Source organism: Ahaetulla prasina, chromosome 2 (genome assembly GCF_028640845.1).
Source record: "Ahaetulla prasina isolate Xishuangbanna chromosome 2, ASM2864084v1, whole genome shotgun sequence".
Lineage (NCBI taxonomy): Eukaryota > Metazoa > Chordata > Lepidosauria > Squamata > Colubridae > Ahaetulla > Ahaetulla prasina.
The window spans coordinates 282,380,202-282,524,380 of record NC_080540.1 but is presented as its reverse complement, the minus strand read 5'-3'; the positions used below and the strand labels follow the sequence as shown (position 1 = coordinate 282,524,380).

General features: G+C 41.8%; 4 protein-coding genes across 4 annotated transcripts in view; 1 reads left to right on the top strand and 3 right to left on the bottom strand.

Moving 5' to 3' along the window:
- GRP (gastrin releasing peptide) overlaps window positions 1–142 on the top strand; it is a 7,034-nt gene extending 6,892 nt beyond the window's left edge. The window contains exon 3 of the mRNA XM_058170391.1: window positions 1–142. This exon is cut by the window's left edge and continues 234 nt beyond it. The gene's annotated coding sequence lies outside the window, so the exon portion shown is untranslated.
- A 30,099-nt stretch (window positions 143–30,241) lies between these two features.
- Window positions 30,242–41,146, bottom strand: RAX (retina and anterior neural fold homeobox). The gene is made up of 3 exons (XM_058172562.1): window positions 40,838–41,146; window positions 37,464–37,727; window positions 30,242–30,694 (listed from the first exon to the last, which is right to left on the bottom strand). Exons 1-3 carry the CDS (start codon window positions 41,144–41,146, stop codon window positions 30,242–30,244), a joined length of 1,026 nt encoding a protein of 341 aa, XP_058028545.1.
- Window positions 41,147–70,391: 29,245 nt separating this feature from the next.
- CPLX4 (complexin 4) lies at window positions 70,392–90,084 on the bottom strand. The gene is made up of 3 exons (XM_058171619.1): window positions 89,918–90,084; window positions 86,177–86,264; window positions 70,392–70,619 (listed from the first exon to the last, which is right to left on the bottom strand). The coding sequence occupies exons 1-3, from the start codon at window positions 90,082–90,084 to the stop codon at window positions 70,392–70,394; spliced, it is 483 nt and encodes a 160-aa protein (XP_058027602.1).
- A 9,556-nt stretch (window positions 90,085–99,640) lies between these two features.
- LMAN1 (lectin, mannose binding 1) lies at window positions 99,641–129,082 on the bottom strand. Its single transcript, XM_058170376.1, has 13 exons — window positions 128,793–129,082; window positions 122,361–122,515; window positions 121,957–122,064; window positions 121,766–121,827; window positions 119,318–119,417; window positions 116,848–116,971; window positions 115,001–115,059; window positions 111,543–111,675; window positions 109,619–109,812; window positions 109,454–109,524; window positions 106,907–107,063; window positions 103,338–103,459; window positions 99,641–101,356 (listed from the first exon to the last, which is right to left on the bottom strand). Exons 1-13 carry the CDS (start codon window positions 129,034–129,036, stop codon window positions 101,320–101,322), a joined length of 1,566 nt encoding a protein of 521 aa, XP_058026359.1. The 5' UTR covers window positions 129,037–129,082; the 3' UTR covers window positions 99,641–101,319.
- Window positions 129,083–144,179: the final 15,097 nt, after the last annotated feature.

Here is a 144,179-nt window from a genome sequence, read left to right as displayed (position 1 = left end):
TCCAACGGCTTTTCCCCTTTCCAAGCAACGTTTTTCTCGCTTGAATTGCTTTGTTGTACATAATTGTCAATGAAGGGTCTTCCAGTTCTCTGACAATACTTTGCCATTTCACTTTTCAATCTCTGCATCTTTTACCTTGCGATCATCCTGCATTTCCATATTCACAATAAATAAATATATATATATATTTAAAAAAAAAAAGATGGGTGCTTTTATTGATCTCGGAGCACACGATGCAGTTGAAATTATAGCTTGGCATATTCAGCACATGGGGGCACAAGTTCCAGGATGGGGCTCATATTGGAGAAATACTTAAGTTAACAGCATATAAAACATGTAGTCTCCGGAAGCTTCAATCGGTGCAAAATGCGGAAGCCCACATGGTTTTGTGCGAGTCTAGATTTGCACATGGGTCTCCTCTCTTGTTAAGAGCTGTATTGAGAGCTGATTTGCTTTCAGGTCCAATTCAAGATGCTGGTTGTCACCTTTAAAGCCCTACCTGGCCTTATTTGAAGGACCTGGCCCATCAGAGTGGGGAGGCAGGGGGTGTTACAGGTCCCCTCTCCTAAGGAGATCCATCTAGTAGCAAGAAGAAAAGCTGCCTTCTTGGTAGCTTGCTCCCTGTGGAACCCCATCCCTGCAGAAATAAGATGGGCTCCCACCTTGATACTCTTTTGATAGACCCCGAAGACATGGTTTTGCCAGGGGGCCTAGATCCGTGATGGTGAACACGGTGGCACGCAGAGCCTTCTCTGTGGGCACGTGTTGCTGCGCCACGAGACGTTGGCCAAACCTGGCTGTGGCCGATGCCAACCTCGCTAACATGAGGGCTGGCAGAGTGGGAATGAGATCCGGGAGGAGGGTACAATGGAAAGGGGGAACAGGGCCACAGCTGAAGAGCGAGCATGAACTGCGGCAGCGGCTTCCTTCTCCTTTTCCTCATGCGACCCTCTGGCTGGCTGCTGCGGGGCCAGGAGGGCGCACGCAAGCAGGGATACCCTCCTCAAGCGAGTGGCCGGCCTTGGCCAAAGTGCCGCGAAGGCATGTGGGGTGGGTGGGTTGACAGCTGACGGGTGAACATGTTTGGTGAGGGCGCTTCAGCTTTTTCTGAGCCTGATCCCCAGGGTGGGCATGTGAGGTTTGGAAGTGCCAGCCCCCTTTTCCCGCTGCCCTGAGCATCTTTACTCCTCCAGCTGAGCTGTGCCACCAGCAGCATTGAAGTGTGAAGGGCCTGGTCCCACAGTGCTTGCATGTGCCAGCCTTACTGTAGACTCGTATGTAACATCTACTATAGCTTTGTCACTGGACTGGAGTCCCACCTTAAAGATGAAAGTCATGGGGGAGGCAAGCTAGGAGTGTCGTGTCCCACTCCTCCGCTGACGGCCGGGTCAGGGAAATCCGAATCAGGCGTGCCTCTGCAGCTCTGCCAAAGTCCTAGCAAAGTCCTCAGGGCAGGCAGGAGACCATAAAGTGACTCCAGCAAGATATGTTTAGATTTGCCTGACTCAGAGAATGCCAGAAAGCAGGTCCTTTATATAAGCCATGGGGTGTGGCTCAATAACTCAACACTTATCCAGGCCTGCCCCTCCCTTCCTTCTGTTGCCTCAGTCTATCAAGTCTTCTGACGCGAGGGTCACTCCAGTCTGCAGCTGTTGGCAATTGACCTCCCTCAGTCTCACATGCTGTGGAGGAGGGGGAGGGGTCTAGTTGCTCCGTTTGCCTGGGCATGGAGCCAGAGCTGGGGGCTGGAGATACTTCTTCCTCTTCAGCCTGTCTGGGCATGGAGCCAGGGCTGGGGCCGGGAGGCATACTAGGACATTCCTCCGTGTTCGGAAGCAGATAAGAAGGCCCCGGCTATGGTGAGATCGGACGAGACACAACAAGGAGGTCCTTCAGTTATCTACTTTAGGAAGAAGACACTTGAAAGCGCTTTGGTGTTTTGAGGTAGCTCCTTCATGGAAACTAGATGATGTCTTTGGGGGAAAAAATACTTTTCTTTTGATTTTTTAAAAATTTTATACGCAAACACATAATAGATCAGTCATTCCTTCCATGTGACATCTCGGTGTTTTCTCCATATCTTCGTCTTTTTGTTGTTTCTTCTGTCTTCATTCACACTTAATCTATTACTACATTTCTCCAAAAATAGACTACTCTAATTATACCATTTTCTTACATAACTATTAATTTGTTTATCTTTTCCAGCCAATAGTAAAATTGATCCCATATCTTGAAATATTCTGAATCCTCTCTTTAATTATCGAAGTTAATCTATTGTATTTATTTCTGCATTCTAAGATTCTTTTAATTACTTCTAAAGGTATTTTCTCTACTTTCCAATTTTGCGCAAAAATAATCCTTGCAGCTGTTATAACATGTATAATCAAATAAATATTTTCTCTACTAATTTTTTCTGGGAGGATATCCAATAGGAACAGCTCCGGTTTTAAATCAATATGTTGTTGTATCATTTCTTCGATCCATATCTTAATTTTATTCCAATAGATTTTAGCTTCTGGGCATGTCCACCACATATGTTAGTAAGATCCTGGTAACTTGTGACTGAGAAACTGGCAAAAATGTTTAAAGATATATCAGCTAAATGTTGGGGGGGAAAGACTTGAGGAATGGTCTCTCCCAAATTAAATCTAGAATCGTCTTGGGAAGGATCTGATCTTGACTTTGTGATGTAGGCAAAGGCTTGCATGTTCCTGGGAAACAGAACGATGAACAAGGTGGAACTAGTAATCAAATCTAACTTGATCTCAAGCCACTCTTTCTAATGGTGCTCTGAAGTGGAAGATAACACTGATGCCAATGGATGCAAATCAGGGCCGCTGAAAAATAAGAGGGAGCAATCAGTCTGCTGGTGAGAAATTTGCTCTTCTTGTATTGCTCCAGTTTTGGGTTTTTTTAAGAACAGTTTCCAAGTAACAGCTCAATAAGCTTCAGCATGGCAGAGGCAGAACATGAACTGGTAAATAGGGAATAAGACTGGTTAGAAGGCAAGGAGTCAGGGGTGATGGAGAACAAATTCCTCTTAGAAAACGTATTACTGTATAACATTTTAATGTTGGTCTTACTTGTAAATCCTAAAGGAAATCAAGGAAATCTCCTGCTTGAGCAGGGGTTGGACTAGAAGACCTCCAATTCTGTTATTCTGAAGTAGTTCTTGCTCTTTGGAAGGAGAGACGCTGAAGCTGAAGCTCAAATACTTTGAGAAGAGAGGACTCATTGGGAAAAACCGTGATTGGGAAAGATTGAAGGCAAAAGGAGAAAGGGACAGTAGAGGATGAGATGGTTAGATAGTGTCATCAATGCAATGAACATAGGGCCTCTGTGGCTCAGACTGGTAAGACAGTCTGTTATTAACAGCAGCTGCCTGAAATTACTGCAGTTCAAGCCCCACCAGGCCCAAGGTTGACTCAGCCTTCCATCCTTTATAAGGTAGGTAAAATGAGGACCCAGATTATTGGGGGCAATAAGTTGACTTTGTATATAATATACAAATGGATGAAGACTATTGCTTGACATAGTGTAAGCCGCCCTGAGTCTTCGGAGAAGGGCGGGATATAAATGCAAATAAATAAATAAAAAAAGAACATAAATTTGGAAGACAGAAGACAGGGGAGGACAGGGGAACTGGCGTGCGATAGTCCATGGGGCTGTGTAGAGTTGGACCTGATTTAGCAACCGAACAACCACAACTTATTTGCAAGCAACTACAGAATCTTTGTGTATATTACCTTCATACCTACAGGTCCGTGAAGAGACTCTGAACTGAAATGTTGTAAAATGCTTGGTCCTTGTTCTTTTTTCTTTGGAAAAGGGGGATTCAAGGTTAGCTATGTAAGTGGATCTAGTCCCGTGATGGTGAACCTATGGCACGTGTGCCACAGGTGGCATGCAGAGCCCTCTTGGCGGGCATGCCAGCCATTGCCCCAGCCCATCTTCACTGGGTATGCGCGCGTGCCTCCCACCAGTCAGCTGGTCTTCGGGTCTCTGCCATGCCTGTAGAGACATGCACACATGCATGGGGGTGGGGCACATGCGTGGGGGGTGGGTGGGTGCAAGAGGCTTTCCAGGCCCAAAAAGGGGTATGGGAGTGGGGCTTGCGCTGTACCCCCGTGCTCCATTTTTGGCCTGGAAAGCCTCCTGCACCAACCTGAAAGCCAAAATGGGGCATGAGATGGCCCCAGGGCGTATGTGCAGAGGACACACGTGCATGTGTGTGAGTGGGGTGCATGTGCGGGGATGGTGCTCACATTGCATTTTGGGGGTTTGGGCGTACGCATGTGCATTCGTGCGCGCACATGCTTTGGGCACTCGGCACCGAAAAGGTTAACCATCACTGATCTTCATGCAATGAGCTAAACAAATTAGTAAGACAAAGCTCAGGTTATCCATTCAGATCAATTGGGCCTCACTTCCATCCTGACTAATTTATTTTCATCGATATAGTTATATTGATATCGATATGAAAATCAACCTATTCAACCTATTTTCAAAAATAGGTCAACCTATTTTCCAAAGCACTAGAGGGCAAGACAAGAAACAATGGATGGAAACTAATCAAGGAGAGAAACAATCTAGAACTTTTCTGGGGTTTTGTACATAGGTTTTTTAATAAGGGTTTTTTAAAGGGGGGGAGGGAAGTGACGGGAGGGGGGGAGATCCCGTCGGGGAGGGTTGGTTCAGACCCAGTCCCAGTTCACGGCGTTTTTTCATCTGGTCCGAGGGAGGGGGGTGAGGGGTTCGTTCCAGAATTGGAAGTTGGCTCCATCTGTACGGTAAGTGGGAGGGGCAGATAGGCGGAAGCAAGGGGTCATATCGTTCGTTGGGAGCACGTGTTCGCTGTTTAAAAGCGATCGCGTGCTCCGGCCCCCTAGTCTTTCCCCGTTCCCCGGAAGGTCAGGATCCTCAGAGCCCGGGCCTTCGGTTGATGTTGTGCAATGCCTGGTCCGTGGTTAACAAGGCCCCCCTGATTTGCGATTTTATCCAGGGGGAATCCACGGACTTTATGGGCATTACGGAGACCTGGTTGGGTGCAGAAGGGGGGGTGCCCCTAGTTGAACTGTGCCCGCCAGGTTTCCGAGCATTCCATCAACCAAGGGCCCAGGGTAGGGGTGGAGGGGTGGCGGTTGTAATGAGAGAGGGTCTAGAGCCGAGAGAGACCACTGTTCCTCAGATAGCCGGCTGTGAATCCCTTCTTGTGAAGTGGGGCCATAAGAATCAGATGGGTTTGCTGATCGCGTACCTGGCTCCTTGCTACGTGACTACAGCCCTGCCTGAGCTACTGGAGGTGCTTGCTGGGGTGGCTGTTGAGATCCCCAGACTTTTGGTCATGGGTGATTTCAATCTGCCATCGGCTGGCTTGTCATCAACAGTGGTTCAGGAGTTCCAGGCTTCCATGACGGCCTTGGACCTGATTCAAGTAACTGATGGCCCTACTCACGGGGATCCGCTGGATCTGATTTATATCTCTGGACAGTGGTTTAATGATCTGGTAGTAAGAGATTTAGTGACAATACCGGTGTCATGGTCAGATCATTTCTCCTCCGCCTAGACTTTCAGACCGCTACTCACCACTGCAGGGAGACGGAGCCAATGCGTTGGTTCCGTCCCAGGCGCCTGATGGACCCTGAGAGGTTCCAGGCGGAGCTTGGGCCGTTCCTGAGGATCTTACCCATGGCACGACTGAAGAACTAGTCGCGGCCTGGGAACAGGCCGCGGCTGGGGCTTTGGACCGTGTCGTGCCTTTGCGGCCTCTGACCCGGCGCAGATCTCGATTAGCTCCTTGGTTCTCTGAGGAGCTGAGAGATGAAACGCCGGAGAAGACGCCTAGAGAGCACCTGGAGGTCCAGCCGCTCCGAAGCTGATCGGACACTAGTTAGGTCTTTTTCAAAGACCTACCTAGTGGCACTGAGGGTGGCGAGGCGTTCTCGCCTCCTCCTCATTGCGCCGGCAGATAACCGCCCGGCCGCCCTGTTTGGTGACCCGTTCCTTCTTCACCAGGGGACGGGATGGCCCTACAGGGACGTGCCGAGGAGTTTAGTGGTTATCTATACGATAAAATCGCTCAGCTCGGGATAGCTTGGACCAAGATTGCGATGATCCAGATGAGATGACTGAGGCTCGCCTTGTTGATGTGGTTTGGGATGAGTTTGATTCTGTGGCTCCCGAGGACATGGACAGGTTGCTGGGAGGCTGCATGCCACTACATGTTTACTGGACCCGTGCCTCCTGGCTGGTGCTGGCCACTCAGGATGTGACACGAGGCTGGCTCAGGGTATTATAAATGCTTCTTTGATGGAGGGGTCTTTCCGCTGCCTTGAAAGAGGCGGTGGTGAGACCCCTCCTCAAGAAGCCTTCCCTGGACCCAGCTATTTTGGGTAATTATCGTCCAGTCTCCAACTTTCGCTTTGTGGCGAAGGTTGTAGAGAGTGTGGTGGCACGGCAGTTCTCTCAGTACCTGGAGGAAGCTGTCTATCTAGACCCGTTCCAGTCCGGCTTCCGGCCCGGGTATAGCACGGAGACAGCTTTGGTCGCGTTGGTGGATGACCTCTGGAGGGCCAGGGATAGGGGTTGCTCCTCTGCCCTGGTCCAGTTGGATCTCTCATCGGCTTTTGATACCATCGACCATGGTATCCTGCTGCGCCGTTGGAGGGTTGGGAGTGGAGGCACCGTTTATCGGTGGTTCTCCTCCTACCTCTCCGACCGGTCGCAGACGGTGTTGACAGGGGCAGAGATCGGCCGCAGGCGCCTCACTTGTGGGTGCAGGGGTCGATTCTCTCGCCTCTCCTGTTCAACATCTATATGAAGCCGTTGGCGAGGTCATCAGTGGCTTTGGGGTGAGTTATCATCTGTACGCTGATGATACTCAGCTGTACTTTTCCACCCCAGGCCACCCCAGCGAAGCTGTCAAGTGCTGTCCCGTTGTTTGGAGGCCGACGGGTCTGGATGGGGAGAAACAGACTCAGACTCAATCCATCCAAGACGGAGTGGCTGTGGATGCGGCATGCCGGTACAGTCAGCTGCAACCGCTGCTGACTGTTGGGGCGAGTCACTGGCCCCAACGGAAAGGGTGCGCAACCGCTCTCCTGGATGAACGGCTGTCGTTTGAATATCACTTGACGGCCGCCTCCAGGAGAGCTTTTACCAGGTCCGCCTGGTCTGCCAGTTGCGCCTTTCTTGACCGGGATGCCTTATGCACGGTCACTCATGCTCTAAATCACTTCTCGACTGGATTATTGCAATGCTCTCTACATGGGGCTACCTTTGAAGTGTACCGGAGACTGCAGTTAGTCCAGAATGCAGCTGCGCGGGTGATTGAGGAGCACCGCTGCTCCCGGTAACACCACTCCTGCAGTCTGCACTGGCTACCTGTGGTCTTCGGGTGCGCTTCAAGGTTTTGGTTACCACCTTCAAAGCGCTCCATGGCTTAGGACCCGGTACTTACGGGACCGCCTGCTGTTACCACATGCCTCCCACCGACCCGCACGCTCTCACAGAGAGGTCTTCTCAGTGCCGTCCGCCAAGCAGTGTCGGCTGGCGGCCCCCAGGGGAAGGTCCTTCTCTGTGGGAGCACCTACTCTCTGAAACGAACTTCCCCTCGGTTTACGCCAATTGCCTGACCTTCGGACCTTCCGCCGGGAACTGAAAACTTATTTATTTATACAAGCAGGACTGGCCTGACTTTTTAAATTCTAAATTTAAATTTTAAACTTTTAATGGTAATTTTATTGGGTATTTTTATGGTCAATCGACGGTTTTAATTTGGCCTTTTATTGAATAAGTTTTTTAATGGTTATTTTAATATGTATATTAATTGTTTTAAATGAAGGCTGTACACCGCCCTGAGTCCTTCGGGAGAAGGGCGGTATAGAAGTTTGATAAATAAATAAATAAATTAATTAAAAAAAAATAGAACTAAGGAGAAGTTTCCTAATAGTGAGAACAATTAACTGGCTTGCCTTCAGAAGTTCTGAGTGCTCCATGACTGGAGGCTTTTAAGAAGAGATTGGGCAACCATTTGTCTGAAATGGTAGAGGGTTGGACTAGAAGACCTCCAAGGTCCCTTCCAACTCTATTATTCTGAACTCAGTGAGAAGTGTAATTGGGAATAGATTTATGAAGTATGAAAGAGAGAGGAAGAAGATTTATTACATCAATGATATTAACCAAAGCTATGGTAATATGAGATGTAAAATTCTCCAAAATAAGCACATGTGGATTTTAAAATGTCAAAAATAAAGTAATGAAGTAATGCAAGGAGCATTACTGAATCTGGATTGAAGCTTGTTTTAGTCACAGGTCGAACAATGGTGTTTAGGTTGTTTAATTCTGCTTGAAGATTGTGGTCTTGGGAATAAACCTCATTGATGCCATCAAACTGAAAAAGAACATACAGGATTGTACTGTGTCAAAACCAATCTGTCCAAATGTACTTCAGTCTCTCCCTGCCAATATAAGATTAAACTCAACTGAATGTTTTTCAGGAAATCAACTAGGTTGAATTAAGACTTCCTTTTCGAGAAGCCACGTGGAAGTTTAGGTCTTTCAACTGAGTCCGTTTTTACTTCTAGCATATAAGGGAAAATGACAACCATTATGTCATATGACTCAATTTTACAGCCATCATGGCTTATGACCATAATTGGCAAACTCAGTTAAAGTCATAAGTCAAGAACTACCTGTAGACTGCATACAATTTTCAAGATCACATACTTATACATAAGGTATGTGATCGAGTATCAATTTAGTGCTTTAAAATTAGTGTCAAAATAAAATCAGTAACCAATAATTAGCAAAGAGTCAATATTAGTCATTAATCAGAATAAAACTTAGTAAGTTTCTATGTAATGTGATCCTTATGTGATGCACATGAGATACACTGACATTCTGATTTGAAAATGTTAGCTCTCAACAGGTGTTGGTCGTAGCCCAATGTGCTACAGAAGAAGGAACAAGTTAGTCTTAGGACACCCCAGGGGTGGGCTTCAAAAATTCTCTGCCCGGAGACTTCCGGGTGGCTCCACCCCTTCGCTGAGCCCTAATTAAAGGGGCTCCGCACTGAACATCGTAAAGCCAGGAAAAGCCGGCTTTAATCTTTTTCTCTGGATGAAAGAGAAAAGATAAGAGCGCAGGAATGTTGGTAGACCTCCCCAGAGGCTTTGTTTTAATTAAGCAGAGCTTCGAAGGGTCGAGGGGTCCCATAAATATTTCTGCCATCTCCGACTTCAGTGCGTCTCTGCAAAAGCAGGAAAAGAAGAAGGTGTCCATCTCTGCTAATTGTCTTATCTTTATGGATCTCTTTAAGCAGACGGAATGAGTGCAAGCGGACGATTATTGGATTGCAAGTATTTTTGATTTCCTGACTTCTACTTTCTAAAAAAGAGAATTTTTTTTTTCCTTTGTTCTAATTGACTCTAAAATGGCGCCTGAACGGGAGTGAAAATGACGAATGGAATTTTAAACAGTCTGTGCAACTAAGAAGATAAGAAATGTTATGTGTGGATTTTAATGAAGTGAACTGAGCTCTCCTATACTTAAAGGGGAGAAGAGAAGTTTCTAGACTTATATTTTGTGAATTTTAAAACTGAAATGGCTACTAAACCACCTAAGACTGGGGGCAGAAGGGGTTCTGAACCAGCTTTAGAAGATCTGATTAAAGAGCAAGGGAAAGTGTCTGAAGAAAGGTTTAAGGAGATTATGGATAATAATGAGAAAATAAGAGAAGAAATAAAAGAGAATAATAAAAAAATAAGAGAAGATATCTTAATGGCTTTTCAAGGTTTGGCAAGAAAACTGGAGGTGGTGGAGGAGGAGGTGCAAGAAATTGTTCAGTCAAATCAACAAATAGAAAATAGAATGGGGAATGCAAATCAAATTGGATAAAAATGAAGATCAAGTGGTGGTGATGCAGTATAGAATGATGGAAGGAGCTCTGAGAATTAGAGGTTTGAATGAAGACAAAGGGGAAGATTTAAAAAAAATTTTATCAGAAGCTCTGGCTGAATTTATTGAAATTGATCCACAAGAGGTTGCTTATCAAATTGACAAAATTTATAGAGTTAATTCTTGGATTGCTAGGCAAAAGAAACTTCCTAGAGACATTGTGGTTTATTTTTGAAAAGAACAGTGAGGAATCAAATTTTGCAAGTTGCTTTTCAGAAAAACTTGAAAATAGGGAACAGGAGTTGAAGGTTTTGAAAGAGATTCCTCCCAAGATGTTAAGGGATAGAAAGGACTTTACATTTTTACACAAGAACTTAAGAAATACCAGATTCAATTTAGATGGGAGGTTCCAGTTGGCTTGACAGTGTATTATCAGGAAGAAGATATCGTATTGACACAGTGCTTAAGGCCAAAGATTTTCTTTCTACAGTGCTGAAATTTGAAATAGAAATAATAGAAAAAGAATTCAAGAGACTCAAATGGGTGTGGAAGCTGAGGTGATTCCAGTGATGTTACCATCAGAGGAACAACCACAAGAACAAAGACTGACGAGGGGAGCCCTTAAGCGTAAAGAAAAGGAGCAACAAACTCAAAGTAAAGTTCAGGATTCTGCTACAGAAGCGGTGGGAGGAGCACGGCCGAAGATACGGGAGGACGATCTTCAGTTGATTGCCCAAAGGCTTCAGCAGCCCAGTAATGGCAAATAAAATCTTGACTTGGAATGTCAATGGTTTGAACTCAGCTCAGAAGAGAAGAAAAATATTTCATTATTTGAAACAATTTAAAATGATGTTATTTGCTTACAAGAAAGCATATTAAATTATCAGATCAAAAGTACCTAATAAACTCAAAGTTAGGTAAACATTTTGTTGCTTCAGCTTTGGAGAAAAACATGGCATAGTGGTTTATTTGAGAAAAGATATACCAGCCAAGTTAATAGAGGCAGATATTTATGGAAGATATATTGCTATTGAACTTACAATAGAAACAAAAGGACTCTCTTGCTTGGTATATATGCACCCAATCAGCAACAAGAAAAATTTTATAGAATGTTATATGATAAGTTGATCTATGGGATTATAAATCGTGTATTATATTGGGAGATTGGAATGGAGTAATAGATACACGAAAGGACAAGAGAATTTCTTCCAAGAAGATACCTGCACATGCAAAGCTGCCTAAATCCTTTTTTGATATGATAGAAGATTTTGAGTTAAGAGATGTATGGAGACTGCGGAATTTGGAGGAAAGAAACTATACTTTTTCTCTGATAGGCATCAATCCTTCTCACGTATTGATTTTATTTTAATTTCTAATGATTTGCTTTTTAGGGTGAAGAAAACTAAGATATTTCCAAGATGTTTGTCTGATCATAGTCCTGTTTGGATGGAATTGCAATATGGAAAAGAGGGTAGAAGAACTTGGAGATTAAATGAAAATTTGTTTAGATATCAGGATAATGTAAATCAATGTAAAAAGCAGATGAAAGAATTTTTTGATTATAATTTGAATAATGAAACATCGATAGAAATGGTTTGGGACTGCAGTAAAGCTTTTATGAGAGGTGTATTAATATATCTTAATAATAGACAGAGAAATAAGCAACAAAGACAGCGTAGGTATTTAGAAGAGGAAATTTATAAGAAACAACAATTATTAATACATAACCACATGATCAAAAACTTAAAGATGCAATAAAGTTACTACAGAATCAATTTAATATGATAATGGCTGATCAGGTGGCAACAAATATACAATATGCCAAACATAATACTTTTTGTAATGCAAATAGACCTGGTAGGTGGTTAGCATACACTTTAAGGAAAAGACAAAAACAACGTACTATAGAAAAAATAGAATACAAAGGTAAAGAGAGATATCAACAGGATAAAATTAAAAAAGCTTTTTTAGAATATTATACAAATTTATATCTTAAAGATAATATATTGAATAGGGATATTGATAATTATTTGAAGGAATATAAGGTTAAAAATTTAACTTTAGAACAAACGGATGAATTGAATCGGCCTATAACCTCGGAGGAAATTATTTTGGTAATTAAACAATTAAAATGGGAAAACTCCTGGTATGGATGGGCTTACAGTTAGTTATTATAGGAATTTACAGGATGAGATGTTAGGTCCACTTAAGGAATTATTTAATCAGATACAACTAGGAGGGGGAATTCCCCCCTCATGGAGAACCTCTTTTATTTCATTGATACCAAAGAGGAACAGGATTGTTCTAAACCTGGGAATTATAGGCCAATCTCACTTTTAAATAATGATTATAAGATTTTGTTAAAATAATAGCTAATAGATTAATGTTGATTCTGCAGCGAAGAATTCATAATGATCAATCTGGATTTATAAAAGGGAGACAGATGAGGAATAATGTTAGGCAGATTGTTAATTTACTGGAGTACTTAGAAAAGAAAAATTTTATTCCAGCAGCATTTATTTTTCTCGATGCAGAGAAAGCTTTTGATCGATTGCATTGGGATTTTTTATTTAAATTAATAGAAAAGATGCAATTTGGAGATGGTTTTTTAAGAATAATTAGGGCAATTTATGGAGAGCAAACAGCACAGATTATAATCAATGGTAGCTTAACAGAACCTTTTAAGATTGCGAAAGGAACAAGACAGGGATGTCCTTTATCACCATTATTGTTTATTTTAACTCTAGAACCATTATTGGATAAAATACGAGAGGTAAAGGAGATAGAGGAATTAGAGTTAGACAGTATGAATATAAGTTAAGAGCTTTTGCAGATGATTTGGTGATTACTTTAACAAACCCTATAAATTCTAGTAAATCTTTGTTGGAAATAATTGATCAATATGGGAATGTCTCAGGGTTTAAGGTAAATCAGAAAAGACAAAAGTGATAATAAAAATATGGCCAGACAACAGAAAGAAAAACTAGAGGAAGTAACAGGATTTGAAATTGTAAAGAAGGTTAAGTATTTAGGGGTTTATATTACGTCATCAAATGTGAAATAGTATAAGAATAACTATGAGGTTTTATGGCAAAAAGTTCAGAAGGAGTTGATTGTTTGGAAAAATTGCAATTATCTTTGCTGGGGAGAATTGCTGCTATTAAAATGAATGTTTTACCTAGATTTTATTCCTCTTTCAGATGATACCAATAATTAAGAAAGATAAGAATCTTGAGGAATGGCAGAAGGAATTAACAAATTTATATGGGAAGGTAAAAAGCTAGGGTTAAAATGAAAATAATTCAAGATTCTCGGAAAGGGAGGTTTAAAATGCCTAATTTTAAATTATATTATGAAGCAGCTGCTCTCTCTGCAATAAGTGATTGGTTTAATTTAACAGAGGACAGAATTTTGAATATAGAAGGTTATGATTTGTTATATGGATGGCATGCATATTTAATTTATGACAAAAAGTGGATAAGGCCTTTAAAAATCATGTGCTAAGAAATGCCCTTCTGCGTGTTTGGAAAAATACTCTTATAAACTAAATTATAAGGTTCCTATATGGGCATGTCCTAGACATACAGTAGAAAATATAAACATAGAACAGAATCAGGAAATGATTACATATAAAGATCTTTTGTATACTGAAAGAGGTAATTTGCAGTTAAAATCTCTGCAAGTATTAAGAGAGGAAGGGAAAAAATATACTTGTTTTCAATATGAGCAATTACATGCTAGATGGAAGGAGATCAGAAAATTGGTATAGAGCAGAACGAGGAAATTTGGTAAAGCAAATTAGAAATCAGTCTCTGGAGCATATAAAGAGATTGTATAATGTGTTACTTGAAATAGATTCTGAAAGGGACTTGGTAAAGGACTGTATGATAAAGTGGGCACAAAATTTTCAGGAGCCAATATTATTGGAAACGTGGGAAAGAATTTGGGTTAGAAATGTTAAATTCACGAGGCACAGAATCTGAGGAAAATTTTTATAAAATGTTTTATAGATGGCATCTAGATCCTAAAAATTATCGTGTATGTATCCAGAAATGCAAGCAAAATGTTGGAGATGTAATTGTGATGACGCTACATATTTTCACATTTGGTGGACTTGTAAGGACATAAAGGCCTTTTGGATAAAAATTTGGTGGATTTTACAAAATGTTCTGAAAAGAAGATAAAGTTCCTGCCGCAATTTTTCTTGTTGGGAATTATTACGGATTGTACAGTAATTGAGACTAAATTGATTTTAAATCTAATAACTGCAGCAAGATTACTAATAGGACAATATTGGAAGAAAAAAGAAGTACCAACAATACAAGAATGGATATTGAAAGTTGCCAATTTGGCTGAGATGGCGAAGATATCAGCCTTTTTGAAAGACAATACGCAAGAAAGATACTTAAAGGAATGGAAAAATGGATTGACTATATTCAACGTAGATATCAGACTAAGAGTTATCAGACTGTTTTGAATGATTATGATGTATTATTTTGATTGCTTTTGGGGAAGTTAGGAATTGATGATTGTAGGGTATAATTAAGTTGGGACGAAAATTTTTAGCATATGTTTGTTTTACTTTTAACTATACCTTGTGCTCGTTCCGGGAAGTCGGGGAGGGTTGCGAAGGGAGGGGGAGGAGGGGAAAGGGGGAAAAAAATTTTTGTAAAACTTTTTGAATAAAAAAAATAAAAAAAAAAATTCTCTGCCCGGCTGTTGGGTGGGTATGGCCATGGTGGGTGTGGCCTCCTGCACCATGGTGGGGGGGGGATTTTTGCCCTCCCTGGGCTCCTGAGGCTTTTCTTGAGCCTCCAGGAGGGCAAAAATGGCCTCCCCAGGCTCTGGAGACCCTCAGCCCAAAGTTCAAGAAGGTTTCTGGCCTTCCCGAACTTCCGGTAGGCATGTTTTTTGCTCTCCTGAGCCTCCAGACGTATCCTGCACTTACCTGCATCCAAAATGGGCCGGATAGGGACTCCTGGGAGGGGCCAGCCGAGTGGAATTTGTGGAGTTCTCCGAACTGCACAGAATCTTAGTTAGAGGTTCTCCCGAACCCCTGCAAACCCCCAGCAGCCCACACATGAGACAGCTTCAAAAATGTCCACATTGACCAGAGCTAAAACAAACATTAAAAGTTCCATTAATTTGAGCAGAACTTTCAGTTCAAGCAATGGTGCCCCCAAAAACTGGTATGAAATATTTAAAAGGCAAGTTGCCCCCCTTTGGCAGAAGGATTTGCCATTTGATATATCCCTTTCTCATGGTAGAAGCCTCTGAAAAGAAACTAATTAATTAAACTAATTAAAAGAAATTAATTATACATTAATGATCTCTGTGACCATATAACAAGTAATTGTGTTCTCGTTGCTGATGATGTCAACTATTTAACACCACCAACAATACAACTACCCTTCAGAAAGACCTTGACTTTGTATCTGAATGGTCTAAAACTTGGCAACTCCAAATCTCAACCAGCAAATGCTCAGCTTTACATATTGGAAAAAAGAACCTAAACACTAAGTGCAAGCTTGATGGACATTATCTTACAGATGATCCCCATCCTATTAAAGACCTTGGAGTTTTCATATCAAATGATCTAAGTGCCAAAGCCCACTGCAACTACATCGCAAAAAAGGCTCTAAAGAGTTGTAAACCTAATCCTGCGTAGCTTCTTCTCCAAAAACACTACACTACTAACCAGAGCATATAAAACATTTGCTAGATCAATTCTTGAATACAGCTCGACTGTCTGGAACCCATACCACATTTCTGACATCAATACAATTGAACGTGTCCAGAAATATTTTACAAGAAGAGTTCTCCACTCCTCTGAATACAACAAAATACCTTATGCCACCAGACTTGAAATCCTGGGTTTAGAAAATTTAGAGCTACGCTGCCTTCGACATGACCTGAGTTTAACTCATAGAATCATCTATTACAATGTCCTTCCTGTTGAAGACTACTTCAGCTTCAATTGCAACAATACACGAGCACACAATAGATTTAAGCTTAATGTTAACCGCTCCAATCTTGATTGCAGAAAATATGACTTCAGTAACAGAGTTGTTAATGCTTGGAATACACTACCTGACTCTGTGGTCTCTTCCCAAAATCCCTAAAGCTTCAACCAAAAACTGTCTACTATTGACCTCACCCCATTCCTAAGAGGTCTGTAAGGGGTGTGCATAAGAGCACAAGAGTGCCTACCGTTCCTGTCCTATTGTTTCCTTTCGTTATATCCAATTAATATAGTTATTACATACTCATACTTATATATGTGCTTATATATTGCATAATTATTTCATGCTTATGCTTATATATACTGTGTGACAAAATAAATAAATAAAATAAAAATAAATAAACTTCACCCAGGACATTAGCAAAGCTAAAATGGGGGGAGCTAACTCAGATGAATGTAGTTGCGAAATATTGGCAGGAATTTTCATTTATTCCCAGTTTCAAGCATTTCATTTCATTTACAGATAAGGCACTATTTCTGAGTAACAACGCACTGAACAATAATGAAGGAAAAACCACAATTTTATGGAGCTAGTTTGAACATGGCCTTCCATGTGCTCGGTCAGTCTTTGGGATTCCACCAGATGGCACTGTCGGCTAACACATTATTTTTGCACACACATACACCCACTGGAAAAACCTAAATCAAACACTAGTATGTCTAATTGTCTATGAAGATTCTCAGTCATCCAGATCATGATTGCCCCAAAAAGTGCTTTTTCAAAAGCCGAGTGGACTTTGTTTTTTTTTTGTTTTTTTCCTTGAAGATGTTTCTCTTCTCATCCAAGAAGCTTCTTTAGCTCCTGAGAGTTGCCTTTTCAAAAAGCACTTTTGAGACAAACACTACTATGATATCAAAGCGTCTTATTTATTTATTGAGTGGCATTTATATAGTGCCAGACTATTGCGTATTCTGCAACGTATGTAGTTAGTTTAAGAATCAGTGGTGGGTTCACAGAACATGATTTTAGCTGGTTCTGGTTTGTTGTGCAAACAAAGTTGAGTAAACTCTGCAAAAGTTGATAATGATTAAATTGCTAAATGGCACAATCATGTGTCTCAAGCTTCATTATTGCCAAGGAAAAATCCAGTAATTGTATTGTAGTTAACATATTTTTCTGAGGTGCGTTGTGATGCTATCTATATATCAGCTTAGATTGTCCAGTTCTTCCGAGTGATTCAGAAGATCAGGCTATTGGCTTGCAAAGTAATGGAAGGAAGATTAGAATCTCCTGGAAGTCCAGAATGCGGCTGCGCGGGTGATAGAGGGAGCTACTTGTGGCTCCCATATAACACCCCTCCTGCGCAAGCTGCACTGGCTGCCTGTGGTCTTCCGGGTGCAATTCAAGGTGTTGGTTACCACCTTTAAAGTGCTCCATGGCTCAGGACCGGGTTATTTACGGGACTGCCTGCTGCCACCGTGTGCCTCCCATCGACCTGTGCGCTCCCATAGGGAGGGCCTCCTCAGGGTGCCGTCAGCCAAACAATGTCGGCTGGTGACCCCCAGGGGGAGAGCCTTCTCTATGGGGGCATCTACCCTCTGGAATGAGCTTCCACCAGGACTTCGACAGCTTTCTGACCTCCGGACCTTTCACCGCGAGCTGAAGACATACTTATTCTTCCGCGCAGGGCTGGCATAAAACTATTAGTAATTTTAATTGGTTTTTTCACGATTTTAGTGTGTATTTTAACTAATGGGCCAAATTGAATAGGTTTTTTAATGGGTTTTTTAACTGTATATTGTATCTTTTATTGTGTTTTTACTTGGCTTGAAACCGCCCTGAGTCCTTCAGGAGAAGGGTGGTATAGAAATTAAATTATTCTTATTCTTATTCTTCTTATTCTTATTTTTCTGGGGTACAAATTCAGTGCACCTCCTCCAGCTTTGTAGCCTTAGCCTTCTATGACATGGAAAAACTAGAGAATTTACATCATTAGCTATAATATCATTATGGAACCAATATATTTTTATGCGGTGCGTTTCTGACATGTCAAAATTTCTCATTTCACATGCCAGGTTTTCTAATCTGAGACAAGAATAGTAACAGAGCTTGGTCTAGTGGTTAAGGCGCCAGGCTAGAAGCCAGGAGACTGTGAGTTCTAGTCCTGCCTTGGACCTGAAAGCCATCTTGGGTGACTTTGGGACAGCCACTTTCTTAGCCTAACTCACCTCACAAGGTTGTTGTTGTGGGGAAAATAGGAGGAATTTGTGTTAGATATGTTCACCACAGTGAAGTGATTTGTAAAAATAATAAAGGCAGGATACAAATAAGTTAAAAAAATGAAGTTGAAATCAAAAGATGGGTCCATTTATTGGAATCAAGTATGTATTTTAACTCAGATAATTCTTACTGAGTTGAAGCCAGAGAAGTTTCTTTTAGGTTTGATGGACACACAAATTGGGGGAAAAACACTCTGTGGAACTTTATATATGACAATAGCAGCAAAGCTTATCTATGCGCAGAGATGGAATGGAATGACTCATATATAGCCACAATGGAAGAATGGATGGTGAAATTGATGGAATTGGAAGAGATGGTGAAATTGATTGCTTTGATTAAAGAAAAGACTTCCTCTAGTTCCTTTCTATTTGGAAACTACTCCTGGATATTTTTTTTGAAATGGAAAGAAATGAAATTGTAACCTTGGGTTTTGATTATTAGGTTTTTTTTTTATGATGATAGAAGGACGGTTTGTTATAGTTTATTCTGGTTTGGAAGGTCATTGATTAAAGATTTTTATCTGTATTGAATAAAGTTGGAAGTTACTTCCTTCTATAGCTTTTGTTTCTTTTGTTTGCACTCCCCAATCCTGCTTTTATCCACCCCTTCATTTTCTTTATTTTTATTTTCTTTGCTTTTCTGTATTCTGCACTTTTTTTGTAATTTAATAACATTTTGGGAGGGGGAAAAAAAGAATGGTTCTTCTATCTAATCCTAAAATCAGCGCTCATGAAAGCTTGTGTCTTTTAATAAAAATTGTTAGCCATTAAATGTTTCTACTTGACTTCTTTTGGCTACCGTAGATAGTTTGGCTCTTCCACATTGTCCATTCCTATCAACTCACTTTTTGGGCTCTTGGCCAGCTTAGCTCTATATCAGTTTCTCTGATGGTCTTCAAAAACCTTCTCTGGAAGTGATGAACTTCCCAAGTTTCCAGACAGCATGATTGCGGAAAATTAATCTCAGGACTATTTCTAAAATTTAACAGATTTTAAAAGTTTAACAGAGTTGGAAGAGACCTTGTAGGTCATCTAGTCCAACCTGCCACCCAAGCAGGAGACCCTACACCATTTCTGACAAATGGCAGTCCAATCTCTTCTTGAAAGCTTCCAGTGATGGATCACCTACAACTTCTGAAGGCAAGCTGTTCCACTGGTTAATTGTCCTCACTATTAGGAAGTTTCTCCTTAGTTTTAGGTTGGTTCTCTCCTTGATTAGTTTTTAACCATTCTTCTTGTCTTGCCTTCTGGTGCTTTGGAAACCAGGTTGACCCCGTCCTCGCTCTGACAGTCCCTTAAATATTGGAACACTGCTATCATGTCTGCTATCATGTCATTGATTACTGCAATGCTCTCTACATGGGGCTGCCTTTGAGGTGCACCCGGAGGCTGCAGTTAGTCCAGAATGCGGCTGTGCGAGTGGTAATGGGAGCCGCTCGTGGCTCCCACGTAACACCACTGCTCTGTAGTCTGCACTGGCTTCCTGTGGTCTTTCGGGTGCGCTTCAAGATTTTGGTTACCACCTTTAAAGCGCTCCATGGCTTAGGACCCGGGTACTTACGAGACCGCCTGCTGTTACCCTATGCTTCCCACCGACCATCGCTCTCATAGAGAGGTCTCCTCAGTGCCGTCCGCCAAACAGTGTTGGCTGGCGGCCCCAGGGTAGGGCCTTCTCTGTGGGAGCATCGACGCCTGGAATGAACTCCCCTGGCCTACGTCAAGTGCCTGATCTTCGGACCTTCCGTCGTGAGCTCAAAACATACTTATTTATTCAAGCGGGACTGGCATAATAGTTTGATTTTAAATTGGGGTTTTATTAATATTCTTAAATATTTTAAATTTAATTTTAATGATTAGCCGTTTTTGTAATTTTGATATGTTTTAATTTGTTTTAATTGTACATATTTTGTATTTTATCTTCGGCTGTGCACCGCCCTGAGTCCTTCAGGAGAAGGGTGGTATAAAAATTCAATAAATAATAATAATAATGTCACCCCTAATCTTTCTTTTCACTAGAGTAGACATACCCAATTCCTTCAAAAGTTCTTCATATGTTTTAGCTTCTAGCCCCCTAATTGTTGCTCTTCTCTGCTCTTTCCAGAGTCGCAAATACAACTGAATCTCTTCCAGGCTTCCTATATACAGAAGACATATGCCAATGTCTTCTGTATATAGCAATATATACAGAATAGCAACAGCAGTTAGACTTATATACTGCTTTACAGTGCTTTACAACCCTCTCTAAGCGGTTTACAGAGTCAGCCTATTGCCCCCAACAATCTGGGTCCTCATTTTACTGGCCTCAGAAGGATGGAAGGCTGAGTCAACCTTGAGCTGGTGAGAATCAAGCTGCCGAACTGCAAACAGCCGGCAGTCAGCAAAAGTAGCCTGCAGTACTGCATTCTAACCACTGCACCACCAAGACTTTATATCGGTGATATTCATAATTCAGATGCAAGATAAAAGTGATAATGTGTTAAGAAAAGAATCATAAGCAGAAATAAAGAAGAGGAAAGGGCACCTTAAAGTATAAACCTGAAGCGTATCAAGAAAGGTCAGCAAGTTAGGAATAAAAATATTTACACAACATGCTCTGTTAAAACATATTAAGCTCAGCACAAGATACCAGTGAGTTTCATTTTAGAGACTACCTTTGATCTTTGTAATTGGTGCAATTAAATTAAAATGATAGACTTCAGTGGTGGGATTCAGCCAATTCTGTCCGGTTCGGGAGAATCAGTAGTGGCGACTGCGGTAGGCCCCGCCCACCCACCCAGACCTAATGCTGTCCTATTTCGCCATGTTTTGGAGGCCGTGAGCATGCGCGGAAGGCGCGCAAGAGCAAAGAGCATGCACGGAAGGCCAAGCATGAGTGGAAAGTGGGCGCATTTGCGAACCGGTAGGGAAGGGAAGTGAATCCCACCTTTGATAGACCTCCGTAAGAAAGCAAGTCTACCTATTCAACCAAAAGACCATCCACATCAAAGTCCATTGTTTACTTAACCATCACCTTATTTCCAGTATGGAAGACAAATATTTCCAGGAGCACGTCTAGATAGAGGCCCTGTCTTGTCACTTTTTCCCACCTTTCATGATTTATTTAGTATGCGTATGACTTTTCTTCCATAGACACCCAAAGGGATTGAGCTGTTTTTAGCATATCTTCTTCATTTAATGCTGCAAACACTAAGTCTTGAGCCTCACCTATGATAAGACACTTTCCCAAGAAACTACTCTATGAATATTGGATAGGAATCAAGGAAATCTTTTAATTCCTATTGAGTTCAATGAAAGAATAGGAAGTGTTCCATTTTGCACATCTGCATTGGTTACACTGTTCTCACCCAGTCTATGTTCACATGTCTATTCAAAAGGTGGATTGTCCACATCAGAACTATAGCTTTGTCAGCTTGAAACCTAACTGCACCAGAAGTTCCCTTACATTAGGAGAATCAAATTCAAGGCCTAGGACGGGGTGCTTAGATCTGGCCTGTGGGGCCACTCTGGAAACAGCAAAGGACTGGCCCATGGTGCCTCTTTCAGAGAAAACGGAGCTTGGCAAGGCTGCGGCCTGCCCTCCTGAGCTCCGTTTTCACTGATAGAGGGTTGCAGGAGGCCATTGTAGCCGAAAACGTAGCTCGGGAGCCCATTTTCTCTGGCAGAGTGCTTGGGCCGCCACAGGCGGCCCTGACACAAGTGAACTCGAACTGGTCATGCCTACCCTGGCCATGGCCACTTTGGCCCCCAAGGTAAAACCAGTAGTGGCATTCAAATTTTTTTACTACGGGTTCTGTGGGTATGGCTTGATTGGCGTGGCTTGGTAGGCATGGCAGTGGAAGGATACTGTAAAATCTCCATTCCCTCCCCACTCCAGGGGATGGTTACTGCAAAATCCCCATTTCCTCCCGATCAGCTGGAATTCAGAAGACAGAGAATAGATGGGGGCGGGTCCAGTCAGAGGTGGTATTTACCAGTTCTCTGAACTACTCAAAATTTCCGCTACCAGTTTTCCAGAACTGGTCAGAACCTCCTGAAACCCACCTCTGGGTCAAACACAACCCTGATGCAGCCCTCAGTGAAATCGAGTTTGACATCCCTGCCATGTAAATGTTTGAGAAAGTTCAGGTAAACTTTAGCTGGGAGAGAAATATTGACTAGAGTACACATCATAGGACTCTTAACATTTTTATCTAGTTTTCAGATGATAGAAAGCTAGGAGAAGTGGCTAAAGTACAACGAAAGGGATTCAGTCAGTGGAACAGGCCACCAGATGTAGGTCTAAAGCAGAGGTGGGTTTCAGCAGGTTCTGACCAGTTCTGGAGAACCAGTAGTGGACATTTTGAGTAGTTTGGAGAACCGGCAGTAAAAATTCTGACTGGCCCCACCCCCATCTATTCTCTGCCTCTCAAATCCCAGCTGATTGGGAGGAAATGGGGATTTTGCATAACCTTCCCCTAGATTGCAGAGGGAATGGAGATTTTACAGTAATGTAATGTTGGAGTGGGGTGGGAATGGAGATTTTACAGTATCCTTTCCCTGCCACACCCACCAAGCCACGCCCACCAAGCCATGCCACACCCACCAAGCCATACCCACAGAAGCGGTCAGTGGTGGGATTCAAGTAATTTAACAACCGGTTCTCTACCCTAATGATTTCTTCCAACAACCAGTTTGCCAAACTGCTCAAAAAGTTAACAACCGGTTCTCCCGAAGTGGTGCGAACTGGCTGAATCCCACCACTGGAACTGGTAGTAAAAAATTTTGAAACCCACCACTGGTCTAAAGGTCCTCAGAAAGAGACTGTATCTCTGTCAAAAATGCTTTAATGGATCCTGCTCTGAAAAGGGAGTTGGATTAGGTGACCCCTAGAGTTATTTCCAATCCAATCCTATGGAAGGAAGGAAGGAAGGGAGGAGGGAGGGAGGGAGGGAGGGAGGGAGGGAGGGAAAGAGGGAGGGAGGGAGGGAGGGAGAGAAGGAAGGAAATATTTTTCATTCCAGAAATATAATTCATTTTTCTCTTTCATACCACATTGTTTTTACCATTCTGAGGATGATCCACAAATTTTCTGCAAGTTAATCCTTTATGATTTGTGATGCTCCAGATGAAATTTATTTTAACAGACAATCAAACCGATACCTAGAAAAAAAAAGCATACTGTATTGTTCCTTTTAAATATTTTTTTCTTTGCTTTTTCCAAATTATTGTTATTGTTTGCTCAACCACATAAATTCTTTGAATGGGTTAAAAGATATTTAAAATGATAAAAGATTCTAAAAGCATTTTAAAAAGGAAAGATTTAAAAAAAACACTTTTCAAGTCAAATAGGTATGTTGAATTAAATAAGACAAGTACAATAACCATTCTGAATTTCTGTTGCTGCTGATGTCTAAAATATTTAGCACTTAGGGGAATTTCCAATAAAGTGGATAAGGAGCCACATAACCCTGTAAACGGTGTAACAATGAACAACTAGACAATGCAGAAGGAATTAATCACTAAGGGGTCAGTATATTATATAATTATTGCATTACATAATTAACAAGTCAAGGCAGGCAACAAGCAAGATTTTTTTCTACAAAAGGAACCAATCTGCTCACTTCCTACCAGTACCCTGAGGTCAATTATCTATCACCTGGTTTATTTAATGTCATGTAATTCATTTATTTAATTGATATTCTGGTAAAGCCCTTGAACTGATTTCCACACAAAAGCAAATCAGGGTAACAATGAAGCTAATGTCGCTTTTAAAAGCCTGCCATTAATGTTACCGTAACACAAGTGTTTAAAGATGAGATGTCTGTTAGAAGAGGAAATAAGACAACGAGGGCAAACACTATAGTGTATTGCCTTGTAATAAAAAGTTAATTAAATGTAGGTGAATCAAATATTGCCCCTTAATTCAGTCCTTTTTTTCTCCCCCTCATCTCATTAAATAGGATGTTAAGTGGGGCATTTTAGAGGGAGTCCCAGATGGTCCTCCACGTTCAAGGCTACATCTTCCACTCCCTGCCTTTTATGTGTGGATGGATAGAAGATACTGGAGAAACCAGGTTTACTTTGCGGTTTTACAAAAGCTGTTCCTCTAAAGCCACGGTCCCCAACCTTTGTGGCTTGGCAGACCGACAGACAAAGGGTGGGGAGACATAGGGGAACTGGGGCGTATGCATGCACAGAAGGTAAAAAACACTTAAAACCAGGAAGTAATGTGTTCTGTTTCCCTTCCCCCAATACTCCCAGCAAAGAGTCCGCCAGAGGCCTTCCTTTTTTCCTTTTATTTACATAGATACATGTCCTGGCCACGTCTACCCACGGGCCTGCCAAGTTTCTGGAGATAACGAGGAAATTATAGATAAGGCCAGAATTACTCACGAATATATTCTTCCCTCCATTGAAACAGTTAGCTCGCGCCAATTCATTACTTTGTCCAAGACAAAAAACCAGGAAGTCCCGCCTCCTATTTATAGTCTCTGCAGATGTCACTGCATGACAATCATGACTTGGCTTCCTCCCAACGCTGTTTCTGCTGCGCGCGTCGGTCACGCCTCCGCAGCCTCGCATCACTCCAAAACTGTTCTTGGGGCGTTGCCAAATCAGAAGAAGGCTCCAGAGAATCAGGCCTTGCTGGCCCCTCCTCCTCCCTTTGAGTGGGTGCCAGGGAGGGAGAGGGCTCAAGAGAAGCAGGGCTTGCCAGGTCTTCTCCCTCATTTTCTGAATCATCCGAGTCCAGAAGTCTGGGTCCAGGAACCTGGGTCACAACATAATGACACCCGGATGGGTGGGCGGAGCTTTGCTCCACCATCACTATCGGATCACCGAACTACTGGCCACAATCGCTACCACATCCCGCGATCCAGCCCGATCAAGGAGCATTTCACCCTGGTGTGCGAGCACCAGGCTGGCACGCATGTGGGCACATAACTTGTGTGAGTGGTGGGCAGCTCACCTTGCACAGGTTGAACTCTGTGTGTGTGTGCGTGTGTGTGTGTGTGTGCAGGCACGCCAGCCCACCACACATGTGGCCCAGTTGCAAATAGGCCACAGCCCAGTAGTGGCCCACAGCCCCGGAGTTGGGAACCCCTGCTCTAAAACTGTTCTTTGGAAGCATACTGTACATTGGGGCTTTTTTTGAGAGTCCTTGCAACTTTGTGTAAAATTATTAGGCTGCTTTGTTGCAGAGAATGCCAGAGTTTTTTTCTCCTTAACTGCTTTAAGGTATGTCTTTCGAGACAGTCAACAATACTCAAAAGGGCATCGGCAACTGTGTGACCAAATTTTATGTATGTATGTATGTATTCATTCATTCATTCATTTGCCAAATTTAGGTACCACCCATCTCATTCACAGTCTTACTGCTTTCTTTTTTTAAAAGAAAAATGCACGATCCTCATCTTTTGGATGAAAAGATTCTGGCCGAACATGATCCCTTGAGCTTTGTGGTCAAGTGAGGGCCTGAGCCCAGGATTTCCTTAACCACTGGGCTTCCGTGCATCTCCATTTCGAAAGGCACTTACTCCTTTTCCAAGTCCTTCACCGGGTGGTGGTGGTTGGTCCCCCCCCCCCGACCCTCCACCCCCATGTGTTTCCAAACCATCCCAAACAATGTATTGTCTGCCTGCGGCTTGAGCTGGTCGACTTGGTTACAGGGAGAAAGGAGAAGACCGAAGTGCTTGGAAGGGGAAAGGAGAGCGAAGGGGACTGTTTTCAAAATACAGTGATTCTCATTATGATGGGCCCCCGAGAAGTTCTCTAATCGATAAATGGAAGCCCCATTGTTTCCAAGCCCCTTTTGGGCAGGGATGTTGAGAGAAACTGCTAAGGTTACAAAGGTCCCTGAATGGAAACTGAACAAAGATGACGGGCTTGGTTTTGACAGGGGCCCTTCAAGATACGCGCAGATTGTGAAAATATAATTAGAAGCCTCCCTTTGTCTGACCACAATGAGTGGGAAATACTGAATGGAGAGGTCCCCCCGCTCTTTATGGAGCCCGCCCCAACCCTGAGAAACAATGCAGGGCCTTGTGAGCCCAGCTTCTCTCCCTAATGAGAAGCGTTAATTGCCACAATTTCCAGAATGCCTGCAAAGTACCCATTCGCTTGAAAAAAAAAGACAGAGAGAGAGAGAGAGAGAGAGAGAGAGAGGGAAGGATGGGTGGATGGGCAATGCAGGGGAAGGTTTAAGTTAAAAAGGTTCCAGACCCATTAAGTGTGGTAACAGAGATAATGGGAGGGAATTGTAAAACACAGAGTTTCTAAGTCACAAAGTTGGGCCTGCAGGAGAAGGCAGGCAGGCTGGGCGTATCTTTGGCAGTTTCTTATTTTTTCCTCCAGATTTTTATTTTTATTCAAAGAGTTACAATACAAAATACAGATTCTTGTCTACAAAATGCTAGGCGGAGGAGGGGGTGGGTGGGGGTGGACTCTCATTTTTCTCCTCTTGGATGCAGCCTGATTCTTCTTCTTAAAATAGAGCTGTTTTCAAGGGTGCAACCAAGTCGGACGTTGACCAAACGGAAGATAGGAAAAGGATAAAAAAATATATATCTGCAGAAATGATGCTTCCTCCCCCCCACCCCACTTTTTTTTTAAATGCAAAACACTTTGTCAAACAAGTCATGATGCCTTTGAGAGAGGATGGGCTATTCCTCATAAAAGTGTTTCTGGGTTTTTAAGAATTTCTCTTGTGAGCAAGTGTGAATAATATTATTAATAATAACATAGGCTGAATATTATTAAGATGCTCTAAAGTCTAATGTGCCTGTTCTTACGGGCCTAGACTGAGATGAAGTTTGCAAAAATTTTCATTTTTAAAATGTCTTTAGTTAAAACTGTTGGTACAGCTGAAGGAACATGGCATTAAGCATCCCTGATTTAAGTCAGCCCAACCAGTTCCAACTAAAAGTTGTTTTTGTCCCCAAACTTTTTTTTCCCCAAACAACTTTCTGTGCTCAGCCAAATGCTACTTTTTTAATTCCTTGGAATGCCAGTTTTAAGAGATTAAAAGCTTGGAGTCAAAGGCCTGCATTAATTATACATTTTTTTAAAAAAGAATCCCCTTATCTCCTTACCATGCACCTTTATTAATTGCACTTAGCTTATTTTCTGTGATAGACCATTTCCCAGGGGTGGGCTTCAAAAATTTTAGCAAGGGTTTCTCTGCCCGGTTGTTGGGTGGGCGTGGCCATGGTGGGCATGTCCTAGTCAGCCTCCTGCACCATGGCGGTGTGTATGTGTGTTTGCCCTCCCCGGGCTCTGGAGGCTTTCCTTGAGCCTCTGGGAGGGCAAAAACGGCCTCCCCAGGCTCTGGAGGCCCTCTGGAGGCCGGAAACAGTTCCAGAACTTCCAGTAGGTCTGTTTTTCGCCTTCCTTGAGCCTCCGCGCATGCCCTGCACTTACCTGCATCCAGAACGGGCCTTGCGGGGACCCCTGGGGTGGGTGGGTGAGGCCAGACAGGAGTGGGATTTGGGGATTCTCCAAACTGCACAGAATCTTAGCTAGAGCTTCTTCCAAGCCTCTGCGAACCCCCAACAGCCCACCCCATGTGGGGGATGGTGGAAGAAGTAGACGGAAAGTCAATAGAAGGCAAGACTGGGAGACACCCCCCCCCAAAAAAAAGAAGGGACTGCTTGTTTATTCGTGTCAGAAGCATCACAATTAAAATAAGGCATAAGCAGGGGCTGATTGGACTTTTGTGGAAGGAAGAAAAAAAAGGGCTCCTTTCTCTGGGTGAAAGACAGAGAGGATTACAGAATAGGCATCCTTGAGTGATGAGAGAGGCAAGTTGAACCTCCGGTCCAGTGCTTTACTAGGGATTAGAAGGATTGAGTTGGAAGAAGGTGGAAGAGAAGGTTGGAAGTTCAGGAGGTATGAAAGAATGGGAAGTGGGGGGGAATGAAGGAATGGATGAACTGTTAGAAGAAAAATGAGAAATAATACCTGAGAAACGGGAAGGCATAAGAAAGAAGCTCAGAATGATCCTAACTGGATTTTGTTTGGTATTAAGAGGGAGGGAGCTTTATATTATTTGCATTAAGAAAGAGAGAGAGAGAGAGAGAGAAAGAAAGAAAGGAAGGAAGGAAGGAAGGAAGGAAGGAAGGAAGGAAGGAAGGAAGGAAGGAAGGAAGAAAGAAAGAAAGTAAGTTATGTTGAAAAACCTAACCATTGAATGCAGTGGGAAGGAGTTATTTACTAATGATGGGCTGCTTCCTCCTCACACACACACACCCTCCTCCTCCTCTTCTTCTTCTTCCCCTCCTCCACCTCTTCCTCTCCCCTTCCTCCTAACCCTTTCCTCCCCCTAAGGCTGAATTCCAAGTCATTCCAAGTTGCTCTGCTCAGGATCTGTTCCGGTTCCTTTGAATCTTTCTTAAAAAGTAGCACAGTACACGAGGTGCAGTTTCCCCAGTAGGAAGTTAAGTACATAGCAGAATTGTTTCCTTCACATGAAAAAGGAATGTTGCAGGTAGCCATAATAATGACGTTTACTTTCTACACACAAGTAGCTTGTCTTTTGCTCATGTGTGTGGATCCCACTTTAGAGACTACTATCCTAGATTAGTAGTCACCCACTTACTCCAGACTACACGGCTACTTGAGCTAGAAGATCATGAATTAAGAATTGGGTAGCACCAATTTATGGTTATTTATGGTATGACAAGGTTAAAGTAAATGTTGATTTTAACAATCACTTTGTTAGATGTGCCATTCTAAGTGTTTGGAATAAATATAAAACAAGATTTTCTATTAAGATGCCTCTTTGGGGGTCCTCCCAGGAAGGATTTTTTTTTTCAGAAAAGAAATGGCAGTGAAGCCGAACTGGTGAATTTACGGTCAAATAATCTCTTTTAATTTTGGTGATCCTAGCCTCAAGTCTAAAGAAGAGCTAGAATCGGACGGCCATGTCTGCCATTTACAATTAAAGAAAGATGTACCGTGTTTCCCTGAAAATAAGACCCAGTCTTATATTTTTTTTTGAACCCTGAAATAAGCGCTTGGCCTTATTGCCATGCGCTCAAAAGCCCGATTGGGCTTATTATCAGGGGATGTCTTATTCTGGGGAAACGGTAAATTAGACAAAAATGGGTGTGACTTTATTATGAACTGGAAATCCTGCTGTGTGGGAGTGGTGAACATATTATTGCTAAGGTTGATAAAACATTATTAAATTTGAATTTGGAAAATGAATATGTAAAACATTGTATGATTCAGTGAGCAAGGAACTTTGGATATAATGTAGTGCTTGAACAATGGGAAAACATGTGGACAAAAGGTTTAAAATTTATACTAAATTATAATTTAAAAGAAAATGTTTATAAGATGATGTATCACTGGTATTTAACACCAGACAAGTTGTCAAGAATATATAAAGGTATTTCCAATGAATGTTAGTTGGCTAACAGCTACTGAAGAAATTATGGAACTATAGAATGCGTTAGATTATAACATATTCAGTTATGATTTCAGACATACGTCAACCATTTTAAACTATAATGCAAAAATATCTGTGCTTTAATGTTTACAAAATTCACCTAGGAAAGTTACAATTGTCTTTGTTTTATCCAGCCAAGATGTCAAATGATGAGATCATTTTTTTTAAAAAAAAACCCTACAATCCCATCCAAAGGAAACCTAGAACTAACTAGGGAAATGGGAGGAGGAGGCAACTGATGGCTTGTCAGAATCACAGAATTGGAAGGGACCTTGGAGGTCTTCTAGTCTAGCCCCCTGCTCAAGCAGCAACTCCTATAATCATTTCAGACAAATGGTTGTCCCAATCTCTTCTTAAACACTTCCAGTGATGGAGCAAATCTGGAGGCAAGTCGTTCCACTGATTAATTATAACATCACAGAGTTGGAAGGGACCTTGGAGGTCATCTAGTCCAACCCCCTGCTCATGCAGGAGACCTATACTAGGAATTTGACCCGCCGAACTGCTGACTTTTCTGATTGACAAGCTCAGCGTCTTAGCCACTGAGCCAACTAGCCAGGCTTAATTGTTGAGCATTCATTTTACTTCTACCCTGAAATTCACTCTTGAGAACAAGGGTCCTCTTTATCTGTCCAATAGAAGATGTAAGAAATGAGACCTCTTCCAAACATACTTCAGATTGTCTGCCACGGTTTGCCAAAGGACTGGATGTGCTCCTTTGCTTTCATCCTTAATGATGCAATGCTGGTATTCCGAGGATCCACTTCTTCCAATGGGAATTTATCCACAAAGTTTGTCCCACATTGGTAAGGTGGTGGTGGCCCCATGACTCCCAGGGGCTGCAAAGTGTGCCCCATAGGGGGAGAGTTTAGGAAAGGAGGAGGGGTATAGCTGCTAGGGAGGCTCTGCGGGGAGGACACAAACCCTGGCAAAGTTTGGAGGGGGCTACTGTTCGACATGGGTGGGTTGAGCCATGATTCCAAGGGCAGGTTGCTACCAATAGTCCCAATGGCAGAAGGTTGAGGAGAGCGGTTAAAGGAGAGGATGGGCGAATCCTGCAGCTTCATGGAGGTCATTTCCAGCTTCTCCTGACGCCTCCATTTCGCTCTCCGATTCTGAAACCAAACCTAGAGAAGCAGAATTCAGAATGAGTCACACGCCAGGGAAGGATGCCATTCATGTCATAAAATAGTCCTACGTACTGATATTAAATGATTGTTACTATGACGGTATGTATGTTAGAGCAGCGGTCCACAACCTTTTGGGCACCAGGGACAGGTTCCGTGGAGAGGTTTTCCGTGGACTGGAAGGGGCACGGTTTCGTGTGCTTCCTGCATCCTATGGAGGGTCATAACTTGTTTGCACAGCCTGCTTTCTGCCAGGTACTGGTCCACAGACCGGTGGTTGGGGACAGGGGTGGGGTTGAAAAATTTTAGCAAGGGGTTCTCTGCCCAGTTGCTGGGTGGGTGTGGCCTAGTCAGCCTCCTGAACCATGGGGGGGGTTGCCCTCCCTGGGCTCCAGAGGCTTTTCTTGAGCCTCTGGGAGGGAGAAAACAGCCTCCCCATGCCCTCTGTAGGCCAGAAACGGGCCTCTTTTCCGGCCTTCCTGAACTTCTGATAGGCCATTTTTTGCCCTCCCTGAGTCTCCGCACCTGCCCTGCACTTACCTGCATCCAAAATGGGCCACGTGGGAACTCCTGGGAGGGGCAGGGTGGGGTAGGCGAGGCCAGCCAGGAGTGGAATTTGGGAGTCCTCCAAACTGCACAGAATCTTAGCAAGAGGTTCTCCTGAACCCCTGCGAACCCCCAGCAGCCCACCCCTGTGTTAGAGCAGGGGTCCCCAACCCCTGGGCCTCAGACTGGTAGTGGTCAATGGCCTTTAGGAACCAGTCCGCACAGCTGGAGGTGAGCAGTGGGCAAGTGAGCAAAGCTTCATCTCTATTTACAACCATTCCCCAGCATTAGCATCACTGCCTCAGCTCCACTTCAGGTCATCAGGCATTAGATTCTCATAGGAGTGGAAATCCTACGGTAAACTTTGCATGTGAGGTTGTATGGTCCTCCTTCTCCCCCACCCAGTCTGTGGAAAAATTGTCTTCCATGAAAGAGGTCCCTGGTGCTCAAAAGGTTAGGAAATGCTGTGTTAGAGAGAGAACAAAGGTTTTTTTTAAAAAAAATAACAGTACATAGCCCCAAGAACTGAGGTAAACCTGAGGAAGACTCCATTTTTAACCGATGAAGGGAGAAGACACAACTGTTCCTCTCCCAAGTGTTTTAAGCCATATAGAATAGAATTGAATAGAATAGAATAGAATAGAATATTTGTCTGTCTGTCTGTCTGTTTGTCTGTCTCTCTCTCTCTCTCTCTCTCTCTCTCTCTCTCTCTCTTCCATCCAGCCATCCAGCCATCTATTCATCTGCTTTATATAGCCGCTAATCTCATCAGTAAGTAACTTTGGTAAGTGGTTTTGGACTGGTAAGGTTTATAAAAAAAATTTCCAGTAATTATTCTGTCTCTTTTAAAAAATATATATTACATACATTTTTGATGGTGAGTTGATTATTTAAGGCTGTTTCTGGATTAATTGGAGGAGGAGAGAAAGTAGAAGAACATCCTAATCCTTTGTTCCTGACTTCCACTGCAAACATGCACAACTACAAATAACTGAAGACACCAAAACAAACATACTTTTCCTTCTTTATTCCTTATTTCCGATCTCTTTATTTGCTGTTTACCTGGGGGTGAATTCTAGAGTGTAAAAACTTCAGGACAAAGTCTTGTCCTCTTATATTTTATAAATTGCCACGAGGAGATCAGATGTGCGTGTGTGATTTTGCAGTGTTGTGCATAACCACAGAGAATATTACGCATGAACCCAAACCGGGGTGAACAAACTTTAGAAGGCTTAAAATCCATGCTTGGGCTTAGACCAGTGTGCTAAGGATTGCGTGCCTATAAGAAGGTCAAGCTTAGAAAGAAAAAGCTTTAAATGTATTTCAATCAGTCAGACTGACGTTTTATTTAAATTTTGATTCAACTGTATTATTTTTCAATTTTTCTTATTACATTTTGGTTAATAGGAGTCTTCCCCCCACCCCACCCCAGCATATATATTTAACAAATGTTATCCGTCCATCACATTAAAATAAAAATGACAAATCGGCAAAAGCTTTAGTGGACAACGTTGTTGTCTCCCTCTCTGAGGGAGATGGGCGGTTGAGAAATATGAAACAGAAATAAATAAAATAAATACCATCAATGTTTTTTCCCTTTTGAAGTGCCACCCTAAATTATCCTAAATGATCTACATAAGCTTATGATTAAAACCTGGGTCGCCCTCATCAAACATTTTAATTAATTGAGAGACAGAAGTTTGGTGAGAAAATGCCCTATTTACATTTGCCCTAAAGCGGGAAATGCAACATGTTGGTGCAACATGATAGATAGATAGATAGATAGATAGATAGATAGATAGATAGATAGATAGATAGATAGATAGATAGATGGATAGATGGATAGATGAGAGACAGAGGGTAGGTGGGTGGGTGGATGGATGGATGGATAGATGATAGATAGATAGATAAATAGATAGATGAAAGAAAGAAAAAGAAAGAAAGAAAGAAAGAACAAGCAATTAACCTTCTTAAACTCTTGGGGCTCCAAAAGGCTCTTAAAATTTGGCTTTGGTTATTATGGAGGTGGGGAGGACTGTTTTAATGGTTGTTTTTAATCCAGATTGTCTTGCTTTATGTTTTTAAGTTTTATGTTTGGTAAGTCACTGAGAGTCTACTGCAGCAGGTGGCTATAAATAATAGTCGGGTTTCTGAATACAGACTGATTAAAAACTCGGCTTGTAACACACCAGATATAATGAGGTTGAAAAGAAGGAAGTATGGATAATGGATGCCAGAGGATAGTAGAAGACAAAGAACTACAGAAGTATAGAAGTAGCAAGTATCTGAAAATTGAAATGGAAAGATTGTAGTATAATCAGCTATGGTGGTCCCAGTGGATATGGGCACACTGGGTGCCATACCCAAAAACCTTGGACAGCATTTTAAAAATCTGTGCATTGATAAAATTTCCATCAGTTAATTGCGAAGGGTCACATTGCTTGGGTCTGCACATATACAACACTGATACATTATGACATCCTGGTTTCCCAGGAAGTACTGGATGCGTATGAAGGCCAACACAAGCTAAAGAACTGGCAGCGGTGACTTCACATTATTGTGAAGAGATAAAAATTCATAATGTCCTAGTGTAAATGTGCAAAGTATAAAGACTAGAATGTCTTTAAAGCTTTGCTTTAAATCACTGGAATTCTAGGTATACTTAATTTGAAGAATTTTGCTTAATCACTGAGTTCCACAAAAGTCTATTGCACAGAGGTAACATTCCAGAAAAATTATTTTGTAGGACCAAAAAGAAAACAAATGGTTTATTTATTAAGAAGTGACTCCATGCTATAAGAGCTCTTTTAATACTATAACCAAAAACTAAAGTGCCCAATGGAAGAGCGAATAACTCACTATCCCACAATTAAATTTGTTGTTGTTAGTTGCGAAGTCGTGTCCGACCCATCGTGACCCCATGGACAACGTTCCTCCAGGCCTTCCTATCCTCTACCATTCTCTGGAGTCCATTTAAGCTCAAGCCTACTGCTTTAGTGACTCCATCCAGCCACTCCTTCTCTGTCGTCCCCTTCTTCTTTTGCCCTCAATCTTTCCCAGCATTAGGCTCTTCTCCAGTGAGTCCTTCCTTCTCATTAGGTGGCCGAACTATTTCAGTTTCATCTTCAGGATCTGGCCTTCTAAAGAGCACAATTAAATAGCCTGTGTGAAAACAATTTTCAGCTAGGAAATTGTTCACAAGGCTTCCTACCACTTTTGATCAGGAAACTCATGACACTGTCATGCTAATAGAAATTCAATAGAGATTAAAAGGGGGGAACACCCTCCCCCCAAAAACTCCTTCCCATAAAATCTATGAAAGACAAATAATCATGCTCCCATTTATTCTGCACCATATCCATTGCCCCAGCAAATAAGGATGTACATCCTGAATTACATATTGGCTGAAGCATCTCAAGGCTACTTTGTGTTTTAAGTAACATTACTTAAATCCATGTTTGAGTTTTTTGACAGTGGCCGTTCCTCTGTCCCACAACTATTTCTTTTATAATGTGTCTTAGTTTGTGAACCCATTTTTGTTTTCATTAAATAGGTAACATGTTTTCTGTTTTTCCTTTTGTCTTCACTATTTAACCTTATCCTGGATTTTTCACTTTTTAAAACGAGCTCTTCGAAGTCTCCCATGTGTCTAGCTCATAAAACGGTATGAGCCGCATATCTCAGTTGTGTTTTGATCTCCAATTTTAATTCCAACTGTTAACTGTTTCCAATCCTGCCTCTTCCGTAATAGATTTAGATATGGACACAATATAGCAAAAAGATGTTTTGGAAGAAATGGCAAAAGAGAAGCAAGATTTATCTGAGAAAGAGTAGACATTGAAAGTGGATCTAGAAATGACAAGCTCCAAGAATCATATGGAAAAGATGTTTAACTGGATGTACAAAGAAATCGATTGATGCTTTAAAAATAAAATAGAAGTAACAAGTAATAAATTAAGAGAATGACCTGAATAATTCTTTTACATTGGATTTACAAAATAGATTTTTTAAAGACTCTTGAGAGAAGAAGTAAAAAAGACATTAAAAGAAATAAAGTTCTATTTACATGATTTGAATGGACTAAACATTAAGAGTGTTAGAAGTAAAAGTTTATAAAGTTGGTTTATTTGACCAAGGTTAAATAAATAATCCTTAATGGATTTTTGCTGATACCAAAACTGAAATTGTGAGGTGGATTTGTTTAGAGATAAGAGGTGGGACATGGGATCAAGAAATCATTTGTTGCAAATCAAGAGGAGGTGAAAAGTTGCTAAAACTGTTTATTCTTCTTGTAATAAAAGTTGGAAATCACTTCTTTATATATTGTTTCCTTTTTAACTATATTCTTACTTTTTTCTTCCTACTCTCTAGTTTGTCTCTTTCCTTTCCACTTTTTACTCTTTCTACAATTTTTTACTTTCTTTTAATTGTATTAGTTTTTACGATTGCAATTACAATATTTAATAAAAATTTTAAAAAAGAGAAATTCTCCAAGTCTTGTTGTCCTGTGTAATGCAAACATAGACCCCATTCTTACATATTTTTGCCCACCCAATTACATTAGAAAGGGCATCTGGCTAGCAAATGCTCAGCTCCTTTAGTCGTCCCACCTATACCCCAAATGAAGAGATTACAAATCATATTACCTTAGTAAAAAGTTATATTACATTAGTAATCTGATATAAGGTCTCTCTGTATGTTCATTAGGCATTTCTTTTTCTAGGAAGGCATCTATTCGTCTTTACAGTATATCATGCAAAATTAATTTCCAATCTATAGGTCAGGCAGTCTTGTTCCATATTTGTTGACACAGAACTGTTAGCATTATAAATGCCTATTGTCCTACAGCTCTAACAGCTGGACAGTACACTTCTCTCTGGGCTGTCCTACATAAATAAAAATGACAATTTTGATGGAAAGAAGGAACAGTTCCCAGATCACTGCAGTTACAGGCTAAGTACAATGATCAACTACCTTAGCTTGACTTAATGGTTCAACTTATGACTTATTTGTGATTTGATCAAGCAATTCAAAAGACTCATGCCAAGGGTATAAATGCATTTACTTTAAAATAGAAATGGTGATATTTTATCTTGGTTAATTATGTTGCAATTAATTTTTATGACATGAAAGAAAATGTGTACAATAAGTGATTAAAGTACACTCTTCTTTTACTTAGTTTCAGCTTCAAAATTCCCATAATTACATAACTTCCTTCAAGTAAACCCCAAACAAGTTTGAAAGTGTTTATTTGGAAGAAAGGGGCATCTTGATTTTGAAGTTTGCAGGGAAAAATAACAGCTAAAGGAATGAAGTACTAAAAACAAAGGTGGGATCTCAACTAATCATGCTGTCTTCTACAGTATAGTATTCCAACTTAAAAATTAATTCATTATACATCTATCTATCTTCCATTTTTGGACCGCTCTTTACATCCATGGATTTATAGGATCCAGTGAATAAATAAACACTTCAGCTTATAGTAGGGCTAGGAAGAAATTCACTTGGATCAGATTTTAACACAAACTAGCCTCATTTATATTGCTCAAATTAACACTGAATGAGAACACAATTATTCATGGGCTTTGATATCTCTCCAAATTTTATAATGAAGTTCTTGAATGAAAAACCATGAAAGTAATTTTATATCATCAGGCAAATCTTCCTGAAAATTGCTTGCAGAAATGTGGAAATTTGGAAAGGGTATGCGAAATACAATTATTCCCCAATACAGAAACAATGTGGAACACTTAACATTTGGGGAATATTACAGAAAGGAAAACAAGAGATTAATACATTTTTACATGTCTGATTTTTGGTGATTTTATGGGCTCGTAATGTCATGAGTGCAAGGACCACAAGTTACAGGTGCTGAAACCAAACACTAATAATTACAGTCTGAAATGTTAGAACACACACACACAGACTTGCACGCAACCAGATTAGAGAAAATCCCTTTACAAACCATTTAACCTGGGTGCAAATCTGAAATTAACTCCAGAGGGACAAAAATACAAAAAAAGAAAAGAAAGAGAGTGCTTTTAAATTGGATTAGTAAAGCAAGGTAGCTATTGGGTTGCAATGCCCTAATGAAGGAAGAAAAAAGAAGTTAGTTATTCAAAATTTCATGGTGCAATTACATCACCATTGGAAGGGAAGGGAAGGGAAGGGAAGGGAAGGGAAGGGAAGGGAAGGGAAGGGAAGGGAAGGGCATGTCTTTTACCTGAACTCTGACTTCAGGTAGATTGACTTTCATGGCAAGCTCTTCTCGGCTGTAAACATCAGGATAGTGAGATTTTTCAAAAGCTCGCTCCAGCTCGTGTAGTTGATAAGTGGTGAAGGTGGTACGGTTCCTTCTATGCTTCTTCTTGGGCTGGTCTTCATCTAAGAGTTTGCCATCACTGTTACAAGCAGCCAGCTCCGGGCTCAAACAGTTGTCTGAATGTTTCGTACAGTAGGGATCTGAGAAGTGAGAAGTAGGGAAAGCCTGATCGACCTTTTAAGTGGATTTATACCAGAATATTAAATTGAGCATATCCATGCAAATTCTCTTAATTTCAACATCTTTTTATTTATTTTTTTCCCAGACAGTTCCTTCAATTGCTTATTTGTTTTATTTGAAATAGCTTTCATGAAGAGTTAAGGGTCTCTAGCTATTGGTGCACACTCCAAATAGAGATATTCTAAGAGGAAATTGTGGTATTTTCTATTAAGCGCTGAACTGTGCAGTACTTCAGATTTGAATTCAAGAAGTTGCTTGAAGCTATGCAGGAGTTCACACACAGTGTCAGCAATTCCTTAAACCAACCACACTTTTTTCCCAAAGGAACTGCCTCATACCGGGAATGGATGCTGCTACTTTAACAGATTGCCAACAGGTGCTCTTTCTATCCTATTCAAACTCTTTTTGGAGTTCAGTTCAAATCACTGCACAGCCCTGCCAAGCATGTTCCCAATATGTATTGATAGAAGTTTTTCTGCTGTTAGGCAAACGTTAAGTTCTTTGCTTTTGAAATTCTATGTTGTCCCGATGGTGCTTTGTCTAAAAGGCATCTGGACTTTCTTGGTTTTCACGAATGAAGGAAAATATGCGTGTCCCAGGATAATGTTGCAGGATCCAATCCTGCAATTACCGCAACCAGATTGGATTCTTGAGGGTGGCAGTGGTTTGAAAACATTTTGCTTCTCCTCTAGGAAGCTTTTTCAGTTCTAACTGACTGGTGCGGAATGGAAGGATTTATAATTTATAAATCCTTCCCTATCCCACTAATCAGCTAGAATCTAAGATGCTTCTTAGATGAGAAGCAAAATGTTTTCAAACAAACAAACAACAACAACAAAACTAACAAGAAAGTCCAGTTGCCTTTTGGAAAAAGCACTTTGGGACAACCATGACCTGGGTGATTGAGAATCTCCATAGACATAACATCCATGTTAAAATCAAATATTCGGATTCAATAATATACTACCAGCTGCTCATTTTTTCTGCTCCCTTAAACTGCGATCTTGGCCATGCCTACATCCCACTCTTGCTCAAATCCACCCAGAAGTAAGTTACTTTGGATGTAATGAGAGTTGCTTGCATATTCTACTGAAGCCCTAGCAAACAAGGAAGGGCTGAATCCCACAATCACTCTACACCAGGGGTCTCCAACCTTAGGAACTTTAAGCCTGGCGGAGTTCAACTGGCAAAGCTGGCTAGGAAATTCTGGGAGTTAAACTCCGCCAGGCTTAAAAGTTGCCAAGGTTGGAGACCCCTGCTCTAAACCACAAGCTGTTTCTGTTCTTTCCTTACATTGAAAGATTGTCGCCACCATTCTACCATGATGACCTCTTGTCTGAACTTGCTCCTATTGACTTCCTGTATCAGTCCAATTTCTGGTTCTCACAGAAGTCCATCAGATACTCCTAAGGATGGCATGGTTTGCATGAGAAAATTATGGAAAGTCCTTGGCTTTGCCCAGCAGGAGTATGTGAACTGGAAACTGAGTGTAATCCTAAGGCTGACTTCCTCATAAGAATGTTCCTCTAAAGTCAAGGCATCCTAAGTCGCTTTGGTTATGACTAATATGTCCATCTCATCCATTTCCAAGGATCTGAGAACCACAGATTTAGGGGGCCCTGACCAACATCTTAGAGATTAATCCAATTACTTCCAAGGGGGGGTATTCTAAGGGCATACAGAATGCGCTTATTCAATATATATATATCGCTCCCTCAAATCCCTTCCTATAAGGAGTACAGAAACTTCTTCTCCGAGGACAAAAAAAAACTCACTTCCTTTTTTTTAACTGAGTGGCTCATTAAAAATGATGCTGATTAAAACTGCAAGGTCTTTTGGGGTACGTGATCCATCAGCCACGTACTGAGCATCAGCTCCATGCTCTTTTGACAGAACATTTTGGGTGAAATCGCATATGGATGGCAAGCCACCACAGGAGAGGAGAACCAGAGAACCAGGCAAGTTACAAAAAAGCATGAAGGCTATTCTGAAAATGGAAGGGTGTCTTTAGCAAGGAAACCACTTTGGAAATGATCACATGTTTCCAACAGGGATCAATCTGAGGGTTCCTTGATACTCTCCGAGGTTGGTTGTTTTCTTGCAGACGTTTTATTACCCAAACTAGGTAACAGCATCAGTGCTAGACAACCAAGCTCAGAGAGGACCAAGAACTCCTCATTTCAACCCTGAGTTACAAGTATTCTCCTTAATCTTCATCAATGCCTTTCTCAAAGTGGCCTCTTTCAGATGCTTTGGGACTGTAACTCTCTTGCATCCCCGGCTGGGAACTTTACAAGAAGTCCCAATGTACCTGGACTGTGCAGGTGCCGGAAAGGATCTCTAAGAAGTTTTCCAAGGTAATTAAAAACACCTTTATTATAAATAGAATAGAATTATTATTATTTTTATTGGCCAAGTGTGATTGGACACACAAGGAATTTGTCTTGGTGCATATGCTCTCAGTGTACATAAAAGAAAAGATACGTTCATCAAGGTACAACATTTACAACACAATTGATGATCAATATAAATTATAATATAAAATATAAAATAATAAATTATAAAACCCTTAAGGTTAGCTAGCCTAATATTTCTCACCTGCTGTTCAGCACGAAGAATGGAATATGCACCTCAGTCCTAAGGGACTTCCACATTATGTAATATAATAAGTGGGATGCATATTAATAAATAAATCAAATTTTATTTGCTCTAAAGCAAATCGCTTATGTCAGCGATTTAAGTTTAGCTGCAGCCAATTCGCTACAGTTTCAGCTTAAATCACTGAAACAGGTTTTATATCCGTGAAATGTTATTTACTTATTAATGTGCATCCCGCTTTTTACTATGTTTACCAATCAGTTAAGGCGAAGACAAATAGGAGCTGATCTTGAAACAATCGTTTTCCCAGTTACAGATGGGAAAATTTAAAAAGGCGCCTGAATAGAAGGACTGCCACGGACGCCACGCATTAGACCTCCCCAAATTCTGGGCTGGGAATTATGGATGTTCGGGCGGATGCCAGAAAAGGATGATTTCATCACCACCACCACCACCCCTTCCCTCTCACCTCCGAAGCGTCCCGTCCTGGGGCTCGCCTGCTCCTGCCTCAGCGCCTCCTGGGCGGGCATTTGGGAGAAGCCTTCCCCGCCGGCGCCCGTCTTCTCGGCCGCCTCTTTCCCCGCCTTGGCCCCTTGGCCGTTGCCTTCCTGGCTCTGGAAGCTGCCCAAACGGGGGTCTTCTTTGGTAAATCCCAGGATGGCCTCGATGCTGTGGAGACGAGACGGGGGACCTCCCGACACGGGGCTCCTGAGCAGGGGCCCAGCCAGCGAGAAGCCTCCGCCTCCGCCTCCGCCGCCCCCGGCGTCGCCCATGCTCAGGAGCGCGTCCTGGGGCGGCAGGTGCATGAAGAGAGCCGGGTTGCGGACCAGCCTCCTCCCGGCTCCGGGGGCAACCCAGCCGCCGCCCCAATGATCTCCGCGCCAGGGAAAGGCCGAGGCGCTGGAGGGGGAGAATGAGACAGAGAGAGAGAGAGAGAGGGACAGAGGCTCTTCGGACCGGGGGAAGTGGCGGATCAGGCTCGGCCCCGACGGACAAGGCGAAGCGGCTTCAGCCCAGCCGCCTTCCAGGGGCTCGAAGGCGCCCGGAGAGGAGAAGAAGATCGGCGGGCAGTCGGGCCACTCGCTTCGGTCGGCGGGACGGGCTCTGATGCCCAGGCAGGCGCATGCCGGGATTCAAGCCGCCTGGGCCTCGACGCTGCCGCCGCCGCCGGTCCTGTCCTCCGGGATAACTGAGCTCGGAGGCTTTTGGCCCCCGGGAGGGCTGGCAGGAGAGGCCGGAGTGGAGGACAGGCCCCGCCCTCCCCACAGAAGCCCCGCCCCTTCGTTCTAAAGGGAAATTGACCCGCATTTATTTAACAGTAACTGAGTTGGAAGGGACCTTGGAGGTCATCTAGTCCAACCCCCTGCTCACGCAGGAGAGCCGCACCAGGGATTCGAACTGCCGAACGGCCAACCTTTCTGATCGACAAGCTCAGTGTTTTAGCTAGCCACCGAGCCAATTAGTCAGGCGGGCAGAGGAGGAAACGGTCGCCGGGAATGCAGGAGGCAATCGGAGGAGGAGGACTGGTCGAGGTGTCGAGGGGGGCTTGAGGAGCGAACCCCTCTTCTTCTTCTTCTTCTTCTTCTTCTGAGGAGAGGCAATTCGTTATCTTCCACTTGCGATCGATCCAGAGGTGGTGGGTGGTGGGGGAAAGAAGTTGATTTAAAGAGCAAAGAGAACTCTGGCACCCAGAGTCAGCCAAAATAAACAAACAAACAAACAAAAAAACAAACAAACAGAAAGGAGAATTAAGTTTATTTTTTAAAAAAAATGATTTGGGAATCCTGCAAAAAAAAAAAACATTAAAAAAACCAACCACCCGACCTTCCCTCACTTTTACTAAAAAAACAATACGTTAAAGGTAAACTGTGATTTGGTCGGAGGTTTTTAGGGAAGGGAGCTTTAAAAAATAATAAAAGTTGCTCTTTGCAAATGAGAGAAATTAGCTCCGGACAGTTCTGGAACGTTTTTATTTTATTTTATTTTATTTTTTTGGCTTGTTTCCGACACCGGGATAAGAAAAGAAGCGAAAGGGAGGAGCGGCCGAGCGATTTCTAAGCCAAGCGACGCGGAGGAGTTTCCAACAAGTTACTCTAAAGAGCTTGACTGAAGAGGCCGAATCCCTGAGTTTTCCAGTTCTTTAAATCAAATAATGAAAAAAATCAAAACAATGAATAATAATAATAATCAGGGCGAAGAGATGAATGAAAAGGTGACCTTTCAAGCATATTTTATTATTCTCTTCCATTTCGCCTCCCCCCCATTATAAACGGTTTCTGATTTTTCTGCCTCTTTCACGCACACAGAGACCCACGAGCGCATCCTGTAAAGTTTACTTACTTCACGGACTGCATAGTTAGGACAGCAAAGGCGCGATTTTAAAGCCTATTTAAACCCGGTAATCGACAGGGTGTCCTTAGATGAGCGACCTTGGGTGAGGACAACCGTTTTTATCCTGCCACGGGATCATTTTTACGTCCGGAATTCCACTCGGGACTCAATCACAGTTCGATGTAGCTTTTAAGCCTCCGTTTACAATCTCATTTAAAAGGTAACTTCTTAATCTGCGTTAAATCGATTGCTCGCACGAATAAACTGCTACGCGCTCCCACGCCTGGTTTTAACGATTCTTTTTAAAAAAAAAAACGGAAGGAAGGAAGGAAGGAAGGAAGGAAGGAAGGAAGGAAGGAAGGAAGGAAGGAAGAAAGAAAGAAAGAAAGAAAGAAAGAAAGAAAGAAAGAAAGAAAGAAGGAGGTTGGGTTCCATAAGGCGCGATCTTTCCCCAAGATCTGACCTACCCAGAAATCCTGTCTTCGGAAAGAAAGAAAAGAAGGAAGGGAGGGAGGGAGGGAGGGAGGGAGGGAGGGAGAAAGAAAGAAAGAAAGAAAGAAAGAAAGAAAGAAAGAAAGAAAGAAAGAAAGAAAGAAAGAAATGGACATTTTGCTGGGTTTGGTTTCTGCCCTATTTTCCCAGCGGGCTGGGATGTAGAACGCCCCAAAACTTTCTAGGAGTCCCCGAAAAACAGCAATTTTGCAGCTCGCAGAAAGTACCGCCGGCGGATTTTCCGATCAGAAAATGGTCGCACATATTCATAGCTCCGGGTTGCGGGTTGTGGGATTTTCTGATCGCCTGTTCTTCCCTTCCAAGTCCTTAAGGAATCCCAGACAAGCGGGATCCACCCAGACAAGCGGGATCGCAGAAGGGCAACGAATCGCAGAAAGGGGATTCCAAAACAAACTGCGGGCTTGTGAAACCCGAGCTGTGGTCCTGACACTCTGCACATGGTCAGAAGTTAAAGCGCGTTCTAGACTTATTCCCGGCGGGAAGGAGAAGGTAAACGTAATTCTAATTTTTTCCGTCTAACTAATCTCTTAGTAAGAGCAGCGTCTAGCAGGTTACCTTTTGCTCCCATGATTAACCATAATCATGCTTGCAAGAATAATTCTTAATTAAAACTGTAAGAGATCGTATGGAAAACGAGAAACTTTATTCTTTAGGTGCAAAATCGCTATGGAGACAATAACTTCCTTGACAAAGATCACGTGGGTACTTATAAATATGTGGAATCGGAGAATAGAAACGGTTCATCTATTGTAATGTCCTTCCTGTTAAAGACTACTTCAGCTTTAATTGCAATAATACAAGAGCAACCAATAGATTTAAACTTAATGTCAACCGCTTTAATCTAGATTGCAGAAAATATGACTTCTGTAACAGAATCCTCAGTGCTTGGAATACTTTACCTGACTCTGTGGTCTCTTCCCATAATCCTAAAAGCTTCAACCAAAAACTTTCTACTATTGACCTCACCCCATTCCTAAAAGGACCATAAGGGGCGTGCATAAGCGCACAAACGTGCCTACCGTTCCTGTCCTATTGTTTTTCTTTTCTTCTTTCTATATATATGCTTATACCTCCTTATATTTACTCATATATGTTTATATACTATATAATCTTTTGTATGATTCCTACATATATTGTTGTGACAAAATAAAAAAAATAAAAAAAATAAAATATATTTAAAAGTGCAGGCTTTCTATGGATTTTTATTCTCTTCCCTTCCCTTTGATTCTCTGTAAAAGCCGGTACAACTTTAAAAACCAACACTATTCGCTAATCATTCCCGGATACGAAATTAAATGTTACATCCCATAGAAATAAATAATTGGATAAAACATTCTAATAATAATAAATTATTATTAAATTATTATTAAATTATTATATAAATTATTATTAAAGCATAATAAAGATGCAAGTGCAAAAGATCTAGTGGTGTTAGTTTAGTTTAGTTTAGTTAGTTTAGTTTTATTAGATTTTTATACCGCCCTTCTCCCGAAGGACTCAGGGCGGTGTACAGCCGAAATAAAATACAGAGTATATACAATTAAAAGAAATTAAAAGAAACTATTAATAAATGGCCGATAATTTAAAAATTAAAAAATTTACAAATGTTTAAAATCTCTAAAACCCCAATTTAAAATCACTATTTATGCCAGTCCTGCTTGAATAAATAAGTATGTTTTTAGCTCACGACGGAAGGTCCGAAGATCAGGAACTTGACGTAAGCCAGGGGGGAGTTCGTTCCAGAGCGTCGGTGCTCCCACAGAGAAGGCCCTACCCCTGGGAGCCGCCAGCCGACATTGTTTGGCGGACGGCACCCTGAGAAGGCCCTCTCTGTGAGAGCGTACGGGTCGATGGGAGGCATACGGTAACAGCAGGCGGTCTCGTAAGTACCCGGGTCCTAAGCCATGGAGCGCTTTAAAGGTGGTAACCAGGATCTTGCCGAAAGACCACAGGAAGCCAGTGCAAACTACGGAGCAGAGGTGTTACGTGGGAGCCTCGAGCGGCTCCCATTACCACTCGCGCAGCTGCATTCTGGACTAACTGCAGCCTCCGGGTGCACCTCAAGGGCAGCCCCATGTAGAGAGCATTGCAATAATCCAGCCGAGACGTAACCAGAGCGTGAGTGACCGTGCATAAGGCATCCCGGTCAAGGAAGGGACGCAACTGGCGAACCAAGCGAACTTGGTAAAAAGCCCTCCTGGTGACGGCTGCCAGATGTTCCTCAAAGGACAGCCGGCCATCCAGGAGGACGCCCAAGTTGCGAACCACCTCCTTTGGGGCCACTAACTCGCTTCAACAGTCAGCTGCGGATGCACCTGACTGTACCGGGGTGCCGGAATCCACAGCCACTCCGTCTTGGAGGGATTGAGCTTGAGTCTGTTTCTCCCCATCCAGACCCGTACGGCTTCCAGGCACCGGGACAGCACTTCGACCGCTTCGTTGGGGTGGTCCGGGTGGAAAAGTACAGCTGGGTGTCATTAGCGTACAGATGGTAACTCACCCGAACCCACTGATGACCTCACCCAGCGGCTTCATGTAGATGTTGAACAGGGTAGGCGAGAGAATCGACCCCTGGGGTACCCCACAAGTGAGGCCCCTCGAGGACGACCTCTGCCCCCCTGTCAACACCGACTGCGGCCGGTCAGAGAGATAGGAGGAGAACCACCGATAAACGGTGCCTCCCACTCCCAATCCCTCCAACCGGCGCAGCAGGATACCATGGTCGATGGTATCAAAAGCCGCTGAAAGATCTAATAGGACCAAGGCAGAGGAACAGCCCCTGTCCCTGGCCCTCCAGAGGTCATCCACCAACGCGACCAAAGCCGTCTCCGTGCTATAACCGGGCCGGAAGCCGGACTGGAACGGGTCTAGATAGACAGCTTCCTCCAGGTGCCGGGGAAGCTGCCATGCAACCACTCTCTACAACCTTCGCGAAAAGCGAAGGTTGGAGACTGGACGATAATTTCCCAAAATAGCTGGGTCCAGGGAAGGCTTCTTCAGGAGAGGTCTCACCACCGCCTCCTTCAAGGCGGCGGGGAAAACCCCTTCAACTAAAGAAGCATTTATAATCCCCTGGAACCAGCCTCGTGTCACTTCCTGAGCAGCCAGTACTAACCAGGAAGGACACGGGTCCAGTAAACACGTGGTCGCATGCAACCTCCCCAGCAACCTGTCCACGTCCTCGGGAGCCACAGAATCAAACTCATCCCAAATAACCTCAACAAGACGAGTCTCTGTCACCTCAGCTGAATCATCGCAATCATGGTCCAAACCATCACGAAGCTGAACGATTTTATCGTATAGATAACCGTTAAACTCCTCGGCTCGACCCTGCAAGGGGTCATCCCGCCCCTCTTGTTGAAGGAGGGAACGGGTCACCCGAAACAGGGCGGCCGGGCGGTTATCTGCCGACGCAATGAGGGTGGAAACGTAGGAGCGTTTCGCCTCCCTCATTGCCACTAGGTAAGTCCTGGTAAAGGACCTCACTAGTGTCCGATCAGCCTCGGACCTGCTGGACCTCCAAACACTCTCTAGGCGTCTTCTCCGGCGTTTCATCTCTCTCAGCTCCCCGGAGAACCAGGGAGCCAATTGAGATCTGCGCCGGGTCAGAGGCCGCAAAGGCACGACACGGTCCAAAGCCCCAGCCGCGGCCCGATCCCAAGCCGCAACTAGTTCTTCAGTCGTGCCGTGGGTAAGATCCTCAGGAAACGGCCCAAGCTCCGTCAGAAACCTCTCCGGGTCCATCAGGCGCCTGGGACGGAACCAACGCATCGGCTCCGTCTCCCTGCGGTGGTGAGCAGCGGTTCGAAAGTCTAGGCGAAGGAAAATGATCCGACCATGACAATGGTTCTTTCACTATATCTCCTAATTCCAGATCATTAACCCACTGACCAGAGATAAAAATCAAGTCTAGCGTGCCTCCCCCGATGTGTGTAGGGCCATCAGTTACTTGAATCAGGTCCAAGGCCGTCATGGAGGCCTGGAACTCCTGAACCACTGTTGATGACAAGCCGGCCGATGGCAAGTTGAAATCTCCCAAGACCAAAAGTCTGGGGATCTCAACCGCCACGCCAGCAAGCACCTCCAGTAGCTCAGGTAGGGCTGTAGTCACGCAGCAAGGAGCCAGGTACGTGATCAACAACCCCATCTGATTACGATGGCCCCACTTCACAAGGAGGGATTCACAGCCAGCTATCTGAGGAACAGTGGACTCCCTTGGCTCCAGACTCTCTCTAATCACAACCGCCACCCCGCCACCCCTACCCTGGGCCTCGGCTGATGGAATGCACAGAAACCCGGCGGGCACAGTTCTACCAGGGTACACCCCTTCTGTGCCCAACCAGGTCTCTGTAATGCCCATAAGGTCCGGACTCCCCTGAATCAGATCGCAAATCAGGGGAGCCTTATTAACCACGGACCGGGCATTGCAGAGCATCAGCCGAGGCCCGAGCTCTGAGGATCTTGACCATCCGGGGCAGTAGGGACTGGGGGCGGAGCACGTGATCGCCTTTAAACATCGACCACGTGCTCCCAAAGAACGATATGGCCCCCTGCCTCCGCCATATCTGCCCCTCCCACTTACCGTACAGATGGAATGATATTCTCTGCTCTGTTCAAACCCCTCCCCTCCTGTCTTCGGACCAGCTAAAATAATGTCGTGAGCGCGCGCTAGGACTGGACATACCCTCCCCGACGGGTTTCCCCCATCACCCGCCCTTGCCCTCCCCCCCTTTAAAAATTCCCTATTTAAAAATCCCCAAAGGCTCTTCCTCGACGCATGCCACCTCTGTGGGTCCCAAAACCCGTCATTGAGGCCGGCCCTTGGTAGTGCAGAGGGCCATTCCTGCGAGGCGGGGGCACCTCGCAGGCAGAGGAGTTCATGTGCGGAGTATCGCATGTTGAAAAGTAGAGACAGCGAGAGAAAGTCATTTCCTCAGAATGGACAAGGCAAGAATAGCTGGTCCAACCAATGGGAGGCCCCTTTGTCCGATGGAAAGTCAAAGTCAAAAATAGGCCAACACCCATATGGCAAGAAGGTGAGAGGCGCCATCGTCCCCAACCATCGCTGGCACTGTCAATTCCCGGAAAGGGAAACCCCCGACAGCTCTTACAAAACCGGGTGGAATCCCCTCCCCCACCTCTTCAAACAAGGCGGGGGGAGTTCAAAACCCGTCGAAGCAACAATGACCCAGCAAGGAGCATAGTATATGGGATCGAGAGGGGCGCGGTTCTCAAAGCTCACCCCAGCGGCCTTATGTCCATGCCGCGGTCTCGTCCAAACTTCCGACACCGATGATGAGGGTGGGCGTAGATGTAAACTCAGCAGACCAGGCGCCGATAGACAAACCGGGGCGGGGGCCGTGTCCTTCCACCCGTCGCCCTCAACCGCCGGCGCCATGGCCGCCACCATCTGCAGACTCCCAACAGGCCCGGTCTTCGTGTCCACCACCTCCGCGCGGACACAAACCTCAGCAGCCCAAACATCCGGGCTGCTGGGGAGATGGACCCGTCCGGTGCCAGGGACGCCAGTCCAAGACGTCCGAATCAGGAAGCAGCAGGTCGCCAGCAGGCCACAGGCCGGAAGACAGCCGCCCGCTATTTTCACGGGCCGCTGTTTTCCCGGGCCGAAAAACAGGCCGAAAAACAGCCGTCCGACCACAGGCCGCCTGCAGCAGGCCGTTCGCAGCAGGCCGCGCCAAACGGAAGGGCCGCCGCCGCCGCCGCCCCCTGCCCGTTCTCAGCAGCCGCTAACCCGAGAGGGTCCAGAAACCTCCTCGGCTGCTGGGGTGACAATCCAGCGGGTCAGGGGGTATAGGCGGCTCGGCGAGTCTCAGGAAGCCTCCATTCTCAAGGTAAAATGTCCCTCGCTGTCTCCCGACTCAGCCGCGAGCCTCCATTCCCCACGCATGCGCAGAACCAAAAAAAAAAAAAGGAAGGCGGCTGTGTGTGTAATTAATTGTGAGAAGAGATTGAATCACTGAGTCACACGGAGCCATTCTGTGCCCAGTCTTTGCTGAAAGACACCCAGGGAAAGAATTCAAAAATTCTCTCTCATCAATCAACCAGATGGTGCTTTTCTGCCATTTTGGCTGAGCTGGGCAGATCAGGGGTGAAATCCAGCAGGTTCTGACAGGTTCTGGAGAACCAGTAGCGGAAATTTTGAGCAGTTTGGAGAACAGGCAAATACCACCTCTGGCTGGCCCCAGAGTGGGGTAGGAATAGAGATTTTGCAATATCCTTCCCCCAGGAGTGGGGAGGGAAGGGGAATTTTGCAGTAGCCTTCCCTGCCACACCCACCAAGCCACGCCCACAGAACCGGTAGTAAAAAAAATTGGATTTCACCACTGGAGCAGGTGAATCTGGACAGGTCAAAGCGCCCCCATCCTGCTAAGTCTGCAGAAGCCTCTGAGTTGGAAACAGAGGGGCAGGGGAGTGTTAACTCTCTACCTAAATTCACTATTCCATGATGGATGTAAAAAAAAAAAAAGGTGGGTTTGAGTCACACAATTGTGGTCACCATTTTTATTAATCCTTTATTTACTTATTTTCTTTCTTTATTAAATGTATATGTGACCCCTTTCACTCTCGAGAGACTCTACAACCTCATAAAACAACAACAGAACAGTTTCAAAAGTTAAAAACAGTCGGCGTTGAAAATGAGCTCTGATGATGTTACCTAGTTTGGTAACGAAATGTCTGCAATCAAACAACCAAGCTCTGGGAGCAACCAAGGACCCCGGATTAATTTAAAATTAATTTAAAAAACTGGATAAAAAAAGGAACCAATCTATAAACAGGTCTCTTTTTACTCCTTCCCTTGGAACACCCCGGATTCTACCTCTTCTATTCTGGAATGGTAGGACAAGTATTACCCTACTTCTGTGGAGGGATTGTGGGGGGTTGTTTCTGTCCTTCACGTATTATAAAAGTACAATAATCTCCTTCACCTTTGGTCTTCTCCCCAGCTACCCTCTTTGCCATTTCTAGCAATTTTCCCATGTTCTCTACATTGTTCTTTCTTAAACAGGGAGAGTATGTGGGATGGGATCTGGGATAAAGCAGAAGAGAGCTATTCTTTTTTTATGATTTAGAAATCCAGAAATCATACTTCTATAAACCTATCCTAAACTGAGTTTGCTTTTCTTCAGTCATATTATACCGTGGAACACTACTCTTTGGACTAGACCTTTTGAACATTTTTCCTTCTGAGATTCTTATGAAATATCGAGCATAGGGATAGCCTTGAGAAGTCATTTAATTGTTTGGCAGATCTCTTTCCATTGAGAATGTAATTAAAGGGCTACAGCTTCAAACCCCTACTGTTTAGCAGGGAGCTGGACCTCAGGAGGAACTTCTTCAATCCTATGAGCTATAAGCTGGTAGACCAGCTGGCCCATGAGATGCATGAGCTTTTGTTCATTGGAATTCTTCAAGACTGAACGATCGTTTTTCAAGAAACTCGTACAGTTGTATTTCTTAACCTTGGCAGCTTTAAGATGTGTGGGCTTCAGTTCCCAAAATCTCCTGGGGGTATAGAGGTGAATAGATGACATTGATGATCCTTCTGATTCTATACTTAGAATAGAATAGAATAACAGAGTTGGAAAGGACCTTAGAGGTCTTCTAGTCAAGGAGTCTCCAACTTTAGTAACTTTAAGGCTTGTGGACTTCAACTCCCAGAGTTCCTTTGCTAGCTGAGGAACTCTGGGAGGTGAAGTCCACAAACCTTAAATTTACTAAGGTTGGAGACCCCTGTTCTAGTCCATCCCCTGCTTAGGCAGGAAACCCTACTGAAGCACTCCTTCCAAATTAGTTTTCAAAGGGACATAGCCCTGATATAGTAGATCAAGCACCTGACATTCAGACAGACTTTCCTATTGCTTGACATGTTTGTTTATTTATTTATTTATTTATTTATTTATTTATTTATTTATTTATTTATTTATTTATTTTGTCACAACAATATATGTAGGAATCATACAAAAGATTATATAGTATATAAACATATATGGGTAAATATAAGGAGGTATAAGCATATATATATATATATAGGAAGAAGAAAAGAAAAACAATAGGACAGGAACGGTAGGCACGTTTCTGCGCTTATGCACGCCCCTTATGGTCCTCTTAGGAATAGGGTGAGGTCAATAGTAGAAAGTTTTTGGTTAAAGCTTTTAGGATTATGGGAAGAGACCACAGAGTCAGGTAAAGTGTTCCAAGCACTGATGATTCTGTTACAGAAGTCATATTTTCTGCAATCTAGATTAAAGCGGTTGACATTAAGTTTAAATCTATTAGTTGCTCTAGTATTATTGCAATTAAAGCTGAAGTAGTCTTTAACCGGAAGGACATTACAATAGATGATTCTGTGAGTTAAGCTTAGGTCTTGTCGAAGGCGACGGAGTTCCAAGTTTTCTAAGCCTAGGATTTCAAGTCTGGTGGGATAGGGTATTTTATTGTTTCCAGAGGAATGGAGAACTCTTCTTGTAAAATATTTCTGGACACGTTCAATTGTATTGATATGGTCATGTTCTTGATATGTTCTTATGATTAAAAAGTGATAAGGCACCATATGCTGTCCATCTAAATCAGGGGTCTCCAGACCTGACAACTTTAATCGCTGGCTGAGGAATTCTGGAAGCTAAAGTCCACAAATCTTAAAGTTGTCTAGTTTGGAAACCTCTGATCTAGATTGATAAAATGCTGCAGAATTATGTCTCTCTGTGTATGATGCACAGCTCCTTTGAATTAAACTCAATTTTTGGCGACTACATAAACACGCTTAATATAACTTTTTTTTTTTTTGGCAAAATATCAAAATGATTTGTCATGGCTTTCTCCTAGTCTGGTTCATGGACCTGGAATCCTTGGCAAGTTTCCGTCCAACTAGATCTTCCTCTGTTTAGATTCCAAGCCCAAACAAATCTCACTCACAAAGATTTATTTATTTATTTATTTATTTATTTATTTGTCCATCATACATAAGATAACAGGTAAAAGTATAAACATAAACTATATAATATATATATAGGAAGAAGAAAAGAAAAACAATAGGACAGGAACGGTAGGCACGTTTCTGCGCTTATGCACGCCTTATGGTCCTCTTAGGAATGGGGTGAGGTCAATAGTAGAAAGTTTTTGGTTAAAGCTTTTAGGATTATGGGAAGAGACCACAGAGTCAGGTAAAGTATTCCAAGCACTGATGATTCTGTTACAGAAGTCATATTTTCTGCAATCTAGATTAAAGCGGTTGACATTAAGTTTAAATCTATTAGTTGCTCTAGTATTATTGCAATTAAAGCTGAAGTAGTCTTTAACAGGAAGGACATTACAATAGATGATTCTGTGAGTTAAACTTAGGTCTTGTCGAAGGCGACGGAGTTCCAAGTTTTCTAAGCCTAGGATTTCAAGTCTGGTGGGATAAGGTATTTTATTGTTTTCAGAGGAATGGAGAACTCTTCTTGTAAAATATTTCTGGACACGTTCAATTGTATTGATATGGTCATGTTCTTGATATGTTCTTATGATTAAAAAGTGATAAGGCACCATATGCTGTCCATCTAAATCAGGGTCTCAGACCTGACAACTTTAATCGCTGGCTGAGGAATTCTGGAAGCTAAAGTCCACAAATCTTAAAGTTGTCTAGTTTGGAAACCTCTGATCTAGATTGATAAAATGCTGCAGAATTATGTCTCTCTGTGTATGATGCACAGCTCCTTTGAATTAAACTCAATTTTTGGCGACTACATAAACACGCTTAATATAACTTTTTTCTTTTTTTGGCAAAATATCAAAATGATTTGTCATGTCTTTCTCCTAGTCTGGTTCATGGACCTGGAATCCTTGGCAAGTTTCCGTCCAACTAGATCTTCCTCTGTTTAGATTCCAAGTCCAAACAAATCTCACTCACAAAGATTTATTTATTTATTTATTTATTTATTTATTTGTCCATCATATATAAGATAACAGGTAAAAGTATAAATATAAACTATATAATATATATATAGGAAGAAGAAAAGAAAAACAATAGGACAGGAACGGTAGGCACGTTTGTGCGCTTATGCACGCCTTATGGTCCTCTTAGGAATGGGGTGAGGTCAATAGTAGAAAGTTTTTGGTTAAAGCTTTTAGGATTATGGGAAGAGACCACAGAGTCAGGTAAAGTGTTCCAAGCACTGATGATTCTGTTACAGAAGTCATATTTTCTGCAATCTAGATTAAAGCGGTTGACATTAAGTTTAAATCTATTGGTTGCTCTAGTATTATTGCAATTAAAGCTGAAGTAGTCTTTAACAAAAAGGACATTACAATAGATGATTCTGTGAGTTAAACTTAGGTCTTGTCGAAGGCGACGGAGTTCCAAGTTTTCTAAGCCTAGGATTTCAAGTCTGGTGGGATAGGGTATTTTATTGTTTCCAGAGGAATGGAGAACTCTTCTTGTAAAATATTTCTGGACACGTTCAATTGTATTGATATGGTCATGTTCTTGATATGTTCTTATGATTAAAAAGTGATAAGGCACCATATGCTGTCCATCTAAATCAGGGGTCTCCAGACCTGACAACTTTAATCGCTGGCTGAGGAATTCTGGAAGCTAAAGTCCACAAATCTTAAAGTTGTCTAGTTTGGAAACCTCTGATCTAGATTGATAAAATGCTGCAGAATTATGTCTCTCTGTGTATGATGCACAGCTCCTTTGAATTAAACTCAATTTTTGGCGACTACATAAACACGCTTAATATAACTTTTTTCTTTTTTTGGCAAAATATCAAAATGATTTGTCATGTCTTTCTCCTAGTCTGGTTCATGGACCTGGAATCCTTGGCAAGTTTCCGTCCAACTAGATCTTCCTCTGTTTAGATTCCAAGTCCAAACAAATCTCACTCACAAAGATTTATTTATTTATTTAGCAATCAGTTCAAACCCCCACCAGCAGTTAAAGGAAGAAACAGCTATGAGAATATATATATTCTCCTAGAATACGAAGCTGTAAACACCTTCAGCCTGAAGATGACGAATGAGACTTCGTCGAAACGTCGCCAAGACACTTCCAATCTTACACGGGAGAAAACCCGAACAACCAAAGACATATATATATACTATAAGGGGCGTGCATCAGAGCACCAACATGCCTACCATTCCTGTCCTAATGTTCCCTTTGATTGTATCCAAATTTTATATAGTTATTACATACTTATGCTTATATATATGCTTATATATCATATAGTTATTTCATGCTTATGCTTATATATACCATTGTGACAAAATAAATAAATAAATAATTTGGATACATGAAAAAAGTAAAAAAAATATTAGGACAGGGACGGTAGGCATGCTGGTGCACTTATGCACACCCCTTACAGACCTCTTAGGAATGGGGTGAGGTCAACAGTAGATAGTTTAAGCTTCAAGTTTTGGGGGGTTGGGAAAGAATATAACATATACATCCCTTGTAGATGCAGATGGACAGAAAGTGATGCCTAATTCCTTTTAAAATCAAGTAATAGAACCTCCACATTTGGGGCAGTCTATCTTGATGTCAGGAAAGTAGCAGAGAAAGGCTTTCGCTCATAGATGCCGGCTTGCTATCAGGAAAAAAGGATGAAAATAATTGGATAGGCATCTTAGTTTTCTCCTCAGGGCAACTAACAATATTGCGGGGGGAGGAGAAACTGAATGTAAAAAAAAGTAAACTACATAAAGTGAAACTCGTGTAAAGAACAGAACAAACTGCTGCCGGAGGCTGGCAGGGAGGTCGTTTTAACCTGAAAATCCCAGCCTGGCTGATCTCCTCCTAAACCAAGATTGGCAGTGTTTCCCCTAAGCTTCTGCCCACATGTGGTTAAAGGACTAATAGGCTTTGTTTCCATCAATTAATTCTTCCCACCAGTTGCCCTGCTCTTCCTAGTATTGTTGGGCAAGTCTGTTTTTATTATGGGAGGAAAAAAGAGAAAAGAGCTGGTTGCTTTGAAAAAGGGGGGGTGGGCGGGGTCGAACCAGTAAGTCTTGGGGAGACCTTTTGTCCTGGTTTCAAACAGCAGGTCATCCACATTGTAGTGGCAACCACGGATGCTCAAAGTCTCCAGCTGGGGAGCATTGTGCCCCATCCCAGTTGCTGTGTAATTTGGGGAACCCAGTAGTGCCCGTGAATAGCTGGTACAATGTTCCTAATATGTTGTCTTTTCAACTCTGGGTTTTTTTTCCCCCTTTCTTTCTTTCCTTTTTTTTTTTAAAAAAAGGCATTCTACCAGTGCCACCCAGCTCCTGGTGTGAAGAACTTGAAAAACTCCTGATATCTTCATTGCTTGTGCCAGACAGTACCCTGTTTGTTCTTCCCCCTATGTTTTCTTTTTAGGCTACTCCTAAAAAAATTCATTATCTCTCCTCCATCCTCAGTTCCTGCTTCTGCAAAATCCTGCTTTCTTATTCCTGCTTCCACTTGCTTCTTCCTTCTGGTGGAAATGAAGGAAACATTCTTGATGTTCTGATTTATGCACAGCTGGGATAGATAGATAGATAGATAGATAGATAGATAGATAGATAGATAGATAGATAGATAGATAGATAGATAGATATAGAAAGATAAAGATAGAAATATAAAGATAGATGATAGAGAGAGAGAGAGAGAGAGTGAGAGAACAATAGAAAGATAGAAAGATAAAGAGAGATGAGAGAGATGAGAGAGAGAGAGAAAGAGAACAATAGAAAGATAGAAAGATAGAGAGAGCTAGATAGATAGACAGACAGACAGATAGATATAGATAGATAGATATAAATGATAGCTAGCTAGCGAGAGAGAGAGAGAGAGAGAGAGAGAAAGATAGATAGAGAAAGATAAAGATAGAAATATAAAGATAGATGATAGAGAGAGAGCGAGAGAGAGTGAGAGAACAATAGAAAGATAGAAAGATAAAGATAGATGAGAGAGATGAGAGAGAGAGAGAGAGAGAGAGAGAGAGCAATAGAAAGATAGAAAGATAGAGCTAGATAGATAGACAGACAGACAGATAGATATAGATAGATAGATATAAATGATAGCTAGCTAGCGAGAGAGAGAGAGAGAGAGAGAGAGAGAAAGATAGATAGAGAAAGAAAGAAAGAAAGAGAAAGCTAGATGATAGAGGATAGATAGATAGATAGATAGATAGATAGATAGATAGATAGATAGATAGATATAGATAGATGAGAGAGAGAGAGAGAGAAAGAAAGGAAGGAAGGAAGGAAGGAAGGAAGGAAGGAAGGAAGGAAGGAAGGAAGAAAGAAAGAAAGAAAGAAAGAAAGAAAGAAAGAAAGAAAGAAAGAAAGAAAGAAAGAATTCTTTATTGGCCAAGTGTGATTGGACACATAAGGAATTTGTCTTTGGTGCATATGCTCTCAGTGTACATAAAAAGACAAGATACATTCATCAAGAATCATAAGGTACACCACTTAATGATAGTCATAGGGTACAAATAAGCAATCAAATCATACTAGGAAACAATCAATATAAAACGTAAGGATGCAGCAACAAGTTACAATCATACATGGGAGGAGATGGTTGATAAGAACGGTTGGTTTAGCATTTGTTTTTTTTTATAGAGCAGATGAAGCTGCAACCCATTTTTGCAGTGTGGGATCTTTCTTTGCATTGCGGCAGTGGGTTTAGCAGGCTTCCTTCAAGGTATCTCAGTTTATTCCCCATTTCCCAGGTTTTAGCACCCTTTCCCCCTCCCCTGACAGTCAGCACATTGTGCCTAATGAGTGCGTTTGGTCCTAATTGGGCAGCTTGGGCTACCTAAGCCTGTTTTTATGGTGTTCTTAATATAATCTGCTCTGAATCTTTCCAACCGGGCAGCTATGGAAGTCTAATTATAAATAAAGTAAAATAAAACCCACAAGTGTGTATACATATATCGACATCATCATGCCGCTCTGTATCTGCATCTATGCAAATATTTCTGCCCTCTCAGTCCAAAAGCTTAATTAGTGCTTTCCAGTCTCCTTTTTCAGATCCTGAAGATGAAACTCAAATACTTTGGCCACCTAATGAGAAGGAAGGACTCACTGGAGAAGAGCCTAATGCTGGGAAAGATTGAGGGCAAAAGAAGAACTGGATGACAGAGAATGAGGTGGCTGGATGGAGTCACTGAAGAAGTAGGCGTGAGCTTAAATGGACTCCAGAGGATGATAGAAGACAGGAAGGCCTGGAAGAACATTGTCCATGGGGTCATGATGGGTCAGACATGACTTCACAACTGACAACAACAAGTCTCCTTTTTGCAAATTATTTTATCATCTCTGGAAACTTTTTGAGGATCACTGCAAAAGCCATGGATGGGTTGGCAACCCTCTGATTTTACCATCTATTCTTTTTACACGGTATCCATAGAATGATAAGTGTGTATGTCCGTCTGGGTGTGGATACATAATAAACACAAACATATTTATAATATAAATGGATGAAATGCTGTGAGTTCAAGAAAGCCCATTGAAAGATTGATGTTCCTACCATCGTTTTGCACAGTTTTATATAAGAATACTAAACTTTTACACTCCGTCCATTTGCAGAGATAATAGCCAGTTAAGCAATAAAAATAATAATAAGAAAAGTGAATTGAGATGACAGCAACAGATGGCAAATGCTGCATCTTCAAAGAAGCTGAAGAAACTGGATCACACAGTTAGCTGCTGACACAAGAGCTCACAGACTGCTCACAAACAACAGCACGACAAAGTAGCAATAATGGTGTAGTAGAATATCTGCAAGCAATACCACTTTCCCGCAAGGAAGAACTGCTGACAAAGTCTATTATCTAGACCTTTTTGTCTTCATTATCAAAAATCGTTATGTCTGGGGCGCTATGGGGCAGAAGCTTATCTGTTTGAATTCTAAAGTCCCAGAGCATTTTAGCATCTTCATTTTCTGTTATATTGTCTGTTTTGTGGTCTCACCAAATTCTGGGATTCTATGACTCTGAATTCCCTTTAGAAATGCACCAAGAACCAATTCATCTGCCAACGTGATCGCCAACGTCTGATGATGAATAGGTCACGACAACAACAACAAGAACCAATTCATTCCCGCAGCAGTGGTGTGGCCTGGTATTATTGACATGGATCATTTCATTTTGCACTGACTGAAGTTTCTAAGTGGTGTCTGATGGCAACCCCATGAAAGTTCACATCTAAAAATTCCACTTGTTTTCCCAGTCAGTTTCCAGGGAGGAAAAAAAAAATGAAAGCGTTAGTCTGTAACAGGGGTAGTTAATCTTTTTATACCTACCACCCACTTTTGTTAGTAGTAAAATTTTCTAACCGCCCACCGGTTCCACAGTAATGTGCCGTGTATCGTTATCTGCGCATGCCTCTCGCGTATCATGGATTGGGTTGGGGGGGGAGCGCCGGCTACCAGTTCTGCTTGTCTGTTACAGCTGGGTGATGTGGGGGGAGATGCGTGAGCTATTCTGGGACGAGGCTCTTTTGCTTGCGGTCGCACTATATCGCCATTTAATTTCACTTACATAACGTGAACTAAACTTATGCGCGGGTGATACAGATAGTATATTTTCAGAAATTTAAATTGTCACAGGGAATTTTATGAAAACCTAATGAAAATGTTTTTAAATAATGCTATGAATTTTTTAAAATTAAATTTTAATAAAAGGAAAAAACCCTACCGCCCACCATGAAAGCGGGAATGCCCACTAGTGGGCGGTAGGGACCGGGTTGACTACCACTGGTCTGTAACCTGGCTATCTGAAGGCTCTAGCTCTTCATACTTTTCTTAAATGTTAATTCTTCTAATGAGATTATTTGAAGACATAACAATCTAATTTACAACAAGAGCAAGCATTTAAACAAGTCACTGGGTTTCTGGCATTTGTGAATAAACCGCAGTGATTTATCAAATCATCGCTTCCCTCCTCTTTCTTCCTTCTGTTCATCTCATAAAGATTTATGAGTTTCACCCAGTAAAGCTACATTAATGCAATCCTTCTTTACTTGTTTTCTAATTAGCCTAATTGAATTCAGATTGCTTAAAAGTGGGCACCCAAGACGTTTATCTTGATGGGATGATGTTTTTGAGCTCCAAAGATCCTATTAACTGTAAGAAGAATGAAAATCCCCAATTATGCAGCTGCCTTTTTGGCCAATGAGAGAGGCAGCAGGTCCACATGATGGGGTTCAGTGGGCTAATTTTCCTCTGAACACCGATCACACTTAAGTCTGTACTGGCATACCTACAGTAACACTGCAAATATGTTTGTCATGGGAAGTCCGTGTACTTGGCATGTAAATGTGTATGCTGAAGTTAGGACATCATGGATTTGAGAATGCTTTTACTTTTACTGTTATATGTTCATTACTTAAGATCAGAGTTGGTTCTGTGAATTTCACTACAATATGATCAACAATATAACAAATCATCTATGTTTCGACCTATGCTTAGTTCATAAGATTATTTACCAAAATGTTCTACCTGTAAATGAATACTTTAATTTCAACCATAATAATACAAGGGCCATCAATAGATTTAAACTCAATGTAATTCGCTCTAAACTTAATTGTAGGAAATATGACTTTTGCAATAGAGTAGTAAATGTCTGGAACAATCTACCTGATCCTGTTGTTAATCTCACTAATCCCCCTGCCTTTTACCGTAAACTGCCTACCGTGGACCTTTCATGTTTCTTAAGTGGTCCCTAAGGGATGTATGTGCATAAGCGCAACAGTGTGCCTACCGTCCCTGTCCTACTGTTCCCAATTATATGTAATCATTCTATGTGTTTATGGCCATGTTTTGCCAATTTATATCTCTTTTTTTTTGTGCCAAAAAATTTTCATGTGTCCATGTCTGCCTTTACTCTGTTACTTGTTTTCTTGTATTTATTGACAAATAAAATAAAATAAATAAATAAAATAAATCAATCACTGACCTTGTGGAATAGAGATAATGAGATACTGAGCAACAAAATAGACCAGCTCTCACCTATCCTGGTTTCCAACCATTGTCTAGATGATTATATTTGAACCTGTTAACTCCACTCCATCTTTCAGTTTAAGGGAATCTTGTTAGTTACTTGTTTGATGATTTTACTTATATTCCCTTCTTTGACCTTTTAAACCACAAAAATGTTTATCCTATCTATGCTGACAAATTTAATTAGCTCATCTGAGCCTCCACATGCATTCATTCAGAGTTTCGAGATGTTCCTGTCACATTTTAATTCAAAGGTCAAGAGTTTGGGACTGGTTTTATGCAGTGGTTTTTACCCTGTGAAATAATGAAAAGATGTGCAATCAGTCAGGATGCTAAAGGCAAAATAGAAGGCGAAACCATTGTGAGTTTTACAGATGTTTGGGTAGATTCATTTCTACTTTTATACTAAGGGAGACCTACGCTTTTTTGAATTAGCAGCTTGTTAACTTTTTTATTTTGTTCAACTTATTTTCCAAAACAGCAGAAAGCAAGACGAGAAACAATGGATGGAAATTAATCAAGGACAGAAGCAGCCTGGAATTAAAGAGAAACTTCTTAACTGTGAAAACAATTAACCAGTAGAACAACTTGCCTTCAGACGTTGTGGGTGCTTCATTACTGGAGGTTTTTAAGAAGAAACTGGACAGCCACTTGTCTCAAATTGTATAGCAGGGCTCTCCAACCTTGGCAATTTTAAGAATTGTGGATTTTAACTCCCAGAACTCTGGGAGTTAAAGTCCACAAGTCTTAAAGTTATCAAGGTTGGAGATCCCTGTTGTATAGGGTCTTCTTGGACTAGAAGACCTCCAAAGTCCCTTCCAGCGCTATTTGGATAGATTGTTCTTTCATTTGGATGTATTTATTTAAATGTAACTCTTTAAGTTCCATCACCAATCTCTTTCCACTTATGACCGTATGACTGTAACTTTGTTGCTGGCAATCCTTATGATTTATATTGATATATTGACCATCATTTGTGTTGTAAATGTTGTACCTTGATGAACATATCTTTTCTTTTATGTACACTGAGAGCATATGCACCAAGACAAATTCCTTGTGTGTTCAATCACACTTGGCCAATAAAAAATTCTATTCTATTCTATTCTATTCTATTCTATTCTATTCTATTCTATTCTATTCTATTCTATTCTATAAGGGTGATACTTGAAAAAGGACAACATTGCAGGATTCAATAATCTGAATTGGTCATTGGGAGCAAAGGTTTAATATTTCAAACTTTTGGACTTGTGCTGGAGCCCATTATCAGGGAACTTCTCCTGATGATGAGCTCCAGGAAAAGCCCAAAAGCTTGGAAGAATAAATTTTTGGTCCCAGTGACCAACTCAGATTGAATCCAGCAACATTATTCTGGAACACCTACATTTGCCTTCATTTGCAATGACACTATTTGAGGTAGAGAGATTCACATCCTCCTATGAAATACTGTATGTAGATATAATATCTCCTATAGATCAGGGGTCTCCAACCTTGGCAACTTTAAGACTTGTGGACTTCAATTCCCAGAATCCCTCAGCCAGCAAAGCTGGGAGTTGAAGTCCACAAGTCTTAAAGTTGCCAAGGTTGGAAACTCCTGCTATAGATACAGACACACGTGAAACTAGGAAAAACAGTATTGGTGACTTGGAATGGAGTATTTTTTGTTTATCTCAGGTATAGAAACTCTATGAGAATACAGTAACTGGTAGCAGCCATTATTTATTTAAGAATCTCCAAGGTAGCAAGGTAGCCTAAGCCTTGATGTCATTAGCAGCTCATGAAAGAGTCGTACATAGACAGTGATTCTCTATGGGCAGTTATGCTGAAATACAGCTACCATAAACATTACCAGAAACAATTTGATATAGTGGTTAAGGTGCTGGCTTAGAAATTAGGAGACTGTGAGTTCTAGGGCTGCCTTATGCATGAAGACCAGCTGGATGATTTGAGGCCACCCAACTCAGTCCAATCCATCTTTGCAAGGTTGTTGTTGTGGGGAAAATAGGAGACAGGAGTATTAGGTATGCGCCAGTGGTGGGTTCCGCTTACCTTTGCTACTGGTTTGCAACTGCGACCGCGCATGCGCAGCCCTTCTGCACATGCACAGCATGTTCTGCGCGTGCACAGGCCATCCGTGATGGCGGGTGGGGGAGCCTCCTGCCGCTGCCGCTACCGGTTCACAGGAACCTGGGCGAACCGGTAGAAACCCACCACTGGTATGCTCTCTGCCTTGAGTGTTATACATGCACATGCATACACACACACACACACACACCAGAGGTGGGTTTCAGCAGGTTCTGACCAGTTCTGTAGAACCGGCAGCGGAAATTTTGAGTATTTCGGAGAATCAGTAGTAAAAATTCTGACTGGCCCCACCCCCATCTGTTCTCTGCCTCACAAGTCCCAGCTGATCGGGACGAAATGGAGACTTTACAGTATCCTTCCCCTGCCACGCCCAGCAAGCCACACCCACAGAACCGGCAGTAAAAAATTTTGAAACCCACCACTGACACATACACACATATATCATATATGAGCTACAGTGGTGCAGTGGTTAGAATGCAGTACTGCAGGTTGCTTCTGCTGCCTGCCGGCTGCCTGCAATTTGGCAGTTCGAATCTCACCAGGCTTACGGCTGACTCAGCCTCCCATCCTTCCGAGGTGGATAAAATGAGGACCCAGATTGTTGGGGGTAATAGGCTGACCCTTACAGAGGGCTGTAAAAGCACTGTGAAGCAGTATATAACTCTAAGTCAGGAGTCTCCAACCTTGGCAATTTTAAGCCCGGAGTACTTCAACTGGTTTTCACGGGTATAGGTATGTAGGTCTTGGCATATTCAGCTCTTTTCCCGTGTAAGGTTGAAAGTATCTAGGCAACGTTTCGACGAGGTCCCACTCGTCATCTTCAGGCTGGTGCTTTCGGCTTTGTGCTTGTGCGAGCAAAGCACGAAGCCGAAAGCACCAGCCTGAAGATGACGAGTGGGACCTCGTCGAAACATCACCTAGATACTTTCAACCTTACACGGGAAAAGACCCGAATATGCCAAGTCCTACACACACACACACACACACACACACACACACACACACACACACACACCTCATATGTTTACAGTATATCTCTCATCATCATCATCAATTAAAGCTCTTCTAAATCTTTAGGACTTTAACAAAGAGAGAATTTTCTTACTGCATATATGTTTTTTTCCCAGTTTGTTTTGTATTCAGGAATCAAAGGTACTAAAGGAAACCAGACTAGCAAATTGGTCCATTCTGTGTGCAGTAAAAACCAAAAGCAGCAAACAGGATTGTTCTCAACAGGACAGTTGACTTGGGTTTCCTCCTTTGTAAAAGATCCCACCAACCACTTGATTGTCCTGGGAAAACTGCGTCCAGCATTACCGTGAGGTGACTGCTGCAGTCCTTAAGAGATTAGGAAGGATTAGTCCAATAATCAGAAATTCTTTTAGGCACCTTGGAAATGAGCAGCTCTGCCTCTCAGTTGCGGGGATAATTATAGCAAGATGCAGTTTATAATAAACCCACTTGGCTTTGTGCCTCTAGAAAAGCAGATGCAGGAAGGTACAGGTAGTCCTCAAATTACAGCCATTCGTTTAGTGACTGTTCAAAATTATAATGTCACTGAAAAAGTGACCTATGACCATTTTTCACGTGACCCTTGCAGCCTCCCTGTGATCGTGTGATCAAAATTTGGACGCTTGGCAGCTGGTTCCTATTTATAATGGTTGGATATGCAATCATCTTTTGTGACCTTCTGACAAGCAAAGTCAATGGGGAAACCAGATTCACTTTGCAGCCATGTTACTAACTTAACAACTACGGTGATTCACTTAACAACTGTGGCAAGAAAGGTTGTAAATTGGGCAAAACTCACTTAGCAACTGTCTCGCTGAGCAACAGAAATTTTGGGCTCAGTTCTGGTTGTAGGCCAAGGACTACCTATAGCCATGTCTGTCAAATATGTTTGGAATATATTGAAAAGTATTTTGGAGGCTTAGCGAGAGAAAAGTTGAGTAGGGTCAGGGACCCTCAGGCTATTTTCTGATGGACAGCTTGATGGCCATCATCCAGGGGTGAAATCCAGCAGGTTCTGATAGGTTCTGGAGAACCCGTAGTAGAAATTTTGAGCAGTTTGGAGAACTGGTAGCGGAAATTTTGAGTAGTTTGGAGAACTGGCAAATACCACCTCTTGCTGGCCCCAGAGTGGGGTGGGAATGGAGATTTTGCAATATCCTTCCCCCAGGAGTGGGGAGGGAATGCGGATTTTGCAGTATCCTTCCCCTGCCACACCCACCAAGCCACACCATGCCCACCAAGCCACGCCCACAGAACCGGTAGTAAAAAAAAATGGATCTCACCACTGCCATCACCCAACTACAATTTAACCAAACAATTGAAATAGTGATCAACTTCAGATATCTGGGAGTCAGAGCAATTGCTATACATTACAGGTAGTCCTTGATTTACAACAGTACATTAAGTGACCTTCAAAGTTACCACGGCACTGAAGAAAGTGACTTATGATCATTTTTCACAGTTATAACCTTCGCAGCATCCCCATGATCATGTGATCAAAATTCAGATGCTTGGCAACTGGATCATACTTATGACCGTTACTGTGTCCCAAGGTCACGTGATTACCTTTTGCAACCTTCTGACAAGCAAGGTCAATGGGGGAAACAGATTCACTTTACAACCATGTTATTAATTTAGCAACTGCAGTGATTTCACTTAACGACTGTGGCAAGAAAAGTTGTAAAATGAGACAAAGCTGACTTAACAACATTAAGTTACAGCTCTCTCTAAGCAGTTTACAGATTCAGCCTCTTGCCCTCAACAATCTGGCTCCTCATTTTAACAGCCTCGGAAGGATGGAGGGCTGAGTCCACCTTGATCCAGTGAGAATCGAACTCCTAGCAGTGGGCAGGGTTAGCCTGCAATACTGCATCCTAACCAATATGATATTATTATTTTTTATTTTATTTTATTTACATTTATATCCCGCCCTTCTCCGAAGACTCAGGGCAGCTTCCACTATGTTAGCAATAGTCTTCATCCTATTTGTATATTTATATACAAAGTCAACTTATTGCCCCCAACAATCTGGGTCCTCATTTTACCTACCTTATAAAGGATGGAAGGCTGAGTCAACCTTGGGCCTGGTGGGACTAGAACCTGCAGTAATTGCAGGCTGCTGCTGTTAATAACAGACTGCATTAGCAGCCTGAGCCACAGAGGCCCTTATGCGTTTATTACTTACGTGTTATGAAATAAATTGATATGGCGACCCAACTCACATACAGTATTATGTTATATAATTATTTGTTACGTACATCAAGGGGGACAAGGATTCTACTACATGTCTACCATCACCAAAAACTTTATTTTATTTTTTTTAGCTCATTTTCATTCCTGTTCGAGCAATGAAAGTTGGTTAAATTAAGTGAAAATGGCTATGCATAGCAAGGGACTACCACTTTCCTTATTTATATTGTCTTCCTTAATGTGCTGAATCCATTTTCCATCCAGCGTTTAAGTCGGATTAACAATAAGATAAAATACAACCGCATAATGAAAATAGAAATGAAATCTGATGATATTTTAAAATATATTTACTCTGAAAGTAATAACATTAATTCATTCAAGTGTTTATTTTATGGTCTTTAAAAGAATGTGAAGACAATCTGCTGTAACAACAATTGAATTGTGACCATCCAAGGAACTCTGAGTGACCAACATCTGTTTCCAGAAGGGGCAGCCATCTATTTTTTTTGTACTAGAGCATCTCATTTAGCTGGTTTGCACAGGTTTGAGTGAACCGAATTGTTAAATTACCACCACCTACCACTCATCATCAAAGTGGATCGTGGGCGCTGCGCTGTGCTGCAATGGAGAAATGGGCAACGGAGTAGCCGGCAGAAGGGAAGGAGAAGGCCACTTACCCTCTTTCTTCTCCCTGCTCCTCCTCCTTCCCTCATGCTGGCCACTCCGTTGCCCATTTCTCCACAGGGACAGCACAGCGCAGCACCCATGTCGTGTCCCACTGCTCCGCTGATGGCCGGGTCAGGGAAATCCTAATCAGGTGTGCCTCTGCAGCTCTGCCAAAGTCCTAGCAAAGTTCTCAAGGCAGGCAGGAGACCAGAAAGTGACTTCAGCAAGATAAGGTAGACTTTGCCTGACTCAGAGAATACCAAAAAGCAGATCCTTTATATAGGCCATGGGGTGTGGCTCCATGACTCAGCACTTATCCAGGCCTGCCCCTCCCTTCCTTCTGTTGCCGCCTATCAATTCTCCTGAAGCGAGGGTCACTCCAGTCTGCAGCTGTTGGTAATTGACCTTCCTCAGGCTCACATGCTGTGGGGGAGGGGTCTAGTTGCTCCATTTGCCTGGGCATGGAGCCAGAGCTGGGGGCTGGAGGCACTTCTTCCTCCTCGGCCTGTCTGGACATGGAGCCAGGGCTGGGGCCGGGAGGCATGCTAGGACATTCCTCAGCGTTCGGAAGCAGATAAGACGGGCCCGGCTGCGGGGAAAGCGGACGAGGCACAACAACCCAGGATCCACTTTGATAGCAGGGGAGGGGCGTAATTTAACAACTGGTTTGCCCAGGGTCAGGTTGGCCATTGCGGGAGGCTCATCCCACATTTGCAGCAAAGTTGGAGAACAGGAATAGGCCACGCCTCTCACAACAGCCAACCGGATCCTGGGCGAACCGGTTGTTAAATGAGAGAGAAGGAAGGAAGGAAGGAAGGAAGGAAGGAAGGAAGGAAGGATGGCAAGCTGCTAGACTTTACCACCATAATTTACAATGACTCATATAAGCCTCTGTAGCAGAGGTGGATTTCAGCAGGTTCTGTACAGTTCTGGAAAATTGGTAATGGAAATTTTGAGTAGTTTGGAGAACCGGTAGTAAAAATTCTGACTGTCCCCGCCCCCATCTATTTTCTGCCTCCCAAGTCCCAGCTGATCAGGAGGAAATGGGGATTTTGTAGTAACCTTCCCCTAGAGTGGGGTGGGAATGGAGATTTTACAGTATCCTTCCCCTGCCACGCCCACCAAGCCATGCCCACCAAGCCACACCACACCCACCAAGCCACACCCACAGAACTGGTAGTAAAAATTTTTGAAACCCACCACTACTCTATAGATATTCTCAAAAGATTATAATGGTGAATTGTTGCAACTCAGCCTTATTTAGAAGAGTCATTACCTTTCCAGAAAACATTACATAACAAAGATAAGCTTAACCTAGGAGAGATCAGGAGAGTCTAGGAAGTTGGCGAGGTTATATTCTACTAAATGAATGGCTGCATCCACCAGGCCTGCTACTTTGTCAAAGCACCCAAGAGGTAGTTCAAAAGCCTAGTGATGTCCATCAGCCTAAAACGTTGCAGATTTTTCAACTTCTGGTGAGAACTATGGTGAGCTGATGTCCTGCAGATAGTAGGATAGTGCTCATGACGAAAACGTAAGCTGGATGCTTGATCTGGAGAAAAATTTTTCAGGGAAGGAGAGATCATTGAGATAGCCCACATGACTTTGGGCAGCTGCTCCTTGTGAGTAGATTACAGGAATCATTGTTTTGTTATTATAAGAACCATGGTAACACAATGGTTAGAATGTAGTATTGCAGGCTAATTCTGCCGACTGCTAGTAGTACTGCTAGTAGTTGATTGGCTCAAGGTTGACTCAGCCTTTCATCCATCTGAGGTCGGTAAAATGAAGATCCAGATTGTTGAGGGCAATATGCTGATGTTGTAAACCATTTAGAGAGGGTTGTAAAGCACTATGAAGTAGTATATAAGTCTAAATGTTGCTAGCAAGTTGCTATTTGTGATTGGCTTATAAATTGAATGGCTGGGAGCTAAGGGATATCATCAAGCTCACATTTGTAATGTCGCCTTTTAAAGACATAAAACTCAACCAAGTCTAATTTCTTAATCACTTTTTGAGTATTTCTTTTACTGAACAAAAAATATTAGGACCCTTCAGACTGGCAATTTCTTACTGCATACATTGGGTAGGTTGCTTTCTCCTTGGAGAAAGAGTTTTAAATACAATTTTAAAAGTTCTGAAAAATATTTTTATTAAATAGAAAAGGGATGCTTAGAATATGGATTTTTAGACAGTTAACTATGGATTAAGTTTAGATGGATTTGGAATTATAGTTTTAAGTTAATTAGAAGAATTCCTCCCGTGGGAAATGGCGGTAGTTTGGGATTGTTTTTAAAGAGGAAACATGGTAATGGAACTTTGAACAATTGACACTAGAGGGAGATAGAGGACAATAAACTCATCTCATTAAGAAAACAAATGGAGCAAAAAATTTTGATGGAAGTTGTTGCATTTTGATCTTCCAAATTGCTTGAAATGAGAAATAGAGCATGTGTCAATTAAGCTATAGAAAAAAAAGTCTAATATGTTGCATATTTTTATCAGTTTCATTTATAACATTTCCTCCCCTTAATAAAACAGAATTTATGTATGAATTTAATTTTTTCGAGTGTGCACTTGTGAATGGGGGTCTTACATGGATTAAAACAACAGTGTAAGCTATTTAAAATAATACAGAGACTGAGATCCTGAGAAAGGAGTGGAATATTCATCAATTAATTATGTTAATGTATGGGTAACAAAATTCTGTCCCAAAGAGTATTGTACAGAAAGAGATCTAAAAAAAATATATTACCAGAATGCTGGAAATATAATTATTTATGGGGTTTTTTTTAATTTAAGGAGAAAAATAATTGAAGCAACAGCTGCAAATATGAATTTACCTGGGAATGAACCCTATAGAATTCAGACATTAGGATTTTAAAAAGTGTGAAGACTGTATATAATCAGATAATCAGTTCACTAATAGAAGAAAAAATGTTTTTATTACAGTACTTGTCAATATAGTAATTTTCATTGTCTATTCCTTCTTAATTTTAATTAAGTTCACTTTCACTGCTTTTAGTTCCTAGTCACAGATGGATGGATAGATACAGACAAAACCACACGCAGACACACAGACACACACACACAAGTACAAATATGTGCGTGAACACAGACGTACAAAGACACAACGCACCCCTCAAAAAAATGGTTCTTGCATCTCATAAGTAAAATGCAATCTTTGAGTGCTTGGGCAGCTCAAACTGCCCAAGGAGCTGCTGATCCAGTTCTACAGAGGAATTATTGAGTCTGTCATTTGCACCTCTATAACTGTCTGGTTCGGTTCTGCAACCCAACAAGAAAAACACAGACTTCAGAGGATAATTAGAACTGCAGAAAAAATAATTGCTATCAACCTGCCTTCCATTGAGGACCTGTATACTGCACGAATCAAGAAGAGGGCCGTGAAAATATTTACAGACCCCTCGCATCCTGGACATAAACTGTTTCAACTCCTACCCTCAAAACGACGCTATAGAGCACTGCACACCAGAACAACTAGACACAAGAACAGTTTTTTCCTGAAGGCCATCACTCTGCTAAACAAATAATTCCATCAACACTGTCAAACTATTTACTGAATCTGCACTACTATTAATCTTCTCATAGTTCCCATCACCAATCTCTTTCCATTTATGACTGTATGACTATAACTTGTTGCTGGCAATCCTTATGATTTATATTGATATATTGACCATCAATTGTGTTGTAAGTGTTGTACCTTGATGAAGGTATCTTTTCTTTTATGTACACTGAGAGCGTATGCACCAAGACAAATTCCTTGTGTGTCCAATCACACTTGGCCAATAAAAATTCTATTCTATTCTATTCTATTGTAGAACAGAGGCCTTCAAACTTGGCAGCATAGCTGGCCGGAGAATTCTGGGAGCTGAAGTCCACAAGTCTTAAAGTTGACAAGTTCGAAGACCTCTGTTGTAGAACAATATTTTGTTCATTGTGATACTTGTTTATCTGCATCAAAGTAACAAAAGTTACTTTCTGGATGTAATGCTTGAACTGCTATATATTGGTGCAAAGTATTTGCAAATGGTGCTACACACCATATAAGTATGTGAGCAAAGTGGGTACCGAAATGGATAATGATAATCTACAAAATTGGAATCAAGTTATCACCATCATGATTTCTCTCAATGGCCGTTTTTAATGTTATCTGGAAAAAAAGAAAACAAAGAGGGAAGGTGTGATGAGTAAGCAGCAGCACCAATTGTTGCTGTGGTCCCACTAGCCATCCACTTCTATGGACGTTTGTACCTAGGTCTTGTGAAATGTCTTCACTACATTACAGAACATTTTTGTTCAGCTGACTGCTTAATATCAGTGAAAGTCGCTTGGACTTTTTCTTTGATGGCATCCACGTCCATATTCTGGATGTTCTGAAGCTGTCCTAAAAAAGTATCTTTGTCTTCTTCTTCTTCTTGATCCTCTGCTACCATCTTCTGGAGGTCTTCTGGCAAATCCACGTCATCTCCAGCCAACTGAATCTGAGTCTCATCCAATTCACTCTGAGAAAGGAAGCAAAAGAAAAATAAGAATTCATATATGTGGATGGGAAGCTTGTCAGCTCCCTTGCTAACTACGTTCTTTTTTTTAAAAAAAAAAAGATGTTAAAATTCTAAGAGAAGACAAAATAAGTTCTGTAGGCCAAAATAAGATATATGAGACTGGGGAAACAGTTCTTGAAGGAGCAATTATTGGCAAACTTACTTAGGAATTCTACTATATTTTAACAGTCCTTGTGTTTTAATTAGCATGTGTAGAAGTTAATACTGAATGTGAATTTGTATGAGCAGACTAGACTAGATTAAACTAGACTGAATTGAACTGGACTGGACTGGACTGGACTGGACTAGACTAGGAATAGAGTGGAGTGGAGTGGAGTGGAGTGGAAGGGAAGGGAAGGGAAGGGAAGAGAAGAGAAGAAAAGAGAAGAAAAGAGAAGAGAAGAGAAGAGAAGAGAAGAGAAACAAAAGTGATTAGACACACAAGGAATTTGTGTCCAGTGCAAATTCAGTGTACATGCAAAACAACAAGTAATAATAATCATAAGAATAAAGGATAACAATCATAATACCAATACCAATAGGGAAAGTAGTGGAACAGATGAGAAGGATAAAAATAATATAGCCATTCTATATGGGTAATATATTAGACATGTCATGAATGTAGAACAAACAACATATTAGAACAATAAAAACAGTATTAGCAAAGAATGAAAAACCAACAATGGTCATCAGAAACCAAGCCCAACAAAACAATTCACAGCGACCTCTCAGTGGGTGATCTAATCTCTTGGACCCCCCAAATCTGGGTGTTCAACACTTTACAAAAGTCCAGCAGAATAGGGGCCAATCTGATCTGGAAGGGGTATGCTGTTCCAGGTGAGACTTTACAAGAAAAGTGCATAAAATGCTATACAAAGTATTCTAAAAGTAGAATAAACTTCAGATTTGGGGGAAAAAAGCAGTAGGGCAAGGTCAAATTTAAAATGAGAGATTTCAGGACTGCAAAGACAATGGAGAATAATTTCTTTCTCTCGAGGAGAATAATCCAGATCATATAGTTCGTTTCATGCACATCAGAACTGCCTAGTCGAAAAGCCTGCTGTGTTTCTTCTTATGATTAGAGGAACATGGATTATTTTAAAACAAAGATTAGTTCTGCCCAGCCATGCATAAAATCTAGGTGAGAACCGAGACAAATATAACTTAATTGCTCATGAAAAGTCTTTGCAAAGAAGAACTCCAGATTAAAAAAAAACAGTGTGACATGGCAGCCAATCAAATTTCAGCCTTAAATTAGACTCATTTTGAATCTCTTTTTCTGGCATCCCTCTTCCAATCCACTCCCCTATAACAGTCCAACATTGTTTCCACTACATCGTATCACCAGAGAAAACAATTCCTGGCTATAGACAGATTCTATAATACTATAAAATGTGGGAATGAAAGTGTTTTCTCTTACATTTAACCAAGGTAACTTTCCATTTGATTTGATCCACCTGCTACACCATGCAAAGGGCATTATTTGTTCATAAAAAGATAATAACTCTCTTTCTGTTGATCTCAACATCCTGAGATTGTGGATTTTCCAGATGAATTTTTACTGGCAGCCAAAGAGAATTGGTCTGACACAACATTTGCACCTTTGCAGTTACTTCAGAGGAGAAATTGCAGCTAGTCCTCAATTTATAACAATTAATTTAGTGACAATTCAAAGTTACAATACCATGTTTCCCCGAAAATAAGACCCTATATTTTTTTGAACCCTGAAATAAGCGCTTGGCCTTATTGCCATGCACTCAAAAGCCTGATTGGGCTTATTATCAGGGGATGTCTTAGTTTGGAGGAAACAGGGTAACACATTGTTGGAAGAAATATCCATCTGGGTTCAGTTCCAAGTGGGTACAAAGACACTGGAAACATGGAGACTGCTTAGAAAGATGGTTCAGGATCACATGGCTTGAGTTCCTGAACAGAAAAGGGGCTGAGATCCTGTGTGCTCCCTGGCTTTATGCTTTTTCTGAGCTTTGAACTTTCTGGGGCACAGGAAGAGTATCCTGATTGGTTGTCAAACTCCCAGGTGGTCTAGGGGTCTTAGTTAACATTGTAGGTTGTCCCTCAAGCTTGCCTGAGCCTTGCCATGTGGTGAGTTTCTGTTGCTAGATGGGTTCTATTATGTTGCAGATGATGGCCCATTGACAAAGGTGGGGAGAATGAGTTTTTACCTCTGACCCATTGACAAAGGTGGGGGGAAATGAGTGAGCTTGGTTGAGGCTTTAATGGCCCATTGACAAAGGTGGTGGGTGGTGGGAGAAAGTTGCAGGGAGCTGCTTTGTCTTTAAAACATGTTTCTCCATTTCTCATCCAGGGAAATATATTCTGCTTTTTTAAATATTTTCTAAAATATTTCATTCTTCTAGGAGGGGGGTGGGTGCTAAATTCCTACAACTGAAAAAAGTTACTTATGACCATTTTTCACAAGTGCAACTGTTATGGCATCCCCCATGGTCAGATATTCAAAATTCAGACACTTGGCAACTGACTCCTATTTATGGCTGTTGCAGTGTTCAAGGGTCATATGCAGGGGGGAAATCCAGCAGGTTCTGGAGAACTGGTAGCATAAATTTTGAGCAGTTCGGAGAACCAGCAAATACCACCTCTGGCTGGCCCCTGGAGTGGGGTGGGAATGGAGATTTTGCAATATCCTTCCCCCAGGAGTGGGGAGGGAATGGGGATTTTGCAGTCTCCTTCCCCTGCCACTCCCACCAAGCCACGCCCACCAAGCCATCCCCACAGAACTGGTAGTAAAAAAAATTGAATTTCACCACTGGTCATATGATCCCCTTTTGGGACCTTCTGACAAGCAAAGTCAATGGGGAAGGCAATTTCCCTTAACAACCATGTCACTAACTTAACAACTGCAGTGATTCCACTCTAGCTACTATAGCCAGAAAGGTCGTAAAAAACCTCAGTTAACAAATTTCTCACTTAGCCACAGAAATTTTGGGCGCCATTGTGGTTGTAAATTGAGGATTACCTATAATAATGTCACTAATGTGATTAGATGGGGAAATGTCAAGATTCCAGCTTGGTCCAAATGGATTAGTCAAGAAGATGCCAAGCTTGAAAACCTACATCTTCTCATTACCATCTTTCTCCAAAGATGATCCATCTTTGGAGAAAAGTCATCTACAGAAATAATGACTGCATGCCATTGTTTGGAGAGAAGGATGAGTTTGAAGAAGACTACAAAGCAATCTCATTATCTTTATCAACTGACTGAGACAGTTAGAAGAAAGAAAAGCCAACACAGCGCTAGGCTGCATCGCGAGAGGAATAGTATCACGATCATGTGAAGTATTAATACAACGATATACTGTCTTGGTGAGACCACATCTGGCAATCCAGTTTTGATCACCGCAATATAAAAAAGATGTTGAGACTCTTAGAAGAATGCTGAGAAGAGCAACAAAGACGATTGAAGGGCTGGAGGCTAAAACATATGATGAACAGTTGCAGGAACTGGGTATGTCTAGATGAACAAAGAGAAGGACTGGGGTGACAATGTTTGAGGAGCTGACACAGAAAAGAGGGGGTCAACCTATTCTCTAAAACAATAAACAAGAAGCCAATTCCAGGAGGCCAATCAGCTTTTTTCTTATTTTCCTCCCCAAAAACTAATACTCTTATACTCCGATGCGTCTTATAGTCCGAAAAATACAGTCCTTTATTGAGGTCCAGTTATACCTTCTACCACTAATTCTTTTAGTATAGAATAGGAAATGGGCCTCTGTGGCTCAGACTGCTAATGCAGTCTGTTATTAACAGCAGCTGCTTGCAATTACTGCAGGTTCTAGTCCCACCAGGCCCAAGGTTGACTCAGCCTTCCATCCTTTATAAGGTAGGTTAAAATGAGGACCCAGATTGCTGGGGGCAATAAGTTGACTTTGTATATAAATATACAAATAGGATGAAGACTATTGCTAACATAGTGTAAGCCGCCCTGAGTCTTCGGAGAAGGGCAGGATATAAATGCAAATAAAAAAAATAATAATTTAGGAATACAATCTCTAGCAATTAAAGCCATGTGACAAGTTGGGGACAACCATGACTTTGGGACGTAATCATCTCATCTCATTTGACCAGATGCAAAAGCTGCTTCATCTTTAAAGCTGCTGCATCATTATGCAGTAGGCAGATGCCCTACTCTGCAAAAAGATGCAGTTGCTTTAAAGAGCTGCTACATTCCTGCTTCCTGCATGTCAAAGCATTTTTTCAAAAATGTTTCTGGAGCATGCACAGATCTGTTAGATGACAGATATTTCCCACCTTTCCCAATCAAGGAATGGTTGATCGGGGGATGGGAGCGATTTGATCAACATGGTAACTGTAATGTATCTTTAAATGTTTTGGCGGGAAACAAGCACATTGCTGATTGGTTGAAGCCGCCGGTTAAACTGTATATAAGGAGAGGTTTTTCCCCAGCCCGGTTGCTGGGTTCACCATATATTAAAGAGCTGTTGTCACTACCCTGGTCTCCAGCCTCGTTACTTCCCGAACATAACACTGGCGACGAAGGTGGGATTCCGAGGCTAAGAGCACCAGGAACGAGCTGAAGAACCGAACCCAGCAAACTCAGGGCAGAATCGCAGCGATGGCCAGCTACACTCCGCCCGCGCCGTTTGACCCATCCAGGGAGAAATGGGGAACGTACATGACCCGTTTCGAGAGCTTCCTCGAGGCAAACGAACTGCAAGGAGTTCCAGACAACCGCAAAAGGGCGTATTTCCTGAGCCACTGCGGTCCCGAGGTCATCGACATCGCGGAAGCCCTGGCAGAGCCAACGATACCACAATCGGTATCGTGGCAAACTCTGCAAAATCTATTGAAGAACCATTTCGCGCCAACACCGTCCAAATATGTACGGCGTTTTGAATTTGGAGAGCGCAGACAGCAAGAGGGCGAATCCATCAGCGATTACATGGCAGCCCTGAGAAAAGCCTCCAAGGATTGTGGGTACCGAGACTTGGATGAGGAGCTGTTAGAGCAACTCATCCGTGGGGTCAGAGACATTCGTTTGCGGAGGCGGCTGCTATCAAAAAGCAATCTAACGCTGGCAAACGCTCTGGACGAAGCCAGAGCTCATGAAATGTCCACCCAAGCGGCGGAAACCCTACAAAAGCCACTCACGCCAACGGCGAGCACGAAAGCAACCCCGGTCCACAACGAAGAAATCCAGACCGAATCAGACGGCGAGGATGAGGAAGGAGTTTGCCTCACCGGGAGAAGGGGCAAAGAAGACCGGGAGGAATGCGGAAGTTGCGGAGGGCAACACCAGCGTCAACGATGCAAGTTCAAGGACGCTACATGTCGGCGGTGCGAGAAGAAGGGGCACCTGGCTCAAGTCTGTCGAGCACCCCAACCTTCCTGCCGAAAATTCAAACCAACCAATCAGAGCGCGGGATCGGCTAGGCGACCCGTGATTGGTCAAAACAAAAAGGGCGCGAATTCAAATCGAACGACCGTGATAATAGGCCGTGCAGCAACCCGCGTCGAGAAGAAAATCTTCACAAAACCGAAAATCGAAGGAGTGCCGTGCCGACTAGAAGTGGACACAGGGTCAGCGATCACAATCATGTCCTGGGACACTTTTGCGAAAGCTTTGCCGAAAATCGCCAAACGCAAACTGCAAACACAGCGGCTAAGAGTTCACGACTACCAAGGGAATCGCATCCCTGTTCGAGGGACCACCTCCGTCCGCGTCGAGTACGGACCACACAAGAAGACCCTGCCCATCACGATAGTCGAAGGGACCCTGCCAAGTTTGTTGGGACTAGACTGGTTCCGTGCATTGGGCATGGGAGTGACTGGCATCTACAGAAGTGACTTTAACCTAAAAGACACACTCATGGACGAATTCGAAGATGTGTTCAAGGACTGCCTGGGCAAGTACAAGGGGAGCCCTATTTTCTTCAATTTAGACCCCCAGGTAGCCCCCATACGGTTAAAAGCAAGGAGGGTCCCTTTTGCCCTTAAACCCAAGATTGACAGGGAGATAGACAAGCTCATCAGTCAGGGGATACTGGTGCCAGTCGATCATGCAAAGTGGGAGACGCCAATCGTCACCCCAGTGAAACCAGATGGGTCAGTTAGAATCTGCGCTGACTACAAGGCAACGTTAAACAAAGCCTTGCAAAAAAGCGCTTACCCGGTCCCCGTGGTGCAACACTTGCTGCACTCGCTGGGGCAAGGGCACGTTTTTGCCAAATTAGATTTGGCCCAAGCCTATCAACAACTGCCTGTAGACGCCAACACAGCCGAAGCCCAGACAATTGTGACTCACAGAGGTGCTTTCAAGTGTACCCGGTTACAGTTTGGGGTGAGTGTGGCACCTGGTCTATTCAAAATTTAATGGGCGACTTCTGCAAGGGCTCCGGGGTAGTCCCTATTTTGATGATGTATTGGTATCAGCCGAAAATTTAGAAGAATTGGGGAGCGTTTGAGAAAAGTTCTGGGCATTTTCCGGTCAGCGGTCTAAAGGTTAAAGTGAACAAATGCCAAATAGGGGTAGAATCCGTAGAGTTCTTGGGCTACAGAATAGACAAGGAAGGAATCCACCCCACTGAGAGCAAGGTCAAGGCAATAAGAAAGGCTCCAGCGCCAAAAACAAAACAGAGCTACAGGCATTCCTGGGTCTAGTGAACTTTACGCGGTCTTTTGAAAAATAAGGCAACCGTTGCCGAGCCGCTACATAAGTTACTGGGAAAGAATACTGTTTGGTCTTGGGGAAAGATGGAAGCTAGGGCTTTCAAGCAGTAAAAACCTACTCTCGGCGATAGCTTACTGATCCAGTATCATAGCACAATGCCATTGGTATTAGTTTGCGATGCTTCCCTTACGAGTGGGGCTGTGCTCAGCCACAGGCTCCCAAATGGCACAGAAGCCCCAATAGCCTTCTACTCCAGAACAATGTCCTCGACAGAGAGGAACTATAGTCAGTTGGATAAGGAAGCTCTAGCTATAGTCTCAGGGGTAAAAAAGTTTCACGAATACGTCTTTGGTAGAGATTTTGAAATTGTTACAGACCATAGACCACTGTTAGGGTTACTGGCTGGCGACCACCCAACGCCTGTGGCACTTTCGCCCCGTTTGACCCGATGGACTATCTTTTTAGCCGCCTACTCCTATAAACTGCGGCATCGACCAGGAAAAGAGTTGGGGCATGCGGACGCATTAAGCAGATGCCCACTACCAGGGGCGATCGAGGACCCCACTCCGGGGACGCCCATACTGTTAATTGACTCTCTGGACTCCAGCCCAGTCACATCTAAGGAGGTGGCTCGGGCGTCATACCGGGACATTATTTTGAGAACTGTACTTGGTTGGGTACAAAGAGGGTGGCCCGCTGCGCCGGGCGAGCGTTTTAAAGAGTTTGTAAAGAAACGTGGGGAACTTTCGGCTCAAGGAGGGTGCCTGCTATGGGGGGATCGAGTGGTGATCCCAGAGAAATTGAGGAAAAGGGTGTTGGATCTCCTCCACGAGGGTCACCCAGGGATTGTAAGGATGAAGGGTCTAGCGAGAAGCTATGTGTGGTGGCCCTTAATGGACTCGGAAATTGCTGAAAGGGTAGGGAAATGCCAGGCCTGCCAGGAGTCCAGACCGCTACCCCCAACGGCCCCGGTTCGGGAATGGGAGAGACCCCAAGGGCCCTGGTCTAGAATCCACATTGATTTTGCCGGCCAAACCTTCCTGGTAATAGTCGATGCCTACTCCAAATGGCTGGAAATCATTCTCATGAGATCCATGACAGCCGAGGCCGTGATCTCAGTTCTCAGGCACCTATTTGTAACCCATGGGTTGCCCGACACACTAGTTTCCGATAACGGCCCGCAATTCACGGCAACCCAGTTTGAGGAGTACTTGGCAGAAGAGGGCATCCGACATGCCCACTCGGCGCCTTTCCACCCTGCGACGAATGGCCTTGCAGGCGTTCGTCCGGGCGCAAAAGAGGCATTGTCCAGACTCAAGCCAGGCGACTGGCAAACAAAATCGATGTTTTCCTGGCGTCCAACACAGAACCCCTGTGTCACAACCGGCAGAAGCCCAGCAGAATTATTAATGGGCGAAGCTCAGGTGCCCACTAGACCGTTTAATACAACGATATACTGTCTTGGTGAGACCACATCTGGCAATCCAGTTTTGATCACCGCAATATAAAAAAGATGTTGAGACTCTTAGAAGAATGCTGAGAAGAGCAACAAAGACGATTGAAGGGCTGGAGGCTAAAACATATGATGAACAGTTGCAGGAACTGGGTATGTCTAGATGAACAAAGAGAAGGACTGGGGTGACAATGTTTGAGGAGCTGACACAGAAAAGAGGGGGTCAACCTATTCTCTAAAACAATAAACAAGAAGCCAATTCAGGAGGCCAATCAGCTTTTTCTTATTTTCCTCCCAAAACTAATACTCTTATACTCCGATGCGTCTTATAGTCCGAAAAATACAGTCCTTTATTGAGGTCCAGTTATACCTTCTACCACTAATTCTTTTAGTATAGAATAGGAAATGGGCCTCTGTGGCTCAGACTGCTAATGCAGTCTGTTATTAACAGCAGCTGCTTGCAATTACTGCAGGTTCTAGTCCCACCAGGCCCAAGGTTGACTCAGCCTTCCATCCTTTATAAGGTAGGTTAAAATGAGGACCCAGATTGCTGGGGGCAATAAGTTGACTTTGTATATAAATATACAAATAGGATGAAGACTATTGCTAACATAGTGTAAGCCGCCCTGAGTCTTCGGAGAAGGGCAGGATATAAATGCAAATAAAAAAAATAATAATTTAGGAATACAATCTCTAGCAATTAAAGCCATGTGACAAGTTGGGGACAACCATGACTTTGGGACGTAATCATCTCATCTCATTTGACCAGATGCAAAAGCTGCTTCATCTTTAAAGCTGCTGCATCATTATGCAGTAGGCAGATGCCCTACTCTGCAAAAAGATGCAGTTGCTTTAAAGAGCTGCTACATTCCTGCTTCCTGCATGTCAAAGCATTTTTTCAAAAATGTTTCTGGAGCATGCACAGATCTGTTAGATGACAGATATTTCCCACCTTTCCCAATCAAGGAATGGTTGATCGGGGGATGGGAGCGATTTGATCAACATGGTAACCTTCACTTAGGAACAAGCTACACGATTCATGGATGAAAACATCTTTCCGATGACAAATCTTTCCTGACAATCCCATTAATAGGATTTAATGGGCTCATTAAGGACATGTTTTGTCATGTAAGACTGCCCTTAATACCCTTAAGCTTTACGTCTTGCACTTTTCTATGGCTTCATATTATGGCTTCCTAAGTACCTCTTGAAACATCTGTGCAAAATATTTAACAGGCATTGTTGTAACCACAGCATGCTGTCTCCCTTTTTATGAGTTAGCAAAATAGACTTATTATTAAATTCTGCCAGGAAATTCAAGATAGAATTATGGAAACAAATTAGGGGTGAAATCCAGCAGGTTCTGACAGGTTCTGGAGAACCGGTATAGGAAATTTTGAGCAGTTTGGAGAACCGGCAAATACCACCTCTGGCTTGTCCCAGAGTGGGGTGGGAATGGAGATTTTGCAATATCCTTCCGTCAGGAGTGGGGTGGGAATGGAGATTTTGCAGTATCCTTCCCCTGCCATGCCATGCCCACCAAGCCACACCACGCCCACCAAGCCACACCCACAGAACTGATAGTAAAAAAAATTGGATTTCACCACTGAAACAAATACATTTTATCCTCAGAGTAACTCTCAGAGGCTAGGTAAAGCTGAGGAGTCTAACCTCAGGTATACCCAGTCCAGGATCTACTCACTACAGGTAGTCCCTGACTTACAACAGTTTGTTTAGTGACTGTTTGGAGTTATCACACTGAAAAAAGTGATTTATGACCGTTTTTCACACATTGCAGCAACCCCATGGTCAGGGCCTCTGGTGGCTCAACAGACTAATGCAGTCTGTTATTAACACAGCTGCCTGCAATTACTGCAAGTTCAAGTCCCACCAGGCCCAAGGTTGACTCAGCCTTCCATCCTTTATAAGATAGGTAAAATGAGGACCCAGATTGTTGGGGGCAATAAAAGTTGGCTTTGTATATAATATACAAATGGATGAGACTATTGCTTAACATAGTGTAAGCCGCCCTGAGTCTTCGGAGAAGGGCGGGATATAAATTCAAATTAAAAAAAAAGGGATCAAAATTCATTCATTTATGAAGGTTGCGGTGTCCCAGGGTCATGTGATCCCCTTCTGATTGGCAGAATCAATCGGGAAGCTAGATTCTCTTAGCAACCGTTTGGCTAACTTAACCACTGCAGTGATTCACTTAACGACCGTGGCAAGAAAAGTTGTAAAATGCGTCAAAACTCACTTAACAAATGTCCCACTTAACAACAGAAATGGGCTCAATTGTGGTCATAAGTCGAGGGCTATCCTTATTCATTATGCCCCTTTGTATAAGCCAGACTGTTTGTGTCTTCCATTTAATCATTCTCTCCTGATTCCTGCACTATTTACATTAAAGGATTTCAGATTACCGTATATACTCGAATATAAGCCGATCCAAGTATAAGCCGAGGTCCCCAATTTTACCCCAAAAACTGGGGACTCAGTATAAGCGAGGGTGGAAATGAGGCACCTACCGGTTGAAACCCTCCCTCCCTCAGCTGAGAAGGCTGGCGGCTCCCGCCCGCCCTCTCACTGCACGGCAGGCTTCCCGCCGTCGGTAAAATGTGAAAAAAAAAAAAAAACACTCGAGTATAAGCCGTATATACTCGAGTATAAGCGAGGGCAAAAAAAAAACACTCGAGTATAAGCCGTATAGACCCGAGTATAAGCCGAGGGGACGTTTTTCAGCACAAAAAACGTGCTGAAAAACTCGGCTTATACTCGAGTATATACGGTAGTTCCTCTTGGGGGGGAAAACCCCTTAATTTATTTATTTATATATATTTTTTACATTTATATCCCGCCCTTCTCCGAAGACTCAGGGCGGCTTACATTGTGTAAGGCAATAGTCTCATCCTATTTGTATATTTACAAAGTCAACTTATTGCCCCCCCCCAACAATCTGGGTCCTCATTTTACCTACCTTATAAAGGATGGAAGGCTGAGTCAACCTTGGGCCTGGTGGGACTCGAACCTGCAGTAATTGCAGTAATTTTCAAAGGTACATGCTAAAAGGCAGTAAATGCTTTTAGCATGATGGATGATTCCAATAATATCTGGAGCTCTGAAAAAATCATCTACCAAATTCCCAAAGAGGGAGAACCTTAATAGTTGTACCAACAACATATCTGAAGGGCACAAGATTAGGAAAGGATCGCCCAGGTCAGTTTCTCCCCCGGCACCCCAATCTTAGCAACTTTAAGATGTGTGGACTTCAATTCCCAGAATCCCCATCCAGCTTGGCTGACTGAGGATTTCTGGGAATTGGAAGTCCACACATCTTAAAGTTGCCAAAGTTAAGAAATACTAGGTCAAGTAAAGATGTATTGATCAATAGCTACTGTAATGTTAAGTATCTACATATCAGTGGTGAAATCCAAATTTTTTTACTATTGGTTCTGTGGGCGTGGCTTGGTGGGCATGGTGTGGCTTGGTGGGCGTGGCTTGGTGGGCGTGGTAGGGGAAGGATACTGCAACAGCTCCATTCCCACTCCACTCCAGGGGAAGGATACTGCAAAATCCCCATTCCCTCTCCTCTCTGGGGCCAGTTCTCCGAACTGCTCAAAATTTCCGCTACCGATTCTCCAGAATCTGTCAGAACCTGCTGGATTTCACCCCTGCTACATAAGTATATCTGTCTCTATACCAAAAAGTTGCAAGAACTGGAATGGCGGTCCTATGAGGACCTACATATTAATTGCATGAATGTCATTAAAAGTTCAATTAAAAAAAAGAACCCTAAATTACAATAGGGAGTAGTATTTAAACAGGGATAAGATGAGTAGAGATGGGGAGGGAAGAGGCTACCTTGTTTCTCCGACTGTAGATTGGCTTCCTTATAGCTGCCATTTTATACATGGTCTACAATCTTCTTGGTGTCTTTTCTCACAATGCAGTTCAATATTTGTCTAATCAGTAGTAACTTCAGTGGCAATTGCTCTCAGACAAGAGTGTAACATTTCTCCATTTGCCAATTTTAATTTCTGTTACCTTAGAAATCTAAACTTTATTTCTGATCATTTAAAAGCAATGTAAAAAGCGAACATTGCAAGACACACTTTCAAAAAGACCGAACCAGATTATTGTTCAAGTCAAATTGATAAGCAGATAAAAGAACATCAACAGAAGAAGCAACCAGTACCCTGTTTCCCCCAAAATAAGACATCCCCTGATAATAAGCCCAATCAGGCTTTTGAGCACATGGCAGTAAGGCCAAGTGTTTATTTCAGGGTTCAAAAAAATATAAGGCAGGGTCTTATTTTCGGGTAAACGGGTATGTATTTACAACAGGTGCAGCATCCGAAGCAGTGGTGAAATCCAAATTTTTTTACTACCGGTTCTGTGGGCATGGCTTGGTGGACGTGTTATGGCTTGGTGGACGTGGCAGGGGAAGGATACTGTAAAATCCCCATTCCCTCTGTACTCCTGGGAGAAGGATATTGCAAAATCTCCATTCCCACCCCACTCTGGGGCCAGCCAGAGGTGGCATTTGCCGATTCTCCAAATTATTCAAAATTTCTGCTACCGGTTCTCCGAACTACTCAAAATTTCCGCTACTAGTTTTTCAGAATCTGTCAGAACCTGCTGGATTTCACCCCTGCTACATAAGTATATCTGTCTCTATACCAAAAAGTTGCAAGAACTGGAAGGGCGGTCCTATGAGGACCTACATATTAATTGCATGAATGTCATTAAAAGTTCAATTAAAAAAATCCCTAAATTACAATAGGGAGTAGTATTTAGACAGGGATAAGATGAGTAGAGATGGGGAGGGAAGAGGCTACCTTGTTTCTCCGACTGTAGATTGGCTTCCTTATAGCCGCCATTTTATACATGGTCTACAATCTTCTTGGTGTCTTTTCTCACAATGCAGTTCAATATTTGTCTAATCAGTAGTAACTTCAGTGGCAATTGCTCTCAGACAAGAGTGTAACATTTCTCCATTTGCCAATTTTAATTTCTGTTACCTTAGAAATCTAAACTTTATTTCTGATCATTTAAAAGCAATGTAAAAAGCGAACATTGCCCGATACACTTTCAAAAAGACCGAACCAGATTATTGTTCAAGTCAAATTGATAAGCAGATAAAAGAACATCAACAGAAGAAGCAACCAGTACCCTGTTTCCCCCAAAATAAGACATCCCCTGATAATAAGCCCAATCAGGCTTTTGAGCACATGGCAGTAAGGCCAAGCGTTTATTTCAGGGTTCAAAAAAATATAAGGCAGGGTCTTATTTTCGGGTAAACGGGTATGTATTTACAACAGGTGCAGCATCCGAAGCAGTGGTGAAATCCAAATTTTTTTACTACCGGTTCTGTGGGCATGGCTTGGTGGACGTGGTGTGGCTTGGTGGACGTGGCAGGGGAAGGATACTGTAAAATCCCCATTCCCTCTGTACTCCTGGGAGAAGGATATTGCGAAATCTCCATTCCCACCCCACTCTGGGGCCAGCCAGAGGTGGCATTTGCCGATTCTCCAAATTATTCAAAATTTCTGCTACCGGTTCTCCGAACTACTCAAATTTCCGCTACTAGTTTTCCAGAACCTGTCAGAACCTGCTGGATTTCACCCCTGATCCCAAGGTCATGTAATAGTCCATCTGTGATCTTCCCAACTAGCTTCTGACAGGCAAAGTCCAATAGGGGAAGCCAGATTTGCTTTATGACTGCATGATTCACTTCATTGCAGTCATTCCCTTAATCACCATGGCAAAAAGGACATATCATCGGGCATGATTCATTTAACAACTGCCTTGCTAAGTAACCTATATTCTGATCCTAATTTTGGTCCTAAGCTAAGGACTACCTGTGTAAGTCAGGTTCTGACCATAAAGCATGCTTAAGAAGCTTAACCCTGGATGCACAGTAAAATAAAACAATTTTTTTAGAAATCAGGGAGGCTTGCAAAATTTCAGGCAAGAATGCCGAAACTTCCTAAAGTTTCACTGGATTCTTAAGGGATTTTGATGGCCTTGTATGAGATGCTAGCAATTTTGAGGGAAGGCTAGATGATGGTCCAAGGATGCTCAATAACAGAGGCACCAGAAGAGGTTATAACACCCTGGAAATACTAAACACGGGGGAGAGAATTCAGTTTGCCACCAAAATCACCCTTTTTTTCTTCTTCACAAAATTTGGGATCTTGGCAACTGGCATGTATTGACAATGGCTGCAGCATCCTGGGGTCACGATTGCCATTTGCAACCTTGCCGGCCACCTTTCCCGTCCCTTTTAATTGTTTCCTAGTATGATTTGATTGCTTATCTGTACCCTATGACTATCATGTACCTTATGATTCTTGACGAGTGTATCTTGTCTTTTTATGTACACTGAGAGCATGTGCACCAAAGACAAATCCTTGTGTGTCCAATCACACTTGGCCAATAAAGAATTCTATTCTATTCTATTCTATTCTATTCTAATCCCTTACATCGGGGTGGAGTCGGGGCAACTGAATGGAGCAGAGTATTTACTGGCCAGATGCCCTTCCTGTTGCCAATGCAGGGTTCGCAGCAGATACGGTACTTACTCACTTTTCCCAGACAGAGAAATAACTGCTACTACCTAGGATCGAACTCACAGCCTCCTGATCGTGAGGCGAGAGCTCCTTCTCTAGGCCACTGCACCACTCCTTCCCAGCCACCTTCTAACAATCAAAGTCAATGGGGGAAAGTCAGATTCATTTAATGACCATGTGATTCACTTAACAACTGCAGCAAAAAAAATATTACAAAATCAGATGCTAATCACTTAACAACCACTTCCCATAGCGATAAAAGTTCCCATCTGAATTGTGGTTGTAAGCGGCAGATGTGATTCTCTTAACGATGACAGTGATTCATCATCCAATTGTGGCAAATAAGAATGTAAAATTTGGCAACTTTTTTAACAACCACCTTCCTTAGTAACAGAAATTCTGGTCGTAAGTCAAGGTCTACCTGTACATCGTTCCGACTGGACTTGTGGCTTTATTTCCATTTCTATCTCTATGCCATACAAATTTTTGCAATACAAATAAAATGTTATTTAAAGTCTTTCCTGAAAAGATATCTGACCTGAGTCTTGGCTGGCACATTTAGCATGTTACATATCATGTAAAATTTGAGGGTCATTGAGAAAGGACAGAAAAGATAAATTGCAAAGCAGATACATCACTGTTTCTCAAACATGGCAGCTTTAAGTTGTGTGGACTTCAACTCCTAGAATTGTCCATGCTGGCTAGGGAATTCTGGGAGTTGAAGTCCCCACATCTTAAAGTTGCCAAGTTTGAGAACCCCTGAGTTGTATGAATGTTATATGTTCTCAAGATTGTAATAAACAGTATTTTTTGACAGAGGTCTTGCCTTTGGAAGTCTGTATTTCTCTCGCATGTGAACCCGCAAAACAGCTCGTCCAGCCTTCTTTTGTGCATAAGCTGCGTCTCTTTCCATCCTGAAGGCACAAATGGGAGGTTTTGTAAGAATCAACTGAGCAGGTCCAGCTAAACATCAGGCTGAGGGACACTCTTAAGGAGTATCTGAAAGCAACTGCTGGATTCATTCATCTCATTAGAAGAGTGGTGTCAAACTCGATTTAATTGAGGGCTGCATCACGGTTGTCTTTAACCTTTGGGCGCTGGGATGGGCGTGGCCAGGGTGGGCATGGCCAGCATGACATCACTTGTGTCAGGGGGCACCTGTGGTGGCCCGAGTGCTCTGCTAGCAAAAATGGACTCCTGAGCTCCATTTTCGGCTGCAACGGCCTCCTGCAACTCTCTGCCAGGGAAAATGGAGCTCGGGGGGACCACGCATGGCCCTTGTGAGCTCCGTTTTCTGCTGGGATGGCCTCCTGCAACCCTCTGCCAGGGAAAATGGAGCTCGGGGGGACCACGCACGGCCCTTGTGAGCTCCATTTTCTGCTGCGATGGCCTCCTGCAACTCTCTGCCAGGGAAAATGGAGCTCGGGGGGACCACGCATGGCCCTTGTGAGCTCCGTTTTCTGCTGGGATGGCCTCCTGCAACTCTCTGCCAGGGAAAATGGAGCTCGGGGGGACCACGCATGGCCCTTGTGAGCTCCGTTTTCTGCTGGGATGGCCTCCTGCAACGCTCTGCCAGGGAAAATGGAGCTCGGGGGGACCACGCATGGCCCTTGTGAGCTCCGTTTTCTGCTGGGATGGCCTCCTGCAACGCTCTGCCAGGGAAAATGGAGCTCGGGGGGACCACGCATGGCCCTTGTGAGCTCCGTTTTCTGCTGGGATGGCCTCCTGCAACGCTCTGCCAGCAAAAATGGAGCTCAGGCCAGTCCTTCGCTATTTCCAGGGCAGCCCCATTGGCTAGATCTAAGTATCCTGCAGGCCGAATCCAGCCCCCGGGCCTTGAATTTGACACCCCTGTATTAGAAGGCTCATCAATAGAAGAACCCTCAAAATTTGGAGGTTTATATATTTATATTGACTTATATGGCTGCCTGCCTTGTCAATGCGATTTTGAGTGGTTAACAATTAAAATATAGTATAAATTGTGTTTATCTAAATACTATTCCCAACGAAAACAAAGTTCAGGTAGTCCTTGACTTACAACAGTTCATTTAGTATCCCTTCAAAGTTATGAAACTAAAAATAGAGAAGGAAGACCGTTGTTCCTTCATATGATGGAAATCAAGTTTTCTTTCCATTGGAACGTCCATTTGACCTGGGTTTAGAATGCTGGGGCGGGAGGTGGGGGGAGATGTATGGAACTAGCTCCAATATTTATGGCTTTCTCATGTCTTTGAATGAGTTTATGAACTGAAATGAACTATATAATGACAAATCTATGGTTCTGAAAATCAGGGTCATGTTGTCTGGTATGGTTGCATTTTAACTGAGCCATTAGTTTTATGGCTAAGTAATAGTTACAGCAGGCGCCAGTTTGATCTAGTGGTTAAGGCATCAGACTAGAAACTGGGCAACTGTGATTTCTAGTCTTGCCTTAGACCCAAAGCCAGCTGGGAGACCTTGGGCCAGTCACTTTCTCTCAGCCCTGGGAAGGAGGCAATGGCAAACCACTTCAGAAAAACATTGCCAATATACAAATTTACAGCATTTTAATAGCTATAATTTGAGGGCTCCTTAAACCATCTACCCTTTGTATGTTTTTCAAGGGGATATTTTGATGATCTTGCTATGGGTTGAACATTGACAATGTAGTTGTTACAGGAAACAGGGCTACTAGGGGGTTTACTCCAGGTTGTGAACTTGAGTCATCTTGCAACCATTTAATGTCTGAATAATTCATTATGTTGAATTTTGTGACAAAATTTATTTTTTAGAAAAATGGGAGAGACGGCTGACTTTATAGCTCCTATTAAGCTCTCTGAGGTAACTTAATCACTCACATACCCTATGTAGCACTTTTCTCTCCTGTGTTCTAATAGTACCCCAATTCTTCTTTTGACAAATGGAAATATATCTTTACTTTGAATTCTACCTCATTCAAAAGCCATGATTGAAAGATATCTTCATTCAATGTAATGTAGAAAGCTGTCTTAGTTTACAATAGCTAAAAATTAAGAGTCTGGTAGTAGTACCTTTTTAGACTAATCAATTTTATTTTAAAAAAGGCATAAGCAAAACATGCTAATCTGAAAAGACGCTACTTGACTCTTTTACCTTCTGACCCTTAAAATCAAATACCCAGAGTAGAAACAAAGTAATTTCATGAAAGGTATTAAATGAATCTTAAAAGATACTGATTTATTTTGCTCCTCGGACATATTTTTCATTTTCCCATGCAAGAAAGAGGCTCCCCTTAAAATTTCCTGTGGATCAAGGCCCATCTTGTGAAGAGGACTACTACTAAATATAACCATGGAGAGTCAAATTCCATAGAACATTAACCTCTCACCTCTAATCATCTTACAGTGTAGCTTTAGCTAAGCATTATGTAATTGATCATTAGTGAAATGATGTCCTAGAGACTTGAAATTCAATTATTTTTGTAGCTACAATAGTAGTAGCGACATGCTTTCCTTTTATTTCCTATGGTTTTGCTGGTTGAGTGCTAATACTAATATGACGACTAACAGTAGAATACTAATATTGCACATTTTCCTAAAAAAACACTAATTGGTATTTAAAACGTTGATTTTGTAGGTAGTTTCCTATGTCATTACATAAACATCAGAGTAAAAATATTTTTAAGGAAGAGCACAGTACTTTTAGATGTTAAGAGGCATGTCACCTTTGCCATTTAGATTAGATTAGATTAGATTAACAGAGTTGGAAGGGACCTTGTAGGTCATCTAGTTCAACCCTCTGCCCAAGCAGGAGACCCTACACCATTTCTGACAAATGGCAGTCCAGTCTCTTCTTGAAAGCCTCCAGTGAGGCTTTCAAGCTCCCACAACTTCTGAAGGCAAGCTGTTCCATTGGTTGATTGTTCTCACTGTCAGAAAATTCCTCCTTATTTCTAGGTTGAATCTGATCAGTTTCCATCCATTATTCCTTGCCTAGCCTTCAGGTGCCTTGGAAAATAGCTTGAGCCCTTCCTCTCTGTGGCAGCCCCTCAAATATTGGAACACTGCTATCATGTCTCCCCTGGTCCTTCTCTTCACTAGATTAGTCATGCCCAGTTCCTGCAATAATCATCGTATGTTTTAGTCTCCAGTCCCCTAATCATCCTGCTTGCTCTTCTCTGCACTTTTGTTTTAAAATAGAATAAATCTAACTTTATTGGATTTAACTAGCTTACACAAAAACAAATTTTAAAAATTCCAACCAATGCAGAAAAGAAAAATTCTGAAAAGTATTTGATTCAGATAAGCACTAAGAAAACCTATGAAATTTCATAGTTAAACAAGGTTGTAACTATTGGTTACATTTAGGAAATATCTTGGGCACATTATGTATTTCTCTTTCCCCAACCTAGAAATCTGGAAGAAGAGGAACATTCAAAGGAAAGGGTCCCATTTCCATGGAGATACTATTATGGAAAATTAGGGGAATAAGTTGTGGTACAGCCTTAACCCACAGGCATTAAAGCATCTACCTCCCTGGATCTCTGGTCTTGTGAATTTAAACAATCTAAATCAGTTTGCACACTGAAAACACAGGAAGGTGTACTTACTTCTCCTCTATCACCTGCTTTTGATATTCCTCATATTCTTCTCGGGTCATTCCTGCTGCTGTAGCTGGGTCAGTAGGGGTTTCTTCTTCTTTCTTTTCTTCGCCCCCTCCAGAAAGTCCCAGATTTTTCACCTGGTTACTCAACATATTTTTCACTAGGAAAGCCATGTTCTCCTTTTTCTTTTCACCTTGCCAAGTGGGGTAAAACAAAACAAAAAACAAAAAAAACCCCACGCCACGCCACCAGGAAACCCACAGCCCGAACAGCTCTTCTAGGGCACAGTATTAGGGAAAACTCTATGCCAGAAAGAGTTCGTCAACTCTAATCTGGATTAAGGCGGTGTACTCCTTAGCAGCCAGAGGCAGATGGTTCAGATTACCGGGAGGGAGGGGGGACAGAAACATCATTAGATTTTGTATTTACTTTTTGTATTAATACCTTAAGCTAATTTTTATTCTTTCAGATGTGGAGGGGTGGGTGGGCCAGAGATGGGGAACAAAGAGAGATGAGAAATCAAGAGATCTAATTTGCTTTTCCTTTGTTCGCATACAATCAGGCATAAAATAAGCTGCTAATGGCTCTATTGTTTGAATTCGAATAGCTGGACGAGGTTGATTGTGAGAATTTTGTGGAACAGGTCAACAATAAACCAGGTTAGAAAGATCAAAGAGGTTTGAATGGTTGTGGAGGGAGCAGCAAGATCCTTCTTTTAAATGAGAACACCAATCCTTTTATTCATGGATATTTTATCCACTGGCATTAAGTCCCTCCAGTATATATATTTTTTTCCAGATTTTGATTGGTGATTATAAATATATGCTAGAACAGCATTCTGTATCTCTCTACAGTTGTGGTCTCTAAAGATTCAGCACATTTTAGTGATTTGTTAATGACGGCTATGAATCTCTCAGGAGATTTGACTGCAATCACTTCCGGGTTACTATTATTTTCCAGGTCAAATCAAGAGCATCCTTTATCCCAGAGGTCTTCAAATTTGGCAGCTTTAAGATTTGTGGACTTCAACTCCCAGAATTCTCCACCTGCTTTATCCTGTTGAATTCAAATGGCTGTGGCAGGGCTTAAAATCACTTACCTTCCTTACGGGCTTGAAAAACCACACAGCGTGTACGCGTGCTCACCCGCACGTGTCACATGCGCGTGCAGACCAGGGGTGAAATCTAAAAATTTTCCCTACTGTTTATGTGAACGTGGCTTAATTGGTGGGCGTGGCTTGGTGGTCAGGTGACCAGGTGGGCGTGGCCAATAACAATAAATAATAAAAATAATAAACAAAGTACACAAAACAATAAGAGGTACCAAAAACCAACTTTCACACTTTTCACACACACAACATAACACAACTGACTCACACACAATGTAAAAGCAACTGCACTTCACCCAAAATGGGCCCTGCAACAAGCAGGAAACTCACACAGCCACAAAAAGCTCAAAAACCAACTTTCACACTTTACACACACACAACACAATACAACTGACTCACACACAATGTAAAAGCAGCTGCACCTGACTCAAAATGGCCCCTGCAACAAGCAGGAACTTCACACAGTTACAAAAAGCTCAAAAACCAACTTTCACACTTTACACACACACAACTGACTCACAAACCCACAAAATGCCATACACAACTTTGTGAGATTTTGTGTTTCTGCAGTTAGAGTGAAACACTACAGAAACACACCAAATCTCAGAAAGCTGCAAAAATATTTTTTTATTTTTTTTATTTATATTTTAGAAAAATGGGAGAGACAGCTGACTTTATAGCTCCTATTAAGCTCTCTGAGGTAACTTAATCACCCACATACCCTATGTAGCACTTTTCTCTCCTGTGTTCTAATAGTACCCCAATTCTTCTTTTGACAAATGGAAATATATCTTTACTTTGAATTCTACCTCATTCAAAAGCCATGATTGAAAGATATCTTCGTTCAATGTAATGTAGAAAGCTGTCTTAGTTTACAATAGCTAAAAATTAAGAGTCTGGTAGTACCTTTTTAGACTAATCAATTTTATTTTAAAAAAGGCATAAGCAAAACATGCTAATCTGAAAAGACGCTACTTGACTCTTTTACCTTCTGACCCTTAAAATCAAATACCCAGAGTAGAAACAAAGTAATTTCATGAAAGGTATTAAATGAATCTTAAAAGATACTGATTTATTTTGCTCCTCGGACATATTTTTCACTAGGAAAGCCATGTTCTCCTTTTCTTTTCACCTTGCCATTTAGATTAGATTAGATTAACAAAGTTGGAAGGGACCTTGTAGGTCATCTAGTTCAACCCACTGCCCAAGCAGGAGACCCTACACCATTTCTGACAAATGGCAGTCCAATCTCTTCTTGAAAATCTCAAGTGATGAAACTCCCACAATTTCTGAAGGCAAACTGTTCCATTGGTTGATTGTTCTCACTGTCAGAAAATTTCTCCTTATTTCCAGGTTAAATCTGATCAGTTTCCATCCATTATTCCTTGCCTAGCCTTCAGGTGCCTTGGAAAATAGCTTGAGCCCTTCCTCTCTGTGGCAGCCCCTCAAATATTGGAACACTGCTATCATGTCTCCCCTGGTCCTTCTCTTCACTAGATTAGTCATGCCCAGTTCCTGCAATAATCATCGTATGTTTTAGTCTCCAGTCCCCTAATCATCCTGCTTGCTCTTCTCTGCACTTTTGTTTTAAAATAGAATAAATCTAACTTTATTGGATTTAACTAGCTTACACAAAACAATAAGAGGTACCAAAACCAACTTTCACACTTTACACACACACAACTGACTCACAAACACACAAAATGCCACATACAACTTTGTGAGATTTTGTGTTTCTGTAGTTAGAGTGAAACACTACAGAAACACACCAAATCTCAGAAAGCTGCAAAAATATTTTTTTATTTTATTTTATTTATATTTTAGAAAAAAGCTGCTAAATTTAAAACTTCCTTAACTTTAAATTGCTGTCTAAAAAAATAAAACTCCTTAAAAAAACCCCAATTAACTTTTTTTTAAAGCTCCCCCCCCTTACGTACCTAATTGGAGGCAGGCAGATTCAGTTGCTCACCGATGAGATGGATTGCAGGCAGGCAGATTCAGTTGCTAGCTGATGCAATTGATTGCAGCAGCCGAAGCAAGGCTTTGCGAGCCGGAAAGAAACAGCAAGTACGCAAGTGGAGGCCGGGCAATTGGGTAGGCATTGGCCGGGGGGAATGGGGGAAGGGATTTTTGCTACTGGTTCTCTGAACTACCTGCCCCCATCGCTACCAGATTGCATGATCCGGTTCAAACCATGAGCATTTCACTCCTGGTGCAGACCTTCTGCATGTGTGCAAAACCTTCTGTGCATGCTTTTTATTTTTAACCAGGAAGTAATGACACCCGGGCGGTGGGTGCCGTTGGTGGTTCAGCGATCGCTACCGGATCACCGAACCACCGGCCACGATCGCTACCGGATTGTGAGAACCAGTCAGAACTGGGAGCATTTCACCCCTGGGCTGTGGTCTTGAGACCTATTGATCCACAAGCTAGCCAATCCTACTTTAACCTACGCTGTTAAACGCTGTTACTTAGTCTAGGATCTTAGTCTAGGATCTTAAACATGAACAATGGTTCATCTTTAGTAATCATGGTATAGCAACAGAGCTAACTCAGATGGGTTCAAGGTAAGGCATCACAGGAGGTGTGAGATAGACCATTGTATAACCCAATTCTCATACATAGGGATTTTTAATTTGTAGCTGGAAATAGAGAAACAAAACAGACTTCAATCAAATCAAAAGTTAATTGAAAGCAGGGCATGTACAGAACAAATATAGCATCGAGAGAACTGTGTCAGAAAAGATGGTGGCCACAACCTCTCTTAATTCAAACAGCACCATGGCCCAGATAATAATGTACTATTAAATTGAATGTAAGCCAGGGGTGAAATCCAGAAGGTTCTGACAGGTTCTGGAGAACTGGCAGCGGAAATTTTGAGTAGTTCGGAGAACCAGTAGTGGAAATTTTGAGTTCAGAGAACCAGCAAATACCACCTCTGGCTGGCCCCCATCCTTCCCAGTGGTGGGTTTCAAATTTTTTTACTACCGGTTCTGTGGATGTGGCTTGATGGGCGTGACAGGGAAGGTTACTGAAAAATCCCCATTTCCTCCCAATCAGCTGGGACTTGGGAGGCAGAGAATAGATGGAGGCAGGCCCAGTCAGAATTTTTACTACCGGTTCTCCTAACTACTCAAAATTTCTGCTACTGGTTCTCCAGAACTGGTTAGAACCTGCTGAAACCCACCTCTGATCCTTCCCCTGGAGTGGGGTGGGAATGGAGATTTTGCAGTATCCCTCCCCTGCCACGCCCACCAAGCCTCACCATGTCCACCAAGCCACGCCCACAAAACCGGTAGTAAAAAACATTGAATTTCACCACTGATGTAAGTTAACTATCTGAATTATTTTTAGGTTGCAGCTGACTGTACCGGGATGCCGGCATCCACAGCCACTCCGCCTTGGATGGATTGAGTCTGAGTCTGTTTCTCCCCATCCAGACCCGCACGGCCTCCAAACAACGGGACAGCACTTCGACAGCTTCGCTGGGGTGGCCTGGGTGAAAAGTACAGCTGAGTATCATCAGCGACAGATGATAACTCACCCCAAAGCCACTGATGACCTCGCCTAACGGCTTCATGTAGATGTTGAACAGGAGAGGCGAGAGAATCGACCCCGCGGCACCCCACAAGTGAGGCGCCCGCGCCGATCTCTGCCCCTGTCAACACCGACTGCGACCGGTCGGAGAGGTAGGAGGAGAACCACCGATAAACGGTGCCTCCCACTCCCAACCCCTCCAACCGGCGCAGCAGGATACCATGGTCGATGGTATCAAAAGCCGATGAGAGATCCAACAGGACCAGGGCAGAGGAACAACCCCTATCCCTGGCCCTCCAGAGGTCATCCACCAACGCGACCAAAGCTGTCTCCGTGCTATAACCGGGCCGGAAGCCGGACTGGAACGGGTCTAGTAGACAGCTTCCTCCAGGTACTGAGGAACTGCCGTGCCACCACACTCTCTACAACCTTCGCAACAAAGCGAAGGTTGGAGACTGGACGATAATTACCCAAAATAGCTGGGTCCAGGAAGGCTTCTTGAGGAGGGTCTCACCACCGCCTCTTTCAAGGCAGCGGAAAGACCCCTCCATCAAAGAAGCATTTATAATACCCCGAGCCAGCCTCGTGTCACATCCTGAGTGGCCAGCACCAGCCAGGAGGGCACGGGTCCAGTAAACATGTAGTGGCATGCAGCCTCCCAGCAACCTGTCCATGTCCTCGGAGCCACAGAATCAAACTCATCCCAAACCACATCAACAAGACGAGCCTCAGTCATCTCATCTGGATCATCGCAATCTTGGTCCAAGCTATCCCGGTTGAGCGATTTTATCGTATAGATAACCACTAAACTCCTCGGCACGCCCCTGTAGGTCATCCCGTCCCCTGGTGAAGAAGGGAACGGGTCACCCAAACAGGGCGGCCGGGCGGTTATCTGCCGACGCAATGAGGGAGGAGGCGAGAACGCCGCCACCCTCAGTGCCACTAGGTAGGTCTTTGAAAAGACCTAACTAGTGTCCGATCAGCTCGAGCGGCTGGACCTCCAGGTGCTCTCTAGGCGTCTTCTCCCGCGTTTCATCTCTCTCAGCTCCTCAGAGAACCAAGGAGCTAATCGAGATCTGTGCCGGGTCAGAGGTCGCAAAGGCACGACACGGTCCAAAGCCCCAGCCGCTGCCTGTTCCCAGGCCGCGACTAGTTCTTCAGTCGTGCCATGGGTAAGATCCTCAGGAACGCCCAAGCTCCGCCTGGAACCTCTCAGGGTCCATCAGGCGCCTGGGACGGAACCAACGCATTGGCTCCGTCTCCCTGCAGTGGTGAGTAGCGGTCTGAAAGTCTAGGCGGAGGAGAAAATGATCTGACCATGACACCGGTATTGTCACTAAATCTCTTACTACCAGATCATTAAACCACTGTCCAGAGATATAAATCAGATCCAGCGCAGATCCCCCCGTGTGAGTAGGGCCATCAGTTACTTGAATCAGGTCCAAGGCCGTCATGGAAGCCTGGAACTCCTGAACCACTGTTGATGACAAGTTCAGGAACTCCTGAACCATGTTTTGATGACAAAACATGAACAATGGTTCATCTTTAGTAATCATCGCATAGCAACAGAGCTAACTCAGATGGGTTCAAGGTAAGGCATCACAGGAGGTGTGAGATAGACCATTGTATAACCCAATTCTCATACATAGGGATTTTTAATTTGGAAATAGAGAAACAAAACAGACTTCAATCAAATCAAAAGTTAATTGAAAGCAGGGCATGTACAGAACAAATATAGCATCGAGAGAACTGTGTCAGAAAAGATGGTGGCCACAACCTCTCTTAATTCAAACAGCACCATGGCCCAGATAATAATGTACTATTAAATTGAATGTAAGCCAGGGGTGAAATCCAGAAGGTTCTGACAGGTTCTGGAGAACTGGCAGCGGAAATTTTGAGTAGTTCGGAGAACCAGTAGTGGAAATTTTGAGTTCAGAGAACCAGCAAATACCACCTCTGGCTGGCCCCCATCCTTCCCAGTGGTGGGTTTCAAATTTTTTTACTACCGGTGCTGTGGATGTGGCTTGATGGGCGTGACAGGGAAGGTTACTGCAAAATCCCCATTTCCTCCCGATCAGCTGGGACTTGGGAGGCAGAGAATAGATGGGGGGGCAGGGCCAGTCAGAATTTTTACTACCGGTTCTCCAAACAACTCAAAATTTCTGCTACCGGTTCTCCAGAACTGGTTAGAACCTGCTGAAACCCACCTCTGATCCTTCCCCTGGAGTGGGGTGGGAATGGAGATTTTGCAGTATCCTTCCCCTGCCACGCCCACCAAGCCACACCATGCCTACCAAGCCACGCCCACAGAACCGGTAGTAAAAAATTTGAATTTCACCACTGATGTAAGTTAACTATCTGAATTATTTTTAGGTTGAGTTGGATGACAACTCCTATGGGTCACCATTACAAGAGGCCACACAGAAGAAGTCACCCTTGGCTGATCCTTTTAATGCACTTCGGTACCGAATTAAAACCAACTCACTCTTTAGCATAACAATTTGTTTATCAGCAGATCTTTCGTTTGGAAACAAGACTGAAGTAATCTCAGAGCAGTTCTGAGTCTGCCTTATTGGACTGGATGTTTATGTGCTTTTAAAAGGGATCACCTCGCAAGTTCTAACAACACACACTGTGTATTCTCACTTAGAGCAAAAGTATCTAACTTTTCTGTGCCAAAAAAAATTGAGAACACAACATATACACACCTGGCACCTCTCTCCAATGCTGGAGGGCAGCCAATTACAAAATATCCACTTATTGACTGGCAAGTAATAAAATTGTCCCTTGGCAATTTTCTAGCCAGAGAAATTCTAGTACCCCAGTTCAGTTTTAGGGATACTTTTGAGCTAAGGAAGAAGGAACTGGGCATATTTCCAAGCAAAGCATTGGATGTAGCTATTCATATATTTTTTACTTTCTACTAATGCTGGAATCCAGAAGCATTCTCTTCATTAAGGATGGAAGTTGGCACTTCTGCAGCATATCAACTTCCCATTATTTTTAATGCCCCTCAGCTAGATATATCACATGCCAGCAAAGAAGCTTCATATCAGCCTGAAGAAATCAAATCTCAGTTGGAAAATTTTCAGGATCTTGGTAGAATGTTATCATCTTATAATTTGTAGGGAGGGGATTAAAAATTAGACAAAGCATAACCTAAAGAGTAAGTTAATGGTCTTCCTTTCATCATCAGCACGTGCCATTGCAAAAGTATAAAAATTACCAAACATTTTCCTAAGAATAACTTCAAATAAAATTCAATCCAATCCAATCAAATCTTGATTTTAATTTGGAAACAACAGAATAACATAGTTGGAAGGGACCTCAGAGGCCTTATAGTCCAACCCTCTGTTGAAGCAGGAGACCCTAAGCCATTTCAGAAAATGACTGTCCAGTCTCTTCTTAGAAAACTCCCGTGTTGGAGCACTCATAACTTCTGGAGGCAATTTGCTGAATTGATTAATTGTAACTAAGGACATTTCTCCTCAGTTCTAGGTTAATTTTCTCCTTGATTAGTTTCCATCCATTGCTTCTCGTTCTGCCCTCAGGTGCTTTGAATGGCTCGATTCCCTCTTCTTTGTGGCAGCCCCTGAGATATTGGAAGACTGCTATCATGGCACCCCTAGTCCTTCTTTTCATAAGACTAGACATATCCAGTTCCTGTGACCATTCTTCATATGTTTTAGCCTCCAGTCCCATAATTATCTTTATTGCTCTTCTCTGCACTCTTTCTAGAGTCTGAACATATTTTCAACATACAAACAGAACAGGGCTCTTCAAAAACATACAAGAATTGGCAATTACATTTCCAAAGTTTCTATCAAAAACTGCATTTCACCAGCAGATGAATTGTACTTCCAGTTAGAGAATTTTACAATAATTGGCATTTGTGTTTGTGCACAGACACTTTTGGGTTGTCCCGTCTCCTGACAACTGGACAAGTCCCTGCAGTTTTCTTGGCTCTTCAGAAGTGGTTTGCCATTGCCTCCTCCTTCCTAGTGCTGAGGGTGACTGGCGCAAAATGACCTGACTGGCTCAATACCCAAAGAGAGACTAGAACTCACAGCCCTTTGGTTTCTAGTCTGATGCCTTGTCCACTATCCCCAATTGTCTCTCTTCTATCATTATTCAAGATGGACCTGTAAAATAATTTGATTGCTGCCACCATCAAAACTACAGGATGGTCATAAAATGTGCATTGTATTCCTAACCAAATTCAAAATGAGACTAGATATGTTTCATTATTTGTCACACAGAACCAGGGGTGAAATCCAGCAGGTTCTGGAGAACCGGTAGTGGAAATTTTGAGTAGTTCGGAGAACAGGCAAATACCACCTCTGGCTGGTCCCAGAGTGGGGTGGGAATGGAGATTTTGCAGTATCCTTCCCTGCCATGCCCACCAAGCCATGCCCACAGAACCGGTAGTAAAAATATTTGGATTTCACCACTGCACAGAACTATAGTAAAGGTTCCCCTTGCACATATGTGCTAGTCGTTCCTGACTCTAGGGCGAGGTGCTCATCTCCATTTCAAAGCCAAAGAGCCAGTGCTGTCCGAAGACGTCTCTGTGATCATGTGGCCAGCATGACTACACACCAAAGGCTCATGGAATGCTGTAACCTTCCCACCAAAGGTGGTCCCTATTTTTCTACTTGCATTTTTTACTTGCTTTCGAACTGCTAGGTTGGCAGAAGCTGGGACAAGTAAAGGGAGCTCACTCCATTACGCGGCACTAGGGATTCAAACCACTGAACTGCTGACCTTTCGATCGACAAGCTCAGCGTCTTAGCCACTAAGCCATCACATCCCTTACACAGAACTGTAGATGTGTGAAAATGCAAGTAAATGCCTTTCACAATTATAGTAATAATTAATAATAATTATTATAATAATAATAATAATAATTATATAATAATTATGTTCATTTCATATATTTGTTAGGACACAAGGGACCTTATATTGAAATCTGTCCATTTGTTGTGGATCTAATTACTTTTGGGATATTAACTCCAGTCTTAACAATGCTTCCGAGTACAGCTTTACTGTATTTTATCCTCTGAACACAAAATACAATACCACCGATTGCTTCAATATTTTAATTCTCAGCTGGGTAGATTCACATTATGTCAAAAAAGAAAATATAGATGTTTATCTACAAGGTTTGCATCATGACCCAAGCATGTTCCAAAGAAAAATAACGCAACAGAATCCACTTTTTTCTGCACAAAAGAAAGCAAGTGTCTTCTTTAATGAAAACTCGAAATCGCACAAACCCTTGAATTAGTAGGTCATTTTTATAACATACATTTGGTTTTAATTTGTCCAAGGCACCTGTAAAAACATTTGCTGGTGTGAGACAGAATGGATCATGGTCCTTTTGAGTAGTTTGGGTTGAGAAAAATAAAGTCTGCTTATTTGTCCTCAGATGTAGGAAGGTATTCTGCAGTTGCATGCTTTTCAAAACTTGGTGGAAAACGTTTGGCTTTTCAGTCCTAACACATATCTTTAAAGGGGGAGAATTGCATAGATTTGTTCTGTTTCTCAAAACTGCAACCAATGCTTTCAAAATATGTAATACTGGATAGAGTGAACATCGCTTGCCTTTTAATATTTTAAGTTCAGAGGAATTTGAGCACTTGACGAATATGAAAAAGCTATTCTATTAGAATTTCTACGCACGTAAAAAAAAATGAAGTTTCAAGTCAATATTATACAGGCAGGATGCAGGGTCGAGTAAAATCACATTTGTTGTTCTGGAACTGCTTAAGAAGGATTACATAATAAGTGGCTAAGATTTAGGAATAAGTGAGGATGAAGAACAACACTGGTTCAGCAAAAAACAGGATATTTTGTTTTTAAACAGTGCCGTCAGTGTCTATACACAATATTCCTGGCTTTGGAGAGGACCAAAGAAGAGCTCGATGCAAGTTCGGTTTGAGTTTTAACGTTCAATGATAACGTTTTGAAGATCAATCACGGCTATCCCGTATTCTCCCAAGTCAGACGACTTTCAAGATCACGCAAGCTAGGATCTCTTCGTTGAAGAGGGATTAAAAAACACTTTTACAAAAGTTATGATCGATGTGAATACAACGAATACAAATAGCCGTTATCAAAACATGCTAAAAGGAGCTTTTTCCCGTCTACCTTTTGCTACACAGAACAATTGCACTGTTAAGGACTGAGCTGTTCCCACAACTTCCTCATTTCATACCCCTGCTTATCACTGTTTCCCCAAAACTATTTTTTTTTAAAATTGAATCTGCAATCTCCAATTCTGCTCATCTAATGCTGCCCACAAAGTTACATTATTTATTTATTTATTTGCAATCTCTTATCCCATCTAAAGTGGGATGCAGTTTCAGAACTCCAATGCCCACTTGCCTTCCTCTCTGAGACACACAACAATTATTATACAGATCATAGCTTCCATGATCTCCCCAAATACGAATGTAAAAAAAAGTGTGAGAAATACTCCTGTGCCAAGACCTTACTTGGGATGTATTTTGACAAGGAAGTAAAAGTATTCTCCATTCACCCATTTCTCCTGGATGCTCAAAGACAGAGTTTCTTTCTTTTCTGCCTTGGAATCTGTCCGTTTTGTAACATTCGCAATCCATTATTCGGTGTACTTGATTAAGAAAGAACTCAATAATTTAAAACATTGAAGCATTTTCAACACTAAAGGATTTCCTTCCCTCTTCTCCACAACTAGTGCAATGCTTTCCTTGCACCTCTGGAACACACAATAGAGAGGCCATCAAAAGAATTTCTTTGCTGCTGCTTCTTGCTGACTCCTGCAGACAGAACAGAAAGGTAAATCCATTAGTTCAACTGACTTTAGAAAGCTTTTTGTCTATCTCAGTAAGTGACTCTTTCAGAACCAGGAATGCTCTGGAATTCAGAGGAGGAGACGGGGCAGCCCCACCGTAAGGTTCTTGGGCTGAACATGGCCTTTTTAGTACTTTAATCTGAAATAATTAAGCTCACTGCAGTTCTCAAGATCTCCAAACCAACTTAAGGCTAACTAACTGAAATAAGATTAACAATGACTTCAGATCACGGTGAAGTGACTGACAGAAGCCGAGCCATTTAGACCAATATTATTTCCCACCAAATACCTTATAGTGCGAAACTAATAATCAAATTAGATTGACATAGAAGGCCAGGAGCACAGTGGCTCAGATGGGTAGGACGCTGAGTTGGAGGTTAGCAAACCTGTGTTCGAGACCTGAGTGCTGCTGTGGGACAGCGTGAACTCCTGTCCTTCGTTCCAGCTCCTGCCAGGGACATGAAAGGAGCCCCAAATTGGGTGTCCCCCACCCAGGGAACAGCTAATGCTTTCAACCTGTAAGCACCTCGGTGCTGAAGTCACACAAGGATGTGCGATGCGACATACAAGGAACATACTCTATCTATTTTGTGTTGCAAAAGGAAAATACCTCACAGAAGGGATTGGAAAAGACGGTGCTTAATTTTTCCTTGCAGGTGTTTGCAAAAACTCATTTAGTTGCCGGTAGAAGATTTGTAGCTGAGGGTTGAACTGTGGAGTTCTTTGGTGCTCTCAGAGTTCGGTTGTTTTCTTGCAGATGTTTTATTACTCAACTAAATCACCTGCTCAGGTAATAAGTTATCTGTAAGTTAACAGTGTAGCACAGAGAGCACCAAGGACCCAGAGGCTTTTACTTGCAATACACATTTCTACGTAAATCTTTCTTCAAGGACCACCAGGTGGCTTATTTAATATTTTGTCCTCTCAGTTTTATTCACATAACAATATTATATTGAAAGCTATGCTAAGAAAGATTTGCTTCATCAACGAGACTTTTACCCAGACCCCCCTGGGTCCGATTTCAGCTTATTCAGTTCAACTCTCTCCACTAACCAGGAGGCCCCCCCCGCAACGTTGACCCCATATTTAAGACCCAAGAAAGGAGGGGAGGACAACACTTATGCATTTCCATGGCAGCAGAAGAGCTGAAAATCTTGTCCACCCTGTCCCTTTTTCTACACCCTTGGGAATGCAGATTTCAAAAGGCTGCTAAAGAGCTGCGGTGGCACAGTGGTTAGAGTGCAGTACTGCAGGCTACTTCTGCCGATTGCCGGCTGCCTGCAATTTGGCAGATCGAATCTCACCAGGCTCAAGGTTGACTCAGCCTTCCATCCTTCCGAGCTGAGTAAAATGAGGACCCAGATTGTTGGGGAGGAATATGCTGACTCTGTAAACCGCTTGGAGAGAGCTGTAAAAAGCACTGCGAGGCCGTATATAAGCCTAAGTGCTACTGCTATTGCTAAAGTGTGTGAGAACCAACTATTTCCTCAACAAGGGAGTGTTTTGGTGAGGACAGGTTCTTGTTGTAAGTTCCCCAAAACTCCAAGAGTGGGCTTTAAATCTTTAAATTACATTTAAATAAATTTAAATAGAAAAGAAGACCGAAAAGGATCCTAAAGAGTTACATGTGACAGTGAGAATGTGAATTATAAGGTTGTTGGTTTTTTTTAAAAAAAATGCACTTTTGAAAATTCCTAAGCCTTTACATAGCGAAGCATGTAAAGCAAACATAATGACAAAAGTGCATTTGTGCCAAGGCACCAGCATCTTAAATACATTGGTGTCAGGGATAAGCAGCATCTCTATCTGTGTTTCTTACAATTTAAATTTATGTGCCTCATTAGGGCTTCCTTAGAACAGACACATGTTCATTTCGGAGCCAGTCATTCAGTTCTATCCCTCAAGGCTCCTCCCTGGTTGCAAGGTATATTCAAGATGACACTTACCTGTACATGATGTAACTAATAAAGAGTAGCGTCTGGAATGCTACAAATATAAAGAAGTGCGTTGTGGATAAACACGATGGAAATTGTGGCAACTCTGGACATTTGGGTTTGTCATTTGATGGCTGAAAAAACAAACAAGATGATGAATTGATTTTTCAACAAGCCGAATCTATTGAGTGTACTCAAAATCGGTTCGACTGAAATAATTTTCAATCGAATTAAAATGTAGGAAGAACGGTTGAAGGATTTGGACATGGCTAGTCTAGAGCAGGAGTCTGCAAACTTGGCTCTTTTAAAACTTGTGGACTTCAACTCCCAGTGTTGCTGGCTGAGGAACTCTGCGAGTTGAAGTCCACAAGTCTTAAAAGAGCCAAGTTTGCAGACCCTTGGTCTAGAGAAAAGGACGACTAGGGGGCACATGATAGCAGTATTCCAGTATTTGAAAGGCTGCCACAAAGAGGAAGGGATCAATTCATTTTCCAAAGCACCAGAAGGCAAGACAAGAAACAATGGATGGAAACTAATCAAGGAGAGAAGCAACCTGGAATTAAGGAGAAACTTCCTAACAGTGAGGACAATTAACCAGTGGACCAACTTTGCCTCTAGAAGTTGTGGATAATTCATCACTGGAGGTTTTTTAAGAAGAGACTGGAGAGTCACTTCTCTGAAAGGGTATAGGATCTCCTGCTTGAGCAGGGGGCTGGACTAGAAGACCTCCAAGGTGCCTTCCAGATCAATTCTGATTGACTGATATGCATGCATTCTTTAAAAAACATGTGGGTGTGTTTGTGTGTTTGAAAAGTGCAGGTAGTAGTTTTGGAATACCACTGTATTATATTATTTTTATTCCTTTATTATTGTGATAAATAGCTCAAAGTGACAAACATACCTAATATTTCTTCCTCTTCCTATTTTCCACATGACAACCCTGTGAGGTGGGTTGGGCTGAGAGTGAATGACTGACCCAAAGTTATCCAGCCAGTTTTCACACTTAAGGCAGGACTAGAACTCACAGGCTCCTAGTTTCTAGCTTGGTGCTTTAATCTTAAAACCAAACTGGTTTAAATTATGCACTGTGAACGACACACCAGTCTAAACCAGAGGTGGGCGTCACATACTGTAACAACTGGTTCGCCTAGCACCGGAAATGTGAGCACACGCATGTGACATGAAAAAACACAGCAATTCATTCACGCATGTCATCCACACATGCGTGCAGCATCAAAAAACACAGCATGTCAGGCTTGGAACCCATCTTTGCGTTGGATCTTCAGGCCTGCCAAATTTAGTGCTGTGGGAAACTGGAAGGGGGGATTTTATGGCGCAGGGGAGATACATAGTCATAACAACATTCCTTTCTCTGAGAATCAAGGACATCTTGTCCTCCACCTGGATGGATCTACAACAATTTGCTGTGGCCAACTTGCCCCAGCCAACTTGCTATGGCCAACACTCTCAGGACAAGAGTTACAACTAGTATCAAAGAACTGGTGGAATAAAATCATTAAAGAAAGGATGCAAAAGAAGGAAAGGACAGAATGAAATGTGAATGACAAAAATTAAAATATTTTTTAATTTATTTTAAATAAATTGAATTGTTAAATTGTTCTGCAGAGTTGTCCCATGGCAAGTTGGCCCATTCCATTGCTGGATGGTGAGGATCATTGGTAGAAACAGATAGCCAAATGCAGTCATAAATTAAGGATGTTGGGGGGAAATTGGCCAAGCTGGGGGAGAAGTCAAATGGGGAATTAGTCTGGAATTCCCATGTGGGCACAAGAGGGCAAAGTCTAGGCCTCCCCCTTGAATGCCATTGAACCTTATCTAGTTTTATCCAGGTATAAACCATCGGTCTGAGAAGATTCCTGTGTTATAGGCTTGAGCAATAAAATGGCTCACTGAAGTCTTCATGAGCGGTAACGGTTGTTTGGGCCTGACACGCTGGCCCAAATTTTATGCAATCATGGGCATGTTGTAACAACAGGAACTTTGAGGACTGGTTGCAATGGCAGGATTTGAGGAACACCAGTTAAGTCCTTTCCTTCAGCTTCAAATGGTTGCTAAACAAATGGGTGTGAATTGAAGCCTACCTATATCGGAGAGGTTCTGGGGCGGTCCCTAGATTTTGGAAGTTTAGGTTTCCTCAATGAAAAAAAAATAACTCCAATCTTCTCAAACTTGCTCCCATTCAAAGAGTGGAGTTTATTATCGGAATACTGATAAATAAAAACATTGGACTTCGTCTGACCATTTTATACGGAAGCCCTTTCTCAGATTCCAACCTATGGAAGCATTTGGGACACAGCGAACAGACTCTCTGGAGCATCCGCGGAGGGGACCAGAAAGGTCAAGACGTAACTGCAGCCACGTAATTAAAGTCCTCCACCATTTTTGCAAACGTGCTGGAATTTCTAGCATGTATACACTACTGAAACAGTGATGTCTACGCTGGCTTGGGCATGTCGTGAGAATGGCTGATGGTCGGATTCCGAAAGATCTCCTGTATGGAGAATTAGTGCAGGGAAAGCGCCTCAGAGGGAGACCACAGCTGCGATATAAGTGTTGTGGTCTGTCAGCAGCCTACGGAGCTGGAAATGGAGTCGGACAGCGATGAGGCTGAGGTGAGGCCAGGGCCATTGGGAAGTGAGATGTGGACTCCAGAGCCTCCAGAGACTGATAGTAGTGAGGCAGAGGAACAGGAGGAGCCTGTTTCTGATGCACGCATGAGAAGAACTGCCAGAAGGCAAGAGCAGCTCAAGCAGAGAGGACAACTCAGGAGTAGGGCCAAGAGATGATTGGCTCCTCCCATAAGGCTTAAAACAGACCAGCACCGGCGTTTGAGCTTTGCCGGAAAGCAACGTTGGTAGTTTCATCTTCTGCTTCGTCTACGTCTTGCCTTTATTTTTGTGACTTGTGAATGTTTGCCAAGAAAGGCCTTTCGCAGTTTGCCTAATTGGACCAAGGTTTGCAAGAGAACTGAGGAATTTGTGTTGGAAGGCATTTGTTTTAATTTGAGTTGAACAACGCTGGGAATGAAGTAATTCTCAGCTGTTCGAATAAAGTTTGTTTGTTTTTTTACGGACTGAGTTTCTTACTACCTACTTGGGCCTGGGTCACAACGATAAGGATATCTGCAAGAGGGACCTAAAGGCCCTGGGAATGGACATAAACAACTGGGAAACCTTGACCTCCGATCGTTCAGCTTGGAGGCTAAAGATGCAGCATGGCCTTCTCCAATTCGAAGAGACATTTGTTCGGCAGGCTGAGGCAAAGAGGCAGCCCCGGAACCAGCGAAATCTGGGGGCTGGGCAGGGGACAGAATGTATCTGCCTTCAGTGTGGCAGGAATTGCCACTCTCGAATTGGCCTTTTTAGGCGCACTAGATGCTGTTTTAGGATCTCTTTCCAGAGCATGATACCATAGTCTTTTGAGACTGAAGGATGCCAATGAATTTTTTGCAATTAAACGGGGGCACGGTTTAACAGTCTCAGCTATCAGGTTGACTTTTGGGGACACCTCTCCTCCCTTCCTCCCCCCCCTCCCGGCCGAAAAAAACTAGCAATAGATACCATGTTCCTCTGGACTAAATGCTCAATATCCCTCTTTACGATATGGAGATGTTCCTTAATGTCGTTGAAATGCTGTGTGGTTTCGTAGATCCCACCAGAGGAAGCTGGGTGGTGCTGAATGCCAGTGACTAGACGTAGAGTTTCCCCCATGGAATTTCTGGAAAGAGAATCCAGAATTAATGCGCCTGAACTTTGAAAATAAACATACGTCAAACATCAACTGAGCTGAACTGCCTCTTGAACCCACCGAGCCAATTAAATGGAACATTTGAGCTAAAGTTCCACATTAGTGGAGACAGAAAGACCTCAACTAAAAATACAGATTTTTAAAAACAATTTCTAAAAATTTAAAATTTAACTTTATTTAAAAATAAAGTTCCACATTACTTGAGACAGAAAGATCTCAACTAAAAATGTAGATATTTTTTTTTTAAAAATCGTAAAAATTTAAAGTTCAACTTTATTTAAAAATAAAGTTCCACGTTAGTTGAGATAAAAAGATCTCAATGAAAAAAAGTTTTCTAAAAAAAGTTTCTTAACAAACTGAGCTGAACTGTCTCTTGAATCCAATGTTACATATAAAGGAAACAAATTAAATGGAATATCCAAGCTAAAGTTCCACATTAGTTGGGACAGAAAGATCTCAACTAAAAGTACAGATTTTCTTTAAAAAAATTGCTAAGCATTTATAGATAATATCTAGCTTAAACAATAGGATGTTTTTTTCCTAAGGAACTCCAATATCTAATAATTTACAAAGACCAATGTTTTGAAAAATAATAGCCAAACAGAATCCTTCGGGCGTAAGAATAATTGGAGTTGAATAAAAGCTATTATTGTATAACCATTACACTTTTTGTAACCAAATATACTGCTATTGTACAAGAACTTGATAATTTACCAAGTTATTAATCTGAGGAAATGCCATGTACTTTCCATAGGTTTTAATGATTCTATAGAAATTTATAATTAGGGTAATTATTATTTTTCTTAAAAAACATGGGGAAAAATGACTTGAAGAAAATTGTATTGATTTGTAGATGTAAATATATATTTTTTTTAAATCTCAAGACATAATTTAAAGGTCCCAGTAAGTTTGTGAGAAAAGGTACACACTGGAAAAATTAATAACAATTTAAGCTACACCTAGCTTTTCATTACCTAAATTATCATTATTACCCAATGATGTTGAATTTTGCTTTCCTGGCTTTCAGCTTCATCCCTGGACTTGTTATTTATTTTCTCCCCAAAAAGCAAGTGATCAAGTTTTTTAAAAAAAATCACTATGGGTACAATTAGTATTTTATTTTTTAAATCCTTCTGACATCGTAGCAGAGACTTTTTTTCATTTTTAGCAAGAGTTTTACTCTTGGATTTCCCAGGCTAAACAACCAGGGATATCTCTTTAAAATTTGCAACATAAAAATAGGCAGGGGGAAAATGACAGTCAGTGTGCTTTTATACGCAGTATTAAAACTGTCTTTAGGTTGCTTAAGATCCAACTGATCTTATTGTTGAATTGATCAATTGTTGAAAACTTCAGGGGGAAACTCATCTCCCCAATCTGATCAGAATGCTGGAAAAACTGCAGCTGTGGGACTCTGAATCTGATGGGGAAAGTGTGTATTTTTAAAAAAAAAATAAATCTTTCCAGGACACAGTAGCGTAACGAATGGTACCCAGCTTGCAGGTTCAGCAAGTAACATAATAGAATTTACTAGCCAACCCTTGCCCCACTGGGTCATCATTTCAGAGATAGTTCCTACATAGAGAAATTGTGGGTTGACTTTGTGGGAAGCTGGAAGGGAGTATTTTCCTTTCCTTTCCTTTCCTTTCCTTTCCTTTCCTTTCCGCTTTTCCTTCCCTTTCCGCTTTTCCTTTCCTTTCCTTTCCTTTCCTCCCCTCCCCTCCCTTCCCCTCCTTCTGTTTTCTCTCCTCTCATTCTCTCTTTGTGAAATTACTGCTCAGGAAATCCTCACTTAATTTTCACAGCATAAAATTCACACTCTTGGAAGGAAAAGATAATACATGCTCTCTGACTATATCCATAAAACACCCTGAAACTAGTATAAAATAGCCAGAGGAACTGCTTGCTGGACAAGCGCTCCAAAATACAACAGCTCCCGACCCATGTTTTCTTCTGCAAGGAAATCAGAACTTGGTCAAATTGTTATCTCAACCTCTCTTCCAATTTCAATAAATTTCAACCCACAGATGTTCTGCTGCAAAGCTGGTATATACCACAGGCTCCTATCCTCCTTTCACTCCATCATATAGGTTATATATGACTTTGTTTACCCATGCACTGCAACAAGGATCTCAAATGCATTTGCTACACTGGTAACACTAAGAGTCATTTTAAAAAAAAAACCTTATATAGATAGGCCATCTTAAAAATAAACAGAAAGTGTGGAAATTCAACGAGCAAAAAAGAAAGGGAGCTACTTATTGGAGAAGTTCATCCCTCAACAACAATCTTATATAATAATGTGAAACCTCTGTTGGACATAAGCCGATGTGTTATGTCTTTCACACATGAATCCTTACTTCATTTCCCCAACTTGTCTCAGAACCTCTTCTTGAGTTTTTACGATATTGTCAAGTTCTAACTGGGGAGCCTGTAAGAAACAGAGAATAGAACTGTTAGTGAAAAGGACAAAACTGTCAAAATACAGAATTGTGACCTGTGTAATGCATGTACCAACAATATACCTGTCCTTGAAGGCTAGGGACATTTGGTCCTCTTTTGGAAATCTCTTCTGTTACCGCAGAGACATATCTTCTCTGTTCATCCAGAATCATGTCTAATTGTCTGTTGAGCTGTTTTATTTCCAGGTGAATTCGATTTTGGCCTTCAAAGATTTGTCTCAGCTCACGATCACTCACCGTCTCAAAGAGATCATCCACTTTTAAAAAAAACCACACAAGTAGGACATTCTGGTGGGTCAAATGATTCCAACATAACTGCATTTAAACATATACTTAACCACTGGCTGTATTTTGATGTGAATTTAACTAAGGCATTCTCAGTAAGACACACAGGTCAGAGGGAAGCACAAAAGCAGTTCTAAATAAGACCTGCCTACTTATGACGTTTGATTTGATTGTATATAGGCATTAGGCCTATATACATCTGTGCCTGAAATAAATTCCATTTATGAGTCAGTGAAGTTAACAGCACCTAAGCCCAAGTGAATGGATGAAGAATTTCAATCTCAAAGGAGAGATGAGTTTGCAGGACAAAGTGGGTAAGTCTGATGAATTACTTTGAGTTTACAAATTGTATTGATTTATCAAAACATAAAATACAAAACACAGAAGGAAAAATAAAAATAATGGAAAAATAAGGAGGGAAAAGGGGAAGAGAAAAGGTGCAGGGCAGAGGGAAAAAGAAAAAAAGAAAGTGTTGATTTCTGACTCCTTTTGGTGCCGTATAATATGGTAGTAACCTGAGACCTCAACTTTTTAATTTTGTATAATAATACATATGAGCCATTTTTATAACATCAAACCTATCTAATTGGCAAAACCCAAAGTCAAAGTTTCATTTTTCCCCACCACAAGCACAAAGTCCATAAACGGTTTCCAAGGGAATCTGATGGAATGATTGATAACAGAAAGCAACTTAAGACTCTTCTCATCTTTTAAATCAGTTTTATAAAAATAGTATTCTAAAAACAGGAAATAAAGCCGCAAACTGGCAAAGGTAAACTTGCAATATCTGCGGGTTTGAAGGCTGCACTAATTTTGCTTGACATGCTAAAGGCCACAACCCAGAAATGGGCAAAACCAGAATCCATTTTCAGAAGGGAGTTCAGAAGGATTTTAAAAGGATGAAACAGGGGTCCTAAGGTTTTGCAAACTTTAAGGCACCTAAAACATTTCTTAAACCTCCTTCCCTTCCAACCCCACACCACTCCAAACCCCAAAAGCAAAAACTAAGCAAAAAAAGGAGCTTTTTGGTCTTCTTCCCTCTTTGTGGAAGGGTTTTGGAAACATCTAAAATATGCTTTGGGGCAATGTGCAGTTCCCCTGCTGTATAGTTTACCTACATGCTAAAAGAACTGGTCTATATAGCAGACAGAATGCATTGCAAAGCAAAGATCATTTCTTCATTTTTCCCTCTGGATTCCCCCATGAAAATCATAGAATTACGGGATCCTCTAATCCAGGGGTGTCAAACTGAAGGCCCGCGGGCCAGAGGGCTTAGATCTGGCCCACTGGGCCACCCTGGAAACAGGGAGGGACCGGCTCACGGTATATCTGCCAGCGCCTCCCTCCCAAGCTTCGTTTTTGCTGGCGGGGGGTTGCAGGAGGCTGTCGCAACCAGAGATGGAGCTCGGGAGCCCGTTTTCACTGGCAGAGCGCTTGGGCCACCACAGGTGCCCTCAACATAAGTGACATCAAGCTGGCCACGCCCCACCCCGGCCCCACCCCACCCCATGAGGTCAAACACAACCCTGATGCGGCCTTCAATGAAATACTTTGACACCCCTGCTCTAGTCATTCTCACATGGACAGTCTAGGAAAGAATCCTGTTTGCCAACCGACCAGAAAGAATGCCCATTTAGAAAAGCATTTTTCCCCCCAGTGAAGTCTTGGCTTTCTACATTGAGTTTATCACTTGACTGCTTACTTGGCTGGCCTTGCATGTCCGTATGCTCTTTCTTAAATTCCTCTTTCTTTTTGTCCAACTCTTGCTGGAAATGCTGAAACTCTTCTTGATATTTCTCTTTGTCCTTTTCAGCAATGTCTGCATCTGGTGGAGGCTATGAAATCAATTCTGAGTAAAAAGGCATCCTCAAATTTGACAAGCACTCTCGGCGTCAGGCACTCCGAGTTAACATTTTGGGGCGTCCAAGGAACAGTTCGAAGAAGCTGAACTGGCTCATAGGCGCTACCTCTTTGCTTTTATGTAAAAGGAACGATGAGGCTGCATTCCCTGATTGTTACCTCTTAAGTCCTGCCAGACTTTATCTGTGACTTGTGAGATGAGAAAAGTCTGAAGCAGGGTGTTTGTTTTACCCATGTTTTACCATGAGTCAAAAAGAGGGCTGTGAAAATATTTACAGACCCCTCACATCTTGGACATAAACTGTTTCAACTCTGACCCTCAAAACGACACTATAGAGCACTGCAACACCAGAACAACTAGACACAAGAACAGTTTTTCCCCCAGACGCCATCACTCTGCTAAACAAATAATTCCCTCAACACTGTCAAACTATTTACTAAATCTGCACTATTAATCTTCTTCTTCTTTTTTTTTTATTTACATTTATATCCCGCCCTTCTCCGAAGATTCAGGGCGGCTTACAGTGTGTAAGGCAATAGTCTCATTCTATTTGTATATTTACAAAGTCAACTTATTGCCCCCCCAACAATCTGGGTCCTCATTTTACCTACCTTATAAAGGATGGAAGGCTGAGTCAACCTTGGACCTGGTGGGACTAGAACCTGCAGTAATTGCAGGCAGCTGTGTTTTAATAACAGGCTTCTTACAGCCTGAGCCACACCGAGCCTGAGCCACACCGAGGCCCTCTCATTGTTCCCATCACCCACCTCCTTCCATTTATGACTGTAACTTTGTTGCTTGTATCCTTATGATTTATATAGATATTGTTTCCTGATTGCTTATTTGTACCCTATGAATATCATTAAGTGTTGTACCTTAGAATTCTTGATGAAGGTATCTTTTCTTTTATGTACAGAGAGCATATGCACCAAAACAAATTCCTTGTGTGTCCAATCACACTTGACCAATGAAAAAAAATTCTATTCTACTCTAATTCTATGCTACTCCAAATTTTGCTGAACCAAGCCTCTAAACGCATAAAAAGTGTACAGAGTCCTTGAGTTACAACCATAATGGAGGTCTGTAGAGATTCTCAGTCATCCAGGTCACTGTTGTCCCAAAGGTGCTTTTTCAGGAGGTGACTGGACTTTCTGGTTTTTTGTTTCTTTTCTTTGAAGATGTTTCACTTCAACCTCTCTAAAAGGATGCAAATGACCAGCTGTCTGCAAGGAATATAAATCCTTCTATTCCCCACCATCCAGGCAAGAGCTGAAGAAGCTTCTTGGCTGAGAAGTGAAACGCCTTCAAAGAAAAAACAAGGAAGTCCCATTGCTTCCCGAAAAAGCACCTTTGGGACAACCATAATGGAGCCTAGCCATCATAGTTGTAGCTCATAATGGTCATAAAATGGATTGGTCGCATGTGTAAGCAAATCAGTATGATTGATATGTGAATGCTGCGGTCATTAAGCAAACCAATGCTTTGCTATGGGCACCAAAAACTGGAACTTAATGCTGGTTTTCAGGAAAACTGTCATAAAATGTGGTCACATGACTGCACAACGTTGTAAATACAGCCCGGTGGCCTAGTGCTCTAAGTGCAATCAAGTACCGGAAATGAGGCCATGGGGGGACCCCAAAGGGGCTTTTTCAGGAGGCAACTGAACTTTCTGGTTTTTCTTTTGGAAGATTTTTCGCTTCTCATCCAAGAAACTTTTTCAGCTCTGAAAGGATGGTGGGGAATGGAAGGATTTATGTTCCTTGCAGACAGCTGATCATTTGCATTCTTTTAGAGAGTTTGAAGCGAAACATCTTCAAAGGGGAAAAACACACACACACACACCAAAAAGTCCAATTGCCAAGGAGCTGCTGATCCAGTTCTACAGAGAAATTATTGAGTCTGTCATCTGCACCTCTATAACTGTCTGGTTTGGTTCTGCAACCCAACGAGACAGACACAGACTTCAGAGGATAATTGGAACTGCAGAAAAAACGATAGCTACCAACCTGCCTTCCACTGAGGACCTGTATACTGCACGAATCAAGAAGAGGGCTGTGAAAATATTTACAGATCCCTCACATCCTGGACATAAATTGTTTCAACTTCTACCCTCAAAGCGAGGCTATAGAGCACTGCACACCAGAGCAACTAGATACAAAAACAGTTTTTTCCCAAACACCATCACTCTGCTAAACAACTAATTCCCTCAACACTGTCAAACTATTTACTAAATCTGCGCTACTATTAATCTTCTCATCGTTCCCATCACCCAAATCCTTCCCACTTATGATGGTACGACTGTAACTTCGTTGCTTGTATCCTTACGATTTATACTGTTATTGTTTCCTGATTGCTTATTTGTAGCCTATGACTGTCATTAAGTATTGTATCATTAAGTTTGTACCCTATGACTATCATTAAGTGTTGTAAGTGTTGTACCTTGATGAAGGTATCTTTTATGTACACCGAGAGCATATGCACCAAAGACAAATTCCTTGTGTGTCCAATCACACTTGGCCAATAAAAAATTCTATTCTATTCTATTCTATTCTATTCTATTCTATTCTATTCTATTCTATTCTATTCTATTCTATTCTATTCTATTGATAAAAGCACCTTTGGATGACTGAGAACCTCCACAGACATCATGCGGGGGATGATGACTGTCAAAACTTTGGATCTGGGTCGTAACTCCTCCCCCCTCAGTAGGTCTGTCAGAACTTCAAGCGGTTGCTGTGTAGCGGTTGCTATGTAGACCAAGACTACCAGTCGGTGCACAGAAAAGGCTCCTCACTTCTGAATTGTTGCTTTAGTGCCAAGAAAAAGCAGGGCCAAGAAGGAAGATGAAACGAGGAGGAGGGGTCTGGGTAATTAAAGCTTCATTCTCCTCCTTCTGGGAACATAATTGTGTGATGACCACTGCCTGAATATGGTTAAAGAACTGCTAGTACTAACTTTTGTTTTTGACCTCTCTAATCTTCCACATTTTCCTAGCATAATTAAAAAAGATGGAAAGACCACAAAACATATACTGCAAGTCTATAATTCCATCAGAAATCTAGAATTAGCCTGCTTTTTTTTAAAAAAAAAGATTATTTTTCTAAAAAGGAAAGATACTCTACTCAAAGATTCAACATAGTTGATTTGCAGCCTAACTGCAGGTTACTATCCTGTTTTATGGTGAATGTTTGCATATTCTTAGACTTAATTCTGAAGCATTAAGACAAAAGGAGAAGCACCTTTTCATCCAAAACCCACAGTGAGCATGCAGAACAAATATATAATCCAAAAATACCTACCGTCATTTTGCCAGGCTCTGTCAACTGAAATGTCAAGAATGACAAGACATCATGGTCATCTAGATAAAAAATCAGAAATGTGTCAAAAGACTTAGTCTACATTATGGTAACTCAGTAGAATGACTTAGCAATCTAAAACAGGGTTCTCCAAACTTGGCAATTTTAAGACTTGTGGACTTCAACTCCCAGAATTCTTCAGCCAGCAAAGTCCACAAGTCTTAAAATTGCCAAAGTTGGAGAACCCTGATCTAAAAGACATCTTATTTCATACGTTATCAGACTAGGAGCACAAAGGTCAACATTAGGAATGTTGGGTGTATGAATGTTTGTCTATGGCCAAAATTGGCAACACACCTTCATTAACCTTCAATAAGATGGGATCCACATCAAACAACAGCAAGTAAACGTGAATTAACTTTCACTCCTCATTCTAGCAACTATGCTTTTCTAACCATATGGGAGGAAATTTATGCCTACATAGATAGATAAATAAATGTCCAAACCAATTGTGCGTATTTATCACAAGGTTGCACTGGATAAAAAGCAGAAGGTAAGGAGACAAAGGAGTTTCCTACAATTCTAGGTTTAATAAATGATTTGGCAGACCTTGTACATTGATTTAAAAAATTGCTCAATCACAATTCTAGTTCTCTGCAGATTTAAAGGTGAATTTCAAATATTGGTCATCCAAAACACCTTATGGTCTGGATTTCAGCCATGGCATTTCTTTTTCATTCGAGAAGTTAAGTCAAACACTTTGGTTCAATGTTTCTTAACCTTGGCCATCTTAAGATGTTTGGACTTCAGCTCCCAGAATTCCTCAGCCAGCATTGCTGGTTGGGGAATTCAAGGAGTTAAAATCCAGACATCTTAAATTGGCTAAAAGTTGAGAGAATTCCCTTTTACCAGCGCATAACTGGGTTCCAAGGTAGCACTGCTGCTTTGCGTTTACATTCTTCTAAACCGCAGTCCTCTCCTACAAGATCCATGGAACAATGAATTGGACACATTTGAAAGCAGTCTGAGATATTAATGGACACTGAAAAGTGAATTCTTTCTCTGAGAAGACCCAGTCCTTTAAACACACCCTCAATTGAGATTAGGGTGTGGCTGAAAAGGACACATCTGTCATCTTCTACCTGGTGCAAACAAGTGCCAAGAGGACAATTGCTTGATCCCATACACTTAGTGTCAGCCTCCACTCCAATCTTCACATCTTTTTGTACTCCTTATATTCAGTTGTTAGATAGCATGGGGTTTTATTTCTAATGTAAATAGCTCTTGGATTCAAGTTAAGTAGAGAGGGCCCTTTAAGAGTGTCGGTCTGACATAATTAAAGGGGGAGGGGAGATTAATGTTTTGAATTCAATAGGAATGTTTGAGCGCGAACTCTAACGGACATTGCATTCCTGATATGATTGACAGCCAGAGACCTGCGGAAGAAGATTACCACGGGGCCCCGAGAAGGAGCTGGCATTGGACCAGACCTGATGACCTCTTGGGGAAGAGGAGGGAGTAACAGGGGGAATATAGATTGTTAGCCATATTTTGTCTCAGATTCAACTTTATACTGCTGCTGTCCGGATGTACCTAGTAAAAGTACTTTTCTTTATTTGCAAATGACGTCAAGGTGTATTCTTTCCTAGATATAATCAGAGGCAGCCTGACACTTAGTCTACTTAAATTTTCTGTTGCCATCCAGAAAGACGACCATCTTTGTGCCAGCCTCAGGTTTTTTTTAACAGATATTAAATCTGCAGGCATTTTGACTCTTATCTATCCCAACGAGAGAAATCATTTCTTGGGCAAAATCATCAAAGGAGAGGTAACCTGAATGGTAAAATCACCTGCAAGGCCACCCGTTGCTGCAGAGATGCCAAAGTAACCCTGAAGAGGCAGCACCATGTTTTCAACTTTGGCACAAAACTCATAGTCTTCTTTGTCTGGAGTAAAGCCATTGTTTATTAATATCTTGGAAGAAAAGAGACAGAGATGAAGTCACTTGATACAGAATTTGGCCAATTATCTATCTCATGGTTGTCCAACCTTTTGGCTTGCCTGGGCTGCACATGTTATAGGTGTTATGTCTACCTAATATGCAGCTCTATCATTCCTCTCTGTTGTAGTTGTTTCCTGTATCACATTGCCACTCTAGGATTCATCTCTATTGTTCCTGTGATGCATTTCCTGTTCCTGTTGTATTACTCACTCTCTAATAAAATGGTTTCTGCACAGTGCTGGCCTGTAGTTTGCTTACTTACTCAACATGAAACAGCACAGAGTGAAGAGGCATTGTCTTGGATGGCATATGAAATATATAATATTGTTAATGTATATAATAAGGGACACGGTGACTCAGGGGCTAGGACGTTGAGCTTGTCGATCGAAAGGTCGGCAGCTCAGCGGTTCGAATCCCTAGTGCTGCCATGTAACGGGGTGAGCTCCTGTTACTTGTCCCAGCTTCTGTCAACCTAGCAGTTTCGAAAGCACGTAAAAATGCAAGTAGAAAAAATAGGGACCACCTTTGGTGGGAAGGTAACAGCATTCCGTGCGCCTTTGGCGTTGAGTCATGCTGGCCACATGACCACAGAGACATCTTCGGACAGTGCTGGCTCTTCGGCTTTGAAACGGAGATGAGCACCGCCCCCTAGAGTCGGCAACGATTAGCACATATGTGCGAGGGGAACCTTTACCTTTACCTTATATAAATATAAAGAGCAGTGGTGGTGCAGTGGTTAGAATGCAGTACTGCAGGCTACTTCTGCTGACTGCTGGTTGCCAGCAATTTGGCAGTTCAAATCTGACCAGGCTCAAGGTTGACTCAGCCTTCCATCCTTCCGAGGTGGGTAAAATGAGGATCCAGATTTTTGGGGGCAATAGGCTGATTCTGTAAACTGCTCAGAGAGGGCTGTAAAGCACTATAAAGTGGTATATAAGTCTTATGTATTATTGCTATTACTAAATCACATAATAATGTTAAAAGTTTACAATCGTGTGGGGCCGCATGCAGCCTGTGGACTGCAGGTTGGACAGGATTGGTCTATGAATTGAAGAAGCTTCTTGGATGAGAAGTGGAAGGTTTTCAAGGAAAAAACCAAGAAAGTCCAGTTGCCTTTTGGAAAAGCACTTTTGGGACAACCATGACCTGAATGACTAAGAATCTCTATAGACACTGGTCCACCTAGCTGATCTGTATGTAGCTCAGTCATTTGAATCAGACAATTCAGGCTTTCCCCCCAGTCCTATGACCTAAATCATTTGAGTAGCAATACTAAATTATGTCAGACAAATGACTTTTTTCAATTATCATCCTCAGCCAGTGTGTTATTTTAAAATACATGAAAAAATCTCTTTTGTCCTCCAAGAGAAAATAGTCTGTTTCTGGGTCTCAAGCTTTGCATCTTGGGACCTAGAATACAATTTCACTCTTCATTTATTAGAAATACTTCTATCTTTTCAGCATATAAACTCCAGTGGAGGTCGACCACTTACAGTTTATTCATTCAAAAAAGCAACTGGGAACCATTTCGCTACAGGTTTTCAAATTGGAGGTGTTGTGTCTTGCCCGCCCTCAGAGCAGCCAGGGCCTTCTTACCTGCTCCCGAACACTGAGGAATGTATGCCTCCCGGCCCAAGTCCTGGCTCCATGCCCACACAAACTGCAGAAGAAGGAGAATCTCCCGGCCCCAGCCCTGACTCCATGCCCAGGCAAACGGAGCAGCTAGACCCCTCCCCCTCCTCCACAGCATGTGAGCCTGAGGAGGGTTTATTCCCAACAGCTGATTGGAGTAATCCTCGCATCAGAAGATTGGATAGGCGGAGGCAACAGAGGGAAGGAGGCAGGCCTTAATGAGTGCTGAGTCATGGAGCCACACCCCATGGCCTATATAAAGGATCTACTTTCTGGCAGTCTCTGAGTCAGGCAAAAGTCGAACTTATCTTGCTGAAGTCACTTACTGGTCTCCTGCCTTCTCTGAGGACTTTGCTAGGACTTTGGGCAGAGCTGCAGAGGCAAGCCTGATTCGGATTTCCCTGACCCGGCCGTCAACGGAGGAGTGGGACACGACAGGAGGCAGTTAATATAACATATTTTCCTAGGCTGCAGAACCCCAATTATTTATCTCTCTGCCAAACTTCAAGCAATGCAAAAAACATTCCACAAGTTCTGAAAGATCTTATCAATTGTGATACATTAGGATTTCCAGACTTCTCTTCCCAACTCCCAAAGAATACTTTTAACTCACGAGTTCCTGTTATTCAAAAACACATCGTCAAATATACACACAGGAAAGTATAACAAGAGCTGAAATTACTTACAGATAGTGTCTTCTGATAGTAAACAACTTTTGTACGGATGGGATAAGGCTTGTTCCGAAAATCTCTTTGACATGATGCCAACGCTTGTGTGGACCCATCACTTTAAAACAGAAACATCTTATCAATACAAACTTAGCAGTCAGGATAATCCAGACGAAAATTAAAGACCCATGTACATGTCATATGGTCCATCTGAATAATACAAAATAGAAGGCGTCTATAAATAGTCCTTGACTTACGACCATAATTGGGACTAGAATTTCCACTTTCCCTTTTTGCCATGATTTTTAAGTGAATCCCTGTGGTTGTTCACTGGATCAGTGGTCCTTAAGTAAGTCTGGTTTCCCCCATTGACTTTGTTTGTTGGGAACTTGCTGGTAAGGTCACAAATGGTGATCACACGACTCTGGGACATTGCAACCACTGTAAAAACATGGCGGTTGCCAAGCACCTGAGTTTTGATCATGAGACTCTAAGGATGCTACGATGGTCATAAAGTGAGGACCGGTAATAAATAACTTTTCGCAGGCAGTTTTTTTTTTTGGTTGTTAACTTTGGTCACTTAGTGAATGATTGTAAATTGAGGACTACTTGTATTCAATGAATAAAAATTACAATCTCACCAAACACTGTAAACCATTACTGAAATACTGAGTATCTAAACCTGGATTAAGAGAAAGTCTGGCTATTGTTTATTGTGGCGTGCGTTAGCACACATTCATCATTAAGTTGTCAGTTTTGAAACTGGAATGGATGTGGGAAGGCTCATGAAACAAATAAACAAACCTGGGAACAATAGATAAACCTTCTGAAAAGACCGCTACCCCCAGAATTAACAATTTGGGCAGCTGCATGATTACAAGCACTGGGTATGTCTTTAGTTAGGCTGGCAGTTCATGGTGAGGGTAGCAAAAGACTGGCATTGTGACCATACAGGATGAGAAGGGGGTGAAATATGAGCTGAAGAGATGGCAGAGCAGGGACTACTGAAGAGATGGCAGAGCAGGGACTACTGTGTCAAAGAGGAATTGAGCCAAGATTTTAAGGAGTTTGATGGAAAGGATAAGAAAGTGGGATGGAATTTCACTTTAGAGACGAGTGACAAAAACGATCTAAGCTGCTCTAGCAATTGAACTTCTACCACTTGGACTGGGGACCAAGAGATGCATTTTCAAGCCAATTCAACTGCCTCATGCTTTGGTCACTTTATGAGTGGACTACTGCAATCTGCTCTACATGGAGCTGCCCTTGAAAACCACTGAGAAGCAGTAACTGGTCTAGAATGTAGAGACACAGGCAACTGTGGATATCCAGTTCATGGAGCATCTTTGCTTTGCAAACTATGCTGGTTCCCATTAGGCTTCCAGTTAACCAAAACTGCTATTTATTAGCAGTATAGGGACTGGCAATCTCAGGGACCTTCTCTCTTCCTGCCCATCCTGTATGCACCAGATTCCATCAGTTAATCAGTTGTGTGATGGGACCTAGGAAGTAAATTTTATCTTTGTAGCATCTCCCTACAGCTTTCTCCCTGATATCTGTCTGGCCCCCACGCTGACCATGTTTAAAAGAGCCCTTACAATAACAGAATAAGAGTTGGAAGAGACCTTGGAGGTTTTTTAGTCCACCCCCCTGCGCAGGCAGGAAACCCTATATACCATTTAAAAATCTCTTCTTAAAAACCTCCAGTATTGGAGCACCCACAACTTCTGGAGGCAAGTTGTTCCACTGTTTAATTGTTCTGTCAGGAAATTTTGCCTTGGTTCTCTCCTTGATTCGTTTTCATCCATTGCTCCTTGTCCTGCTTTCAGATGTTTTGAAAAATAGGCTTGACCCCACCCACCCCATTCCTCCCCTTCTTTGTGGCAGCCCTGAGATATTGGAACACTGCCATCATGTCTCCCCTAGTCCTTCTTTTCACTAGACTAGACAAACCCAATCCCTACAATAGTTCTTCATATGTTTTAGCCTCCAGTCCCCTAATCATCTTTGTTGCTCTTCTCTGCACTTTCTAGAATGCAGGAGATCCCATGTGCTATATTGTTCTTAGAATATATTGTTTTTAAAATAGTCTTCCTTGTTCCACTCACCTGTACTTTTCTTCTTGTACTTTTTAAAATAATGACTTTATTACTGTACTGTACTGTACTGTACTGTACTGTAGAGCTGTCATGGAGGTAAGTTCATAACTTAAGAAACAAATAAACGAAGCAGTACTAATAATTACGTTTCTGTGGACTCTACTTTATAACTTCCCAATTTTTCTAATCCTTGGAATCCAAGTTATTTGTTCTATCCACTCAGCAAAAATTTAGTAGATAGACATCAAATGATAGATAGATAGATAGATAGATAGATAGATAGATAGATAGATAGATAGATAGATAGATAGATAGATATTCTTTTTCTTCTGGAAAATGAAGACAGATCAGATCAAATGCAACCTACTTTTGATGGTCATAATGGAGCCTGCCATTATTGCCGACAATAATCACTGCAGGGTTGTTTTTCTGCGATGGAAGGAAATAAAAATCAGCATAAAGATAGGACAAGATACGAAGACTGAAAAACCAAGTAGGTCCAGAAAAAGTTATTTAAAGTTCAACCCATAGCATATCCCTCAAAGTTTTCTCACTCACCTTTGCATCGTTGTCAAAGGAGTCAAAGAAGATGCCAACACCATTCCAGTTATCTGCTGCACCAAAAACTGGACCATCTAATCCTTGTTTTTCAGTATACCAGATTGCCTGTTCAGACACATGAAGAGCTAAGCAAATTGTAGGCACTCCAATTCATGCAACCACCAAGTTTGCAAACTCCCTTCCCATTCCCGTCCCGTTTATGTCTGAGGCGCTTCTGAGATGAAAGGATTAGTTGGTGACATCACCACTGCCCATTACCAGGATGGGGGCTCCTTTCCTGCCCCCATCAAGGAGCTGGAGCAAATGACAAGAGCTCAGCCCGCCACGCAGCACTGGGGTCTCGGACGCAGGTTTGCTAACCTCCAGTCCACCATTTGCAAATTGCAGCTGGTATTACGTACCAATCCATCAGCTCCTACTCTCCCTCTTCCAGTCACTCGGAAGGTCACATCAATTTCCCAGTATTCAAATATGGATTTGCTTTTTGTCCATACGGATCCTCTTTGGCTTTTTAAGGAAGGAGTTATTCTGATCTGATCAGCACTGGGGATAGCATCTAAAAAGGAAGTTCACCATTTTTAGTAATATGTTAAAAACCATACTAGTATAAAAGAGTTCCAAAAAATTATATTAGATTTTTTTTATCCTGCCTTTATCATTTTTTTAAATAAATAACTCAAGCTAGCAAACATACTTAATATTCCTTTCTTCTATTTTGCCCACAACAACCTTGTGGGGCTGAAAGACTCACTTAACAACTGCATCACTTAGTGATGGAATTTCAATCCCAATTATGGTCGTAATTCAAGGACTAGCAGTACACCATTGACCACAATGAACAAGGCAGGTCATCACGAATACAAAAGCACTCAAGATTTTAAAATCTGAACTTTAAAAGTTCAGAAATAGTTATTTTCCAAGTCACTTCCCAGATTTCAAATTTAAAAGAAATTTCTGGGCTGGGGAGTGCTTTTGTAACTTGAGATAGAATAGAATAGAATAGAATTCTTTATTGGTCAAGTGTGATTGGACACACAAGGAATTTGTCTTTGGTGCATATGCTCTCAGTGTACATAAGGAGAATAAAATACATTCAACAAGAATAAAAAGATACAACGCTTAGTGATAGTCAAGGTTACTGATAAACTATCAAATCATACTAGGAAACAAATAAAAACAATATAAACTGAAAGATACAAGCAACATGGTTATAGTAATAAGTGGGAAGAGATAGATACTAGTAAGGAAGAGAAGAATAATAGTAATAGTCTTAGTAAATTATTTGACAGTCTTGTGAGTATTAGTTGTTAAGCAGAGTGATGGGATTCGGGGGAAAAACTGTCCTTGTGTCTAATTGTTTTGGTGTGCATTGCCCTACAGCAGTGATGGCTAACCTTTTTGCCATCGCATGCCAGGAGGGGGGGGGTCGTGTGCGTGCTCATACCCATAATTCCATGTGCCTCACCCCCCACACAAGCAATCTCCCCGCTCCCCCAGCTCCTGGCACGCGATGGCCCAGTAGGCCCATTTTTCTCTCTCACTTGGCTCCAGAGCCCCTCTATGAGCCTGGGGAGGACGAAAACGGCCTTCCCCACCCCTCCGTAGGCCAGAAATGGCCCGTTTGACAACTTCCGGTTGGACAGGAAGTGACTTTTTTGCTGTCCCCAGCCTCCAGAGACTAGAGGCTCTGGAGGCTGGGGACAGCAAAAAAATCACTTTCTGTCCAACTAGAAGTTGGCAAACAGGCCGTTTCTGGCCTTCAGAGGGCCTCGGGGGCGGGGGAAGGCTGTTTTCGCCCTCCCCAGACTCATAGAAAGGGTCTGGAGACAGGTGAGAGAGGGAAAAATGGGTCTTCCCCACCACCCCTCAGGCCCTCCGGAGGCAGGAAACAGCCTGTTTCCCTACTTCTGGTGGGCCCAGAAGGCCCGAAAATCAGCATGTGCATGCTGGAGCTGAGCTCCTGTGCCCACTGATATGGCTATGCGTGCCACCTGTGGCACATGTGCCATAGGTTCGTCATCACGACCCTATAGTGTCATTTTGAGGGTAGAAGTTGAAACAATTTATGTCCAGGATGTGAGGGGTCTGTAGATATTTTCACAGCCCTCTTTTTGACTGGTGCAGTATACAGGTGCTCAATGGAAGGCAGGTTGGTAGCAATTGTTTTTTTCTGCAGTTCTAAACTAATTATTGAAGTTTGTGTTTGTCTTGCAGAGCCAAACCAGACAGTTGTGGAGGTGCAGATGACAAACTCAATAATTCCTCTGTAGAACTGAATCAGCAGCTCTTTGGGAAGTTTGAGCTTTCGGAGTTGGCGCAGAAAGAGCATTCTTTGTTGTCCTTTTTTGACGACATTTTTGATGTTAGGTGTCCATTTTAAATCTTGAGATGCAAATTGTAAGACTGTAGCTTCAGCCAACTTTGCTCCTAAGACACATTGTACATCTGGGACGTGGAAACCAGTTAGTTTGTGGACACTGTAGAGTTAGATCTGGCATGAACCAGGCACATCCAACCAAGAACAAAGTAGCATTAAACAGCGTTATCAATGTAGCATATCCGAAAGCCAGGACTTTGCTTGGCAACATCCAGCTTCGGAGCCCCATTGGACCCTGTACCTCAGTGAGTGATTCTGGGTGTCTTCCTTCTCTCCGACTCATCCAAATTAACAAGCAAAATGAAATAAATAAGATTTGGGCACTCTTGTTTCTTTCGTATTGGTTAAGCTCCGCATTAGTCTTGCAGAGGCAGATAATGTATTCAGAATCATCGAGATTAAAGGAATTTAGGACCTAATCCAAAGAAACTCCTAATCTTATCACAGTGGGGGGAAACACACACATACGATGCTGTTCCCGAGCTAAGCTACTATACACAGTCTAGAATAGCAGCCCCCAACCTTTGGGGCACTAGGGACCGGTTTGGTGGAGAGAAGTTTTTCCGTGGAATGGTGTGTGCGCACGTGCGTGCGTGCGTGTGTGGTGGCTTCATGTGCTACCTGCATCCCATGGATGGGGCTTTGCATGTTTGCATAGCCCAGTTTATGGCATGCTGAGGCCTGGTGCTGATCCACGGACCAGGGATTGGGGATCCCTGGTCTAGAAAACACGATTTCAAAGGATCAATTTTCATAAATGAAAGGCAGGCTGGCTGGCTATAGATCACAATTTGGATTTATATTACATTTTGCAGGTTGCGGTAAACACATACCAAATCTTGCTCTTCAATTCCAATACTATATTCCGGGAGGTGTTAGGAAACGTGATAATAGAATAGAATAGAATTTTTTATTGGCCAAGTGTGATTGGACACACAAGGAATTTGTCTTGGTGCATTTGCTCTCAGTGTACATAAAAGAAAAGATACATTCATCAAGAATCATAAGGTACAACACTTAATGATAGTCATAGGGTACAAATAAGCAAAAGGAAGAAACTGTTCTTGTGTCTAGTTGTTCTAGTGTGCAGTAATCTGTAGTGTCGTTTTGAGGGTAGGAGTTGATACAATTTATGTCCAGGATGCGAGGGGTCAGTAAATATTTTCACAGCCCTCTTTTTGACTCATGCAGTATACAGGTCCTCAATGGAAGGCAGGTTGGTAGCAATTGTTTTTTCTGCAGTTCTAATTATAACAGGCAACAATTTGTGTTAGTTAAGGAATCTTTCTCAATATCGTTCCAAATTGTTTTAAAGATTAACAAAGCACTTTCTTAACTGTTCTTCAATTCTAACTTAAAAGGCTATTAGGTTAAATGCTAGCTTTTGTCCAATAATTGGAGTTAATATCAAAGGTAATTTGCTTTGTATTTCAAGTGTTGATTTAATCAGTAACAAAAAGTCAACATATTATTTTTTTTAAAAAGCAAAGCCAAGAGTCAGTTGTCCACCAAAAACAGAGCTCAAAAGTAACAACCATTTAAGATAAACAATTTATTATAAACTAGGATGGATAAACAATTTAAAAGTGTGTATATGTACCAGGAATGGGTGTTCTGAGCATATGTAAAGCAGGACAAGGCAGTCTCTCATTCTACAGATAAGGAGTGTTTAACCTTGGGAACTGTGGATTTCAACTCAGAATTCTGGAAATTGAAGCCCAGAAGTCTTAAAATTGTCAAGACCCCCCTGCTATAGATTGTGACGAATCATCATATAGCCAGAATTTATACTGTAAATTCCAAAATTTGACTCAGCTATTCAAGAATAGGAAATTGAATGGCAAGAAATGATTGACATACAAAAAACTAAAGACATCAGCTTAGTTTTACATACTGTATGAACGTAAGATATTCAGTCATACTTTGATACTTGCACCCTATATGACATATATGACCAAGTCACTCTGCAAAATCTGATCTTTAACTTCAAATCTAGATAAGATAAAGAAGAAATTGAAGCATGTTATTATGCTAAAGTTGCTATATCCAATGGAGCACATTTGCCATCTGTTCACATGAATCCCAGCCATATGGTAGAATATAAACTATCGTCCTGCAGTCACATGTGAACACAAACACAGACAAAAGACTCTTCTAGCTATAAAGAGTAATGGCAGAAAGATATTGTTTCAAATTTAGCCATCTTATATAAAACAGTAATTCCAAAATGGAGCAAGGAAAAAATTGAATTTAATTCCCTGAAGGAACCAGAGATCCAAAGACCTCTTACTGAAACACATTCACACCTCAGTGCCATAGGATATGGTTTATTTCCTATAATGAAAGGTGATTATTAGTCATCTGCCTTAAAAAACAGCAGAATTCCCAATGAAACAGTAAATAGCTGAAATAGTTACTTTACCAGCAGGCCCTGAAGACCCTAAATCTTTTACATTTTATAATTTAAGCACATCATAATCTTTAACAATAAAGCATATGGTACCATACATTATGCCACAAAGGCAAAAGTGCCAGGAATGCCATCTCCCACTATAATGGAAAAATGTTAAGAGCTGGGTGACTTCTCAAATATGAGAGATTTAAAAGTATGACTTCAATTAATTTAGTTTCTCAAGAAGGAGAAAGATAACTTTTATATTTTTCAATGGCAATGTTAAATAAGTATGGAATAGAAACACCAGGAGGAGCGGGGTGGGTGGGTGGGTGGGGGAGTGCTACTTGCAGGGTTTGAGAGTAATGAAAAGAGTATCTTTATTAGTATAGAACAGACAAGAATTTTTTGAGAATTCTCATTTCACTCATCCAACATGAGGCTTCATAGAATCTGCAGCAAGAGACTATAAAAAGACAACAATTCTTGCTACATATGAAACATATAATCATATACTCACTATATCGTATGTTGCAAAAAAATTTATTTTTTTATAGAGCAGTGTTTTTCAAATGTGTGTGGATTTCCCTAGCCAGGGAAACTCTGGGAGTTGTTGTCCATACATTTTAAAGTAGCCAGGTATGAAAAACACTGGTATATAGTAGTATGGTCGATCTGAGTTTTATTTGAATAGGAGTACATTTACCCAGGAACTTATTAATATTTTTTTGTGTCCTACTTACCCTGGGTTTTGTATTAGGTTGCTCCAATCTACATTGGTAATGTGGATCAATCCTTATCTACTCAGAGCATCAAATTTATTATTTATATGTTGCCTTTATTATCTTTATTATTATTATTATTATTATTATTAATTAGATTTCTAGACCGCCCTTCTCCCGAAGGACTCAGTTTATTTTAGTTTATAGTTTATAAACAACTAAGGGTGACAAACATTCCTAATACTCCTCCCTACTCCTATTTTCATCAGAACAACAACCCCAAGATTTAGGTTGGATTGAGAGAGAGAGCGGCTAGTCCAAAGTCACCCAGCTGACTTTCATGCCTAAGGTGGAACTAGCACTCAACAGTCTCTTGGGTTCTAGGCCATCAACATAACTACTACAGCAAACTGGTTTTCTTTTCCAGATATCCTAAATGTCTATGGAGATTCTCAGTCATCAAAGTCATGATTCTCCCAAAGAAAGTTCAGTTGCCTCTTTAAAAAGCACCTTTGGGAAACATCAAGCCTTCAGCTTTTGCCAGGTAGAGAAATTCTAGATTAAGTCATCACTTTTCCGTTACTGATTTCTATCCTCAAAGGCGAGGAATTTGGGATTTAGAAGATGAATCTGTGCAGGAGAAGGCAATATGTCTGAGCTAATGGTTCAAGAGTGATTAATGGGGTTCACTCCCATTAAGCAACACCTTGCTGGATCATATCTGGATCACAGGATTCTTTGCATTATTTATTCCTGAAGGGCAAGTTATAAAATAATACTTTATAATTCTTTAAACCCAGACAAAAAAACAACAACTTTGTAACTTTGGGCCAGTCACTCTCCCTCCCTCTCCCTCTCTCATCCCAACCCACCTCTGGGACTGAGAAACGAAAATGTCCATTCCTTTACACCCATTTGTATTAAAGAAAGATGAGGCAACAGCCCACAAAGACTGGAGGTTACCTTTAGAGATGATTTGTTTATTTATTTATTTGTATTTCGTCAAGCATGTATTTTATGACAGATAAAAGTGTAAACGTAACTATAAATACATGAAATGAGGATGCAAGAATCGATTTTTTTTTACACTCCCCATAAATAGTTCTGACGTGTTCCTCTTAAGACCACAGAGAAATCTCTTCCTTGACTTATAAGCCAATCACGAGCCAAGCTGAGCCGCGAACACAAGCCAGCTGCACACTCTGCGTATGCCCAGAGGCGCTCCTCCCTTCCCGAGCTGCGCTCCAAGGCTAATCGCAGATCCTTCAGAATAGATTCCCGAGCCGATCGCAAGGTCAAAGGAAGACCCGCCTTCCCCTCTTCGGGGACGAGGGCTACTTACTGCCCGTGTGCGCCCAGAAGGGCACCGATCCGTCCGGCTGCACCAAGTGCGGACCCTTAAAGCTGTACTTGTATTCGAACCGCCGGTGAGGCGCCGCCGCAGCGTGAGCGCCGCCGCTTTCCGCCTGGCCTATGGCGTGCGCCGGGGAGAGGAAGCGACTGCTCAGGCACAGACACGCGGCGACCAGGAGCCTCTTCGCGGCCACCGCTGCCGAGCCACCCCGCCGAGCCCTGAGCGCCACCATCTTGGACTCTGCTGCATGGAACCCGGCTTAGCCAACAGGGCGCTCGCTGATTGGCCCGGCCGGCAGAAGGGCGGTGCCTCCCGCGGCCAAAGGGCAAGGAGTACAGTAGCTTGCTCATGGAGGCGTGGCGTCGTCGGCCACGCCTTCAGGCCACGCCCCGAAAGCAAAGCAAGTGGGAGGGGCGGAAGAGCGGTTATTTCGGACTTGACTGTTTAATAACAGTCATTCGGTGCTTTTTCTGCATTGGGTGATGGCTAACCCCATTTCTATGATCATTAATTTATAAGGATTAACTAGTTTAAAGCAATGCTGCCATGGGGACGGTTGATCGGCAGAGGAGAAAATGCAACGCGGGCGGCTTGCTTCTCTCTTAACTTTATTTTTCATTTATTTTTATTTATTTTGTCACACAGTATATATAAGCATAAGCATGAAATAGAATAGAATAGAATAGAATAGAATAGAATTTTATTGGCCAAGTGTGATTGGACACACAAGGAATTTGTCTTGGTGCATATGCTCTCAGTGTACATAAAAGAAAAGATACGTTCATCAAGGTACAACATTTACAACACAATTGATGATCAATATATCAATATAAATCATAAGGATTGCCAGCAACAAGTTATAGTCATACAGTCATAAGTGGAAAGAGATTGGTGATGGGAACTATGAAACGATTAATAGTAGTGCAGATTCAGTAAATAGTCTGACAGTGTTGAGGGAATTATTTGTTTAGCAGAGTGATGGCCTTCGGGAAAAAACTGTTCTTGTGTCTAGTTGTTCTGGTGTGCAGTGCTCTATAGCGTCGTTTTGAGGGTAGGAGTTGAAACAGTTTATGTCCAGGATGCGAGGGATCTGCAAATAATTAATATATATGCATATATATAAGTATGAGTATGTAATAACTATAATAATTGGATATAACGAAAGGAAATAGGACAGGAACGCTAGGCACGCTTGTGCTCTTATGCACACCCCTTACAGACCTCTTAGAAATGGGGTGAGGTCAATAGTAGACAGTTTTTGGTTGAAGCTTTTGGGATTTTGGGAAGAGACCACAGAGTCAGGTAGTTTATTCCAAGCATTAACAACTCTGTTACTGAAGTCATATTTTCTGCAATCTGTTAACATTAAGCTTAAATCTGTTGTATGCTCGTGTATTGTTGCAATTGAAGCTGAAGTAGTCTTCGACAGGAAGGACATTGTAATAGATGATTCTATGAGTTAAACTCAGGTCATGCCGAAGGCGGCGTAGTTCTAAATTTTCTAAGCCCAGGATTTCAAGTCTGGTGGCATAAGGTATTTTGTTGTATTCGGAGGAGTGGAGAACTCTTCTTGTAAAATATTTCTGGACATGTTCAATTGTATTGATGTCAGAAATGTGGTATGGGTTCCAGAAAGTCGAGCTGTATTCAAGAATTGGTCTAGCAAATGTTTTATATGCTGTTTTATGTTTTATATATAATATAATATAAAATATTATAATATAAAATGTTTTATATGTTTTATATGCTCTGGTTAGTAGTGTAGTGTACTGACTTGGTTGGGCCCATCATCCCCGCCAGCAGCATCATGTGAGGTGGGGAGTGATGGCAGTTGTAGTCCTCGGCCTCTGGAAAGCGACCGGTTCAGGTGGAAAGTCTTGGCCTGCCAGGAGAAAAAGGAAAGGTAGCCTGATTACAGGTGGTCCTCGACTTACGACCACAATAGACCCCAACGTTTCTGTGGTGAAGTGAGACAGTTGTTAACTGAGTTTTGTTCCACTTTGCGATCTTTCTTGCCACAATGGTTAAGTGAATCATTGCAGTTGTTAAGTTGGTAACACGGTGGTTCAGTGAATCTGGCTCCCCTATTGACTTTGCTGGCAAAAGGTACATGATCCCTGGACACTGCAACTGTCCTAAATATGAATAAAAATATAAATATGAATCAATCAAGCATCTGAATTTTGATCATGTGACTATGGGGATGCTGCAACGGTCACAAGTGTGAAAAGTGGTTGTAAATCACTTTTTTTCAGTGCTGTTGTATCTTTGAACGGTCACTAATGAACTATTGTAAATCGAGGACTACCTGTATATGTGTTAACTCAGTTTATTGTTTTAAAATCCACATTAGGAACATTCAAAGTAACGAAATGGCTTACCTACTGGAAATGTGAATGAAAAAAAATCTAAACATAAAGCAAATACTTTGGGTGCTGTCCTAGATTCCTTGCATTTTAGAAGAAAAAACATGGTGTTCTTTTTCCATGTAGGTTTAGTTGTCTGTGGGGTTTTGGAGCTAATGTGATAGATTTGCTTGATTTGTGTTGCTTCATTAAATGAGGATTATGTTAATGTTTATAAAAGCTTTGTAGTTGAGTGGGTTTCCACTGGGAATTTTTCACTGTGACGAATAGAATCTCTTAAATCAGGGCACTGACTTCATGAACCAATTTACTTGGGTTTTTTTGTCCCAAAACAGAAATGTTTTGTTATTTAGAAAGATGTTTCTCCAATGTTCTAGTTTATCTAAATCTTGGGATTTCTTCTTCAAAGTCCAGCTTTTTATTTCCATAGATTGTCACAGAGAATGGCACAATTCTGATTTTTGTAAATAGACACATGTTGGCATTTTTACCATAGTTTTCCTTGCTATTTTGAAATGTGGTGGTGCAGTACTGCAGGCTACTTCTGCTGAATGCCAGCTGACTGCAATTTGGCAGTTCAAATCCCACCAGGCTCAAGGTTGACTCAGCCTTCCATCCTTCTGAGGTAAAATGATGACCCAGATTGTTGGGGGCAATAGGCTGATTCTGTAAACTGATTAGAAAAGGCTGTAGAGAACTGTAAAGCAGTATATAAGTCTAAGTGCTATTGCTATTTTACCATGTTCCAGTCTGTGATGTATTTCATGATTGCTGGTTCCTAAAAGGCAAAAGCTATCCACCATTTACCAACTTCACTCTCAATTCTATCTAGCCTGCTGTCATTAGTTAAATCTTTAACTTAGTCTCATTTTTAAGTATGCTCCTTGGTTTTATTAGAGCTTGCAGATCATTTGCATTTTTATTCTCAGCTATCAGCATAGTGCAAATAATCGATAGTTCTTGCTCTGATTTTAAAACCGTACTTACTTCCAATCCATTGAGGTTTCCTTAGCATATATTCGGTGTACAACTTGAATAAATAAGGGGAAAGAATACAACTGTGTCTCATTCCTTTGCCAACCTGGAATCAGCCTGTTTCACCGTGTTCTGTCTAGAGTCTAGACTGTGGCTTCCTGTTCTGTGTATAGGCTTCACGTGAGAACAACAAAATGTTCTGCAATTTCCATTTTCCTAAGGGCACTCCAAAACTTGACATAATTGGCACAATCAAAGGCATTTCTATAATGAATGAAGTATATATCAACTTCTTTTTGGTATTCTTTGGCTTTCTCAATTATCCAGCGTGCATCAGCAATAATGTCTCCTGTTCTTTGGCCTTTTCTAAAACTGGCTTGAACATCTGGTGTCTCCCTCTCCATGTAGGGCTGTAAATCTGCATTGGATGACACTACCGTAAGCATTATTTTCTTAGCACGTGAAATTAAGTATATTGTATGACAACTTGCGCAATCTGTAAAGTCCTCTTTTCTCTGGTAATAGTATGTACATCCATCTCTTCTAATCTATGGCTCACTGTGACATTCTTTATATTTGCTAAGATAGCTTGGTTAGAACTAATAGTTCTTTTCTGTTGTTTGCCATATATCTGTAGATATGCTTCAAATTCGATTGGTTGAGTTGTAAGCTGCCCAGGATCTGGTAGCTGCTAAATAAATCCATCAATTCCTATAGCTTTCCAACTTCACAGTGATCGAGAATACTGATCTATTTTCAACTTCTAGTACTAGATGTTCTTGTAATAGGGAATATCTTCTAAAGTGTCTTAATTTTTATAATTCTACTGTGCGGAGTTTCAGTATATTTCTATCTTTGTAGGATAGTTTTTTAAAATCAGTTAAAAAATTGATATCCTGTAGCAAGATTAGAAGCTTCTTCTGAGTTTCAAGATGCCTCTGAAAACTTTCCTTGTTATTCTGTATCTGTTTTCACAGACATTCATTGTAATACTGCTTCTAGTCTCTTCAAATGGCTCCCAGAAATCTTTTATTAAGTTGCACTCTTCAATCAATCTATGAAACTGAGATAACTATCATATTAAAGAATTGTCTGTGAAATCTTTGTTTTCCAAGTCCCAATTAGTAAATAGAAGATTTCCTGTGTTCAGCATAGGTTTACGCTTATATTCCTTTTTTATTTTTTTTTGCTCTTTCAAATTCAGTCTTGACTCCTGGCAACTGCCTGAACAAGTCTCTGCAGTTCTCTTAGCAAAGTTTTTTTCCAGAAGTGAACAGCTTGCCTTCAGAAGATGTAGATACTTCATCACTGGAGGTTAAGAAAAGACTGGACAGTCACCTATCTGAAATGGTATAGGCCAGTGATGGTTAACCTTTTTGGTGCCGAGTTGCCAAAGCACGCGCAGGGGGAACCCCAAAATGTCCAAACCCCAAAATGCAATGCGAGCGGCCCATGCATGCGCGCACGGTCCTTGCGCATGCGCGCATGTCCCCTGTGCATGCTCCCCCCATGCCCTATTTTGGCTTTCAGGTTGGTGCAGAAGACTTTCCAGGCCCAAAATGGGGTGTGGGGGAGTGCGAGCGTGAACCTCCAAAATGCAATGAGAGCACCCCCGTGCATGCACCATGCCCCTTGCACACGTGTGGCAAAGCCCCAAAGACCAGCTGGCTGGTGGGAGGCGCATGTGCATGCATGGTTGAGCTGGGCTGGGGCGATGGCTGGCATGCCTGCAGAGAGGGCTCTGTGTGTCACCTGTGGCATGCATGCCCATAGGTTTGCCATCATGGGTATAGGCTCTCCTGCTTGAGCAGGTAGTTGGATTAGAACAGGGGTCTCCAACCTTGGTAATTTTAAGCCTGGAGGACTTCAACTCCCAGAATTCTGTGTTGGCTGGGGAATTCTGGGAGTTGAAATCCACCAGGCTTAAGGCTGTCAAGGTTGGAGACAGCCAACCTTGGACTAGAAGACTTCCAAAGTCACTTCCAGCTATATTCCAAGTCATTCCTGAAATTAAGAGAGAGGGACTGGCCCAGGGTTACCCACCTGGCCTTGTGGCCACGGCAGAAGTAGAGTTCACCTTTCCCAGCATTAGAGCTTCTTCACAGGAGCTACGGTAGGTCTTGCATAAAGTGTCTGAAATAAGATACGTTGAGCCTGGTCATTGCAACCTTTCTCAGCTGGGGTTCCACTAACCCCTAGAGTTCCATAAGAGGTCACTAGTGGTTCCCCAAGAGATTAAGACTGAAAAAAATAAACAGCACTGTTTAACGCTATTGCTATAATTCACATTGACAGGAATTTTTACCCGTCATGATTCAGTTGCTGGTTGATTATTTAATTGTAAAAAGTATAAATTATGGCTTGGTTAAGTTTGTAAAGTTAACCTTTTTTTTTTTAATGGAAGGAGACCTGAAAATTGAAAAAGAGTTCTTCCAGGGCAAAAAAAAAAAAAAAAAGAGAGAGAGAGAAAGGCTGCGTAATGAGATGCCTTTAGCCTACAAAAGCTTGTGAATTTTTCTCATTTTTAACTTGTTGCAAAATCATCAGTTCTTTTATTGCAACAAATGGATCCCTCTGGAAAACCCACTCTGCTATGAACTCGGTATAAAAAATGGGCAGAAATACAAATACCTTATCTTGAATCCAGAGGGCAGCTCTGATTAGTCTTCAATCCTAGTAAATATATCTTGGAGCTTGTTTCAGATTTTTTTTTTTTATCTAATAGATTTCAATGAAGGGCTTCCTTTTGTCATACAAGAAACAGGAGGATGCAGAAATGCAATAGGATAGCTTAGATCAGGGATGGCAAACTGGCAGGCCATGGGCCGGATGTGTCACAAGCAGGCGACGCCCACCCCAGCTCCCTGAAGGGAAAAATGTCATGATACATCACGTGGCGGCAACGTGATGCACCAAGTTTGTCACCCGTGGCTTAGACAGTTTCCTAGTGGATTATTGTGTTCACTTATACACTACATATTTTGCCTGAACAAATAAAGAACAATTTTGGTACATACAAAGAGACAAAAAGATGGAACAAAAAGTCTGTGACTCCTCAGAAAAATATGCAAGCTTTAGGATGTGCTAGAATCATTGACTTGGAAAAAGCCAAATAGACCATGAAGCCCATCCCATTGCTCAATATGATAATCCAAATTAAAACATGCCAGGCTGATGGCAGTCAAGCCTCTACTTGAATGCATTCACCAAAGAGCAGTCCAACATCTCTAAGCAGTTGATTCTGTGACTGAAATGCTCTGAAATGCTTAGGCAGGGGGTTGGACTAGAAGACCTCCAAGGTCCCTTCCAACTCTGTTATTCTGTTTATTAACTTCCCAAACCAATAAATTTAGCAAGACCAAAACCCAGACCAAAGATAATTTTTCCCGCCATCTCTTATTTTTCTATTTTTTCCATGAATTCCATCAATCCATTAATATTTTTAGCATTTTTTATTGTATATATCTCTTACAATATTGCTCCCTTGGAGGACAACCAATTGGCAAAAACTTGCATTAAGTTTGAAATAGGATTGCCATTTCTATTCTTGGTGCCTTTGTTCATTGTAGCCTTGGTAATTTTTTTTTTTTTTTGGCCAAGTCTTCATAATGTTGTTTTTATGTCAACTCCAATTCACCCAAAACAGTTGTAAAGGCCAAGGGAGATTACTCTACCTCGGCACAAATAAGGAAGAAACGTTACATAAGCAAAGAGAGGTGAAACATCCTAAAGTCCTAGGAGACAGGATAATATTTAGCAGAATCTTTGCCAAGCTACTCCCTAGTTCACAAAGTATAAGAAGATGGGGTTAGGAACATCTAAACTTCAGGCTTGATTTAGAACTCCAGAACCTGTACTTTCCAAAGTGATTGATTGTGAAAGACGCTTCCATTTTTCCACCTCGTTCTCATGTTGCTTGAAAATGTCCTTGGCATTTCTCTTCATGATGTATTTCAGTTTAATTTATTGTTGCAGATGAAAATGTTAGGGTTCAGTAAACTGTTTAATTAAGTATCTTTCCACGATTCTGATGCCTCCCTGGCTGTCCATATTTTCAAATCTGAAAAATCTATTTGGAAGGGTTCTGTCCAGGGGTGAAATGCTACCGGTTCAGGCGAACTGGTAGCGGCAGCGGTGGGTGGTTTGGTAAACCAGTAGCGGTGGCAGCCTGAAGTTCTGCCCACCCACCCAGATGTCATTACTTTCTGGTTTTAACCAGGAAGTAACCTGTTTTTGACCCTCTGCACATATGCAGAGGGTCCAAAATCGCAAATAATGTGCATGCATGAGTGGAGCAAGCGCGTGCAGGCAAAGCGCGCACTTCCAAACTGATAGGGAAGGGAAGTAGATTTCACCCCTGGTTCTGTCATTCTTCCCCCTCAAATTTCATTGAATTGTTGATGCCAGAAATATCACTGGAGAAAGAATTATAAAGTGTAAAAATACAGTGTTTTCACATATTCTATGGTATCTTATAATTAAATAAGTCAACAGCATCAAATTCCATTAACTATTATGGAATAATTTGCCCTCATGTACTGTATAAAGACCATTACTTTCAAATGTTAAATTTGGGGTCTATCCCGGTTTCATTGTGTCATTATGGTTCATATTGTTATTGTTGTTTATTTTTTTATTTTTGTTGCCCACTGCTGAGTTATTTGGCATAGAAATATGGTAAGTAAATAATTTACCAAAATTGTCTTATTGGAAAAAAAAATCTTCCAAAAGGAAATTGTTACCTCAAATGGAAGAAAAGTAATGCAGATTCCTCCCCCCCACTGCTTGGTATTCATTTTATTTCATTTTTTAATACTTCCTTTTAGTTATTGTACAACTTCCAGGAACTTTGTTTACTCAAAATGTAGAAGAGGTACTGTTTAAAAAAGTTTAATCTATAAGTATTTTGACCTAGCTATGGTCCACATATCTTAGGGGTCTCCAAACTTGGCAACTTTAAGCCTGGAGAACTTTAACTCCCAGAATTCCCCAGCCAGCAAAGCAAAGCCCACCAGGCTTAAAGTTGCCAAGTTTGGAGACCCCTGACCTAACTATATAAATTATTTTTCTTTGACATGCTAGAAGTATGACTAGAAAATAAACAGCCTTTTTCATTTACAGAAGTGTCAGAAATTTCTTTCTCCCAAAAGCGGGAGGTTTTTTTGTCACCAAGAAGAATATGTGAATATTTTCCAGGCTGATGTAGGCATATCTGTAAGGGGCGTGCATAAGAGCACAAACATGCCTACCGTTCCTGTCCTATTGTTTTCCTTCGTTATATCCAATTAATATAGTTATTACATACTCATACTCATATATATGCTTATGTGTTGTATAGTTGTTTCATGCTTATGCTTATATATACTGTGTGACAAAAATAAATAAATAAATAAATATCTTAGCATGTGAGAGACATGATGTTCACCAGATTTAGAATAGAATAGAATTTTTTATTGGCCAAGTATGATTGGATACACAAGGAATTTGTCTTGGTGCATATGTTCTCAGTGTACATAAAAGAAAAGATACCTTCATCAAGAATTCTAAAGTACAACACTTAATGACAGTCATAGGGTACAAATAAGCAATCAGGAAACAATATCAATATAAATCATAAGGATACAAGCAACAAAGTTACAGTCATAAGTGGAAGGAGATGGGTGATGGGAACGATGAGAAGATTAATAGTAGTGCAGATTTAGTAAATAGTTTGACAGTGTTGAGGGAATTACTTGTTTAGCAGAGTGATGGCATAGCAGAGTGATTGGTTTAGCAGAGCATTTCTCAACGAGTAATGTGGTTTGTTCAACTTGTATTTCGACTGCACTGTTTGATTTGCAGGTTCTGTTCAATCCCTCCTTCCCTTTCTCTAAACTACTTTATGAACAAACTTTTGTGTAAATGCCATTCTGTATCTCCAATCTATTCATATAGGAAAAGTTCCCTTGATTTCAGAGAGATGTTAATTGCTGGAGATCAACAGTCAATGAATCCTATGTGTAATCAATCCATACATTTACTTGGTTGATTTGTTCAGGCAGATGAATTCAAGGGCTGGAAAAAGCAGCTAAGAAAAGTGAGTGACAGATACGAACTCAAGGGTATAGCTTCTTATTGGAAAGTTTGTCTTTGCTTTAAAAGAGACGCCTTCAGGGATCATGTACTTTCAATTCCCTACAAATTTTGTGTCATCTTAGGTTGACCAACTCTGGAAGAACATATTAACCTCCTCTTGTGATTTTTAGCAAACCATTCTAATTTAGCAAGTAATTAAGGGTCACATGTAGGATAAAGAGTTGGATAATCTTGGATTATGCACAGGAAGCTTTGTTTCCAAGGTAACCACAGCGAAGGGGGGATATTAATGCCGAGGTCGGTCAGTTAATGAACTGGGAATAGTGAGTACTACAAAACATGTTAGAAACAGGCGGAAATAATAATTGCATGACCATTAAACGATTTGATAATGGAAAACAAAGACTGCTGCTACAAAAAAAAAAACACCCACTGTCCACAAAAGATTTCAGTCCAAGGGGAGAGATCTGCTGAGATAGGTCAAGGGAAACTGAAAACAGATAGAAAAAAGAGTCAATATTTAGCAATCAAGTTTCTTCATTCTTTGTACACAGATTTCACAAGTCTATATGTATGGCGATTGAGGGAAGAAATGGACTTATGTTAGCTATTGTCTCTGAATAAAAATCCTCTCATTTTTTGTCCAGAAACGTTGGCCAATAATTATTTAAAGACAGACTGTGCATTTTAGGTAATTTTAAGCAAGGTGACCAAGGTTTTCGAGAGTAGCTATGCTAGCTCTATTGAAGCAACATTGCTTATATATCATAATAGTTCAGTTATGGTAATCCTTCGGGAATATTTTACAAAGAGGATTCTAATCCATGTTACCTCATATCAAAATAAATGTGTTAGACTTAATAGATCTAAGACAATGCTGCTTTCATTGATTGGTTCATTGGCCTGAGAATGAGTTTATCTAGCTCTCAGTGGAACGGCTTTCCTTTAGAGGTTGTGGGGGCTCCATCACTGGAGGCTTTTAAGAAGAGACTGGACGTCCCCTTGTCTAGAATGATATAGGTCTCCTGCTTGAGCAAGGGGTTGGACTAGAAGATCTCCGAAGTCACTTCCGACTTGTTATTTTCTTAGTTATCAGAACGTTTTCATTGATTTCATCAATATAAATGCACAACCACAAATTAAATATTTTAAAGAGGCCTTGTGGAGAGTAAGGAGTAATCTCTGATTTTGCCTATAGAAAATTAGTATGGTAGGAGCAAAAGAGATAGTAAGGCAGTATTCATGCATACAGAAAGCAGTAGTATATTCCCTCAGTTATAAGTTTAGCCCTTCCCCAGTTTTTTGCCTTTGCTATTAATTTATCCCTCAGATCTAATGTTTTTATTTATTAGGTAGCAGTACGCAAACAATTTTTCAGCTTTTTAGCTGAAAAGATTCTAACTTGACTGGCTCGTGTATAGTGTTTATGCATGTGTTTGTTTAACAGGTTTTTCTTATTTTTAAAAACTTCAAGAAATCAGATGTTCAGAAGAGACAGTTTAAGTGTTGATTTAGTAAGCTGATTTATTCTACAACCATATTTTGTCATAACTAATTTAGAACATACACTAATATTTTTGGGTGTTTTTTTTTAAGTATTCTGAAAAATAGAGCCTGCAAATATAAGACTGGTATTTTGGCAATGTTGTGAAATATAATTTTTTGAAAAGATGAAAAACCGAGACATATTCTATTTTATAAGCAAGAATGTTCTGCTTATTTGTAATGTAAAAGCTTTGATTTTTTTTTTTTACTCTTAAAAATTGGTGGATTGGTTTTATGATTCTTCCTGCCACTTTTGAATAAAGTTCTCAATCAGAGCTCTACTTGAAAGCCTGTCTATCACAGCTACGAAAATATTTTGACACATTGAGATACAAATTCTACTTCTTTTGTACTTGTGTTGTAACATTACAGGCAAGTCTGTAAGCAGTGAAGCTTCTGCTGTGAGGTCATGGCACACATTGAATTGTTTATAGAAAAACTTAGCTTGCTGTGGACATTTCTGCAGTGACAATGTTTTGACCTGGATTAACTGCTTTCCTTCGACTTATCCTTATGTCAATTCAATGTTTCTTAAAGGAAAATAGGTAAAGGTAAAGGTTCCCCTCACGCATATGTACTAGTCGTTCCCGACTCTAGAGGGCGGTGCTCATCTCCGTTTCAAAGCCGAAGAGCCAGCGCTGTCCAAAAACGTCTCCGTTGTCATGTGGCCAGCATAACTAAACACCAAAGATGCACGGAACGCTGTTATCTTCCCACCAAAAGTGGTCCCTATTTTTCTACTTGCATTTTTTACGTGCTTTCGAACTGCTAGGTTGGCAGAAGCTGGGACAAGTAACGGGAGCTCACCCCGTTACGCGGCACTAGGGATTCGAACCACTGAACTGCCGATCTTTCGATCGACAAGCTCAGTGTCTTAGCCGCTGAGCCACCGCATTAATATCTCCTTTTCCTTGAGAAAGAACAACGGGAACAGGAAAGGCTGCCATCGAGAAGCTGAACCACACAAGTTCACTTCGATTCTAAATGCACGGTATGCTAGAATAAAAATACGTTGACTTCAACTCCATCTAGGATTACTCACATCACACCTTGAAGAATAATACATTATTTCTTCCAGGTAGCCTTTCCAAATCTTCCAGATATGCTAGAATCTCAACTTCTTCGAGGGAAAGAGGACGAGAAAGATCATCATAAGGGAGGAATCACTCCACTCATCCTTTCATCATATCCCCCATTTCTTTGGGGGGAAGAATCACATTTGAACTGCACTAACTTTATTTTGAAAGTCAACACAGCCCAGCATCCAAGGGGAAACCTAAAAAGACAAGCAACATTATTTCCTCTGTGCATCCCACTAAACAGCTCACAGCCACTCTGCATTCCTAGGATCAGGCAACAGTTCCAAGTAACAGCCATATAAAAGATGATATAGAAAAGATTTAAAAAAAATTCAATTCCAATTCAGCACTTGGTGACTACGGTACATGAATACTTCCATAGGTTTTTGGGGGGCAGCCTGTTGCGAGTGGTTCCAACGGATCAGATTTTCATTTTAAATTCCCAAAGATGATGCCCAAATTTTGTCATTTGGGGATATTACAGAAACTGAAATTACCCCACATGGCAGACGCACCACTCATCCAATCAGCGGCTTCCTTCATCTGAAATTAATTGAATCATGTTGGAAGTTCCTTCACAAGTCCACACTTAATTGGACTACATTTAAGAACAAAATCTGCACTAGAATAATTCCATAACGATTTCTTTTAAGATTGTCATATAGTTTCAGCTTCTAAATTATGTCTTCCATAATTAGTTTATATTACGTAGCATAGTTACACAGATGCCACGTTGTTTTAAAGCATAACTGATTTGAACATTGAACAATTAAATAATTAAAGCTGTAAGGCCATGTGAGACAAGAGCTTAACTAACTGCTAGAACAAGCCTAGGTCTGAACAAAGTCGGAATATTAGCATATTCTTTTTTTTTAATGGGAAACCGTATAGATATTTTAAATACAGACATGCACCCATATATTATTTAGAGTCTTAGCCATTAGTTTTCATTATCAATACTCAGTAAATGTTAATACTGTATGTTATACAGTAGTGCTTTGAATTTTATTCCAACCAAATGCTTTCGATCATGGGATGTTCATATACACAACCATAGGGACATGAGCATGGATGCATTACTTATGACACACCACTTTATATCACTTGCAAATTTTGGTATTAGAATTTTGGGGCCAACCAATGCAACTGAATGGTGGGAGGTTAAGATAGAAGGAAACATTTTTCCCCATATGCATGGTTAAATTAAAGAATTTGCTGCCTCATATTAGCTGTATTATTTACACCTAACTTTGAAATGGAGTAAACAAGTATACAGGAAGAGCCTAACACCATGGTGGCTATGTACAGGCTTTGTACTATGTGGCTATGTACTATGTAGAGTCACAGTTCTGAAAGAACTCAGTTTGGAAGAGTTTAGGTTGAGGTTTTTTGGCTTTGTTAAGGCATCGAATGACCGTTGTGAGAACCATATTCTAGGCAATTTTTTTAGTTTGATCCAGCACAGCTCCTCTAATGATCTTGTTTAACTACAGTGAAAATCTCAAGGTATTCTGGCTTGAAAACTTTCAGTACACTTCACTGTAATAAATGTAATTTGCTTCTTTGGTTTCTGGTCAGATTACCCCACCTGGTGGTCTAATGTTCCCTCTGCATCATCATCTCAAATGAGAGAGCTGACAGTGGAAAGGAAAGAATAGAATAGAATAGAATAGAATAGAATAGAATAGAATAGAATAGAATAGAATAGAATAGAATTTTATTGGCCAAGTGTGATTGGACACACAAGGAATTTGTCTTGGTGCATATGCTCTCAGTGTACATAAAAGAAAAGATACGTTCATCAAGGTACAACATTTACAACACAATTGATGATCAATATATCAATATAAATCATAAGGATTGCCAGCAACAAGTTATAGTCATACAGTCATAAGTGGAAAAAGATTGGTGATGGGAACTATGAAACGATTAATAGTAGTGCAGATTCAGTAAATAGTCTGACAGTGTTGAGGGAATTATTTGTTTAGCAGAGTGATGGCCTTCGGGAAAAAACTGTTCTTGTGTCTAGTTGTTCTGGTGTACAGTGCTCTATAGCGTCGTTTTGAGGGTAGGAGTTGAAACAGTTTATGTCCAGGATGCGAGGGATCTGCAAATATTTTCACGGCCCTCTTCTTGATTCGTGCAGTATACAGGTCCTCAATGGAAGGCAAGTTGGTAGCAATTATTTTTTCTGCAGTTCTAATTATCCTCTGAAGTCTGTGTTTTTCTTGTTGGGTTGCAGAACCGAACCAGACAGTTATAGAGGTGCAAATGACAGACTCAATAATTCCTCTGTAGAAGGAATTATTCCTCTGTAGAAGGAGACGGTATTGAAAGACAGTGAACACATTAAGTAGTCCTTTGGGCTTTAGCAGGTCAACAGGGATAGGTTAAACATGAACTGGTACAAAAACCCTAAAGAAAGTTAATATATCACCAGGTTACTCCAATATATATAAGCAGCTGTGTACAAAGCCAATGTGAGCATGCTCCACTTGATATGTATGGGAAAAAATTTTTTTTTTATTTTGTCACAACAATATACACAAGCATCAACATAAAATAACTACATATCATATAAGCATATATATGAGCAAAAGTATGCAATACTATATTAATTTGATATAATGAAAGGAAGCAATAGGACAGGAACGATAGGCACTTTTGTGCCCTTATGCACGCCCCTTATAGTCCCTTAGGAATGGGGTGAGGTCAAAAGTAGACAGTTTTTGGTTAAAGCTTTTGGGATTTTGAGAAGAGACCACAGAGTCAGGTAGTGTGTTCCAAATGTAAATTCTCTTATAGTACCTGGATTCATGCTTTTGAGATGAACAAGATTCACAACTTTATCCAGACAAAGGCCCTTACTTCATGCAGGTTACTTGTTGCATGCAGCGATGGGGCCAATTCAGTTTGCTGTTACTGTTTTTTTCCCTAAATCATAAATTCGCAAAACAGGCCTAAAGTAGTTGACCGAATTTTCAGTAGAAGGATTTAGGAAAGTTAGAAGAAATATCCATCTAGTTCTGTTCCAAGCTGGGAGAAAGACAACTGGAAACATGGAGGCTGAGTGGAAAGATGGTTTAATGATGAACAGAACCACCAAGCACATGGTTCTGGTGCAGCTGACCACATGGAGTTGAGAGTGGGGGGTATTTATACCTTCTCTTGGGCTTTGTACTTGAGCTTCCTATTCCTGTGCAAGAATATGTATTCGATTGGCTGTTGTCAGACTCCCATGGGGCCATGTAGGGGTTATGCAGGGGTCATCGCTTACTACCGGTTCTGTGGGGGTGGCTTGGTGGGCGTGGTGTGACTTGGTGGGCATGGATTGT

Bases quoted from the DNA above. Each gene is read 5' to 3' on its own strand.
- RAX (XM_058172562.1), bottom strand. From the start codon at position 41,146: ATGCACCTGCCGCCCCAGGACGCGCTCCTGAGCATGGGCGACGCCGGG. The intron at 37,728-40,837 runs GCGAGCCCCAGG...AAGGTCGATCAG, and splicing joins AGGCGCTGAGGCAGGAGCAG to GCTTTCCCTACTTCTCACTT. The intron at 30,695-37,463 runs GTAAAAGACATG...CTGCTTCTCTAG, and splicing joins TACCTGAAGTCAGAGTTCAG to GTTTGGTTTCAGAATCGGAG.
- CPLX4 (XM_058171619.1), bottom strand. From the start codon at position 90,084: ATGGCTTTCCTAGTGAAAAATATGTTGAGTAACCAGGTGAAAAATCTG. The intron at 86,265-89,917 runs GTAAGTACACCT...TTGTGCCTTCAG, and splicing joins AAGCAGGTGATAGAGGAGAA to GATGGAAAGAGACGCAGCTT. The intron at 70,620-86,176 runs GCAAGACCTCTG...TTCCTTTCTCAG, and splicing joins AGAAATACAGACTTCCAAAG to AGTGAATTGGATGAGACTCA.
- LMAN1 (XM_058170376.1), bottom strand. From the start codon at position 129,036: ATGGTGGCGCTCAGGGCTCGGCGGGGTGGCTCGGCAGCGGTGGCCGCG. The intron at 122,065-122,360 runs GTACGTAATACC...GTGTCTGAACAG, and splicing joins GAGTAGGAGCTGATGGATTG to GCAATCTGGTATACTGAAAA. The intron at 101,357-103,337 runs GTAAGTGTCATC...TTCTGTCTGCAG, and splicing joins ATTAGTTACATCATGTACAG to GAGTCAGCAAGAAGCAGCAG.